The sequence below is a fragment of the Polypterus senegalus genome, chromosome 11 (assembly GCF_016835505.1).
Source record: "Polypterus senegalus isolate Bchr_013 chromosome 11, ASM1683550v1, whole genome shotgun sequence".
Taxonomy (NCBI): Eukaryota; Metazoa; Chordata; class Cladistia; order Polypteriformes; family Polypteridae; genus Polypterus; species Polypterus senegalus.
This window is the reverse complement of record NC_053164.1, coordinates 13358433-13502611: the sequence shown is the minus strand read 5'-3', so window position 1 is coordinate 13502611 and position 144179 is coordinate 13358433. Positions and strand designations below refer to the sequence as shown.

General features: G+C 40.4%; 1 protein-coding gene across 1 annotated transcript; it reads left to right on the top strand.

The window, feature by feature from the left end:
- The first annotated feature begins 32222 nt into the window (after positions 1-32222).
- Positions 32223-135711, top strand: si:ch211-195m9.3. The gene is made up of 14 exons (XM_039768061.1): positions 32223-32302; positions 32630-32674; positions 40562-40664; positions 55083-55267; positions 73781-73912; positions 76346-76489; positions 86349-86383; positions 90279-90403; positions 94991-95106; positions 98308-98393; positions 101041-101264; positions 107024-107343; positions 133565-133621; positions 134119-135711. The coding sequence occupies exons 1-14, from the start codon at positions 32278-32280 to the stop codon at positions 134415-134417; spliced, it is 1896 nt and encodes a 631-aa protein (XP_039623995.1). The 5' UTR covers positions 32223-32277; the 3' UTR covers positions 134418-135711.
- Positions 135712-144179: the final 8468 nt, after the last annotated feature.

The following is a 144179-nucleotide window of genomic DNA, read 5'->3' as shown; positions in this document are numbered from 1 at the left end:
TTTAGATTTGCAGTGTTCATTTCCCTTTTCCCATTTAGTTGTAATGTGTTAGAAAGTAGTGTTTATAAAGTTAAGCATTCAAGATCTGGGAGGATATGTAAGAGGAAGTAAGATTGTTATGGTTTTGATTTGGCCTAACCTGGTGCCAGCAGCTGCACAAAAATAGAAATCTACCTCCATCTAGTTCTTTTTTTTTTCAAAAAGGATTCCATCCATCTTAGAATAGAAACCTTGTTACATTCTTATAACCCCCACAAGCTGAATTGAAATTGAATATCCTTCTATATAAAAGCGGTCGGGATTGTCCTTCCGTCCCGTGAATGGAAAGCGTAGCGGTATTCCGCTTATCACAGACTTATTACTTGCAGCTTGTGGTATGAAGCGACCTGATGTGAGCAGAGTTCTGGTGCTCCCATCGTTCCCTTGCTTTAGTGCGCGATGCGCTGGAAAAATAGACAAAATTATGTCTCTGGAAATAATGTTAATGGAGTACAAATGCCTCACTGTGTAGTAAATATCAGGGGGGATCAAAAGGGGCGACCTCAATATAGAAAAAAAGTTTAAATTTCATCACAAAAATAACAGAAACTACGAGTATTAAAGAAATAGCGCTCAAATGCAATATAAGCAAATTAATGAGTTTGTATAAAATATCAAATTGATCTACATATTGAATTGCCTTAAGAAGTGGTCAACTTAAAAGTCGGTCGCCTTAAAAGGCGGGTCAGCCTAGTTCTAACTATCTGCTGTGGGCTGGCACCCTGCCCGGGGTTTGTTTCCTGCCTTGTGCCCTGTGTTGGCTGGGATTGGCTCCTGCAGACCCCCGTGACCCTGTAGTTAGGATACAGCGGGTTTGATAATGGATGCATGGATATTCTGACTATTTCTTGTCCTTCTGACTACAGATTAGTCTCAGTTAGTGACCTCCCTTGCCATAAGTAAGGCATGGAGGGCACACAGTTTCAAATAGTGCCCAGTTGTATGCGGGAGCGGACTGGGTCTCAAAACTGGCCTGGGCATCCTTCAACGAGAGAGGTGACGACGTCGACCCACTCGGCCCATTATTCATTGTAATTTTCTTAAAATTATACATGGCTCACTACTTGCTATGAGCCTATGATATGAACTCTATCTAAACTGTTGATAAACTTAATCTGTACACTGTTGTTTAGAAACAACTTAAAATTTGACGACATGCTTAGAAAAAAAATGTAATGAAAAATAAAAATTTAGTAACACGTTATTAGAGTACTTATCAAATACAACATCATATCCAAGTCCCAGTACCCTAGTAGGCTAGTAGCTGCTCATTTACAATGGAATAAATTATAACTGAAGTTATAATGAAAAGCTCACATGATTGAAATGTTCCATTAACTCTTTTAGGGCTGATGTTGACTTTTGTCGAAATTCAGGAGTAGAGGACGGTAATTAGCTGTAAACTGCGACAAAACTCAAACTTACGTTTTAGTTCGACTCTCTTTGCTTGAAGGAAAGTTACATGGCTTTGTTGACTTGACCTCGATTCCCCACATGTGAATGAGTAGTGAAAAGTAAACCGCCTCTAAAATGGCATCGACATCTGGAGAGACTAAAGTAAATGTGCAAAGCAAAATACCCCATGGATGCATAAAATCCAAGAAGGAGGTCCCATAAGACAGAAGTAGTCTTCGGAGTGGGAGTATTATTGGCAGCTAGGATGTCCGGCTTTAGCAATTATCTGTTTTCCTGTGGTTTTAGATTGTGGATGGATAAACCATTGAAAGCATTAAACTCTGAGCCAAACTGATAGAGTGATCATCTGTTTGAAAGACTAGAAAAGACAGTCATATAAAAGCATGGCAAAATGATATGATAGCTGTGGCTGAAATGGCAAAACTCAACTGGGACTGATTGACGGATGGAAAATAGTAGAAGAGAATTGATAAGCCACACTTCTACTGAATAAGTCATTGGTTGAAAGTCCTCAGTGTTAATGTGTCAGATGATGTGGAGCATTTTTCATCATGGCACTCAATTTTGTCTTCGTTCTCTCCTTTGCTACGACCTACAGGGCGTCCAGAGTATGTTTTACTACTGAGCCTGCCCTTTTAATTATCTTGTTGCTTCAGTTGTCCTCTCTTGAAGTGATGTTACCATTAAGTAAACTGAAGTAACTACAACCATCAGGAATAGTAGACGGCCAGGATCCTTGCCCCGCTGGGATCCCTCAACAAGGAAAGACAGGTGGAGACAGCGTACACAGGGCATTGCCTCCCCAAGAATGCTAGTTGGCAGCCCCCCCGGGTTGCAGCAATGTCCCAGATCCCTACAGGCCATCATGGGAATTGGAGTTCTTTCAGTCAGAACTGCTAGATTTCGTGGATTCTGCCAAGGGGTGCCGTAGGTACTAGCAAGCCCAACTTCATGCTCTTTAAATTAGCTTGTTGATTCAGTGGTCCTCTCTTGAATTCATGTTACCAGCTCAGCACATCACAGCATAGAAAATTGCACTGGCCATCACAGAGTTGGAGAAGATGTGGAGGATGTCACTTCCCCCATTAAAATAATGCAGTCTCCTAAATTAGAAGAGCCTATTCTGCCCTTTTTGTATAGATACTCTGTGTTCCTAGACCTGTCCAACGTGTCACAAACATCAACCCCCAAGTACTTGTAGAAGTGGAGTAGTTGTATATCCACTCCTTGAATAGTGACCGGACTCTGAGGCTTTTTGTAAGGGAAAGTCGAAAAGCAGTTCCTTGGTTTAACTGACGTTAAGGCACAGACATTGTTTTCTTTACCAAGAAACAAAAATCTTCACCTGACTCCTATACTATGCCTCATCCTCCATGTCAATACACCCTAAAAGTGCACAATCATCTGAGAATTTCTTTAAGTTTTGTTTGTTCTTTCTGTCCACCCTGGCCATCAGACCTTACTTTATTCTTTGTTAATTAGTGCTGCCTAATTTTATTTCTATCATTTTTCTTTCTTCATCATTTGTATGAAAACATGCTATATAAATACATGTTGTTGTTGTTGTTGTTAACAGGGATTGCTGGATGGTATTGAAGGTGTTAGAGAAATCAAACAACATAGTCCTCATAATGCTACCAGCTTTGGCCAGATGAGAATCAGCCTTGTTTAGCAGATAGATAATTGCATCTAACACTCCAATCTTTGTCTGACAGGCAAAATGCACTGGGCCCAGGGGCCTCATGTATAAACGGTGCGTATGCACAGAAATGTTGCGTAAGAACTTTTCCACGTTCAAATCGCGATGTATAAAACCTACACTTGGCGTAAAGCCACGCACTTTTCCACGGTACCTCATGCCTTGTCGTACCAAGTTCTCCGCTCAGTTTTGCAGACTGGCGGCACCCAGCGTCAAAGCAATGGCACTGTTCTTGTGTGATTACTCATTATTTTCATGACGCGGCTTTATAAATACACAGAAACTAACTGCATATTGTTTATTAGTGTAATGCATCTGATTGTAATTAACTCGTAACAATATTATGGTCCAGGGAACAGCCATAGTATTCCAAATACAATAACTGCTTTAGCGTTGTTACTCTCACTTCTATTTCTTCTTCTTCTTTCAGCTCCTCCCGTTAGGAGTTGCCACAGCGGATCATCTTTTTCCATATTTCTCTCACTGCACGACTCGGAGTATTTATATCACTGTATCTGAGTGTGAATCACAGCAGCAGCTGATCGGAAAGAGAATTATTAATATACAGCTCTAAGGACACGCTGTCTCTGCCACGGCAAAATGTTTTAAAGCCTTTCCTGTACGGACCTCGCGGTTCAGAAACAGTTTAATCCCAAGAACTTTAAATGCACTCAATCAATTGCTCCTTGTAGAACGGTTTGTACTTATAAGTACAATCACCCCACTGTAAACTTGCACTACAGTTATAATATCTCATAACCTGGGCCACTTTATAAAGCGCGTATTTACATATAATGACGATATCATTTTTAAGGTGAAATGAAGCAAAATATGTTTGTTAAATTATACACATAAAACTTTAACTTCATTTAAATAATCTTATTCTTCAGTGGGAGTGTCGTGAAGGATAGAATAATTAAACATGTACTACGTAAGATATTTCAATGTTCTTTAAACGTTTTGAAGAATCGGCGCTAAGCTTACAGATGGCTTAACGTCTATTACAGAGCTGATTGTATGGTGTCACGCACGCGCGAGTAGGAGGCCGCGGATTGATTCGACAGCACCTGGGAAACCACTCGCCAGGGAATGGTGGGGTATTAACTTTCTCCCTCTGCTTCCTCATAGAAAAAAGACCGTCCTGCACCATAGGCCTGGATTGACCGCAGTGCGATACTTCCGCCCTTCCTCCGCCATCTTGCCCTGACGTCATCCTTCCCATCCTCCCTTGCGGTCCTTCCCGACATTCCTCCACTTCCGGCTCCTCCCCAATAAAATGGCCGCGCGCCAGGAGTCGGCGCCGCATTATGAACTGTTTGGTTTATAATTTTGACCTGTTTTTTTGTGTGTACAATATACGGGGCCGGAAAAACCCCAACCCTTGCTACTGTCTCTCTCGGTCCTTTACAAGTGGCGTAGTCGGCAGGATACAGAGATCCCGGAATGACGGAGGGACAGGACCTGAACACCGTGCTGCAGGAATGAACGCCAGCTCCAGGCCCTGCAGCAAGCGCAAGCCGCTACCAACCGGGAGCTGGAGGCCACGGGCCAGGTTAGTGGAAGCCCAACGGGCGAGACCAGACCCGCCCAGGCAGCCGCCTCCTATGGTCCGATGGGCCCTTCGAGGACGCCGATGCCTACCTGGGCATGTTTGAGAGGACGGCCACCCGGACGAAAGTGGCAGCGGTCCGTGGGCGCCCATCTTGGCGCCATACCTGAAGGGACCCGCGCTGCGGGCCTATTATGACCTCCCTGAGGAGGAGGCCGCTAATTACGACCTCCTCAAGCCCGAAATATTGGCCCGCTACGGCATTAGCCCGGCCAGCAGGCGGCGAATGGCGGAACTGGGTCTTTGACCCGAAAAGCCGCCGCCCAGGCGCTCGAAGTTCTGGGGCAAGATGGGCCGCTGGCTACGGCCAGAGAGCCCCGACGGGCGGAAAGTGGTCGAGCGGGTGGCCTGTGAAGGCCTGGTCAATGCATGCCCAGTTCCCTCGCCCAGCAGGTCCGGGGGCACGCCTATCAGAACATGTCGGGCCTCCTCGACGTCCTGGAGCGTCAGTTGGCGGTCCTCCGACTTGGGGGTCAGAAAAGCCTGCTCGCTGGAACCGCAGGGACGGGCGGCCACCCCGAGCCCTCGGCGCTGCAGAAGCGCCAGCCAGAGCCAAGAGAGGCCGGGTCCGCCGCCGCTGTTTCAAGTGTGGCGAGACCGCCACCTGCTGCCAAACTGCCCCATCACACGCCCGGAGCCTATGGACTGCAGCTGGACATCACGGAGAGGTATTGTACCCGCCGCATCCCTTGGCGAGTCCAATACGGGAGGGAGTGGTGTTGCTAAATGGGCACGCCGTGGTGGCTTTGTTTGATTCCGCAGCAACATTACCATTGTTGCTCGCCGCTTGTCTTACCGCAACAGTGGTTAAAACAGCATTTGTTGGTTACCTGTGTGCATGGGGGACTAGGTCATATCGTTCCGCCACTGCTATTACCTGGAAGGGGAACCAATCCAAATGACGGTCGCTGTGTTACCTGACCCCCTTCCCAGTGATCTGGGACAAGACTGGTCTAAAAGAATCAGCGGTAAGCCATTCGCGCTCCGGGCCTCGTTGGATCTTGTCATGAGGGGAAAAGGCACCCTCCCGCGCCTCCACGCCGTGCACAAGGGCAGGCCCTATGGGCGCTGGTGTCTCGGGGACCTTTCCGTGGCTACGGACCTTGACCCGAAGATTCCGCCGGAGAAGGGACTAGCCAGGAACTCTCCCCGGCCCAGGCCCCAAGACCCTCGGCGGCCTGGACCATCAATTTCGGTCCACGCCCGCCTCCTTTAAGAGGGAGCAGTGGAATGATGACTCCCGCGCTTTGCCCGAATGCGATTGTTCTGCCTAACAGCTCACAGCGGACGGATCCACACCGCGGAACCCTTCTTTGTCCTTGAGAATGATCTGTTGTACCGAGTGGCTACCCATGAGGGCGAGGTGCGGAAGTTGTTGCTAATTCCGCGTACCTTCCGGCGGGAGATATGCGAGTTGGCACATGCTCACCTCCTAGGCGCCCACCTCGGGGCCGAAAAACACTGGAGAGGATTAAGCTCCGCTTTTACTGGCCTGGGATCAATGAGGAGGTCCGGCGGTTCTGTCAATCCTGTCCGGAGTGCCAGACCCGCCAGATTCCTAGGAGGGACCGTGCTCCTCTAGTCCCTATTCCCCTCGTGGACATCCCTTTGAAAGGATAGGGGTCGATTTGGTGGGACCCTGGAGCCCTCAACCCGTGGCCACAAGTATATCCTAGTCATGGTGGACTATGCCACCCGGTACCCAGAGGCGGGTTCCCCGCGCCCGCTAATACTAAAAGCATCGCACGGAACTGGTTAACTTGTTTTCACGCTGGGCATACCCAAGGAGGTCCTCACGGACCAGGGTACGCCCTTCACTTCGGATACGGTCAAGGAGGTGGCCAAATTACTGCAGATAAAGCACCTGAAAGCGTCAGTCTATCACCCGCAAACTGACGGGTTGGTCGAACGATTTAATCAGACGCTTAAGCAGATGCTCCGCAAGGTAGTCAGCGCGACGGCAGGAACTGGGACCAGCTCCTCCCGCCGTGCTTTTGCCTACCGGGAGGTACCCCAGGCCTCTACGGCTTCTCCCCTTTGAATTACTATACGGGCGACAACCCCGGGGGATCCTCGACATCCTAAAAGAGGGCTGGGAGGCCGAGGCTCTTCCCTCCTCTAATATTTTGAGTACGTGAGCAACTGCGCGACCGACTCACAAAGATCAGGCCCCTCCTAAAAGAGCACGTGACTCGTGCGCAAGCAGCGCAGGCCCGGTGTTACAACCGCAACTCCGTCCTCAGGGAGTTCCGCCGGGGACCGAAGTTATGGTGCTCGCCCCGACCTCCCACTCGAAGCTGCTCGCCACTGGCAAGGGCCTTACGAGGTTAAGGAGAGAAAAGGACTCGTCGACTATTTGGTGAAACAGCCCAATCGTCGACCGAGTGAGAGGATCTATCATGTCAACCTGTTAAAGCCCTGAGAGATAGAGAGGAGCTCCCAGCTCCCGTAGGTCACTCTCCCTTTCGCAAGCACAACTGCCCTTAACCTCGGCGAAGAGCTGACCCCAAGCAGCGGCAGGAGTTAGCCCAAACACTCCGAGCCATCCCGAGGTAGTGAGCGAGTCACCCGGCCGGACCGCTGATTGAGCACGATATAGTCACGGAGCCCGGGTAATCGTCCGGGAGGCCCTACCGACTCCGGAGGCAAAACGCGCAGAGGTCGAACTGGAGGTGAAACGTATGTTGGACATGGACATAATTGAAGAGAGCCATAGTCCCTGGTCCAGCCCTATTGTCCTCGCTCCAAGCCAGACGGCTCCTGGAGGTTCTGTAATGACTTTAGACGCCTGAATCAGATCTCCAAGTTCGATGCCTACCCCATGCCCCGCATTGACGACCTCCTTGAGCGGCTGGGTACGGCTCGATATCTGACTACCCTTGACATGACAAAAGGGTATTGGCAAATTCCTTTAACGGCATCCGCAAAGGAGAAAACGGCCTTTAGCACCCCTAGCGGGCACTGGCAGTACAAGGTCCTCCCATTTGGGCTGCACGGGGCCCGCGACCTTCCAACGCCTGGTAGATAGAGTGCTGAAGCCCACCAGTCCTATAGCGCCGCTTACCTGGATGACGTTGTCATCTATTCCGCACCTGGGAGGAGCATCTACTGCAGGTCGCAGCTGTCCTCCTAACACTGGCTAAAGCCGCCTCCGCATAAACCCCGGAAGTGTTTTTGGATTAAAGGAGGCCAAATATTTAGGCTACCTCGTGGGACAAGGACAGGTGCGCCACAGAGCTCCAAAGTTAAAGACATCTTAGAATGGCCCGTCCGAGTACCAAGAAACAGGTGCAGGCTTTCTTGGGGCTTGCGGTTACTACCGCCGGTTTGTTCCCGCTTCTCCAAAGAGCAGCACCCTTGACTGACCTGACAAAAGGGCGCCCCTATACGTGGTGTGGACCGACAAAGCAGAACACGCGCTCAGTGACCTAAAGAAGGCCCTAACGCCGGCACCTGTGTTACGGACGCCCGATTTTGGGCTCCGCTTATTCTCCAGACCGACGCCGGACACAGGCCTGGGTGCCGTGCTGAGCCAAAGCGCCGATGGTGTCGAGCACCCTGTGATGTACCTTAGCCGGAAACTGATGGACCGGGAGACCCGGTACGCGGCAGTGGAGAGGGAGGCCTTGGCCATTAAGTGGGCAGTGACCCACCTCCGGTACTACCTGCTGGGTCGCGAATTCGCTCTGGTGACTGATCACGCTGCACTTCAGTGGATGTCCCTACACAAAGAGTCGAATCCGCGGGTCACCAGGTGGTTCCTGGACTTACAGCCGTATAAGTTCACTGTCACTTATCGGCGGGCACCCTTCAGGCCAATGCCGATGCCCTCTCTCGTATTCACGACCTCTCGGTTAGGTCCGCCCGACCTGACGGTCCTGGGCTAAGGGGGGGATCGTGTCACGCACGCGCGAGTAGGAGGCCGCGGATTGATTCGACAGCACCTGGGAAACCACTCGCCGCCAGGGAATGGTGGGGTATTAACTTTCTCCCTCTGCTTCCTCATAGAAAAAAAGACCTTCCTGCACCATAGGCCTGGATTGACCGCAGTGCGATACTTCCGCCCTTCCTCCGCCATCTTGCCCTGACGTCATCCTTCCCATCCTCCCTTGCGGTCCTTCCCGACATTCCTCCACTTCCGGCTCCTCCCCAATAAAATGGCCGCGACGCCAGGAGTCGGCGTCGCGCATTATGAACTGTTTGGTTTATAATTTTGACCTGTTTTTTTGTGTGTACAATATACTCGGTCCTTTACAATGGCGATCGGTTACTTGGGGAAAGAAAAACAATGACTCTTGGGGCGGCCACGCCAATATATATTGAATATAAAACAGAAAGAGAAAATAACAACACAGCTAAAAACGCAGCGACAAATTTCGACAAAAGATAAATGCTTGTCATGAGCACGAGGCTCATGAAACACATGTTTAATAATGTGCTTTAGCTCCTATCATCATGAAAATAACATCACGTATACATCTCAGTATTTTAGTTATTCAGAGAGCTGCAATATCACGAATGTAATGGACTCTGTGTCCAGTTGGAGGAAGAGAGCCATTTTAAGAAGCAAGTAGTGATTCACACACATAGAGCACATAGAAGATCAAATACAAAACAAAGCATTTAACGTGCTACTTTAATTACGATGTAATTTTGAGAAACTGGTTAATTAAACAATTTTAAGATGAAGTTTATAATGTTCTACTAAATGACAAAATAAACTACGTGATTAAAGTGGAAAATTCGAGATTAAAGTTGACATTTCGGCTTTTTCCCCACCGTGTGCCTTTTTTCTCTGTACCCTAATAAACTTTCATATGACACTCAGACAGTGGGCTACAACTCTTCTTTTCACAGCAACTTTGATATGTGACTTCTTTTTTATTTCCGGCACTGTGCGATTTTGTGAATGTGAGCTTTCAAGTTTCTCCAACACGCTATGTCACTCGATCAACTTCCTTTTGTTGATTATACCACGGCTTATTTGATCAAATAGTATGTTTTTTCCTTTGCCTCCACTTGGTATTCGCTGAAATTCTTATATTTTCCCCGTGCTTTTCCCATTGTCTTTTCACAGAAGGCTGCGCTTAAGGGCGATTTATATTGATTTGCATATTCAAAGAGGCGTAATTCTGGGAGGATTTGGGCGTTACATAATGCGCGTGCACGAGCGTTAGTTTTCACGCTGATCGGGATTTATGTAACAGAAGGACATGGAAGTTGGAGTATGCACAGATTCCTGCATCTGGATTTTTATGTGCGTAAGCACATTTCGGCTTTTGTGCTTACGCCATGTTATAGTGCGAGTTCTACACACGGCGTTATACATGAGGCCCCAGGTGTCTACCACAAGAGGAATTATAAAGTTCAGGACAAGTCTCTACAAGGTCTTCATGTTGTGAGACAAAAGTGCCACTGGCATGTAGTCAGTAGGTGAAAAGGCACACGCCTTCTTTGGAACAGGAACAATTTAGGATGTTTTCCACAGCAGGAGTACTTCTGGAGCCTTAGGGACAGACTGACCAGGTGGCAAAGGACACCACAAAGTTGGTCAACACAGGCCTAAAGAACTCAAGGACTGACACTATCTGGTCCCATCTGGTTAATTGTCTCCTTACTTGGTTGTCCATTATGGGCAGCCCATACTGATGGTCAGAGGTGGACTTCTCATTGGCTATTCCAGTTAATGTGATTGAAGTTGTTGAAGTAGTACGGATTGTATGGGGAGACTAGTCATTGGAAAAAGGTGGCAACGGGAGGAAAAACCTTTAGTCCAGTAATTATATCCAGTCCATTCCAGACATCCATTCCAGTGAGTGTGTTTTCTATTTTAGCTTTGTAAGCTTCCTTTCCTTCACTCAGCTTTTTCTTTAGCACACGCTGTATGTCCTTCAGAGCATCTTGGACCACAAATTTGAATGTTCTCTTTTTCTCAGTGAGAAGACCTTTTAGCTCCTTAGTAGTCCAGGAATTGCAGTTAGGATAGCAACACACTGTCATTGAGGGTACCACTGTGTCAAACACAAGTTAATATAGTCAGTGATGCAATGACTGAGTGCCACAGTATTGTCTCCATGTAACTCACTCATCATTTCCCACTTTGTCACATGGAAGTAGTTATTCAGAAGTCTTTCAGCTTCCAGGCTCCAGTTCCTTACTATTCTGGTGGTAACCGGTTGCTGTCTAATTAACAGGCTTGTAGCCTGGAGCAAGATGAATCAGGTTGTGGTCAGATTTGCCCAAAGGTGGCAGAAGTTTACATTTCAAGGCATCTTTTAACATTTGAATACAGCAGGTCGGCTTGTTATTTCTTCAAGTGGAACAAGTCACAAACTGGTAGAAATTTGTCATAGTTCCCTCCGAAGTCACTGTATAATATTGTAATAACCCAAGGCATGTTAAAGATGGAGGAATAGAATAAGCCACTGTACATCAGACTGATGGTATGTGGACTGAAAAATAACATTGGCTTCTTCAGCAGCCATTTCCATCACAACGTTCAAGTCTTCTGAAGTGCCACGCATTCCCACCTGCTTCATCCCAGTGTCTGCACCCAGCTACAAATTACTCTGCTCACACGGAGCTAGAGACAACCCATATGCCACACTGTCTCCCAGCTCCTTGAGTTAGCCCAAAGTTCAGGTCCACATCCAACATTCACTGGTGGACATTGAACCAGGCCAATGCGTGTAAGCAGCAGGGACACATGGTCAAAGTACTTTCTAAGTCACACCGATCCTTAGGCTGCTTTTATTGGTGACTTCTCCTGGTATGTTTGCCCTCTTGGGCAGTCCGAGAAGTTTGGAAGGACTCAATCATGAGGACAGAAACTGTGATCTTGTCATTTCAGGAAGAGTATTTGCATAAAGTGGCAAGAAAAAGTATGTGAACCCTTTGGAATGACCAGGTTTTCTATATTAATTGGTCATAAAATTTGATTTGATCTTCGTTGCAGTCATCAGTATAAAAATACACAATATGCTTACACTTTTAATAAAACAAATAATTAGATTATTAAACACATCAATCATTCAGGATATTAAATCCTTGGATTTAATAACCGGTCAAACAATGTTTGGCTGCAATTAACTCTATTAAGTGCTTCTGGTAGCTGTGGATCAGACCTGTATAGTATTCAGGAGATATTTTGGACTAATCTTCAGATCAGGCATTTTCTTAGGATGTCTGGTGTGAATGGTCCTCTTGAGGACCCACAACATCTCTGGGTTAAGATCTGAGCTTCTCCCAAAGGCAGATTCAGCAGTAGATTTGGGGCCTTTGTCCTACTTTGTCACTTAGCTTCTACTGAGCTTCAGCTTGTTATCAGCCACTCTTAAAAGGTATCTTCTTGAATACATTGATACGCTTGGAAATTCTTTTTTATCCTCACTAATGCCAGGTTATCCAGGCCCTAAGTCAGCAAATCAGCCACAAATCATGATGCGCCCTCCACTGTTCTTCATCATTGGATATGATGTTTTTATGTTGATATGAGGGACCCTTTTTATACTATACTAGCTGTGCAAGCTTGTGCTGTAAAAAGACTAGTTTCATAGAAAGTATTGAAATCGTCAGAAAAAAAATTGAAATGCAGAGTCGGTGGTTTCATTTTGCAGACGTGCTCGCCCACCTTGTCTATCAGCGGTTAAGCAAGTTTCTCTCTTGTTTGTCTTTCCATGGCAGTTTCACTTTGGCAACAGTGTTGCTTTCTTTCAGCTTTATGCTCTAGCCTCGTACTTCATTCTTCTTCCAACTTGTTAATTTGGGGCCACCTTGCCAGCTCTTTGAGCTTCATGCTGTAGCCTCGCACCTCGGGGCCGGACAGACAGACACACACACTTCCACACGTAGACATTTATATATAAGATGCACTGCTCGGTCTTCTTCCAGAACAATTCAAACTTGGTTTCATCAGTACGACAAAACATTTTCCCAATAGCATTGAGTAGGGTCAATGTAGTGTATAGCAAAATTCAGGAATACAGTGATGTTTATTCCAGAGAGCAGCAGTTTCCTCCTTGGTGTCTTGCCATGCACTCCATCCCAGGTTCCCACATAGAGGTGTTAAATCTGTTCCAATGATTCCTTCAAGCCTTTAGATGTTACCGTAGGGTTCTTTTCTGCCTCATTGACCATCCTGAATTGTGCCTTTTGTGTTATCTTGACTAGGGACCCACTTCTACGGAGAGTAGCCACAATACTGAATCATATTCATTTGTACACAATTTGTCCATCTGTGGACTGAAGAATACCTGAACTGTCCAAAATTACTTGTAACTCTTTCCAGGTTTATGAAAATCAGTAATTCTTGATTATAGATCTTCTGAGCTCTCTTTTTTGTGTGTAGTTTACATCAGCAGATGATTCTTGCGAAGAGCAAACTCTAAATGTTTGAGTCTCTTTTTATTGGCTGAAGTGTTTCTTAACCACACCTCCAATCTTGTTTTATTGGTTGGAATGAAGTTTTGCCAACTTCTGACTATAGTTTCTGTTGAATTCATCATCATATCGGTTCACAGACTTTCTTCCAATCTACACCTATGAATTTGTGACTGATGTATTTAATATGTACAAGAACAATACGATAATTTGTGTGTTATTAGTTGAAATAGTGTTTGTCCATCATTGTATCTTAAATAAAGGTTAGATTATGTATCAAGACAAATTTATAGGGTTAGGGTTCACATACTATCCTTGCCACTGTATGTCATTCTAAGGTACTTTAGGTACAGTACCATCATTTCTGTATATACAACCATATTGATCACTGGCATGTGAAATAACATCTCCCTTTCCAGACTGCACAGTGAGACACTTGTAGGAATCAATTATGTAACATTTACATTTTTATAAAGCTAATTTTCATAGTTTGGTCCTTCTACATGATGATACAATTTCATATGCTTCCACTCTTTTCCAATGAGAGTATGATCAGTTGAATTGAGAAACGTGAAGCTGCACAGTGGTGACCGAACCCATAAATGACAACTTTACATTGTAACTTCTGAGTTGGTATACCAGCCTTAAAGTACTGACCATTGTGCATTAATATCAATCCTCAATATGGCAACAGCATTCCTATGTTGTTTTAAATGTGCTATATAAATAAATTGACTTTGACATTGACATTTTCAAACATTATGAGTTAAATTAAGCCTCATAATTGTGGTACATTTAATGAACTGGAAAAATAGATAGATAGATAGATAGATAGATAGATAGATAGATAGATAGATAGATAGATAGATAGATAGATAGATAGATAGATAGATAGATAGATAGATAGATAGATAGATAGATAGATAGATAGATAGATAGATAGAGATGATCTGTCCAGCTTCATTCCTACAACAGAGCCAGCCTTCCTCACAAGTTAGTCCAGGTGTGAGGTGTCCTTCTTCTTTATGCTGCATCCCCAGCACACCACAATGTAGAAGAGGGCACTCACCACAACTGTCTAATAGAACATCTGGAGCATCTTATTGCAGAAGTTGAAGGACGCCAGCCTTCTAAGGAAGCCTAGTCGGCTCTGTTCTCTCTTGCACAGATCATCAGTATTGGCAGTCCAGTCCAATTTATCATCCAGCTGCGCTCCCAGGTATTTATAGGTCTGTACCCTCTGCACACGGTCACCTCTGATGATCCGGGGTCCATGAGGGGCCTGGGCCTTCTAAAATCCACCACTAGTTCCTTGGTCTTGCTGGTGTTCAGGTGTAAGTGGTTTGAGTCGCACCATTTAATAAAGTCCTTGATTAGCTTCCTATACTCCTCCTCCTGCCCACCCCTGATGCAGCCCACAATAGCAGTGTCGTCAGCGAACTTTTGCACGTGGCAGGACTCAGAGTCGCATATATTAGTTGTCTAATATATTCAGCAGATCTGGTCTTGCTGAGGAGAATGTTCCACCAATGAAGAAGAAGAGTCAGAAATCAGAGGCCAATTCATTTGTCCTCAAAACCTCTACTTTTGTGGTCAACCAAAAACACTTTATAATCTCTGGCAGTACATAAAGACAGCTCTCCTAGACGTCCAATAAACACTTCTTGGCACAGTCATTAAATTTCACTTAGTTGCCAATATCTACCTTATCAATTAGAAACTATTGACTGCTCCGTGCTGAGTGCACAAGACAACATCATTTGTTTCACTTTCTGTTGCTCCGTTGCTCCATTCGGTCTTGGGTGAAGATCAATAGAATCACAGACAATGCTCAATGACATTGGCATGAATAAAATTCAGTTTACACTTAGTATGCTTGACAGAAGACAGACTCATATATAAACATGGGCAGAGAGGTAGCTCTAAGGCTAAGGATCTGTGCTGGTATCCAGAAGGTTGCTGGTTCGAATCCCCATCACTGCCAAAAAGAGATCCTACTCTGCTGGGTCCTTGAGCAAAAAGCAACACCCTTAACCTGTAATTGCTCCAGGGGTGCTGTACAATGGCTGATCCTGCACTCTGACCCCAAGGGGCATGTGAAAACTAACAAATTCCTAATACAAGAAAATCTTATAAGGCAAAATTAAGAGCAAAAAAAAAATAGTGACAAAATTGAATCTCATGAGGCATTTGCTTAAACAATATCATACACACAAATCTATGTAAATAAAAACAGTTTATATACTCTTCATTTTAAAGCAAACAAACATATATTAAGAAAAATCATAAAGAAGAAAACAAAAACTCTTTCTTAATAGTACAAAACCCATCTGACCATGGTCAAATGGCTGCACACCATCTTCTTGGACATTCTTCAATGAGTTACTGTAAATGGCAGAGAGTACAATTTGATGGAGTCATTCAGTGTCCTGGTGTTACATCTTCCAGTGTTGATGCCATGGTTTGGTAAAGCTCTGATATATTATTATTCCATACGTCAAGAGAAGTACATCGATTGATGTAGTGCTATAACAAAACTTTAAGATTACAAAAAGAAACAGAAAATGTCATTTGAAAAGGCCAGTGGTGATGGATGTGACTGTTTTACTTTAAACAGAAAACTAATAGCCACTTATATCATGAACAGGTACTCCAATAAAGAATGTTCATGTTAAAATAAAGCATCTTCAGTTTACCATATATACTTATAAGTTCTCTCACGGGTTAGTCGGGACTTGCTTTTACAGTATCATTTCTGGAATTTTATAATGTCGGTCGTATTAGAAAACTCACGCTATTCGTACAAGGGATTAAGATATGCTAACGCCCACCAGAGATAGTAACCATGGAGCACTCTGCCTTTTTTTTGCATGTGCTCCTTCCCTCTCTCTCTCTCTCTCTCTCTCTCTCTCTCTATTGTGCCTATGTGACAACACGGTGAAACCTGAACTATTTCGAAGTTTTATGTATCTCACATCCTCATATATCTTTATCGTAAGACCATCACTTATCTATGATGGAGCGTTCGATCAGAAGAAAACATGAAGCTGTTTTTAAATTAATCGTCGTTGAAGTGGCGAAAGAAATTGGAAACTGCGCTGTTGCAACAAAATTCGACGTGTCTGAGAAACTGATGCGAGATTGGAGAAGGCGAGAGGAGGTAAAAATAAATAAATAAATAAATAAACAAGTGTCACATTTTTGAATAGGCGTATAAGTCGGATTCTGATTTTATGTTTGATTTTTCGGGTTTCAAGACCTGACTTATATGTGAGCATATACGGTATATTTAATTCCAATAGACATGACAAATCAATTTCTTTAAAAACTTTATGATACAGATAATACACAAACACTCATGGCTTAATGTGATAGAACAATGATTTTTAAATCATCCTTAAACTTAACGGTAGAAACCTAGTAATTGGAATTGGCATATATTATGTGCATGGGAGGCAGCTGAAGGGCTTAGAGAGGACTGATGATACATCTGCCCGGGGGGGAGCGGGGTACGCTAACGCTCTTTCTGAGTTCTCTACAGGTCTTTCCCGGGAAATCCCACCAGGAGCCGACACCTTGAAGCGGGACACATCACTTCCGGTCCCAGCCCCGAGGACGACCTCACTTCCGGTTCCGGCACCGAGGACGACCTCACTTCTGCCCTCCGTCCTATAAAGCCTCCTGCCTTTGCTCTGGCAGGCAGTTCTGTTTTGGACTCTGTTGAGTAAACTTGACTCTGAATGAATCAATTACGTTTGCAGCCAGGAAACCGGATTAAACGGGTGGCTGCCCCAAACCTTGCCATGCCTCAAGTCTCTTTTTTCTACATATGTATAACCAAAGACATTAATATGGAGATGGCCCACCCTTTGCTCTTATAATAGGACCCACTCTTCATAAGGCTTTCCACCAGAACATTTGCCGGTTCATCCAAAAGAGTATTTGTGAGGACAGGAACTGATGTTGGACAAGAAGACCTGGTTCAAAATTGAAAAATGTGTTCAATAATATTGAGGTTGGGGTTTTTTGCAGGTCACTTAAGTCTCTCCACATCTTTATTGAGCTGGCTTTGTGAACACAGGGTCACAGTCATGCTTGAATCAAGAAAATACCTTCCCTAAACTGTTGCCTGACAATTGTCTCAAATGTGTTTGCTTGCAGTAGCATTACCAGGACCCTTCACTGTAACCAAGATAAAACCCAGAAAAACAACCCCAGACTATTAGCTCTCCACCTCCAAACTTTTCAGTAAGGCACAATGCAGTCCAAAAGGTAGCATTCTCCTGGCATCCATCAAACTTTGATTGGTCCATCAGACTGCAAGATGGTGAAGTATGATTCATCACTACAAAGAACCTGTTTCCACTGCTCCATCGTCCAATGGCAGGGTGCTTTACACCACTCCAGCCAACCTTTTGGCATTGCACATCATGATGTTAAGCTTATGTGCAGTTGCTTGGCCATCAAAACCCATTTCATGAAGCTCCCGACACACAGTTCTTGACTTGATCTTGCTCCAGAGACAGTTTGGAACTCTTCTGTGAGTGAAACCACAGAGGATTGGTGATTATTGTACATGTGATGCACTTCTGCACTCTGCAGCTTTACTCTGCAAGGTCTATCATTTTCTGGATGAGCTGTTGTTACTCCTTGACATTTTCACTCCACAATAATACTGTAGCACTTGTAGCGGGTGCCACATGTGCTATTGTCCCGTTGTCAGTTGGCAGCGCCTTAGGGTACACTTCAAAAAAATATGTTACTGATAATACACCTTGAGGTCACAACACGAACAGGATGATTGGTGCTGAAGACTTTTAACTGGAAAAGAAGGGGAGAGAGAGAGAGAGAGAGAGAGACATTGTGCGGTGGAGCAAGGGGAAGCAACGAGGTAGCGCCAAGAATACACCTGCTGGAAGTTTTTTCTCACTCGGCGATACAAGGGAGACGCGTCTCTGAAGACTAACTTTTTTTGGTTTCGCCAGGGCAATCAACACTTTGGACCAGTAGGACAGAACTTTTTTGCTATCAGCTCGGCGGCCGGCGTATTCCGTGAGGCTTCCACTTTACATTTTGCTCAAAAACTGTAAGGACAGTAAACCAATTTGGGAAACTGGTTTCTCTTAGGCGAGAACATCTCGCACCCTATGAAAGGTTGTTTTGATTCTATGTTAGATTTGTTTTTGTCTATATGTAAATATATGTGTATATATGTTTTCCTTTTCTTCATTGTGGTAATGCTTATTGTCTGATGTTGAACTGGGGCATGTAATGAGGGGTCAAATAAAAGGACGAGCGTTGGTAACGTTACCCCGAAAGATTTTCAATAGCAAACTGCTTTTCCCAGTGATATTCTGATGTGCAATAACCCGGGGTTTAGTTGTTCTCCAAGGGCAGTTGAACAGGGCAGATGAAGCAGAGCAGAAATTTCCCATACTGACTCACGCCAAAGATGACATCCTATGACAGAGTCACCACAGTTAAAGCCACTGAGCTCTTCAGTATGACCCAATGTTTATCAATGGAGATTTTACACACCTGCTAATAATTTGAAGTGGTCCACACTACACAATCATGGTGTATGTGAAGAGAGCATAAAGAGAAGGACAACCACATTGCACTGTAACTCACTGCATCCATAACAACCTGGGGAACAAGCATTAACTCCAACCTACTCTCAAATTTGCGCTTTGTCTGATCCCCAGGACATAAGAACTACACCAGCATGGCAACTTTAAATCACTTACTATTTGGCAGACACCATTATCCAAGGTGGCTTACAACATTTGAGAGGTATAACTGATAAAATTTCTTTTGTTTTTCTAATTGGAGCACAGGCAGGTGAAATGACTAGCTCGTGGTCACACACTGTCAGGATTTGAACCCACAACCTCAGGGTTTGAAGTCCAAATGTTAACCACTATATCACACTGTGTGTTCCTTCTTGAAGGCCTAAGGATTACAACTTGCTGAAGGTGACAGTGCTTTTTGATCCAACACATCTTTTTATTATTTTGTCCCATCTCTTGCCTTGATTGAAATAATTAGCATATTTAGTGCTTAGGACCTATTATTTTTATAGTTTAAACTCTAACTATGCCCCGAAAACACTTTCATTTCATTTCAAACTCAGCTTAATACATTACCCTAAAAAAAGAATGTCAAGCTAAACCCGTATACTATACAGTACTGTACTGCTATGTCTCCCGCAGTGCTAGAATGTAAAATACCAATGTTACCCCTATATGTACTGGAATTCATGCTTTGGTTTGCGCTGTTGTTGTCGTTGGTATATGTAGGGTAAATACGTAATAATTTAATTTAATAAAATTTATGTGGACTCACCAACAATGAATGGTATTAATGATGATGATAATGAATTATCTGTGTAGTATGATGAAGGTATGTAATAAAGATAATGACTGCACAGCAAAGCAGAGTATTTATAGCTCCTTGGGTGGCTACTGTGGCATAATTTTTTAGTTTAGTTTAGTTAGAAACACTCAAGATAAGACACAAGCGGTAAACTGTTATGAATGCTGGGCTGCATCAGCCAGAGATGCGTCACAGAGCAGCAGCCAATCAGTAGCAAGGAGAAATGAATAACACTCTCAGACTGGCTACTTTCACTGTCACAAGCCACCTTTTCCTCTATTGTTGCTTTGCATTCTCTCTACAGTACAATATTGCCACAAATAAAAGCCATAATAAAATTGTGGAGGATATTTGCGATTTCTGCTAACAATTATTAGTTAGGTTCTAAGGAAAAATCTACGAACAAATGAGGCCACGATCTCTGAACAATGACTTTGCGGAGGTCTACTGTAGTATATAACATCAGTTACCCACTGACTTTAAAATAGGTGGTTTAGGATCCTTCCTGTTGAGCAAGATAAGTCCACGTGCCAATAGTGTAGTGAATGCAATCACAGTTTGTTTATCCTTCTCCACTTTAAGCCCATCTAGAAGAACACCAAGCACAGTTGTTAATGGGTTAGGAGGGATTGTGACACCAAGGCTGTCTGAAAGGTAATTAAAAATTTTGGTCCAGAATGATGTTAATTTGGTGCAGGCCTAGAACATGTGACCCAGTGAGGCTGGAGCTCGATTGTAGTGTTTGCAGGTTGGATCATAACCTGGAAACATTTTGGACAGTTTTAAGCGAGACAGATGTGCTTGATATATAATTTTGAGTTGAATAATTGTATGCTTTGCGCATATGGAGCTCGAGTGAATTCTCTGCACTGCTACCTTCCACTCCTTTTGATGTTGAGTGAGAGATCTTTTTCCCATTGTCCTCTTGCACCATAAGTTTAAAATGTACAGAAGAAGAAGTAAAGAATCTTTGAGTATAGAAACAACAAAAATTTGACAAGAAAAGCTAAGTTTAGAGAAGATAATATTTTTACTAATTTTTTTACCTTTAGTTCTCCCTGTGTAGCAACCTTTTTAATCTTTATTCTTGTGTGGATTATTTGTATTGAATTTTCATTAAATAATTTTAGAAAGAACTTTTTGAATGAGAGATTTCTTTCAGCACGTGTTTTACCCATGCTAGAACTTGCCTTACTCTCCAGCGGCTACATATGTTACACTCTGTCATAAGGTCCAGACTAGTAGAGTGCTGCAGTGATGATTGTCCTTCTGGAATTTTCTTCCATCTCCCCATAGGTTCTCTGGAGTTCTTCCAGAATGACCATCGGCTTCTTATTCATCTCTTCTTACTAAGGCTCTTCTCCCATGATTGTTCAGTTTGGCTAGCTCGAGGAAGAATCTTGGTTCTTCCAAAACTTTTCCTTTGAACAATTATGGAGGGCACAGGTGCTCTTGGGAACCTTTGATGCTACAGAATGTTGTGTTGTCTTCCTCAGATATGAGCCTTGACCCAATCCCATCTCTAAGCTCCGCAGACACTTCCTTTGTCTTCAGGCCTTAGTTTTTACTCAACTGTGGGACCTTCTATAGACAGTTGAGTGCCTTTCATATTCAGGTTCACTCGATTGAATTGACCACAGGTGAACTCCAAAGAAGGTGCAGAAACATCTGAACGATGATCACTAGAATGAGATGCATTTGAGCCAAATTGCAAATGTCAGAGGAAAGGGTTTGAATACTTGTGTCAATGTTAGATTTCCATTTTTATTTTTGCAAAATTTGCCAACTACTCCTTAAAGTCCAGGTTTTGCTTTGTCTTCCTGGGGTGTTGGTTGATTATCCATCCATCCATTATTCAACCCTCTATATCCTAACTACAGGGTCACGGGGGTCTGCTGGAGCCAATCCCAGCCAACATAGGGCCCAAGGAAGGAAGCAAACCCCGGGCAGGGTGCCAGCCCCACACACACACACCCACACACCAAGTACACACTAGGGACAATTTAGAATCGCCAATGCACCTAACCTGCATATCTTTGGACTGTGTGAGGAAACCGGAGTACCAGGAGGAAACCCATGCAGACACAGGGAGAACATGCAAAACTCCACGCAGGGAGGACCCGGGAAACAAACCCAGGTCTCCTAACTGCGAGGTGGCAGCGCCACCATGCCAGACCTTGGTTGATTATAGTAAAATTATTTTAAAGGAAGTTACCACAAGTCTGCAACCTAACAAAATGTGAAAAAAGTGAAGAATTTCTGAAGACACTGTATTTCATTAATATTACATTTTAGATATGGCCAGTTGAAGGTGGAAAACATGACTAATTCACAAATAATGGGTGGGACTTCCCCTTGCTCTTATAACATCCTTGGTTCTTCATGGCATGGATTCCACAATATGTTGAAATATTCCTTTGGAATTGTGGTCCATGTTCCACATTAATGCTGCAAATCTCCCTTTCCACCACCAGTGACTAGGAATACCATTGATGGACACTGAACTCATTGTCAGGTTCATGAAACCAGTTTGAGATGACTTTTGCTTTGTGAAATGGTGCATTATCATTCTGGAAGTAGACATTAGAAGATGGGTTAATTATGGCCATGAAGGGATGCACATGGTCAGCAACAATGCTCAGATAGTTTGTGGTATTCAAATCGTGATTGACTGGTATTAACAGGCCCAAAGTGTGCCAAGAAAACATTCCCACACACCATCACCACCAAATTGAACTGTTGACACAAGGCAGATTGAGGATGGTGCATGGATTCATGCTGCTGGGGCCGAATGCTGACCGTACCATTTGTTTACCTCAAGAGAAATCATGAGACCAGATAAGGTGCCTCCAGTCTTCAACTGTATAGTTAGCCTCAGCTTTCTGTTCTTGGGTGACAGAAGTGAAACCTGATGTGGTCTTCTGCTTGTCAAGCCCATCCGTCTCAAGGTTCTATGTGTTGTGTATTCCGAGATGCTTTTCTAAACAATTATACAGAGAGTTTATCTGACTAGCTGTAGCTTTTCTGTCAACTAGAGCCAGTATAACCATTCTCCTCTAACTGCTCACATCAACAAGGTGTTTATATTCGTAGAACCTCCACTCAATGGATGTTTTTTGTTAACCATTATGAGTAAACTCTGGAGACTGTTGTGTGTGAAAATCCAAGGAGATTGTCATTTGTGGAAATACTCAAAACCAGCCTGTCTGGCACCAACAATCATATCACGGTCAAAATCACTGAGTTCACATTCGCTTCGTGGTTCTTTACTGAGTTGTGTTGTTCCTCGTAGAACTATTGCTTGAAAAAGCACCATTTCATTCTAGGAAGGGTTTTCTGCATATGAAGCTGGTTCTTTATGCTTTGAAAATCTTTCTAATTTTCAGGGTTACCATTACCATTATCATTTTGACATTAAAAAGAGGACATCTTATGGAAAGCTTGCTTTTTACAAAATATTGTTACAGACAGGTTGGCTGGTATCCCTGATGTGACCAATAGCTCCTTACTAGGTTGAGATGTCTTTATTATGGAGGGACAATTTGGTTGCTGATGCCTTTCCTGACCAGGAGACCATGTTGGTGGAAGCACTGAGGAGACTGCCTCCCTGGGCCTTGTATTACCCCAGTCCTCTGAGGACAGCAATACCCTGGTGGAGTTTCCATTTGTACACCTAAATTTGTAATTATCACTTGAAAAAGTCATAGTCTTTTCTACATGGAGAATCTCTACGAGTGAAGTATACACAAAAACTGAAAACGTTTGCATGGTTCCATTTGGTTTCCTTTGAATGTCCAAAAGTTTAGTCTGTATTCCACCACTTTCCCTGTCAAAATAGTAAATCCTTAGAAGAAACTTCTTCACTGCAAGATGATTGCGCACATCAGTAGCCAAACCATAAGGTGGAATGCCTGCCATTCTGTTTTTCACAGATTTAACTAAATCACTGACTTCACCAGTTGTGGCCAAAATTATTAGGCCCCCTTAGGAAATAAGGCAACACTCCTGATTCCAATATGAAAATGACCATTAACAACAAATGTTTGTTTTTTAAAGCGTATCTGTGTCCAAAATAAAAAGGTCCACGAATTGTAGTTTGGATATTTTATTGACACACTGAGTGGAAACAAGAAAGGGCAAAAATGAGACATCCAAAATTATTAGCCCCATGCCCATTAATAGTCAATACTGTACCCTTTTTGAGCCACAACTGACAACAATCTATTAGAGTAGGTCTTTACTAGATTAGCACAGGTCTCCTGAGGGATTTTGGTCCATTCCTCCATTGCAAATTGTTCTAGCTTTTCCACCAAATTGCGTGGTTTCCGAGCATGGACATTCACTTTGAGCATTCGCCACAGATTCTTAATGGGATTGAGGTCTGGGCTCTGTGCGGGCCACTCCAAGATCTTGGTTTTGGTATCCTTGAAAAACTGTTGAACTAATTTTGATGTATGCTTTGGGTCATTGTCTTGTTGGAAGACCCAGCGACGACCTAAGCCTAGACTAGGAGCAGATTTCTGCATATTCTCCCCCAGAATGTCAACATAATTTTCTTTTTTCATGATGCCATGCACCCAAACAAGGCTCCCTGTGCCTGAGGCTGCAAAACAGCCCCACAGCATGATGCTCCCACCACCATGTTTAACTGTGGCAACTGTGTTCCTAGGGTTGAAGGCCTGTCCCTTTCTTCGCCAAACATAAGCAACATCCATGTGCCCAAACAGTTCCAGTTTAGTCTCATCAGACCAAAGCACAGACTTCCAAAAATCATCTTTACATTTCAAATGTTCACGGGCAAACCTCAGTCGGGCTGTGATGTGCCACTCTTTGAGTAAAGGGGTTCTTCTGGGATGATGGCGGTGAAGCCCACCACAGTGAAGAGCCCTCACAACTGTGTTCCTTGAAACATCAACCCCAGAAGAGGCCAGGTCAGCAACAATCATCTTGGCAGATGTCTGGGGTTCCTTGCTGACATCTCTGACTATTTTTCTCACCAGAGTTCTTGAAATCTTGCGCTTATGGCCACAGCCAGGTTTGTTTCTAACAGAATTTGTCTCCTTGTACTTGGCAATGATGCAACGTACAGCAGTTCTAGACACTGTGAATCGCTTGGAAATGGCAGTGTAGCCTTGCCCCTTATCATGAGCCTCTACTGTCTTCTTTCTGAGCTCCAGACTGACTTCCTTTGTCTTTGGCATGGTCGGTAACAGTAGTCCCTCTCATGTGTTCAAGAGCCCTGTTCCTTGGGAGTCTTTTTATGCTGATTGAGTGTTGTTAGGAAACCAATTGATTGCACAGGTGTGGTTTCAAAGCTGATTGGTTAATTAGTGTAGGTGTGTTTTGAAAGCAAACATTAACATGGGGCTAATATTTTTGACCACCCCATTTTTTACTATATTTGATCTAAAGCAAGACTAAAAATATATTTTATATTACAAAATGTATCAAAAGCTAGTAAATAGCACTGGTGGATGTTTGATTATATCAAGTTTCATCAATGTTGCAAACTTTGGGAAGAAGTTTAGGAAAATGTTCCATGATTCCAGGGGGGCTAATAATTTTGGCCTCAACTGTCACTACTGCTTCTCATATTCCACATGAGTCCAGAAAAATGTTCTTCATTAGAGCAGTTGTACAGTCTGTTGATTAATATTTGCTGTGACATTTAATATAATTAAATGCTAAAGTGCCTTCAGCAGATGAAATGATCTCCTCACTGGTTCCAGGATGCACAATGAAGTTTGAGGTCTTCAACAAACTATTTGCACTTTGAACGTTCTTTTTAACTTTTTTCCGTTTCCATGTGTGCTTTCAAATCTTGAATATCTTTGTTTGCAACTGAAACAAAACATGCCTGCCCTACAAGCAGTACATTCCATCTTGGATTCTTAGACAAACAGATGTATTTCTTTTTAAGTTTGTTCATAAATTTACATGTATCTTTTGTTTTTACAGAAATACAAACTCACTAGCACTCAAAGAGAAGTTTGCAGTACTAAAAGAATGCTTAGTTCTGTAGATCACGCTTCGCTAGGGCTGGCTGCTGTTTGGTTTGTATCTACTTTGTATGGATGGAACTAAATTCTAGAAGGATTGTGCACCACTGGGAATGCCGGCATGACTGCAGCTGGCATAACTTCAAGAAAACAATAAACTAACTTCAAGCAACCATGTTAACATATCCTCCAGAATTTTTTTTATTGAAAACTTGGACAATTTCATTGTTTATGAGAATCTGCCTGGACTTTTATTTTTATTAGTGAAAAAGAGGTCCTGTCTTGGCAAAAGAGGACATAAGGTAACTCTACAAACATGTGGTAACCAAAAATACAAATAAAATCTTTAATGAATGGTAGGTTACTCAGCAGGATACTAACAGATGAAGAAAGCCAGGACCTAGCCTGAGTATGCAAGAAGAATGAAAATCAGGAAGCTAATAGTGTTTCCTAAATCTATTATCATCCATCCATTATTCAACCCGCTACATTCTAACACAGGGTCATGGGGGTCTTCTGGAGGCAATCCCAGCCAACACAGGGTGCAAGGCAGGAACAAATCCTGGGCAGGGTGCCAGCCCACCGGAGGGCACACACACCAAGTACACACTAGGGACAATTTAGGATCAGTAATGCACCTAACCTGCATGTCTTTGGACTGTGGGAGGAAACCCATGCAGACATGGGGAGGACATGCAAACTCCATGCAGGGTGGACCCGGGAAGTGAACCCAAGTCTCCTTACTGTGAGGCAGCAGTGCTACCACTGTGCAACCATGCCACCCCTTATTTTCATCTGTTCACGGTTATTGTTGGAAACCAATACGGATCTAAATAAACAACGTATTGGTATTTCACAAATCTATTACCATCCTTCTATGGGTATTTAACCTAAATAAATTAAGGTTATTTCTAGAATCTTCACATTGCTGGGTCTTTTCATAACCAAAAATGGTTCTCTTATGGCATTGTCCTGAGGAACTGCACTGGCACCTTGAGTGTTGGGGCAGGGATGTGTGCTGAATATTGGATTTTTGCAAGTGCCTGTGTCCCACCCAAATCACCCTGATAGTAGATCCAGCCATGCTTTCCATACACTTCCCTGAATTTGTATCAAGGGAGCTGAAAATAATGCTTCTTTAATGGCACTTTCTGGTTCTTTACTAGATTATGTTGTTTCTCGTAGAACTATTGCTTCATCAAGCACCATTTCATTCTGGGATGGTCCTTTGCTTATGAAGTTGGTTCTTTGTTCTTTGAAAAAGTTCCTTACATGTAGAAAAAAATGAAATCTCTAATGAATGGCAGGCTACCTAGGAGAATACTAACAGATTAAGAACACCTGAACTTAGCCTTTGTGATTGTATGCTGCAAGACTGCTTTCATGACCCATTGCTGTTTCACAAAATATGTTGCCATCGATTCTCGGGTATTTACTGTATGGAGTCTGTGGATCTGAAAAAATAAAGATCCTTTCTGGAACCTTCATGTGGATGGGTCTTTTGGAAGATGAAATGTGTCCCATATGGCATTGCTCTGAAGAACTAGTCTGGGACCATTATTTTTAAGATTGACGCCTTAAATCTGGTGAGGTGTTCCGGGAACGTCCAACCGGAAGGAGGACCTGGGGAAGACCCAGGACACGCTGGAGGGACTATGTCTCCCAGCTGGCCATGGGAACGCCTTGGGATTCTCCCGGGAGAGCTAGAAGAAGTGGCTGGGGAGATGGAAGTCTGGGCCTCTCTCCTCAAGCTGCTGCCCCTGCAACCCGACCTCAGTTAAGCGGAAGAGGATGGATGGATGGTTGGATTTGCTGTTAACATATCTCTCCATCTAAATTCTTGGCTAATTGCCAATGGATTTTAAAGAGACTGCTATATAAGAATCAATTAATCTATCCTTAAAAAGACACAATAATTGTTATTCATTGTTTATACATTGCAAAAAAAAATAATAATAAATAAAAACAAAATTTAAAAACCCTTTTGTTTACAAAGCTATGTGTGTTTCAGTTCTGTATATGTTAGCCAGTAACTACGTCTGAAGAGATTAATGAAAGGCCGTGTCAGCATGTATATGTACATGGGAAAGAAAGGTTGACATTATTCCCACAAATGAAATAAAATCAAAACCGAAAGTTACACATCCGTTGCAAACATGGGATGAAAGTGCGTGTTAAACTTTCTCTGATTTTATAACATGAGAGTAACGCTTTCTTTGTTTTTGAGTTTATTATTGTTTATAGTCTGAATTCGATTAATATGGGGGCACCAAAATAATCGGGCTCCGTAGTGGGCAATTTAGTCCGGACATCGAGGTAAACTTTACTCTTTCTGAAGAATGCCTTGCGGGGATCTTTAAAGACCACAGAGAGTCGGGACTTCGCGCTTGTACTTCTCATTCAAAGGACGGCGCCAGTTTTGTACTTCACGGCGTCCCCGTCACTGCATTGGGGGGCATTGGGATCCACACACAGATTCCGAGCGTCATCACCTCTGCAACCCTTTTCTTAGATCGACTCTAATATTCGTCCTGGACGGATCGCCAGTCCATCACCCCGTAAATGAAATAAACAGATGACAACATCCATTTTCACACCAGCTTGATCCAATTCAGGATCGCAGGGTTAGAGTTTACCCGCGGTCGCAGGAACGAACCATGGACGGAGAGTCAGCGCGTCACTGAACACGCTGAAGCACATCCGACGCGTGAACACTTTTGTATCTGCGACTGAAGCTAACGAGTATGATTTCAGAGTGGGGCAAGGTCTGGGGCGGCGGGTGGTCACGTCGCCATAAAATAAAATAAATCAACCAATGTGGCACCTGCGCTAGTTGATCGTGTCACCGTGTGGCTTCTTTAAACAGATAAACGAATCCCCTAAAAAATATAACTAAAGACCGTTTTTGCTATGACTTCCTGTAGTCATCTGTTTAGCGTCGCCGACCAAAGCTTCTTTACTTTTACTTACCGCTTTGCACTTGAATGAACGCGCTAAGATCAAAGGAGTGTCAGTAGGCCATTTAGATGAACGAATAGACGGACTTCTCCATGCTGGCTTCACATGCAAACTTCTCTTCAAAATTCGCTCTTTTTACCACGTAAAATATTCAGCATCGTGTGTTACTTGCTTCAGTGGTCGTTTTTACATTTCAATTGTTGTTTTTCGTTTAATTCTGTATACAAAAATATTTTGTAAAGATGAAAAAAGTCCCTGAAATTACAATACATTTCCCATATGTTATACTGTGGTATATAAGCTAATATCTTGACATTGTAGGTCATTAAACTTAACTTTTTCTAAAACACGAATAAGGTATCGGCAACCTAGATCAATTAAATTGCTTCGAATTGAAAGTATATGACACAAATAAACACTTAAATTAGACATCTGCTAAGCCTCTGTTTTATTAGAGCCCTCCTGAAAAATTGTCTGCGGAGCAAGTGCGCTTTCTTCTGGCAAAAATTCTCAGTACGTTTCCTACACCTACGATCTTGTACGTCATTCCAGTTCCAGACTGTGATGACTAATTCCTGCTTTCTAGTCCCCAAATTAATTTTCCTTATATTTACAAATATCTCCCTGTAGCCCCTTTATTTCAGAACCACTTTCAAACGCTGAGTTTCATGATGTGTAAATGTTCAGCTATAGACATTACATTTTGAAAATATCGATAACCCCAAAGAATGGTCATATAGGTGCTTATACGTGAAAATTGTGTATTCACCTGTACTATGACGTGCATGCCTGAACAAAATTACAAATCACGCTCGCTTCGAGGGGGTTATTTAGCCATGCTAACCCCTCACTCCCCCAAAGCTGTCGGAGTTTTGAGAACTTTATCGCAGCAAGCACCCACAACTTCCCTGTAAAGATTATTCCACTATATGAGTACAGTGCATTAGATTTAATGAGTCCCATTTTGTAAGGTTTCACTGTTGTTTCTATAATAATAATAATTATTATTATTATTGATACAGATTCATCGGTTATTATTATTATTATTATTATTATTATTACAAATTCGTGGGAATATTGGTCGGCGGGGAGATTAAGACCTGATAAAATTAAGTAATATGAACTGCGTATTGAGTTTTACACGCATAATTGGATATTGCATTAATAAAAATCACACTACCCACAATATGTTCACGGTCATTTCGGATTCTCAATTATTCTCGATTCTTCAACGTGCTTGGATTAACTGGTCTAAAAGATAAAGTTTAAATCAGCCATTTCTCTGTCATTGCCTGATCCTCCTGCTCTAAAACGATACGAGATAACGTATCAAAACATCAAACGTGGACGCCTGCACTCACCACCTGACCAAAATGCCATGTAAGAAAACCGCAATTTCTATTCTGAAACTGGATCGTGTAGTTCCTCATATACGTCTTTGCTTGACGAAGTACTTCATTCTGGGAAGGTTTTATTTTTGCATAGGAAATGAGTTATTTGCCTTCTAAGGTTCCTAATAACGTGGACGGAGCAGAAATCTTTCAAATGTACTCTACCTGTCAGGGTGTTAATGATCAAGAAACTCAATACTCAGCCTCTGGTATTGTATGCAGCTAGAGAGAGTCCTTTCAAAAATTAAGAACCCAATAGTGTTTTATAATTATTTTATTATCTGTTCGAGGCTATTGGTGGAAATTATTAAAGATCTAAATAAATTAGTTTCATTCGGGAACTTTTGACGGCTCTTTTGAAGAAACAAAAACGTCTCCACCATCGTAGGTCTCGGAGAAGCAACTTTGGTACCGTTACTTTTAAGAGTATGAACACGGTGCCAGGCCATTGTCACAAGAAAATGAATTATCAACAGCCATTTAACCGAACTCTGACGTCAATTGAGGAAAAAAAGGAGCATCGTGAAGAAAGCCCACGCACACAGGGGAATAACGTGCGAATTCCCCATAGACAACGACCGCCCCCGTTGGATGCTGCATGGATTAAGCTGTGAGGCTGTAGCGCAAGCCAAAGCGTTGCTTGTCAGAATATCCCATATTCGCAATAAAGCGGGAGCGGCGTGATATAAACTTTTCTTTGCTGTTCTTTTCTAGTCGGAAATCGGAATGCAAGTTTATAGTAATGTCTGACAATACTTGCAGGTGATGGGTCCGTCTTGAAGTAGATTTCAAGAATTCGGATTAAACAGAAAAATGAATGGACATGTCTGAGCTCAAAAGTGACGCAATACCCCCGAGACGGCCTCTTGGTTGAAAGAGACCCTGTTTATGGCGTCTTTGAAAAAGAGATCTCAAATTCGGGAATAATTAAAGGGTCCATCCTGCGTGGCTTTCCTCAAACTGTCCAAAGACATGCAGGTTAGATGAATTGGCGGTGCGAAAATGGGCTGTTTGTGTTTGCCCTGCGATGGACTGGCGTCCTGACCAGGATGTGTTCCTGCCTTGCACTCTAATGCTATCTGGGATAGGCTCCATCCCTATACTCTCCGACCCTGGTTAGGAAATGGCAAGAGACGATGCATCTGTCTGGAGTTTTTTTTTTGTTTGTTTGTTTGTTTTTTCTGTCCTCCCTGGCCATCGGACCTTGCTCTTATTCTATATCAATAATGTTGACTTATTTTTCTTACTGTCTTTTATTTTTCTATTCTTCATTATGTAAAGCACTTTGAGTTACATTTTTTGTATGAAAATGTGCTATATAAATAAATGTTGTTGTTAATATTGTGATTCAATAAGCCCCATTTATTTTTTTTTTCCAACTGGAGCCCAGGCAGGCCGGCGAAGTGATTTGCTCAGTGTCACATATAGCATCAGTAGAGGGTTTGAGCCCACGACCGCAACGTTTGAATTGCCAAGCCTGCCATATATATATATATATATATATATATATATATATATATATATATATATATATATATATATATATATATATATATATATATATATATGCGCATTCCAATCATAGGAAAGCACTCTTTACGTTTTTAGTGGTTTAGAACTGAGAAAATAGCATCATTCAGTGTTTTTCTTTACGCCATAATTTGTCAGGCATTTCTGGAACTGCGTACTAAGACGTATTTGCCTGCACGTTCAACCGCGATTTTCATTTGTGGTGGTGTTAAACCGAGACAATATAATAATTTCCCTATTTTGTCAACAAAATTAATTCAGTTAATTTCTATACATTTTAAATCTTACGCATTTCTGGATCAGTTGTTAGCACGTACTTGCCCGTATCAATCCACTTAAAAACCTTCATTTTCGAGGTGAGCCTTGCAATGGAAATTATTGAATGCTAAATGTCTAGGAGCTGCACCTCTAAACTTTAGCTGCGCTAAAGTTAATCACAAGGAAGACGTATAAGGCAGGACCGTCTGCTGATGAAGATTTCTCAGTCTGACTGGAGACTGGAGGTGCGCGCAGTGTCCACTATAGGCGACAGGTGAAATTGACAGGATTCAGCCTCTGTTCCATGACACAAAAGAAGAGTTAACTGTCGAACTGATGTTATGACGTACTAATAGTACCACATACGACAACGAGGATTTGGGTCGGCAGCCTTCTGGTAAAAAAAAAAAAAAAACAACTAGGTGGAGCATCTTAACTTTCACTGTAAGCTGAATCAGTGTGTAAGCTTTGGAAGTTTTTTTTTTTTTTTTGGCATTCCTTCTATATAACGACACGGTAGCAATAAATAGCCTCCAAACGATTCAGAGCATGATCTCCCGCCTCTAACTTTTCTATTTAAGAGGCGCTACTTACTTTACTTCTTGCACTTTGATAAGCGCAAAGATGAGTCGCCTACTAACGTGCGTGGGTAAGTCAGGATGTTCTCCAAACAAAGCTGACTTATTTAACTCGGTGAATATATGTTATACTTCTAAACACTCGCACAGTTAAGGAAGTAGCACTCAGTTTGGCTGTGGCATCGACTCCGGACCCACTGGAGCCTGTTTTCAGAGTTGAGAGTTCAGTAATGGGATGGATAGCTTATACAGATGAATGCATTTTTGCCTTTATCCTCACGTTGGACGTAATGGAAGTTAACGGATCAATGCTTCTGATGGTTGCAAGGTTTATCCAAAAATCCAAATATCCATCTTCGAAACATAATTTATATATCTATACTTTTTTTTTTTTTTAGCACTCTTCATTCTGCTGGAGGCATATACTATGGTTACACTGGCAGGTAAGTTTTTGGGTTTTTTTTTACATTTCTGCCACTTTTGCTTCTTTTTCTTATTATTGTCTTCAGGCTGATTCTGACTGAGACTTATACTGTAATGTCGCAGTGCCAAGAACTGTACAGTTTCTTCCTACACGCTCTCAGTATCTTTATATTCCCGAGATCTTCTATTCTATCTTCTTATGTGTTCCAGCATCACGGAGCTTCTTGAAGCAACGTTGTTATTCACTTTGACGAGCTGACAAAAGGCTAATTAGCGTTTTGTTAATTGTTGAATCTCCCCTAAATCGTTTGCATTAGTTACCTTTTGAATTATTGTTCAGTCTTTTCTTAATGTTTCAGCTAATGTGTCTACAATGCTTGCCGTTAATGCACTTTTTACGTCATGATCGTATATGCGCTGACACAGGAGCGCGCATACACACGCTCTCCACTAATCCCTACCTGAAAAGTGTGTGGCTCGAAAGCCTTAATATCTGGAAAGAACACTGCAAAGCCTTTTTTGACTCGATTAAACCTGCCTGGAGAACTTGACAATACAGACAATTCTTAAACTCGCATCATTAAAATTGAGAGTTCAAAGAGCACTATACGTGCAACACAGGTAGCAGCCTTGGCCAGATATGAAGTGCATCACAGTTACGAAAACGATCATCGATTTAATTGGTACCACCTTCGGGGTGGGAGAGTGGGAATCGGAGAGGTGATAACGCCGGAGTAGGCGTGGAGGAAAACTCGTGCACAGTCAAGGATTAACCCACAGACGCTAAACGCCAGGATACAAATTCAGTACACGGGACCCGTTTATCCGTTGGATGCATGTATTTATAAAGCTAAGTTACGGTATTTCTTTTTCGAATTTTATCAACAAATCTTGTAGGATATAGGAGACATAATATTAAACGGGAGGTGATGGTTTAATAAAAACGAAATAACATTTCCATTTCTAAGCGCAGGTGCCACATTTTCGATCTTATTTTTGTAGTTTCGTCTTTCTCTAGTCAAGCAAGTTATACAACCATAATGCAGATACTCAGAAAATAAACGAATTTTTATATTTCGTTTACAGTTTTATTTTAAGGGGGTCGATTGTTTGCGCATTTGTTGTGTGTAAAAGAGAATATTTCTATACTTACTGCGTTCCTATTGCCGTTGCCTTCCAGAAGTAGAGAAAAACAAAGGCGTACACCAACATTTATGACAGCGCCACCTCGTCCTTGAGGCCCCGAAAAGGGACGAAAATTCAGAAGCAAAACTTGTACCGATGACACCATACTCACTAAAATTAATTTAGGGGAAGGAAACGGAGATTTATTTGACAGAATTATTATTATTATTATTATTATTATTATTATTATTATTATTATTATTATTATTATTATTATTATTGCTGTTATTTTTATAGTAAAGATATAGTTCGATACTTTAGAATATTAGTGTTTCGGGAGTCTTGGATTTTTTTTTCTTCTGCCAGATTCTTAATGTCAAGTTAAATGTCTGTATATGTGTTGGGTATGCATCCCGCTACACGGGGGCTCAAACTTGGTCACCTGTCTGTTCAGCCTGCAAGTCTACCAGTTCTCTTCATCACCTGCTTGCTTTTCTCCCCGTTTTCTCTGGTATGTCGTTGGGTGTGGCCCGTGATGCTCTGCTGGCCAGTATTGTCGGAACGGGCGACTTCTACAAAGAAAAAAAAAAAGAAAATTGGTACAATTTTTAAGATTTACTCAGTTTACCTGTATGAGAAATTGCTGTCAAACTGAATAAATAATATATATATATAGAGAATATATATATATATATATTCTCTCCGTGTCTGCTTCGGGTGCTCCAGTTTTCTCCCACAGTCCAAAGGCGGCATGTTAGGTGAATTGGCAACCCTAAATTTTGCTTCAAATATAGGATTGTCACGTACATAACGAAAAATAAATATTCGCATCATGAAGATCACAGAAAGAACCTTTATTTGGTTAAATCCGTTACATAAATCCATAAATTAACTTGACTAGATTAGTTAGGTGAAATCTAAACGGGTTTATGATTTTTTTTAATTTAACATTGTTTTTTCAGTTGAGTGAAAATAAAAATGTGATACGAATTTCTAGGATTAAGTAACATTTTATTTTACTTTTTTAAGTTGAAACAACTAATGTTCAGAATTTAACCCTACACAAATGGTTTATGTACTATCAACAGATTTTATTTTGAATAAACTTAAAAGGTTTATGCAATCGATTGCCATAATTTATTTTAGTAAGCCTAACTTAATTTTCTTAACTGTTCAAACAGAAGTCATAAATGTGGAGAAAACACAAAAAAGCACAAGAGAATTGTTTTTGTATTTTTAATGTATACAACATTATTACAATGTTGTTCTTTATGAATAACAGCAATTACAATGTACATTTTATTTTACCTTTATTTTCTCTTCACAAAATCATACAACCTTTCTATGGGCTCGTTAACACTGAAAATTATTTTGCAATCAGAATTGTTAATGTTATTCTAAATGTCACAGTATGTTACCTTTACAAAATAAGTTTAACTGCGAAGCGGTAACTTTAATAATCTTAACAAATTCTTATGTAAAATAGGGCCTCTATATTGTTAGCTAAAGGTAAAAAAAAAAAAAATCCTGCAATTTTTTTGACTGAAATATGGTCATGTACACATGCATACAAAAGAATATGCTCTTCTAATATTGCAGTAAATAAAGTTAATGCAAAAAATAAAGCATTAACATTAGCACATTAAAGTGTTTTTTAAAGAAAGAACTTTTGAGCTAAGTTTGAGACCATTTAATTCCAAAAACAATTTTTGGAATACTCCTAAAGTATATCTGAGCTCCTTAGGGTAACTTAGCTTCAGTGAATATATGACACCTAGTAACATGGCACATGCTGTTGCAAAGTTACCAAAATTATTTACAGCTTCAGTTCCCTCAACAATCACACCAATATCTGCTGGTTCTGCATCAGGAGCTCCTTCATGCTTTGCCACAAATAGTTTGAGAGCATACTGACTCCAGTCAGACTGAATACTATCAGCTTCAACATCCTAAAGAAAATAAAATAGCATAATTAATATCAATAACAAATACATCTACATTTCGAAGGAATACTCCACCGAAAAATAAACACATTTATTTTTCACATAATAATAATAATAATAATAATAATAATAATACTGTTATTATTATTATTATTATTATTATTATTATTATTGGCTGACGCGTTTATCCAAGGTGACTTACAAAATCTGAGATACAATTGGTTTCATTTCTTTTGCTTTTACAGATGGAGTACAGGCAGGTGAAGTGACTTGCTCTGGTTACAGTGTCACAGTGTCACAGCGTAGCGGAATTTGAACCCTCGCGGTTTGTTGCGTATAAAATTAAGGTAATCTGCTCACCGCACGCCCAAATCTCGACACAGCATCACCGACGGTCTGCAGGAATCCACCGGTGGCGTTGATACGGAGAGATGTCAGTAACTGCACAGGGGGGCTGCAGGCAACATTCCGACGTGCATCTTTCCAATTCGTCCTGCACCAGATCAAGGAGGGTTATTCATTTTCACCTTACTGAGCCACCGTGGATTCCTGAAGATCGTCGGTGATGCGCATTGCAAGGTTATAAAGCAAGGCTGCTGTGTTCCTTTCTGGGCATCTGCAATTTAAACGAGGAATTAAATAACTGCACATATGCTTTGGAGGTTTGCTAATTAATATTAAGTTTTGAACCGTATACGTTACATGTCATAAAAACAGGAACGATAAGTGACAAATTTGAAATGCATAATTACTAATTAAAACACCAGGAAATAACATGCCGCCTGAATAAAAACCATCAGGGACAAAATCACGAAGCGAAACCACTTATTTTTTATCAATGGAAAGACGTTTTTAGACCATGGGAGGATGGAAATAAATGCGTTGGGCATGAATGGGCACGGAATTCGTTTACACTGCTAATGTGACACACCCACATAACGCAGCTTACGACTAAACTCGTCCTTTCTCGCGATCTCCATAAAAAATTGTATTTATCTTATTTGAAGACAGTAACATCACATACAATGTTGATTTTTTTAAAAAGTCATTTTCTTTTTTGTGTATTTTCTTTCCCTCTTTAATGTTTTTTTGTTCGGTGCACGTGTTTATTTGTTATCAGCGCAACGCAAATTTTACTTTGGTGCAGGATGAAAACAAATTATATGTGCGTTTCTTTTTATTCTATCAGCGCATGCTCCCTGTTTGTTATACCTATAATTTAGTCATTTGGGTGCATTTTTAATTTGTGTGTGTGTTTTTTTTTAATATGCTGGATATATTTTAGTTAAATATTTAAAACAAAATTCGAAGTTTTAATTATCCATCCATCCATCCTGTTTCGCTTATCCGAGGTCGGGTCGCGGGGGCAGCAGCTTAAGCAGAGAAGCCCAGACTTCCCTCTCGCCGGCCACTTCTTCCAGCTCTTCCGGGAGAATCCCAAGTCGTTTCTCATAGTCCCTCATAGTCCCTCCAGCGTGTCCTGGGTCTTCCCCGGGGCCTCCTCCCGGTTGGACGTGCCCGGAACACCTCACCAGGGAGGCGTCCAGGAGGCATCCTGATCAGATGCCCGAGCTCCCTCATCTGACTCTTCTCGATTCGGAGGAGCAGCGGCTCTACGCTGAGCCCCTCCTGGATGACTGAGCTTCTCACCCTGTCTTTAAGGGAAAGCCCAGACACCCAGCGGAGGAAACTCATTTCAGCCGCTTGTATTCGCGATCTTGTTCTTTCGGTCACTACCCATAGCTCAGGGGTGAGGGTAGGAACGTAGATCGAGTGGTAAATTGAGAGCTTTGCCTTACGGCTCAGCTCCTTTTTCACCACGACAGACCAATGCAGAGCCCGCATCACTGCGGATGCCGCACCGATCCGCCTGTCGATCTCACGCTCCATTCTTCCCTCACTCGTGAACAAGACCCCGAGATACTTGAACTCCTCCACTTGGGGCAGGATCTCTCCCCCAACCCTGAGAGGGCACTCCACCCTTTTCCGGCTGAGGACCATCCTCTCGGATTTGGAGGTGCTGATTCTCATCCCAGCCGTTTCACACTCAGCTGCGAAGAGAGAGCTGAAAATCACGGCCTGATGAAGCAAACAGGGCAACATCATCTGCAAAAAGCAGTGATCCAATCCTGAGTCCACCAAACCGGACCCCTTCAACACCCTGGCTGCGCCTAGAAATTCTGTCCATAAAAGTTATGAACAGAATCAGTGACAAAAGGCAGTCCTGGCGGAGTCCAACTCTCACTGGATAAGGGCTCGACTTACTGCCGGCAATGCGGACAAAGATCTGACACTGGTTGTATAGGGACCGAACAGCTCTTATCAGGGGTCTGGTACCCCATACTCCCAGGGCACCGCCCACAGGATTCCCCAAGGGACACGGTCGAACACCTTTTCCAAGTCCACGAAACACATGTAGACTGATTGGGCAAACTCCCATGCACCCTCCAGGACTCTGCTAAGGGTGTAGAGCTGGTCCACTGTTCCGCGACCAGGACGAAAACCACACTGTTCCTCCTGAATCAGAGGTTCGACTATCCGACGGACCCTCCTCTCCAGAACCCCCGAATAGACTTTTCCAGGGAGGCTGAGGAGTGTGATCCCTCTATAGTTGGAACACACCCTCCGGTCCCCCTTTTTAAAGAGAGGGACCACCACCCTGCCACTCTGCCAATCCAGAAGCACTGTCCCCAATGTCCATGCGATGTTGCGGAGACGTTTCAACCAAGACAGTCCTACAACATCCAAAGCCTTGAGGAACTCCGGGCGTATCTCATCCACCCCCTGGGCCCAGCCACCAAGGAGTTTTTTGACGACCTCGGTGATCTCAATCCCAGAGATGGGAGAGTCCACCATATACGGTGTTGACACTGCACTGCTTCCCCCTCCTGAGACGCCGGACAGTGGACCAGAATCTCCTCGAAGCCGTCTGAAAGTCATTCTCCATGGCCTCTTCAAACTCCTCCCTTGCCCGAGTTTTTTCCTCAGCAATCACCGAAGCCGCATTCCGCTTGGCCTACCGGTACCTATCAGCTGCCTCCAGAGACCCACAGGACAAAAAGGTCCTATAGGACTCCTTCTTCAGCTTGACAGCATCCCTCACTGCCGGTGTCTACCAACGGGTTCGGGGATTGCCGCCACGACAGGCACCGACCACCTTATGACCACAGCTCCGGTCAGCCGCCTCAACAACAGAGGCACGGAACATGGCCCATTTGGACTCAATGTCCCCCACCTCCCTCGGGACGTGGTCAAAGTTCTGCCGAAGGTGGGAATTGAAGCTACTTCTGACAGGGGACTCTGCCAGTCATTGCCAGTAGACCCTCACAACACATTTGGACCTACCAGGCCTGACCAGTATCTTCCCCCACCATCGAAGCCAACTCATCACCAGGTGGTGATCAGTTGACAGCTCCGCCCCTCTCTTCACCTGAGTGTCCAAGACATATGGCCGCAAGTTCGACAACATGACCACAAAGTCGATCATCGAACTGAGGCCTAGGGTGTCCTGGTGCCAAGTGCACTTATGCTTGAACATGGTGTTCATTATGGACAATCCATGACGAGCACAGAAGTCCAATAACAAAACAACGCTCGGGTTCAGATCGGGGGGGCCATTCCTCCCAATTATGCCCTTCCAAGTCTCACTGTCATTGCCCACATGATAATTGAAGTCTCCCAGCAGAACAAGGGAGTCCCCCAGAAGGTACTCCCTCTAGCACCCCCTCCAGAGACTCCAAAAAGGGAGGATACTCCAAACTGCTGTTCGGCGCATACGCACAAACAAAAGTCAGGACCCTTCCCCCCACCCCAAGGCGGAGGGAGGCAACCCTCTTGTCCACTGGGGTAAACCCCAATGCACAGGCTCCAAGTCGGGGGGCAATAAGTATGCCTACACCTGCTCTGCGCCTCTCATTGGGGGCAACTCCAGAGTGGTAGAGAGTCCAGCCCCTCTCAAGGAGATTGGTTCCAGAGTCCAAGCTGTGCGTCGAGGTGAGTCTGACTATATCTAGCCGGAACCTCTCGACCTCGCGCACTAGCTCAGGCTCCTTCCCCTTCAGAGAGGTGACATTCCACGTCCCAAGAGCCAGTTTCCGTAGCCGAGGATCAGACCTCCAAGGTCCCCGCCTTGGGCCACCACCCAACTCACATTGCACCCAACCTCCTTGGCCCCTCCCATAGGTGGTGAGCTCATGGGAAGAAGTTTTAATTATGTATTTGTTTTAATTATGTATTTGTAAAATTTGGTTAAGGAATTGTAATATATGTATATTTTATAATACCACTTGTCTTGGGCAGCACGGTGGTGTGTCCTCCCCACGTGGAGTTTGCATGTTCTCCCAGTGTCTGCATGGGTTTCCTTGCATAGTCCAAAGACATGCAGGTTAGGTGCATTGGCGATCCTAAATTGTCCTTGAGGTGTGTGTGTGTCCTTCAGTGGGCTGGCGCCTTGCCCGGGATTTCTTCCTGCCTTGTGCACTGTGCTGGCTGGGAATGGCTGCAGCAGACTCCGTGACCCTGTGTTAGGATATAGCGGGTTGGTCAATGACTGACTTACTGGCTTTCATAATTAATTCACTTAAGAATGAAGATGAAGTGTTAAGAGTAGTTTAATTATAACAATAATAGCGATGGATGGAATTTCCAGTAATGTTAGACAGAATGGAATTTACAATAATGTTAGTCAGGAGTGCTTCAAAGAATTTCGGATTTGTTTCCCTCTTAATCTTTATGGGAGAGTATTTTTATTTTCTTCTCTGTGGCCCTAATACTCAGTATACAAACAAGGTGTGTTTTAAGGTCATCCTGAAAAAAACTTAACAAAACCTCTTTTTTTAGGTCACTCGAACTCATGTCAGGAACACTGCAAAGAAACATGCTGGACTAACTCATTCCAGAAGCAAAAAGGATTCGAGTGTTGTGGCGGAAGACCTTACAACAAGTAAGAAAAAAACTGCCGGGTTTGGGGTTTAAGTGGAAACAGAAAACAAAGACTTAAAAAGAAAGCGTCACATTTGCCTATTTGGATTTGTGTTTGTTGTTTTTCATAAGTTGACTTTTGGCAGTGCATATAGATAATAGTGACATAAAAATGGATTGGCTGATTGATGAATTTATATATATAATTCACTAAGCAGCCGACCATGGCACGCAAAACAGAGACTATGGGATACGCACAACAGAGCCATGCCCGTCAACTCACAGAGCCCCGCCCACCAACTCTAAGACCATGGGATACGCATGACAGAGCCCCGCCCACCAAGTCTAGCCCTCCTCCCGCGTCCACCCTCGCTCTCGAAGCATGCACACTGCCTGCTCATGTGCCCGTACGCAACACCTCACCAAAACACGACCTCAGACGCTTTCGTCTCTGCTACAAGCCACATGCACCTCTGAGCCACGTTGACTTTTCATTGTTCTTTTCGGTTCCAGCTGTTTTTCAATATACAAAATCGAACATGACACGCAAGACACGCACGACAGAGCCCCGCCCGCCAACTGTAACCCTCCTCCCGTGTCATGGGATACTCACGACAGAGCCCTGCCTGCCAAGTCTAACCCTCCTCCCGCGTCCACCCTCGCAAACTGTTTTACACTCTGCATACAGTGATTCCCATCCGCGACAAACATGCGTCTTCTTAGATGGTCCTGCAGGAACAGGGAAAACCTTTGTCTACAAAAACCTGATTCATACCATTCTAAGAGTATGGTATGGCAAGTGTTTTTGTTGGCTTGCCCGCCTGCCCGCCCGCCTGACTTTTACCAGCATTTACCACAATGTACTGGAGTGTAAAACTATCACAGCTTCTACCTCACAAACTGTCCTTATTCCCTGGATTTCCCTGACCCCATCAGATTCAAATTTGCCTTTTACTTTTACACGCAGGCAATTTCCTGTTAGTTTAGCCTTTGCAATGACAATTAATAAGGCACAGGGCCAAACTTTCAAAACGATATGCCTGTATCTGCCAAAACCCGTTTTCAGTCACGGACAATTGTATGTTACTCTCTCCAGAGTTCCATCTTTTCATTCACTTACAGTCGTATCCTCAAACCCACCTGTGTCTTTCAGGAAGTGTTCACCCATCAATAAATAATTATGTGGCATATGCTATGCCGCGGGTTGGCTAGTGATTAATATTTGGTTATGTCTGAAATGTGTTGTTTGCTAAATAAAGTGGCCCCTGATGGTACACGATTAATAATGATGATATAAAATATTGACTTGGACGTCTAACACCGCCATCCCAACCACACGGCATTTCAACCCCCTGAAACACCTGGAGTGCCGCCTCTTCCTTTTTCCACTTCAACTACTGAAAAAGTGATCATAATTACATTATAATTATTTTACTTGTTGCTTACTGTAAATGGATAGTTCATGCTGCATATAGTTAACTGTGACGTCTAAAAAGGATTGAATGATTGCTATGTGTCAACATTTCATATTATGACTGATTGGTGAATGATTAATGTGATAAAAAATGTATTTCTTAATTTGATTGCTGGATTGATCTATCAAGTGGATTTTGATAGTGCACAGTTAACAGTGAATACGGGGTGGTCCAGATCTAATTATGCAGATCCAGATCACTAGGATGATTCCAGTTCGGCGTGAAGACGATTCTTCATGTCGTCAGTTCGCACACTTCTTGATGGTCTGGGATTTTTCGGGTGATTTTCTATGTAATAAACTTAATAAGTTATAGCGTCATGAAAATTGCATAATTAGATCTTGACCACCCTATACATAAAAAGATGACTGAATGGACAAGCTCAGAATGTGATTTTTATTTGCTTGTCTGTTTGTTTCCTTATTTAGATAGACTTTTAACTCCTTGTGGCTTTGGCATCATAGCTCCTAAATTGCATAACCACCCACCAACACAACAAACGGCTATTACTTATTTATTGTAATAAAAGAGCAGCAACTAGATGAAAAGTAGTACAACACTTCAAAATTTTAAAAGAAAGTTTGGATATTGATTTATCCCAACCTCTTATGCAGTGGCACACTTTTTGTAACCAAAAACATCCCAAGGCACACCACTGGTCTAATAATCACAGAGATGCGATATCTCGTACACGTGATCAACTGTCTGAAGGGCAGGGCTATCAAAGAAAGCACATCCCAGATCAGCACTCGTACGCTCGGCACTTAGTGAGTACTTTGGTGGCATCTCCCTGCTGCTTCATCACTTCGCTCACCTCTCTCTGCCTCAGTGGCAAATCATATGCCCGCTATCCATCCAATAACGTGGCTACCATACTCTCAGGTGACAAGTCCTAAGTGCTCAAAGTGCCGTGTTTGCAACACAGCAATCACAGAGCTGCTTTAATGCCAGCTTCCCAGGTAAGCTCTGTCCTCCTCAGACAATTCTCGGCCACCTGCGGAGCTTTCCCATCTCAGATTCAGAGCCAGGTGAGCTACATTATTATTTTCAGGGTACACCTGGGTAGCTCTCACAGCGCACCACTGGTTGAAAAACGCTGATTTATATGATTAAAAACCTTTCTTCACACCAATATCAACCAGTGACGTGCAGTGAAAGTCATGGCTGGTGAGGCACTGAGTCCTTCAGAGTCATTTACAAATAAATGAGAACAAAAGAGTAGCTTATTCACTATGCAATTGGCAGCCTGAACATTGACTACTGGTTATGTTTCATATGTCATCTCATTCTTTACACACACACACACAGGTAAGGTTCATATTTGACTAAGAAAGAACATTACGTTTATAGCGGCCAAAGAGAGCGGAGAGAATGCATTTGCTCCTCACCCTCCATGTCTTCTTAATTTGCCATTGCAATATTCCACAATTCATACATTTAACACAAATGAAAGTACTGAGTACTGTAGCAAAACAACGGATTTCAATTTTGACCATAATTGAAATATTTAGTTGTTTTTAAAAGCTTTAAATTCTGACGCTTAATCGATTTTAATACATCCATCCATCCATTTTCTAACCCGCTGAATCCGAACACAGGGTCACGGGGGTCTGCTGGAGCCAATCCCAGCCAACACAGGGCACAAGGCAGGAACCAATCCTGGGCAGGGTGCCAACCCACCGCAGCGATTTTAATACAGACTGTACAAAACAAAAGAATATTTAATTTAAGGTCAAAATGTAGTTTTTAAATATTGGATTGTTTTTTATTAGTCTGATCCCATTTTTCTTTTATAAAATTGAAAACCGTTTATGGACTTAAATGAAGTCCGTGCGCCAATCCTTCTGCACAAAAATCTCCGTCACTTTCTTGTAAAAGACCTCTTTATTTTTATTTTTAAAAATCTTAATCTTCCATTTTGGTAGTCAGTCGGAACAAAAATATAAAAATAAATGGACCACTTAAGTTCATTTGACTTTCTGATCTCGCTAACTTATCAGCGCCTCTGTGCAGAAGAACAGCAGCAAAAAGCACCAGTCAGGCTCACAGGCGCCCCCTTCGGTGCAGCACGGTACTGCCTGCCTCACTCAACTTGTGCCTTTTCGCTGTGGTTTTGTGTCCGATCAGCAAGACTAAATATGTCACACACATTCATTAAAGATATTAGCCAGACTATGGAAAGTCAGGGTGTATGATAAACATGTCTGCAAACATTATATTGGTGACATACAGAGAGACAGCAATAAGCACGCGCCAATTGCAGGCATCAACCCCGGGGAGAGCGCAGTCCGAGGCAAGGTGATGCTCGTTGCTGCCGCACCTCATGTTATCCAACTGTATTTGAACAGGAAATGTGACAATTCAGTGATTTTGACTATAAAAAGTATTAAAATGATTGGAATCATACAGAAAACAAACTTATAGCCCAGACTAGTGGAAACTTTTGTTTTATGTTATTATTAGTTTTTTTTTACTTTTCATGGTGACTCCCCTGGTGGCACGTACTTGGTATCAACTAAATAAAGCACAAACATTTTAGTGCTTTAGGATTTCTCTCTAAAAACAAACAAAAAACTGGACTTTACAGTATATAACCAAGAGATTTTATGATGCACAACCCTGCATCTATGTTTCAGCCTGTCAGCTATCATTGTGTCAAGTTTAGATGGCATATCCCATAGCACTGACAAGTTCAACTGTTTGGCACAAGGTGTCCCCATTTTAAGCAGTTAGCAAGTACAGCAGATTTTTGTACACACATCACTTTATCTCTGAAGCAACAAGTAAACAATTTATAACTACATATGTATAACTACTATACTCCATCCATCCATCCATTATTCAACCCGCCACAGTGCATCCGGAAAGTATTCACAGCGCATCACTTTTTCCACATTTTGTTGTTACAGCCTTATTCCAAAATGGATTAAATTAAATTTTTTCCTCAGAATTCTACACACAACACCCCATAATGACAAAGTGAAAAAAGTTTACTTGAGGTTTTTGCAAATTTAATAAAAATAAAAAAACTGAGAAATCACGTGTACATAAGTATTCACAGCCTTTGCCATGAAGCTCCAAATTGAGCATCAAATCATGGCAGCATTGAGCATCTAATTGTGCATACTGTTTCCCCTGATCATCCTTGAGATGTTTCTGCAGCTTAATTGGAGTCCACCTGTGGTAAATTCAGTTGATTGGACATGATTTGGAAAGGCACACACCTGTCTATAGAAGGTCCCACAGTTGACAGTTCATGTCAGAGCACAAACCAAGCATGAAGTCAAAGGAATTGTCTGTAGACCTCTGAGACAGGATTGTCTCGAGGCACAAATCTGGGCAAGGTTACAGAAAAATTTCTGTTGCTTTGAAGGTCCCAATGAGCACAGTGGCCTCCATCATCCGTAAGTGGAAGAAGTTTGAAACCACCAGGACTCTTCCTAGAGCTGGCCGACCATCTAAACTGAGCGATCGGGGGAGAAGGGCCTTAGTCAGGGAGGTGGCCAAGAACCTGATGATCACTCTGTCAGAGCTCCAGAGGTCCTCTGTGGAGAGAGGAGAACCTACCGGAAGGACAACCAACTCTGCAGAAATCCACCAATCAGGCCTGTATGGTAGAGTGGCCAGACAGAAGCCACTCCTTAGTAAAAGGCACATGGCAGCCCGCCTGGAGTTTGCCAGAAGGCACCTGAAGGACTCTCAGACCATGAGAAACAAAATTCTCTGGTCTGATCAGACAAAGATTGAACTCTTTGGTGTGAATGCCAGGTGTCACGTTTGGAGGAAACCAGACACCACTCATCACCAGACCAATACCATCCCTACAGTGAAGCATGGTGGTGGCAGCATCATGCTGTGGGGATGTTTTTCAGCAGCAGGAACTGGGAGACTAGTCAGGATAAAGGGAAAGATGACAGCAGCAATGTACAGAAACATCCTGGATGAAAACCTGCTCCAGAGCGCTCTTGACCTCAGACTGGGGCGACGGTTCATCTTTCAGCAGGACAACGACCCTAAGCACACAGCCAAGATATCAAAGGAGTGGCTTCAGGACAACTCTGTGAATGTCCTTGAGTGGCCCAGCCAGAGCCCAGACTTGAATTCGATTGAACATCTCTGGAGAGATCTTAAAATGGCTGTGCACCGACGCTTCCCATCAAACCTGATGGAGCTTGAGAGGTGCTGCAAAGAGGAATGGGCGAAACTGGCCAAGGATAGGTGTGCCAAGCTTGTGGCATCATATTCAAAAAGACTTGAGGCTGTAATTGCTGCCAAAGGTGTATCAACAAAGTATTGAGCAAAGGCTGTGAATACTTATGGACATGTGATTTTTCCGTTTTTTTAATTTTTAATAAATCTGCAAAAACCTCAAGTAAACTTTTTTCACATTGTCATTATGGGGTGTTGTGTGCAGAATTCTGAGGATAAAAATGGATTTAATCCATTTTGGAATAAGGCTGTAACATAACAAAATGTGGGAAAAGCGATGCGCTGTGAATACTTTCCGGACGCACTGTATATCCTAACTACAGGGTCACGGGGGTCAGCCAACACGGGGCACAAGGCAGGGTGCCAGCCCACCACAGACTACTGTACTCACCCAAAGCTTTACTTTGAATTATTTTTTCATCCTAGTTCAGTTTCCATTTACCACTCAACACTGAGGAAGCTTACCTTTTGTGCTTCAGTTCACCCGTATTCTCACGCCTTCCGGTGCAGTTGCCCAACACCTTTAGTACGTTATTTAGTTTTCTTTTTGTTGTTGCTTTTTTCTTTACTGAACCATGTTTCTTGAAAAAAAAAAAAACAACCATTTTATTCTGGGAAGTTTTATTTGCAGATGAAGCTGGTTCTTTGTGCTTTATAAGCTATCTAATATTTAGAATAAAAGTGGAGATCTTCAATGTATTGTACAGTGCCACCTAAAGAACAGATTAAGACAGATTAAGACAACCTGGAGCAAGAGTCCTCTAAAAGTCCCGAGCCATTGGTATTTCACACATCTGTTATCATTTAATCATGATATATGAAGCCTTTTAACAGTGTAAAAAATAATGTGTTAAAAGTACTTAAAAAAATAAGGCAACAAATTACAGGCAATATTTTTGAGTAGATTTAATATACTGCACGATTGAGTAAAGTTAATTTATTAATTTACTCAAAATTACCAAAAATAAATGAGTTTGATTAAATATAAGTAGTGGCAAAAATGGTTTTATTTTACTTTGATTTTCATTTGAATTACAGTACTCTAAAAAAATGAGAAATAATGCAACGCTGGACAGTAATGACTATATAACAAATACATGCTAAAAATCCGTATATCTTTATTTATTTGAATAAACACAGATAGTCACAACAATGGAGTTATATTTTCAAAGGAAAATTAAATCAAATGTCTGAGGATAATTTTTACTAAATTACTGACATTCAAATGTCAATGAAAATGTTCTTTTCTTTTTTTAAACCTTCTTCAAAAAGTGTATCTCAATCAATTAATGTCCCAGGAATGAGTGGTGAACGGGAAGGAAACGCAGAGAGTGAAAGAGTGAAATCCTGAGGCAGATGCCGCTCTTCAAACACTTCCTGAATTGACGCCAACATATCCGCTTAAATGAATGGCCGCCTTTTCCACTACTTTTCAGTATGCGATAGTGAAAATCCTGAAATAAAATAGGACGCGAGAAATCAAACATCGCTAAATAAATCACAGTGTTAAAAATAAACCAGAAAATAAATTACCTATACAACAACAACATTTATTTATATAGCACAATAATTCATACAAACAGTAGCTCAAAGTGCTTTACATATTAAAGAATAGAAAAATGAAAGACACAATTATAAGACAAAATAAATCAACATTAATTAACATCGAATAAGAGTAAGGTTCAATGGCCAGGGGGGACAGAAAAAACAAAAAAACTCCAGACGGCTGGAGAAAAAATAAAATCTGTAGGGATTCCAGACCATGAGACCACCTGACCAGTCCCCTCTGGGCATTCTACCTAACATAAATGAAACAGTCCTCTTTGGATTTAGGATTCTCACGGAAGGGCTTGATGATGATGATGGTCACGTAGACTTCTGCCTTTAAATCCGTCCATCATTGTTGGAGCATCATGAAGCTTTGAGTAGGTATGCGATAGCGAAAATCCTGAAATAAAATAGGACGTAGGAAATCAAACATCGCTAAATAGTGTTAAAAATTAACCAGAAAATACATTACCTATACAACAACAACAACATTTATTTCTATAGCACATTTTCATACAAAAAGTAGCTCAAGGTGCTTTACATACTAAAGAAAAGAAAAATAAAAGACAAAATAAGAAATTAAAAAAAGACAACATTAGTTAACATAGAAAAGGAGTAAGGTCCGATGGCCAGGGTGGACAGAAAAAACAGAAAAATCTCCAGACGGGTGGAGAAAAAAAATAAAATCTGCAGGGGTTCCAGGCCACAGGACCACCCAGTCCACTCTGGACATTCTACCTAACATAAATGAAACAGTCCTCTTTGTAGTTAGGGTTCTCACGGCGTCACTTGATGTTGATGGTCATACAGACTTCTGGCTTTTAATCTATCCATCATTGTTGAAACATAACAGTGCTTTAAGTAGATGGTGGTGGTGCAATTTAATTAGTAGAACACTAATTAAATAAGAGGTCAAATAATACCGTGACGGTTAGGCAAATGTCTTTTAATGTTGTTTACAGGTCGTAGTTTAGGACAAACGCCATATCATTCTCAAACTTATCTCAAAGTGTCATTTTCTTTTTCTATGTAAAATAAAAGTTTTAAACTATAAAAAAAATAAAAAATATGAACATACATAAGTATCTGAGAAATGTGCTTGATTTTAAAGCAAACCAACAAGGGAGGCTGTTAGAAAGACGCTACCTTGCTCGCCATGCTTCCCAGATGAAGGGAAAGGTTTTATGAAAACAACAAACACTTATGTCTGTAACTATATGAAGTGAAATACTAGTTATTTATTACGAAATTAATATGCTTCATACTTACACATTCGCAGTAAAATAGCTCTATAAGATATAAGAGTTACAGCTGAATGTGTTGTTGTAAAGACCAAGAATCGATGTGAGAGGAAGTGCCGTGTCTAGAAATTTAACTTAACTTAAATGTGTTCAATTCACAGTATAGTTTTTTTTACTTAGAATACGTTATAAAAAATGTTTACATTTTAAGACAAAATAATAAGTTAACATTATTCTTAATTTTTGATTTAGAATTTAATAAGCAATAAATAGAGTAAAACCCATTTTTATTAATTAAAGTAATAATTATTTTGCGTATAGTTATTGTAGCTATTTTTTATTATTATCTTTCACACATGCAAGATTTATTTTTTACAGTGTACGGATCTAAATAAAATAATTTTTCTGGAACCTTCACGTGGATGGGCCTTTTAGGAACCAACAATGATTCCCCTATGGCATTGCTCTGAAGAACCGCTCTGGCTCCGTTATGTTTAAGAATACACATACTGTACATACATGCGTTATCATGTCAGCTGCTTCCAGTGCTGGGTTACTGGGGTGGACACAATGCCTTTGGTAGTAGAACTGGGCACAGGGTTCATCATACAGAGACAGATACACCTAAGCCAGTGATTGTCAGCCACTTTTGAGTCGCAGGAGGCCGTCGCCGGCTCGTCAACACATGACACCACTTTTTCCACGTGATGCCACCAAAGGGATCAACACATCCTTGCAAACCCAACCTTTTAATCCCATTTCTAATTGAGCCCCCTTCAACCTCCCTGATTCCATAACCACTATTTGATTTTTTTCCCCTTTTGTAATTGCATTTGTTTATTATGTTTGTTGTCTTCACATGTAAGTTTGAGAAGCGTAAAAGTGCAGCATAAAAACAATTAATATGAAACATTGTGTGTACTCTGAAATTGAAACTGAATGAGCCCTGCTCAGAAAACTAACACTGGGAAAATGGGCAGCAGTCAACGTCTGTGTATGGCATTTGAGCCCAAGATACTTAAAACTGTAAAACTGTATGCTGTAAGCAGTACTTACAAATCAAGCGTAGCCTCAAGTCCTTCATCTCTCATGCCGTTCTCAGTAAAGTCAAAACTTTGCTCAGAAGGTGACTCAAGCGTAACGATGTGTAAAGATGTGAGAAGATGAGCGGTAACATAGAGAGTGAGAGAGAGAGAAATAAAGAGAAAGAGAGAGAAAGATTAGGAGCATGCACTGATACCGCACCATATTTATTACCATTTACACATAGCTAGTGCAAATGACTAATGACAGGCAACTAACCAAACATCATTAGAATGCACTGAACCTCAGCTCTCCACTGTATATTCTTACTGTAAAATGAAGATGCCAGAGTGGTTCTTTCGAGCTGTGCCGTAGGGAAACCATTTTTGATGCCCAAAATACCCATCCACATGAAGATTTCAGAAAGAACCTATAATTATTTACATCTCTAATAGGCTCCACACAGTAAATAACCATAAACAGATGTCGACAGATTTGCGAAATACTCACTGTATACAATAACTCAGGTTAAGTCCAGTTGTTCTTGATCTGTTAGTGTCTCATCCTAGGTAAATTTCACCTTTTTTCCCTACACATTATGAAGTTTTCCAAAGTACAAACATTCAACTTCATATGCAAATGACCCATCCCACAATATTAAAAATAATGGTTCTTTACTCGGCCGTGTAGTTCCTCATAGAACTTTTGCTTGACAAATCACCATTTCATTCTGGGAAGGGTTCCATGTATAGAAAGTTGGTATTACTTACTGGTATTTCACAAATCTGTTACCATCTGTTTGTGGTTATTTAGATAGATAGACAGATAGATAGATAGATAGATAGATAGATAGATAGATAGATAGATAGATAGATAGATAGATAGATAGATAGATAGATAGATAGATAGATAGATACTTTATTAATCCCAAGGGGAAATTCACATAATCCAGCAGCAGTATACTGATACAAAGAAACAATATTAAATTAAATAGTAATAAAATGAAAAAATTTAAATAAAATTAATTTTAGCATTTACTCCCCCGGGTGGAATTGAAGAGTCGCATAGTGTGGGGGAGGAACGATCTCCTCAGTCTGTCAGTGGAGCAGGACGGTGACAAAAGTCTGTCACTGAAGCTACTCCTCTACCTGGAGATGACACTGTTCAGTGGATGCAGTGGATTCTTCATGATTGACAGGAGTTTGTTTAGTGCCCGTCGCTCTGCCACAGATGTTAAACTGTCCAACTTTACTCCTACAATAGAACCTGCCTTCTTAGCAAGTTTGTCCAGGCGTGAGGCGTCTTTCATCTTTATGCTGCCACCCCAGCACACCACCGCGTAGAAGAGGGCACTCGCCACAACCGTCTGGTAGAACATCTGCAGCATCTTACTGCAGATGTTGAAGGATGCCAACCTTTTCAGAAAGTATAGTCTGCTCTGACCTTTCTTACATAGAGCATCAGTATTGGCAGTCCAGTCCAATTTGTCATCCAGCTGCACTCCCAGATATTTATAGGTCTGCACCCTCTGCACACAGTCACCTCTGATGATCACAGGGTCCATGAGGGGCCTGGGCCTCCTAAAATCCACCACCAGCTCCTTGGTCTTGCTGGTGTTAAGATGTAAGTGGTTTGAGTCGCACCGTTTAACAAAGTCTTTAATTAACTTTCTGTACTCCTCCCCCTGCCCACACCTGATGCAGCCCACAATAGCAGTGTCATCAGCGAACTTTTGCACGTGGCAGGACTCCGAGTCATATTGGAAGTCTGATGTATATAGATTGAACAGGACCGGAGAAAGTACAGTCCCCTGCGGTGCCCCTGTATTGCGGCACACAATGTCAGACCTGCAGTTCCCAAGACGCACATATTGAGGTCTGTCTGTAAGATAGTCCACGATCCATGCCACCAGGTGTGAGTCTACTCCCATCTCAGTCAGCTTGTCTCTAAGGAGCAGAGGTTGGATGGTGTTGAAGGCGCTAGAGAAGTCCAAAAACATAATTCTTACAGCACCACTGCCTCTGTCCAGGTGGGAGAGGGATCGGTGTAGCATATAGATGATGGCATCCTCCGCTCCCACCTTCTCCTGGTATGCGGACTGCAGAGGGTCGGTGGCGTGACGGACCTGTGGCCTCAGGTGATGAAGCAGCAGCTTCTTTTACTGTATGGAGCTACAGATCTAAATACACACAAGTTCTTTCTGGAACCTTCAAGTGGATGGGATGTTTGGGAACCAAAACTGGATACCATATGGCACCTAAAGAACCACTCTGGTGCCTTTAGTTTAAACAGTGGAGAACGAAATGGTGCCTTGTCAAGCAATATTTTGACGAGGAACTACACAGTCCAGCAAAGAACAATAAAGGGCCATTAAAGAACCACTGTTTTTAAGAGTGTGTGTGGCTTGACTTAGGTGGGAAATCTGATCAAAGCAGACTAACTCAGCTGTGACGCTGTCCTTGTCTTGGGGTATATGTGTGCAAATTGCATAATTTTTTAACAATTAAAGAGAGCAGACAACATGGAAATTTATGATTTATTTGAAAGAAGACACCTTTGGGTACGTAAAAATAACATCCTTGCTTTGATTGACTTGTGGGCTTGCTACAATGTACAGAAAAAGATTTGAAATATGGCGACAGGTGGGACACCTCGTGCATAAGTGGTTAATGTTGCATATAGTTAATAGAGACTGTGACAGATATGGGGTGCTGTTGTCCCCTTGAACCCTCAGACCAGACACCAGATAAAAGTTCAATTATAATTTATTTTATAATAATAATGTGCAGCAAGCACCCTCCACTCCACAATATTCATAAATATACACAATAATCAATAATCCATAAACAATCCTCCACTCCCAGACACGTTGCCACCCTTCCTCCCGACTCAGCTCACTCGTCTGGGATTTCCCAGAGTCCTTTATAGTTCATGACCTGGAAGTGCTTCTGACGTGATTATGCAGCACTTCCGGGTTGGGTGAAAACTCTTCTTCTTCATCCTTGAAGTATGTAATTTCCTCTGTCGCTGTGCCTGTTGATGTACTTCTGGGTTATAGAGAAAATAGCAGTCCCTGCTCCTCCCTGCAGCATCCCCTGGAGGTCCCCATGGTATTCAGCAGGGCTGTGATGATAAACTCCACTGTCCATGATGCCCTGCTGGAACTCGGGGCACCTCTATGTTGCAAGAAGGGCTCCACATGGCGGCCTGGGGGTGTTGGCCGGGATGAAGGGCCAGCCATATCCCACAAGACATAAAAAAAGGACTGAATGAGAGGTGTGTGTCAAAATGTAATATTACGACTGATTGATGAATGCTTGATGTGATAAGACAAATATTTATTTATTTATTTATTTGCTTGTTTGATGTTAGAGGTTTTGAAATACCGGGGGCGTACAGAAACCCAGACACAAACAGGCACAGAATCACAAGTCCAAAGTCAGACATTCATGGGGCAGCGCTTTTCCCTCACTCCCCACCTTAATACAGACAAGCACACGATGCTCAGTCTCTTCAATTCTTCTTCGTCGTTGTCTTCTTCTTCTTCCTCTCCTCTCCTCTCCTCCAAGACTGGAGTGAGGTGGTTCTTTTTATTCAGTGTCTGGAAGTTCTCCACATGGTTCATCAGAATTACCTGGAACCACTCCCAGGTGTGGTGGAAATCCATCATATGATTCTACAGCTCCCCCTGGTGGCTCCTATGGAACCCAACAGAGCTGTACCAAACTCCAAGTCCCCGAATGCCCTGTGGGAATCCGTGGTGCCACAGCTGCCCAGGAGGGCTGCCCTCTAGCATCCCAGGGGAGGTAGTGCCTGCCTGATGCTCTCTCCCCTGGTCCTTCCATCCAGGTAATGACCATGGCCACCCATCACAAGACTTTTAATGGCGCACATGTAATAGTAATATGCAGAATAAGATGAATGATTGATATAATTAAAATATATAATAATTTGTTTCTTCCTTTCTTTAAATTGACTTTTATTATTGCATGAAGTGACATATAAAAATGATAGACTGTTTGACGAAAGAATATGTGCCAAAATTTGATATTTATTTGTTTAGTTTGTTGTTTGCGCCATAAAGTAAGTAGTAATTCTGCAGATAGTTAATAGTGAAATTTTAAAAGTACCAATTGATTTATGTGTCAAAATCGATATTTCTTCGTTTGTTACTTGTTGGAGTTATAATTTGGCTGTTTATGGTGAACAGTTAATAGTAATATGCAAAATAAGTATGAATGATTGGTGTCATTAAAATGTGACATTTATTTGTTTATTTAGAAAAGGAGTGCATATATAACAATCCAAAAACTAAGAAAACATGAAGAATGTCTAAATTGTCCCTATAACAAAAAATAAACATATACAGTAGTATCAAAGAGGTGGCACGGTGGCACAGTGGGTACGCTGCTGCCTAGTATGCATGGAGTTTGCATGTTCTCCCCGTGTCTGTGTGGGTTTCCTCCGGGTACTCCGGTTTCCTCCCACAGTCCAAAGACATGCAGGTTAGGTGCATTGGTGATTCTAAATTGTCTCTAGTGTGTGCTTGGTGTGTGGTTGAGTGTGCCCTGCGGTGGGCTGGCGCCCTGTCCGGGGTTTGTTTCCTGCCTTGCACCCTGTGCTGACTGGGATTGGCTCCAGTAGACCCCCATGACCCTGTAGTTAGGATATAGCGGGTTGGATAATAAATGGATGGATGGATGGATAGTATCAAATAATAAAACACATGAATATTACATGAAAAGAGGAAACACCAACAATTAACAAAATGAATCATAAATTAGACATTAATACAAAAAATATCCTGGTCAATAAAAACAGGCATAGAAATTCTGTTGTTGAAAAGGAAAAGTCAGAATTGACAACATTTTTGAGCTTATCAACTCATATTGTTAAGACGTCTAATTTCATTTCCTTTCATTTCAATGTTTTCTTCTCTTTCAGGGCAAGCCATGTGTGTTGTGAGGATGGGCGCATCATCAGAGGGAAGCCCGGCATGTCTTGCTGCGGGAATCATTTGTTTCACCCTGACCTTGAAAGCTGCTGTGAGGGTACAGTCATCAAGGGCGTTGAATTGAAGTGCTGCCGGGGTTCACCTTATAATAAGCTTAGCGCCATCTGTTGTGAAGGTAACATATGAACAGTGCTTAATATTTGTATTGTTGTTAAAGATTCCCACTAAATGACATGTAACTCTGTGCTTTATGGGTGTGAACCACCAGGGGGCGTACAGCTCCCCAAACCCCAGCATAGACACGATGAGACACACAAGTCTTTCCCAATAACACAATTTTATTTAATTGGGGGAGCATTTTTCTTTTGCTCCCCACTACACAGCACAGTACAAAGCACCAAAGATATAATACGCAGTCCTTTCTTCTTTGTCTCTCTTTTGCTTTCTCTTTTGCCTCCACTCCTCCTCACAAGCTTTGTCCTCCACCTCCCAACTCTGGCTCCCTGACTGGTGGTGAGGTGGCTCATATTATAGTGCACTTGGAAGTGCACCAGGTGTTTCTCGGTCTTCTTCTGATTGCACTTTCAGGTGTGATGGAAGTGGTTCCTCCAAGGATTCAGCTGCACCTGCAGCACCCCCTGGCGGCGCCCAACAGGGCTGCTCCAAACTACAATTCCCAACATGCCCTGCGGGGATCCATGGTGCTGTAGCAACCGGCTTTGAATGGGCTACCCTCCAGTGTCTTGGGGAAGATAATGACTTTAATATGGTCTCTATGGCCATCTGTCACAAGGGCCATTACCTAGTTACCCTAAACTGGATTGAGCAAGTTTGAAAATGTTGTTTTTACTTCATATAACATTTTACAGGTAAGGATGGATCCCAAATCCATGGGCCCCAGGGCCTGACAAGACATTGGGAACCCCCCCCTCCAAACTTGTTCACCAGCCAGAACCAACCTAAAGATATTAAAAGTACATTAATGAATCACATGCCCATAGTCATTTACACTGTTTGCATAGGACTTCTGATGTAAACTAATAACTTCATTATACTAGCTGTTATGTTTCAGCCAAGGATATTCCAACCCCCACCACTAGATGAGGTTCAAATTCCAGTTTGATTACATTTTTTATGCTTTTGCTTATATTAATGTTATCACTTTTATTGATTATTTGCATTATTGTTTGTTTTTGTTAGTCTTTATAATTTTATTTCTAAGTACCCATACCTGTATTACCTTGCTCCTTGTGTTTTATGGATGATTTACCCAGGAAGTGGGGCCACCTGTCCATCACAGTGAAGGGAACGACCTCTGTTGAATTTTTGTACAGTTACATTAATATAAAAATGAAAATATAGACATAGGTAGCACACAGATGAAATGACTCTATTCTACTGCATTACATTTTATAAGTACAGTCTAAAAGAATTATCAGCGCGCGCATACTTAGTACACAGCATATTTGAACGATCATCTGGGTATCATCTGTGTTTACATTTTCATTTATTACATTTATGTAATTGTACAAAATCACAACAGCCTCAACCCTCTAAAGGCTGAGGGAACATATAGTCCATTGGGGTTCATTGAATGTACATTGAATGTGGCTTTGGTGAGTTTTCTTGTGAGTACTACCTGTGTTTATTGTTGATTCTCCAGATTTTTTCTTGTTTGACCTCTTGGTCTGCTTCTTGACTTCTTTCTAGATTTGTGTTCATTGGGACATGTTTGCTAGTGGTTTGCCTGTTGTGTTAAGGCAACTCCTTTACTGAGCCTTTTGTGTTCTTTGGAGTGTATTTGATCTACAAATCTTTTTTGTGAACGTAAACCTTCATAAAGTTTCTTTTTCTGCCCTTATTGTTTCTACAAACCAAAGTTCGATTGACCCTCCCTCTTGTTGGTCTTTTTGTGACTGTTTTTGTGACTTATGCTAAACTACTCCCAATTTATTGATACTAGCCGAGTAGATACGCAGCAATAATTTACATTCAGATTAGTGTTGTTTGAACGAAGAGTTGGCAATTTTGGAAAGACAGAGTATCCGACAAATGCTTTGCATTCAATCATGAAACACAAATACAAATTACCCACAATAACAAAAAATTGGGTGGCCTTCCTTAGCCACATGCAATCACAAAAATCCTAGCCATGGGTTCATTTGAACTGAGACTATCCTCGTGACACTAGTCTGGATTTTGCTGATGTGAAAAGAACAGATGACATTGTTCACAAGATGTGCGCTCAACCTCCTGTGCAGTACCAGCAGTGAGGTGGACCTCAATGATTTTATAGAGCAACAAACAATAACATACTGTATCGACCATCAGCATTATCTCTGACAAATAACAATCAACCAATACAGACCAAGGAGCTACCACAAGGTTTAAATACAGTAGAAAACACAACTAGAGAAAGGGGCCCACAGTTTTTATCACTGAACCTGGTGTTAGCCTGGACTATGTACAAGTATTTAAAGTTTTCTGCCTTCTCCTTCCTCAAATTTTGAGATTTCATTCTTTATTTTGGTGTATTTTATAGTTGCCGTTTATGAACCTTTTATGATTTTTTTTATTAGAAACTATATTTGGTTTTATTATTTCAATTTTACAATTATTGCTGCTATTTTGTTTGGTGGCAATTGGCACTGTCTTGTTCATTGGTTGTTAGGGAAGCTCCACTGTATCTAAGGGCATACGTTCAGAGGCTGTGTCCTCTCACTAATGGTTCAACTGTGTTAAAAGTTACTCAAAAAGTCATATCTTTATCCGAGGCTGTGGATCAGGTGAGGTCAGGTCAGGTTGGGGAGTATGCACTGGTATACCACGTTGCCGCACACACCACATGACGAAGCAGCTTGGGATCCTGGTTGGCAACTCCCCAGGCAGACACATTGTCCAGTCCCACCCTCTGGAAATGGCCATCAATCTACCACAGCCAGGTGTTATGTGGGCGTCCCATTGGTCTGGTCCAGCCACTTTGGTCCTCAACAATGAGGATCCTACAAGATGGATCAACTTCAGGGAATCACGCCACATGGCCGTAACTGATGCTCCCTCACAATGCAGGTAACGTGCCTCATTCGGGACTACATGAGCAACTTCTCATTCAACACAAAGTCAAACCAGTGGTACCCAAGGATTCTCCAAAGAGACACAGTACCGAAGGAGTCCAGTCTTCATCTAAATCACTGGATAGCATCCATGTTTCACAACCATATAACAAGACAGGAAGCACCAGGACTCTAAAGACTTAGACCTTAGTCCTTTTGCATAGATATCAGGAGCATCATACACCCCTTTCCAACAACCTCATGACTCCTCGTGCTCTCCCAATCCATCTACTGACTTCACAGGAAGTCACCAGAGACATGAATGTCACTCCCGAGGTAAGTAAATCTCTCGACAAGGTCAACACTCGCTCCGCAGACAGACACACTGTTGATGGCTGTGCCCAAGAGGTCATTAAAGGCCTGGATCTTGTTTTTTATCCAGGACACTTGCAAGCCCATACACTCAGACTCCTCGCTAAGTCTCTCGAGTGGCCTGATCAGAGCCTCCATTGACTCCGCGAAGATCACAGCATCGTCAGCAAAGTCAAGATCAGTGAATCATTCTTTGCCAACAGATGCCCCGCAGCTGCTGGACCCCACGACCCTACCCAACACCCAGTCCATGCATGCACTGAACAGAGTAGGAGCAAGAACACACCGCTGATGAACCCCAGAATCAACTGGGAAAAATATCCTTCACTACTTAGAATCTCTGGTTTCAACTTGTACAATTCTTTTTGACTTTGGTTATGGAGCAGCTTCTACGCAGTTTTTGACCCTTTTTAGCCTTTTTGTCAGCATCTTTTTTCCAGTCTACTAAATAAATTGTCTTGCTAATATTTCTAGCCAAACATCTGTATTCACCTCCGGACACTTGGTTCGTTCAATTTTCATTTTGTTGTGATAGGGAAATTTGAACAAGGTGAAAAGGAGTTGAGGTCTCCAAAAAAAAAAGTTTACATTAGAACATTCTAGATGAGAACAGGCCATTCAGCCCAACAAAGCTCGCCAGTCCTATCCACTTGTTTCCTCCAAGAAAACATCAAGTAGAGTTTTGAAAGTCCCTAACGTCTTACTGTCTACCACACTACTTGGTAGCTTATTCCAAGTGTCTATCGTTCTTTGTGTAAAGAAAAACTTCCTAATGTTTGTGTGAAATTTACTCTTAACAAGTTTCCAACTGTGTCCCCGTGTTCTTGATGAACTCATTTTAAAATACAAGTCTCGATCCACTGTACTAATTCCCTTCATCATTTTAAACACTTCAATCATGTCTCCTCTTAATCTTCTTTTGCTTAAAGAAAGGCCAGAAATCTCCGTGGTCAACCCAGAAGAGACTCATCCGAGACCAGCTTACCCAAGATAATAAACATGAGAGGTTCAGTCTTACTAGGCCCAAAGTTGGAAACCCTTGACTTAATAGTTCAAAATATAAAGAAATGTCCCAATATATATTAAAAAATGCCCTACAAGTTGGATGATTATCGTAAATACCTGGCTTGTGTATAAAACAGAAGCTCTATTAGACACAAAAGTAACTGAAACATACAATGAAATTCTCAAAGGGGCAAAAGTAAATGAAAAAGAAGCTACCTTAAAACCAATCCAAAGCAAACAAGTCCAGAATCATCATCTGAAGGCAAAATCTAAAACAAGGCAAGAAAGTTTCAGAAATAAATCCTTAATATGTTCAAAAAACTCCGACACAAACTCAGTGCTCTGCTGCTGTTCTGGCTGAATATAAATCCAGAATGAGGAACCAGCACCAGTGTGGAGCTCCACCTACATTGTTCATAAATTAAAGTTACAGGACATGATTAGTAAATCATAGCCAATGTAAAAAAATATAGAAAAACATTACAAATAATAATTCAAAAAATTACAATAAATCAACAAAGTGTGTATATTATGAAGCCAGGAAAAACAGTCCTGGCTGTAACATAACATATGAGCCCCAAACCTGCATGAGCTTGGGGCCTCAGGCCTGGAACTGACAGGTATTTTTAGGAATTCATATATGAATTTACAGTTCATTAATGTTTTTAAGGAAAACGAACAGACAGAAACAAATAAAATGGAACACAGTACAATCATTTTTTTGCTGTTACTTGACCCCTTTAAGAAAGTCTCAGTCTTCAACAATAAGAATGTTTCCTCTGACCAAGCCTTTAGTCTTTGTTAGCATATACTGTTTCACTCCTCTAATTATACCCTCTTACTTTGTGTTAGTTAGCCTAAATTCTCCAGATGCACCTCTTCGTAAATTCTTTTCTGCTATGAGAAAACCACTAAAGCTTATTCCTGGCTTGCCATGCCTTCTCTTCTCACCGCTTTGTGACATTACTCTCTGATATATGGACACCCATTCATATATCCACCCTTTTAATGAACTCACACCAATTGCTGGGTCATGCCGAAGTGGAGACTATTCCAAAAGCGTTGGGAGCAGCTGGGTGTTGGTAAGGGCAGAAGTCTGTGTAATCAATCATAAAAGTTAAGACAAGCTAATGATTTTCCTTATTGTACCTCACAATTATGGGATTTCAAGCAAATATGTCAAAGTAATTAGGAGTTTGTGTTAATATTCAGTATTGGCTGATGCCAGAAATCTTACTCTGGTACTATGGAATTTGTAAAAAAAAATGGCTATGGAGAATACAATTAAGTAGGATATCTTAAGTAGTTGCTTCACATCAACTATTCACACTGCAAACAAAAGCACTTTTCATGACAAATGCACACACTGATATGTTGTGTTTGACAGACCGTTGTAGCTTTGCTATATTCCATTCCTTCTGATGAACGCTGATTCCCTTTAAACTACACTTTCTTCCCATTGACTCCTGTACACTCTTGCTGAATCCTGGGAATTGAAGTCCTTTCGGTAGCTCTACAATAGGTTCATCACAATAATGGGCACGTCCTCATATACATACCGTAGATCCAGAGGCAGACTTAAGATAGTGGATGGTCGCTGGGCTGGAAATATTGTTCGGACCCCACCTAGGTGTTCCGAGGGAAAAAGTAGTATGTTTTGTCAAAGCTTAGGTGTCACATAAACAAGAATAGGCACTACACAAGAAAGGCAAGTAGTGCAAAAGTATGAAATGAGGCCAGAACTGGTCATCCACATGAAGCCAATCATGTTTGGTGACAGCCAGCACTTGGATGAGAGACCATCTCATTTGAACTAACATGAAAGTTGAATATGGGCTGTCTGAATGGAATGTGTGTGAAGAAAAAAACAATTTGACGTGTTAGTGACAATTCTTTGGCAATGCCCAGTGACAGCATTCAAGTTGTAATGATATAGGAGCCTAAGAAGGTTATGATTTTGCATTCTTGGTAAACCCTGAAGCCACCTCTGAAAGTGGTCTTAAGTAACTTTCAACACTTCAGTTTACTGATATCCAGGGCGTAAGGCAGAAATATCGTGTGTAGATGATCGACTGCTAAAATTCAGTGTGGTAATAAGCTGATAATAAGATATATTCTCCGTAATTAAGACTCAGCTCATATAGTCTGATGTCAGTAATAACAAGCTGATGGATTTCTTTGCACTTTTTGCAAAGTTTGAAATAATTAAAATTTTAATCTGACCAACAAAGCCTTTATTCAAAACACCTTAAGGACCATCATGGAGATAGATCTTAAGTGAAAAGCATTTTAGCTTTCTTGTGGGGTGTTTGCATGTTGTTGACAACAACTTGCTCATTACTTCACACATTAGCGAAAAATCCTTTCTATAAATAAAATTGTCCCATGAAGCATTTTTAAAGAGTAAACTCGCTGAAATGGAAACTTCAGGCTTATCTGAGTCAAATTCCATCTCATCCAGGGGAAAGTAATACTTGGTAAAAAAAATGCAACTAGGTGTCATGTCTGAACCAAAGATGAAGCTTAGCAGAGTGTTGTAGATTGAGAGTTCATGAAATTCCTGGTTAATATGTAACAAAACCTCAGGAAAAGATTGTGGTTTTTTTTTAGCACACCTTCTACTACTCTGTGATGGCCAGTGCAATTTTCTACGCTGTGGTATAACAGAAAGAATATTAAGAGGAGACATAATTGAAAAGTTTAAAATTATGAAGGGAATTAGTCCAGTGGATCGAGACAGTGACTTTAAAACGAGTTCATCAAGAACACAGGGACACAGTTGAAAACATGTTAAGGGTAAATTTTGCACAAACATTAGGAAAGTTTTATTCACACAGAGAACTATAGACACATGGACAAATGACCAAATAATATGGTAGATAGTAGGACTTGAGGGACTTTCAGAACACTACCTGATGTTAATTTAGAAGAATTAAGTGGATAGGACTGGGCAAACTCTGTTGAGCTGAAAGGCCTGTTGTCATCTAAATTGTCTGATGTTCTTGACAAATGGTGCAATATCACACCACACACACTACAGGGCCTGCATGATGGCACTCCATGAAGGACCAATGTTTGTCCTGGAGGCTAACAGTAGCCCAAGTCTTTATGAGGTTCTGAAAATTAATATTAATTATTAGGGTTTTTTTGTCAACCCTCTGTATGTCTTCCCTTTAAGTATTTAGATCTAGTAACTAAAAGCACTTCACTGTTGATCTGAAAGTCCCTAGTTTCTAATTTTAGGCTCTGGGAAAGAGACAGAAGTGTAGTTCTACAGTTGTGGCCATGAACAAGCAGTACTAGACACAAAATACCATCTGCTTACCCTTTTCATGAGACAGAAACTGTAACAATACCCAAAGGGTAGTCAGACTCATCACTTTTCTGTCATCAAATGTACTGAAACAAACAAATGAAGTTCGCAGCTTAGAATATCGATAGATAGATAGATAGATAGATAGATAGATAGATAGATAGATAGATAGATAGATAGATAGATAGATAGATACTTTATTAATCCCAAGGGGAAATTCACATACTCCATCAGCAGCATACTGATAAAAAATCAATATTAATTAATGAGCAGTAAAAGCACAGTGCAAGTTAAATAATGCAAGGTGGAGAGTGTGAGGCAGGTATAACAGTTCATAATCTTGTGTGGTGTTAACGTTTACCCCACCTGGGTGGAACTGAAGATTCGCATAGTGTGGGGTCTCCTCAGTCTGTCAGTGGAGCAGGACGGTGACAGCAGTCTGTCGCTGAAGCTGCTCCTCTGTCTGGAGATGATCCTGTTCAGTGGATTCTCCATGACTGACAGGAGCCGTTGCTCTGCCACGGATGTCAAACTGTCCAGCTCCATGCCTGCAATAGAACCTGCCTTCCTCACCAATTTGTCCAGTGTGAGGTGTCCCTCTTCTTTATGCTGCCTCACCAGCACACCACCATGTAGAAGAGACGCCACAACTGTCTGATAGAATATCTGCTGGATCTTATTGTAGATGCTGAAGGACGCCAGCCTTCTAAGGAAGTATAGCTGGCATTGTCCTCTCTTGCACAGAGCATCAGTACTGGCAGTCCAGTCCAATTTATCATCCGCTGCACACCCAGGTATTTATAGGTCTGCACCCTCCACACACAGTCACCTCTGATGATCACAGGGTCCATGAGGGGCTTGGGCCTCCTAAAATCCACCACCAGCTCCTTGGTTTTGTTGGTGTTCAGTTGTTGGTGGTTTGAGTCACACCATTTAACAAAGTTCTTGATTAGGTTCCTATACTCCTCTTCCTGCCCACTCCTAATGCAGCCCATAATAGCAGTGTCGTCAGCGAACTTTTGCATGTGGTAGGCCTCCGAGTTGTATTGGAAGTCTGATGTATATAGGCTGAACAGAACCAGAGAAAGCACAATCCCCTGTGGCGCTTCTGTGCTGCTGAACACAAAGTCAGACCTGCAGTTCCCGAGACACACATATATACATTATGTCCAGCTTATGCTAGGGTACCATTAACAAGAAACCATCAATGCCATTACCTTTATGAGCAAACATAAAGAACACAACCTCATGATCACCACCACCCTGTTCTCCCAGAAGAACAAATACAAGACAACATGGACAACTCTCATACCCAATGCAAACCCTGGGACTGACTGGACTATGTAATCGGTGTCCATCACCTGTAGGATGCCAACATTAAACAGGCTATGCGCAGAATTACCTTTTTACTTGACAGGTGGCTGCTTACTTTCTGCAGGCAAATGGAGCCATTTCAAACTATACAAATCATTCTGAACTTTAGGAACATTTCTCTGTTTAGCATGAAGGTGTCACCTCCACTGTTACTAATGTGGTAGAAAGTTAAGGAACTGCAACATTTTGATTAAAATCATGACATGAACATGTAGAGTTGGTTCACAGTGACGAAGACACAATATGGATCAAACCAAAATGGCCCCACTTCTCCCTGGCCCTAAGGTGGAGACCTCTTGAATGTTTTCATCTGGTAACACTGAAATCGGTTCATAAAACAAGTGCGGAAATGTGAATCACTCTTAAGAGGTGACACCCTTAACACATTAACTGCTGGATGTCATATACAGTACCTATCATATATCTTTGATACCTTTTATATATTTCTCTCTATATAAAATCCAACGCCTGTATGTCTGTCTGTCTCTATGTCTATAAGCTTTTCACAAGAGAACAACTTAACAGATTTAGATCGGGCTTTTTTCTAGAATTTGCTTGAACTTTCCGGTTGATTTTGGGACTTCTCTGATCATGTTAAGTATCAAAGTTTGCTTGTGGTGCCGATTTATTTGCGCGAATCCAAGAGAGAGGGAGTGGGGCCCTAATCACTCACATGCCAGCCTCGTGGCGAATCTTACATCCGCTTAGCTTGCGAATGAGAAAACTGCTTAAGGCAGTGCTTCCCAACCTCGGTCCTGGGGGACCCCCTGTGGCTGCAGGTTTTTGTTCCAACCAGATTCCTAATGAGTGACAACACCTGATAACACCGAGCTCATTTAATTAGCTGGGATTATTTTTCTTTTATTCTACATTCAGAAAAGCACAGCAGCATGATATTTACATTTATAAGACATTTAGAAATATGTCTGCTTTTGCTAGAGATTTAAATGCTTAACTCTCTTTTGCTGATTTCATTATAGTTTGCTCTTTCTCTGTGCAGTTTTTCCCCTTAGTTGTATCTTATTAATGACAATTAAAAATGAGCAAAACAAATAACACGGAATAATCAAAGGCTGCAACTACTTTAGCGTCAGACCCTCTAATTAGTAAATAATGGATTAATTAAGCAATTAGAACACCTAGAAAAGTAGAATGAAAATCAAGATGAAAATATTGTTACAAAGAAAAAAATACATTATTCCCATAAAACTGCTTGGTACATTTATATATATATATATAAGAGAGAGAGAGAGAGAGTGTATATATATATATATATATATATATATATATATATATATATATATATATATATATATATATATATATATATATATATATATATATATATATATATATATATATATATATTGTCACAAGAACGAGACATGGACAGATAAAGAGTTGGGGCAGCCACCCGTATATAGTGATATCCTGGCTGCAAAAGGTCATTTTAACAAACAATCAGCACTGAAGTGCATTCAACTGAGTCCAGCACAAGACCGAGGAAACAAAGGAAAAGGGGCAGGTTTTAAAGGGGGAGACAGGAAGTAAGGTCATATGGATCTGGCGCGTGGTCTTCCACCATTGGTTCATAGCCGGATGTGACATCAGGGGTCTGGAGCTGGTGTGGCCGACTTCCATTGGCTCAGTCCCGGAAGTGATGTCAGGAGAGCCAGGTGAAATCCCCCGGGGATGGTCTACAGGCAAGGGAGAAAAGAGTCAGTGCACTCTGCCACACCCCAGCATGCCTCCGAACTGCCTTCACTCAAGCCCTTTAGCTGCCTCCCATGCGCACGTGTGTGACAATATATATATGTATACCAAACTTAGTTTTCTAATTTCTATATGGTTCCCAAAACACACAACTTGGGAAATTACACATCATTTAATTATCCCAGGAGTCCAATTAAAAACAGAAGCTGGTTGGAACATAAACCTGCAGCCACAGGGGGTCCCCAGGACTGAGGTTGGGAAACACTGTTGCTTTTGATGAAAGCTCCCTCCAAGGCATTTTGCTGAGGAGTAATTAAAAGATACCATGAACAGCTTTTCTCCTGCCTGATTATTGAATTGTCCTGTTAGAGCACTGCTTCCCAAACTCGGTCCTGGGGACCCCCTGTGGCTGCAGGTTTTTGTTCCACCCAGATTCACAATTGGTGATAATAATCGATAACAACGGATCTCATTTAGTTGGCTGGTCTTTTTCACTCTTCTCTTATTCTGCATTCAGAAAAACAAAACAGTATGGATTTTACATTCATAAGACATTTAGAAATACAGTATTTCTGTTTTTTTCTAAAGCTATAAATGCTTAAGTCTCTTTTGTTGTTTTCCTGTTATTTTCCCCTTCATTTAACCTCCTAATAGTGACAATTAACAACCAGTATAGCAGACACCCAGGATGATGAAAGCAGTAATGACTTCAGTGTTATACCTGGTAATTAGTAAATAATTAATTAAATAACCGGAACACTTTGAAAAGCAGAATGAAAGTCAGGTTGAAAATACTATTTATGACTTAAAAAAACTATATATTCCCCATATAACTGCTTATTACATTTTAATAAAAAATCTGCTTAACTTAGTTTTGTAATTTCTACATTGACTCCAAAACACAGAAACTGGGAAATAATGACTCACTTAATTAGGCTAAGAATCCAATGAAAAATAGAAGTTGGTTGGAACAAAAACCTGCAGCCACAGGGGGTCCCCTGGACCAAGTTTGGAAACCACTGACTTAACGGATTTAAATCGGGTTTTTTTCTATAATTTGCTTGATCATTCCGGTTGATTTTGCGACTTTTCTCATTGTGCTAAGAATCATAGTTTGCGTGCTGAGGCTGCGGGCCGAGGAGAGGGGAAGTGTGATGTCAGGAATGGGGAGCAAGGCAGGGCCCTTCTCACAGTCCTGTTTCACTACAACGTGGGCAGAGCTGTGGGGGACGGCTAGTGATAAATAAAAAACTCATAAAATATATAAATAAATATATATATATATATATATATATATATATATATATATATATATAAAGAAACTGTTAATTACTTTAGTTTCACCAGCAACATAACTAAAAATCGGCATTTGAATGAGAGTCCTTGAAGGATGGCACCACCCAGGGTGCACATGTACAGTACCACAAATATAACACATTTCTTTGTGCTGTCCACAACACATCTTTTACAGTAGTTGGTGACTGTCTGAGCTCAGTAGGTGGCAGAATGTCAATGTTATGAGGTCTAGGCAGATGTGACAAAGTCAGACACCTTTTTATGAAGAAATGCCTTTGAGGCAGCTGCCTGCATCAGTGCCTACAGGTTCTACATTATCCAATTGATTGTCGCTATCTTACTTACTGTCATTATCCTCAAAATATTAATCTTGCAACAAATCTAGTTGTTTCAAGACATCGGCCGTTTTATACCTATTTTACGACGACAAAACTATGACTGTCTATTTACAGCACTATTTTCCTGCAATATTTTGCCACCAAAAAAAAAAAACAACCACTAGATGGCAGAACTGTGTTGTGATCTGATAATCTGGTCTCTGGTTGTCTGCCAAATTATGGTATATCTTCATGTGAGGTTTAAAAATGTTTCCAGAAAGAAAACGATAATAGTTCAGCCATAGTAACTTTTGTGGTTTATTTTTACAGCAAAAATAAATAAATAAATAAGGCAAATAAATAACAGTATCCAAACAAAAATAATTGAATAACAGTGCAACTAACAAAAAAAGTAAAGCACATATATAACTAGCAACTTGGACCCACTTCTCTTAGTTCCTCTATCTGCTAGTGTCTCAAAGTACACATAAAAACATTTATCCTGAAGGTTTGTACTCCTCCCATCGTTTGGAAATACATAATAATAATAATCATTATTATAATCCCTTTCCTATATCATTAGCTCTATTTCACATTAGAATTCATGCCTTTTACAGAGACATCCAATTCCAATAATATATTCAATACTGAACCTCTCTTAACATGATCTCAGAAGTAAATATTTGAAATGGGTCCAGCGGCAGACCTCCACAGCCCCTCAATTCCGTAGCCTCGCTGGACAGCCAATTAGATTACAGGTTTTTGTCACTTGGTTTACTTGATTTAAGTCAAATAACCCCCAAACCTAATCTTATCCATAGTGGAACTAGGTGTTATCCCTAATGTATAATATTAAAGAGACAACCTCCTCAATGGAGTGGAGCTCCGGGGGTCCGCAGCTAGAGTCTCTTGAAACATTTTACACTTAAATTCCTCTAAGTAAACATAGACAACGTGTTGCTAGTTTCTGTCTGTCATTAGCTATGCTATTCATATTACCCAATCTCAGCTGTAAATGCCAGTTGAAATGATCCTTTGATTCCAGTCTACACATTAGATAAGCCTCTGCATTGCGGCTCATTTTTTGGACCCCTACATGATGCATACGGGAGTCCCTAATCACCTACTCAAACACATCACCAACATCTACCCAATAATGTTACACTATTGCCACATATATGGCTTAGGACAGATGGAAGTGTATGAACAGGCAAACTGATAAACTTAATCTGAATGTGCACCTTCAATAGCTGTCTTATGGTTGTTATGATGAATTTAAACAGGGTTTATGGAATGTTTTGCACATGTATATGCTATGTTATAAACATGTATCTAGAATAGTATTTATCCTATTGTTAGCATTTTCCAGTTTTCTTTTTCACACACTTTTAGTAGGTAGCTGGATACCATGGCCGGCCTGTACATTAGAGGTAGAACCTCTGTATTTTTCTCAGTATGGGGTTTGTCAGGGGTGTGTTCTTACTTCTACTCTGTTCAATGCTTGCATGGACTAGGTGTTGGGCAAGGTCGTGGGGTCCAGCGGCTGAGGGGCATCTGTTGATGAAGAAATGTTTGAACTGATCTTGACTTTGCCAACGATGCTGTGGTCTTTGTGGAATCAATGGAGGCTCTGATTGGGACTCTTGAGAGACTGAGTGAGGAGTCTGAGTGTCTGGGTTTGCGAGTGTCCTGGATAAAGTCTAGATCCAGGCCTTTAATGAACTTTGGGCACAGCTACCAGTAGAGTGCCTGTTTGCAGAGAGAATGTTGACATTGTCGAGAGGCTTACTTACTTTGGCAGGACATTCTTCATTCCTATGAAGTCAGTGGACAGATTGTGAGAGCTTGGTGAGTCACAAGGTTGCTGGAAAGGGGTGTATGCTGCTCTATACAAAACGACAAAGTTCCAAGTCTATGAAGTTTTCTATTCCTGTGAAGAATTCTCTTCTTATGAAGGATTAGAAGAGCATGGAGTGTCATGAGGTCACTGGAAAGGTCTGTGTGGTGCTCCCGATATCTTTGCGAAAGTACAAAGTTCCAAGTCTTTCGAGTTCTGGTGCTCCCTGTTTTAGTTGCAAGACATGGATGCTATCCAGTGACAAGAGACAAAAACTGGACTCCTTTGTTACTGTGTCTCTTTGGAGAATCTTTGGGTACTGTTGGTTTGACTTTATGCCCAAAGAGCGGTTGCTGTTCCCTAATGAGGCAATTACCTGCATTATGAGGGAGTGTCAGCTATGGCACTATGGCCATGTGGCACAATTCCCTGAGAGTGGTTTGGCTTACTGGATTGTTGAGGACGTGAGTGGGTAGACAAAGCAAAGGGGATACCCACATAACACCTGGCTGAGGTAGATAGACAATCATTTCCAGAGGGTGGAACTGGACTGTGTGTTTGCCTTGGGGTGGCCAACCAGGATCCTGAGATGTTTCTTCATGTGGTGGGTACAGCAATGTGCTGTACCAGTGCATGCTCCCTGACCTAACCTGACCTGACCTGTAGTAGGTAACTAAGATGGCTGTATACTGAGATACAAAATTTCTCATACCTCACATTGAAGTGTTAATGCAGTTCTTCTACAGGCAAAACTTTAACTATATAAAACTAATGAAGAAGAACACGGCCCTTGGTCTGGGTGTTATCTCTGCCGAGACACCTAAAGCTGGTTGTGATGGACCAGCAGTTAAGGTGTCAAGAGATAGCTAGCAAGATGTGGATCAATGAAGAAAATCGGTACAGTGATTTCAATCTGATATTTTAAAGACTTCAGTAAGAAGACATGGATACGAATGGAAACTTGATGAGGAAAAATTTCACAAGAATGTTTTTTTTCACTATGGAAATGTGAAATAAGTTGTCGAGCAGCATGATAGAGAGTGCTACTTTATGGACCATCAAAACTCATCTGGATGTCATTTTGAAGAAATACAGTAATGTGAAAAAGTATGGGAACCCATTTTAATCTTTTGGATTTTTGTTTCTCATTGGCTGAGCTTTCAAAGTAGCAACTTCCTTTTAATATCTGACATGCTTTATGGAAACAGTAGGATTTCAGCAGTGACACTAAGTTTATTGGATTAGCAGATAATATGAAATATGCATCATAACAAAATTAGACAGGTGCATAAATGTGGGCACCCCAACAGAGATGTGACATCAATACTTAGTTGAGCCTCCTTTTGCTCCTTTGAGCCTCTAGACGCTGTCCTCCTATAGCCTTTGAGGAGTGTCTGGATTCTGGATGGAGGTATTTTTGACCATTTTTCCATACAAAATCTCTCCAGTTCAGTTCAATTTGATTGCTGCTGATCATGGACAGCCTGCTTCAAATCGTCCCATAGATTTTCAATGATATTCAAGTCAGCGGACTGTGACGGCCATTCCAGAACATTCTACTTCTTCCTCTGCATGAATGCCTTTGTAGATTTCCAACTGTGTTTTGGGTCATTGTCTTGTTGGAATATCCAACCCCTGTGTAACTCGATGCTTGAACATTATCCTGAAGAATTTGTTGATATTGGATTGAATTCATCTGACCTTCGACTTTAACAAGGGCCCCAGTCCCTGAACTGGCCACACAGCCCCACAGCATGATGGAACCTCCACCAAATTTGACAGGAGAATAGCAGGTGTTTTTCTTGGAATGCAGTGTTCTTCTTCCTCCATGCAAAGCGCTTTTTGTTCTGACCAAATAACACCATTTTTGTCTCATCAGTCCAAAGCACTTTGTTCCAAAATCAATCTGGCTAGTCTAAATGAGCATTAGCATACAACAAGCGACTCTGTTTGTGGTGTGAGTCTCATCACCTTGCCATACAGATGTTCTTTGTGCAAATTGCGCTGAATTGTAGAACGATGTACAGATACACCATCTGCAGCGAGATGTTCTTGCAGGTCTTTGGAGGTGATCTGTGGTTGTCTGTCACCATTCTCACAATCCTGCTCATATGCCACTCCTGTATTTTTCTTGGCCTGTCAGACCTGCTGGGTTGGTTTAACAGCAACTGTGCCTGTGGACTTCCATTTCCTGATTCCATTCCTTACACTTGAAACTGACAGTTTAAACCTCTGAGATGGCTTTTTGTAGCCTTCCCCTAAACCAGGAGACTCAACAATGTTTGTTTTCAGATCTTTAGAGAGTTGCTTACCAGACCCTTCCTGCTTCTTCACAAAGTTATCATCGACCCCAATGGGCAACGGGTTTCCCCTGCATTGGCTCAGTGACTATGTAACAGAAGGGGGAAAGGGGGGAAAATGTTATGTCCAGAATTGAACCCCGTGTTTCTTTAAGAGTTTGTACATAGCTGATTTCATAAAAGACAAGGGGCAGGATGGGAATAAAGAGGGTGTGGTGAACTGGTGGTTTGTGGGAAGAAGGAGGTTGAAATAAAAGAAAGAAAACGTTTGAGCAAAACCTGTGTGTGATGAATTTTTGTGTCTGGATACAACTGTATCTAATGAAATAAAAAAATCAAAAATAAATACATAAAAACACCAGACATTTACTGTACATGTTTTCCACTATGTTAACAGTGGAGTGAGGCAGGGTTTGCAAGCGGCCTCTTACCATGTAGTGAGATTTTAATGTGAAGAAAACACAGTAATGTGCACAATGGTGTGTTTTGTTCTGGAAAAAATGCAGCATATATTTTTAAAGAAGTACTGTACTCTATCAGGGTGATGTAAACTAGAGGAATAAATAGAATTGATTTTAAAAATATGGTATGTATTACATGTGTTACACAGCTGCAGAAAAGAACACTGTTAAAGAGTGTGACAAAGTTTTAAGAAATAGTATTCTTGTTTTTGAACCCATCCATCCATCCATCCATTATCCAACCCACTATATCCTAACTACAGGGTCACAGGGGTCTGCAGGAGCAAACCAAACCCAACCAACATAGGGTGCAAGGCAGGAAACAAACCCCGGACAGCGTGCCAGCCCACCGCAGGGCGCGCACACACAAACAAACACACACACACCAAGCACATACTAGGGACAATTTAGAATCGCCAATGCACCTAACCTGCATGTCTTTGGACTGTGGGAGAAAACCGGAGTACCCGGAGTAAACCCACACATACAGGGGGAGAACATGCAAACTCCATGCAGGGAGGACTCGGTCTCCTAACTGCAAGGCAGCAGTGCTACCCACTGCGCCACGGTGCCGCCCGCTTTTGAGCCCCCCTCCCCCCCCCACCAATAAAAAAATACTTTAAAAACACCCAAGAACTCTATTGTTATGCCTTGGAATGTATGGAATGGGCACTGCAAAGTATAGGAATCAACAAGATTATTTAACACTTTACATACTATTAATAGTATTTTAAAGTCTATTCTAAAAGACACAGGTAACCAATATAACAATGCTAAGATTGGTGTGATGTACTTAGATTTTCTTTTTCTGGCTAAGATTCCTGCTGCTGCATTACGAATTAAATGTAACACATTAAAGGTTTTCTTTTAGAAATATAGTAGGCTACTGCCTTTGAAAATTATTTTTCTTGACTTTGAAATTTTCATAGTATTTTATTTTACTTTGTGTTTGTCCTTTTTATTGTGGTGAAGTATGACTCTACTTTCAACCTTGACAACTGATTTTCTTTGCCCCAAAAGGAAGAAACAGAAATCTCCATCACTCCTTACTACATTTGATCATTAGGATATTTCAGTCTTCTTACTGAAGTCATTCAAAATAATTAACTTCACATGAGTGGTGATGCTATCTAAAAATGAGTTCACAGGCATTAATTCCAAGCTTGGGTTTGAAGGTTTAAAACAATCTGAATGTATAAAGTCCTTTGAGTTTAGAGTTAGGAGTAAAGGTGGGATAAGGACTTGGTGGGGGAAAGAAGAAAGACCAGAATTATAAGAAAAAAAAAAGAGAAAGAAAGTAAGACATGAGATTTAAGAGGAAAGCAATAGTAGTTTGAGGTGGATAAGTGGGAGAGTTATCCCACCATGTACACAGGTGGTCAGGTCTTGTACAGTCGAGCCTAAAGTTGCTGCAACATTGTGTCTCTTTGTTTACTTTTCATCTTTCTCCTCTTCACACCAATTTTATTTGCTATGGCCTCCTAGGCATAATATTAAATATTTAAAAAGTATATTTGTTACACTGTTAAAGCTTATTAACTGTGAGCAGATTGATGTGAACTTTTTTGTATACAATAGTGCATGGGTTTGCATACCTCTGCTTCTTGCAGCTTCCTTGATTCAACTTTATTATTATTTTAATTTCAGGTAAAATACATGAAAATTATAATGAAATGGATTCTCAGTGTTGTGGCTCAAAGCCATATTACCCAAGAATCCAGAAATGCTGCAATCATGAAATCCTTCCTCGAACCCCAGGCATTCTGTGCTGTGGAAAAAGTAAGTGCCTTGCATCTATCTATCTATCTATCTATCTATCTATCTATCTATCTATCTATCTATCTATCTATCTATCTATCTATCTATCTATCTATCTATCTATCTATCTATCATATAGTGCCTTTCATATCTATCTATCTATCTATCTATCTATCTATCTATCTATCTATCTATTATATAGTGCCCTTCTTTCTATCTATCTATTGTGGAAAAGGCGCTATATAGGCACCTGGCCCGACACAGAAAGACACGGAGGCACGTATAAAAAAGTACAATTACTTTTATTTTTCTCTTCAGCTGTGTGACACATGCCACACAGCCCAAACACAGTCCCAAAGCACAAAACTCACAGCAACATGGGCTCTCATAACACCTGAGCAGTGCCACAGACTGATCGACTCCATGCCACGCTGCATTGCTGCAGTAATCCAGGCCAAAGGAGCCCCATCTAAATATTGAGTGCTGTACACGCTCATACTTTTCATGTTCATACCTTTCAGTTGGCCAACATTTCTAAAAATCCTTTTTCTGCATTGGTCTTAATTGATATTCTAATTTTCCGAGATACTGAATTTGGGACTTTCATTAGTTGTCAGTTATAATCATCAGAATTAAAAGAAATAAACATTTGAAATACATCAGTCTGTGTGTAATGAATGAATCTAATGTACAAGTTTCACTTTTTGAATGGAATCACTGAAATAAATTAACTTTGCCATGCAATAAAGTTGAATCTAATCTAATCTAATCTAACCTAATAAATTCCCATCAGATAGACAGTACACCTGGGTGAAAAGATGGGGTGGATATATTTCTACGATGTGACTACATTGTTTTTATTGTCCAAGTCACAATCTAAACACTGTCACATTAGATTATAGCTCTCCTGTTGGTTTTTCTGACCACTTTTTGGTGGGGTTAAAAGTTGTCATCTACAAACAAACTTTCTTTCAAGTCTTTCTGGCACTTCAATCTTTCACTGCTAGAAGATGCTCATTGTGTTAAATGTTTTGGAATTCCTTGAAAGCAGTGGACTGCTAACAAATCTAAATATGATTCACTTTAAGTAGTGATGGGACATTTATGAAGTTCAGATAAAGGTTTTTTCCCAAAAATATATGCAGGAAGTCACTAGAAAATGCTTACTAAACATGAAAGCCTTGAAGGAGGACATCTTAAAACTTGCTCTGCAAAATGGATTTGACAAAGAGATTTTTTTTTCTGTTTTAACATCCAAAAAGTGTTCCCTTGCTAATGTTTTTGGACGGATGTGCTCAAGTCTGTCCTAGTGAGGTCACATTTTCAGAATATAAAAGACTTGGATGCACCTACAAACTTTTTTTTTTAATTTTGGAAAAGAAAGAAGGCCAAAGAAAATTGATCCACATATTACATAAAGCTGATGGTAGAGAATTGTGCATTACTGAAGATACCAGAAGACTTTGGTGTTTCTTTTTATACAAATCTATTTAAGGATGATTCTATCGATAATTTGGCAATGGTTGATTTTTTTGATGGACATCCTAGGATTCCAAAAGATTTTAAGCTACGATTATTCTCCTAACCTTTCAGGAAATGTCAGATTCATTTTCTGCTTTAAACATGGGAATGGCTCCCGGACTTGATGGTCTTCCTATTGAATTCTACAGACCGTTCTGGCCAATAGTTGGGGCTGATTAGCATGCAGTGTTTTCAGAAAGCTTGAAAGATGGTGAGTTACCTTTCACCTGCAGAAAAGCAGTGATCACTCTGCTTGCAAAAAAAAGGGAAATCGATGCCAAATAAAGAACTGGCATCTCGTGAGTCTTCTCTGTATGGATTATAATATTTTCTCCAGGGCTTTGGAAAACCAGCTGTAATGGATTTGGTGGTAAATTCCTGCCAAGCTTACTGCATGCCTAACCGAATGTCAATTTATGACAAGAAGTTTCATACCAAAAAACTTTTGAAAGAATTTCTTCAGCTAAAATTAACTGGTCTAAAAGCAATGCTTTTCTAATTGGCTCTTGGGGTGACTGTCCGCCATCAGAGCTTCCTGCTAGTCAGAGTAGGAACAGGATTTTTTTTTTTTTTTCCATAGCATGATATTGGGAGGTGAAGGTGTAGATGAAAGTAATTGGGATGGCATTTTGTATAAAGTAACTGCTCGGTTGAACAAATGGTAATGGCTAGTGATCAAACTTCAGTTTTGGATATTAAGTCAGTGAGGATTATTGAGTGCTTTCTATCTTCTGTGGCCAAAGGGCATCACAGCCTCAAAGAGTAAATCAGCACTCCTAACACAGATCTAGAGGTCTGTCCTGCTGTAGATCTCAGCTCAGTCCCCAAAAGTTCAATTATAAATTGGAATTACATAAAACTAGTGCACAAGCCAATGAACAAAGTGAAAATGTTGAATGCTGATGGAAGATCTTTTGTGTTTTTACTTTTCAGATCTCTATAACCGAAGTTTACAAATCTGTGCACCAAACAAAACCATCATACATATGCATTCACCATCAAGTCGTCTTTGTGGAGAACATCTTTATGACAGCAACAAATTTGACTGTGTCAATCTAGAAATTGTTAACAAGACAGGTAAGGAAGCAACAGCTGCTCTCTGGCTTGATATAGCTTTGTTATTTTTTTTCCTTTGTTAAACAGCTGTGTGGGTTAGTGCTATTAATGTATTCTCTTAAATCTTAATTTGGCTTCAGGAAATCAGATAATGTCATAGTAAATATTAATGACTACTAGTAATTTAACTGAAATTTGAAAAAGAGGATGAATGGAAAACTTCTTTATCAACTACAGCGATTTGCAAAAGTATTCAATCCCCATCAAAGTCATCCTATATTTTCTGCATTATAAAAGATTTGCATGCATGTTTATCCGTTTATTTTTTTATCATTATTTTATTGAATGTATTAAACTGCGGTGGGCTGGCGCCCTGCCCGGGGTTTGTTTCCTGCCTTGCGCCCTGTGTTGGCTGGGATTGGCTCCAGCAGACCCCCATGACCCTGTAGTTAGGATATAACGGGTTGGATAATGGATGGATGGATGAATTTATTAAAATCAAATAAAATTCCATATACATAAGCCAAGTTTTACAAAAAGAAAAAAAGTTTTGAAACAAATCACCCCCCACCTCTGAGAAAGAGAGCTAGGCCAGCAGTGTAAAACATTATGCTAGTAAAGACAAATAAATAGATAAAACAATAAATGAATAAAAATAAAGAGTAAAAGAGGGGAGAGAACCTGCTTCCTCAATTTAATTTGCTGATTCTAAAATGTTATTGATTAGATCCTGCCAGGTTTTGAAAAAGTTCTGTACAGATCCTCTAAGTATGAATTTGATTTTTTCCAGTTTCAAATAATAGAAAACATCAGTTACCCACTGACTTAGAGAGTTAGGAATCTTCCAATTGAGCAAGATAAGTCTATGTGCTAGTAGTGTAGTAAAGGCAATTACAGTTTGTTTGTCCTTCTCCACTTTAAGTCCATCTGGGAGACCACCAAACACAGATGAAGGTGGGTTGGGAGGGATTGTGACGCCCAGGCTGTCTGAAAGGCATTTAAAGATTTTGGTCCAAACTGATGTGAATTTGGTGCAGGCCCAAAACATGTGACCCAGTGAGGCTGGAACTCGATTTCAAGAGTCCAACTCGCAGGTTATATCTTCCTCTGGAAACATTTTGGAGAATTTTAAATGAGACAGATGTGCTCGATATATCATTTTAAGTTGAATAATTCTATGTTTTGCGCATATGGAGCGCAAGTGAATTCTGTGCATTGCTACTTTACACTCCTTTTCTGAAATGTTAAGTAAGTGATCCTTTTCCCATGGTACTCTGGAATAATTAAAAGGAAGTGACTTTAAAATGGTTTATATATTATTCTGTCTTCAAGACTGATCAATATCTCTTCTGGACAAGAAATAGGTGGGAGGTGAAGAAAATTTGTTTAGCAAAGTTTCTAATTTGGAGATAGTGGAAAAAGTGTTTTGATGGGAAGCTAAATTTGGAGTGTAATTGTTCATAGGATGCAAAGACATTATTTATCTACAAATCTCTAAATGATTTAGTCCCATACGTTTTCCAATCATTAAAAACTGTGTAAGTTTGAGAGGGTGGAAAAGGGTGGTTATCATGTAGAGGTGCCACAGATAAAATATTCTCTAACTTGAAGTGCTTCCTACATTGGATCCATATTGTGAGTGAATGAAGGACAATTGGGTTGTTAGTGTATTGACAATACCTCGTATTTACTGCAGTGGCGTAGTGGGGTTCCGGGCGGCACATTTTTGGGGGCGGCATTATTGGCCACAAGGCTTAGTACAATTTGTGTGTAAGCAGCAAGGTTCGGAAAAATATCACTCATGTATGAAAAAAGTCAAATTCTCTGATTTTTTAACCACAAATGCTTGAAAAATAATGTTCAGACTGTCCTTCTGCATCAGACACAGCAGTTGAAATGTATGAGGCAATGACAATAATAAACATAAACATTACACCGATAATAATTTCTAATTTACAATTTATAATTTTGTTATTAATCTGAATGCGTTCTTTCTCTGCACAGAAAACTTCCCCACCTATCACTTGTACCCTACTTTGGTTGTGGTTTTCGTAGCATAATTATATTAAACTAATAATTAGAACACGGCTTATCAGTGCGTCTATACTATATTCTTGTCTAATTGATGCTTATACAGTGGGATGCAAAAGTTTGGGCAACCTTGTTAATAGTCATTATTTTCCTGTATAAATCGTTGGTTGTTATTGGAACTCCAATTGGCTTGGTAAGCTCAGTGACCCCTGACCTACATACACAGGTGAATCCGAGTATTTAAGGGGGTCCATTGTAAGTTTCCCTGCTCCTTTAATTTTCACTGAAGAGTAGCAACATGGGGGTCACAAAACAACTCTCAAATGACCTGAAGACAAAGATTGTTCACCATCATGGTTTTGGGGAAGGATACAGAAAGCTGTCCCAGAGATTGAAGCTGTCTGTTTCCACAGTTAGGAACATATTGAGGAAATGGAAGACCACAGGCTCAGTTCAAGTTAAGGCTCGAAGTGGCAGACCAAGAAAGATTTCAGATAGACAGAAGCGACGAATGGTGAGAACAGTCAGAGTCAACCCACAGACCAGCACCAAAGACCTACATCATCATCTTGCAGCAGATGGAGTCACTGTGCATCGTTCAACCATTCGGCGCATTTACACAAGGAGATGCTGTATGCGAGAGTGATGCAGAGGAAGCACAAACAGAGCCGCTTGAGATCTGCTCAAGCACATTTGGACAAGCCAGCTTCATTTTGGAATAAGGGGCTGTGGACTGATGAAACTAAAGTGGAGTTATTTGGGCATAACAAGGGACGTTATGCATGGAGGAAAAAGAACACAGCATTCCAAGAAAAACACCTGCTACCTACAGTAAAATATGGTGGTGGTTCCATCATGCTGTGGGGCTGTGTGGCCAGTGCAGGGACTGGGAATCTTGTCACAGTTGAGGGACGCATGGATTCCACTCAGTATCAGCAGATTCTGGAGACCAATGTCCAGGAATCAGTGACAAAGCTGAAGCTGCGCCGGGCTGGATCTTTCAACAAGACAACGACCCGAAACACTGCTCAAAATCCACTAAGGCATTCATGCAGAGGAACAAGTACAACGTTCTGGAATGGCCATCTCAGTCCCCAGACCTGAATAGAATTGAAAATCTGTGGTGTGAGTTAAAGAGAGCTGTCCATGCTCGGAAGCCATCAAACCTGAATGAACTAGAGATGTTTTGTAAAGAGGAATGGTCCAAAATACCTTCAACCACAATCCAGACTCTCATTGGAACCTACAGGAAGCGTTTAGAGGCTGGAATTTCTGCAAAAGGCGGATCTACTAAATATTGATTTCATTTCTTTTTTGTGGTGCCCAAATTTATGCACCTGCCTGATTTTGTTTGAACAATTATTGCACATTTTCTGTAAATTCAATAAACTTCATTTCACTTCTCAAATATCACTGTGTGTGTCTCCTATATGATATATTTAACTGACATTTGTTATCGTAACAACCAACGATTTATACAGGAAAATAATGACTATTAACAAGGCTGCCCAAACTTTTGCATCCCACTGTAAATGTATATAAAAACATATTGCTGTTTCTTTATATATGAATAAATCTATGCAAAATGTATCTTAATTTTTCTCTATACGTCATTTTAATTTTCTATTTAAATAGTTTAACATATTCAGATATGTTGGAGGGCGGCAAATTGAAGCACTGCCCCGCCCCGAGTGGCACGAACTCGAGCTATGCCACTGATTTACTGGGACACAAAGCAAGAAATATAAAGAAGTACTGCAGAATTTCATTTCTATCCCGGACCAAGCCTGTGTGTGTTCATCTTTTTCTGTTAATGTATAGGTTTTTATAGCTTGTATATATGCCATCCAGTAACAAAAATGAAAATTAGGTAGAGCTATGCCACCATCTGATTTAGGTCATTGTAATGTTGTCCTTTGAATTCATGAATATTTTGAATTCTAAATAAATGAAGTTATGATTGAAACTAATTTCTTAAAAATGATTTGTTAATCCCTGTGTGGAGTTTTTATGTTCTCCCCATGACTGTGTGGGTTTCCTCTGGGTGCTCCGGTTTCCTCCCACAGTCCAAAGACATGCAGGTTAGGTTCATTGGTGATTCTAAATTGTCCCTATTGTGTGCTTAGTGTGTGTGTGCCCTGCGGTGGGCTGGTGCCCTGCGGTGGGCTGGTGCCCCGCCAGCCTTACACCCTGTGTTGGCTGGGTGTGGCTCCAGCAGACCCCCGTGTTCCTGTAGTTAGGATATAGCGGGTTGGATAATGGATGGATGGATGATTTGTTAATGTATATGGGGATGTTTTGAAATAGAAACATAAGCTTACGAAGGATATTCATCTTGATAGGTGTTAATTCTCCTAGCTAAAGTAAGATAGAGGATAAAGATGAGTACGTGGGGCATAGTGATTTGAGCTCTGTGATCAGAGGGGCATGGTCGGAGATAACAATAGCATCGTACTTGCAAAATTTAATTATGAGCAAGAAATTGTTTGGTCAAAGAGAGATAGCTTCTGAACTTGTGTTGTCATTTTATAGTCTTAATTTAAGGTAGTACATTATTGTTGCTGCTTTTCCCAAAATTACCAAAGTTCTGCAGCTTCTGCATGCTTCATGGGATTCTGTCAAAAGCTTTAACGCGGTGAAATGATTCCAAAGACAAAATATTTTTGTTTTAAAAACTTTCGTCAAATTTCAAAGTAAAACAGTTCACACAAAAATGGAGACAAAAATTGATATAGCAAAGAAAGGAAAAGTTCTTGTTTAATAAAAGTTTAAAGCTTATAAATCTTGTGGTATAGAGTACTACTGGTTACTATAGATATTGAACACCTAAATTTAGTGAGGATTTTTAGTTGAATTTTCTACTTTATTGACTTCGTTGTGGGCACTTTCTTCTAATGTAATTGTATTGGGTGATTTTAACATTCATGTGCATAATTTTAACTGCCCTTCTACAAAGAATTTTATGTCTTGCCTTCATAGTTTTGGTATACAACAATTTGTTCATTTCCCAACTCACTCGACAGGCCACACTCTTGACCTTGTATGCTGCTCTGGCATTGCCCCAAGTAATTATAATGCATCAGATTTCTTTATATTTGACCATAAATTAGTTTCATGTAGTGTTAATCTGACATTATTCAAACTTAAAGAACAATGTTACATGTGTTATCATAACATAAAAAATATAAATATCTCTGCCTTGACTACAGCAATTGATAACCTTACCCAAATGATGATTTTCTTACTCCTGATAAATTGGTTTCTTACTACAATGACAGACTCCATAGCCTTTTGGACACATTTGCACCTTTAAAAACCCGGACTGTCTTCTTTACACACTCTACTCCTTGGTTCACACCTAAGCTTCGGCAGCTTAAAGAAAATGGCCGTTCACCTAGAAATGTACCGTGAGCACATTTGTCTGTACAAAGATGCATTATTTGTGGCTAAAACTGCTTATTACTCTAAACAAATCATGTCTGATAGTAACAAAAGAGCTTTCTTTCCACCATTAACAGAATTCTGGCACCTGATATACAGTAATTCCATCTCATACAGTATGTGTTGCACTGCTACATGTGATGCATTCTTGATCCCATGCCCACTCGACTATTAAAAGCCTACTTGCCTTTACTGTCTTCACTTATAACCAATATCAGTCAGTCCTTAGATCTGGGTTTGTTACTTTATCCCTCAAATCATCTGTAATAACTCCCGTTTTAAAGAAACCTGGTGCTGACCTGAAGAACTTCAATAATTATCATCCTATATCAAATCTACCATTCATTTCTAAAATTCTTGAAAAAGTAGTGTCAGCACAGTTTAATGCTCATCCCACAGATAACAACCTGTTTGAGATGTTTCAGTCTGGCTTTCCTCCAAAACATAGTACTGGAATAGCCTTGGTAAAGGTCACGAATGACCTGTTGATGGGTGCTGATGCTGGGCTTTTAACAATCCTTGTGCTACTCGATCTGATTGCTGCCTTTGATACTGTCTCACATATTATTTTGTTGAATCGGTTATCCACCATTTCCATTACCAATACTCCTTTTATATGGTTTACTTCATACCTGTCTAATCGTACACAGTTTCTTCATCTAAAAAACTCTCAATCACAACCCTTCCCAGTTACTAGTAGTGTTCCCTAGAGACTGCTTAGTCCTTTACTGTTTTCAATATATCTATCCCCTTTAGTTGGCATTTTTAAGAAATTTGTAGTTGATTTCCATTGTTATGCAGACGATACTCAGCTCTATATATCTACAAAGCCCAATTCTGTCCTTACTCTGTCCTGCTTCAATGAATGTCTATTTGAGGTAAAATCTTGCTTTTCTTCTAATGTCCTACAGCTCAATAGCCATAAGACATAGGCTCTGTTCATTGGCTTCAATTATGCCTTATCAAAATCGAATCATTTTTCGCTTAATATTGATGGTATATTAGTCTGTCTCTCCCCTCAGGTTAAGAGATTGGGGATTATCTTTGATAGTACTCTGTCTTTTGAATCCCATACGAGTAATGTTACATGGTCATCTTTTTTTCATCTCTGTAGCATTGCACGCCTGCGACCCTCCCTCACATTAAATAGCACCACCATCCTTACTCATGCATTGGTCACTTCCCGTATTGATTATTGTAATTCTGTTCTCTTTTGTCTCCCACATAAGCTTCTCCATAAACAATTTCAGAATTCAGCTGCCTGTATTATAACTCAGACCTCTTCCATGCATCACATTACCCGATCTCTTAAACAGCTGCATTGGCTTCCTGTAAAATTTCACATTGATTTTAACACTGGAATCCTTAAAGCCTACAAAAAAAAGTTGTAATTCCAGGCCACTTTAAATTCCTTCAAACCTCTCCATCAGCGTCTTTCACTTTGCAAATGTGTCAATCAACACAAGCAGCAAGCAGCCTGCCTTCCAGTCCTCGCCACCGACGGAGCTGGTCAGTGACAACATTCTCAGAACTCAGGTGTGTTTATCTGGGAGTGAGGTGCCTGGAGTTGTATAGGGTAAATAATATATCGCTATGTTTAACGATAACGTTAAGTGTTTCGATGACTTTGTTTCTCACATCAGCAGGTGCTCCTTTGTCTTCATTTTTGCAGTGATTATCCAATAAAGACTATGGTCCTCACAAAGGGGGCTTTTTATATCCAGAGAGATAGAAAGGACTCACAAGTAGCACCTCATTATGTTTAATTATGACTGTCACCTTTGTGTCATTTGTGATTCATTTTGTGTTTGTATAAAATGTAATCTTCCAAAGCACAAAGGTTTAAATATTTATGAAAACACTAACTTTGGAATTGTTTTTCTTCACTTAAATATCTACAAAAAAGGTTTTATTTGGACTTTGCAAATGTATTGTTACAGCATAAGATTTCACATTAAAATACTGAATGGATAAATATGTTTACAAATCATTTGTCATTCAGAACATTATGATGACTTCAAGAGGATTGAACACTTTTACATGTCACTGTATATAAACCTCAGTGTTGGTGTGTGTGTGTGTGTGTGTGTTTGATCTTCATGCAAGTCCACACTTTTGGTCCAATCTCATCAAAATTTTGCACATATTCCATTTTGTCAAGAAGAGATCCTAGGCTCCTCACATTTTGACCAGATGGGTACCGTTTGGCTGGAGTGGGTTTTGGGGGTGTTTGTGTGAGGGTGTACCTTTTTACTAAAAGACGGCCTTTTCCCTGATTTTGAGCCCTGAATTAACTTCTCCACAGAGAATGAAGACCCTGGCTAGGAGGGGTGCTGTATGACTTTACCATTTTTAAAGCACAGTAATTAGTGCTGCTGGATCACAGCTTTAGGAGTAGGATGACTGAATAAAGCTATACGTTGTTATACAAAATTATCTTCTCACACCATCCTCACTACGTCAATAAATCCTACCACATGAACTAGAATGGTCAGTGACGAGTCCACCTTTGACCATCAGTAATGCGCTGTCTATAACTAAAGATCTAGCAATGAGACAACTGAGGAAGCTACACACAGGAAAAGCTGACCGAGTCATAGAATATATGGCAAATATATACTGTAGCAAAATGAAATTAGCAAAGCCCTTTTGTATAGAGAAAAATTACACAACTTGGGCCACACGATACTTGACATGAAAAAATACAATTCCCAAAAGACAAAATGTGAACAATATCTTAGGGGATTCTAAAATAATTTGAATAAACTGTAATTCAAAATTGCTCATATCAGTAGTCCAAAAACTTAGAAATGTACATGGGCAAAAATGACTTTCTGATCTAATTTTTCATTGAATGATATCACTATTAATAATAATAATAATAGTAATAATAATAATAATTTGTTACATTTATATAGTGCTTTTCTCAGCACTGAAAGTGCAACACACAGTGAGTGAGGAGCCACTTTAACCACCACTATTTTGTAGCATCCACCTGGATGATGCAATGGCAGCCATTTTTGCACCAGTACGAGAGAGAGACAGCCAATTAGAGACAGGGTATGATTAGGGGTCCAGCATGAGTAGGCCATGGAGTGCAATTTAGCCAGGACATTTCTTGACCCACTTCTGCTGAATAATTTGTTGCCTGAAAGTCTTCAGTGTTAGTGTGTCAGGGAAGAGGGTGTGCAGGATTGTTTATGATGGCACTCAGTTTTGTCTTCATCCTCTCCTTCGGTACAATCTCCAGGGGGTCCAGAGTGCATCCCATAACTGAGCTTTTATTTAGCTTGTTGATTCAGTGGGCCTCTCTTAAAGTGATGTTAGCCCAGCACACCAGTGTTGAAAATCACACTGGCCATCACAGAGTTGTAGAAGATGTGAAGGATGTCACTTCCCACATTAAAGAAATGCAGTCGCCTAAGGAAAATAATCCTGCTCTTCCCTTTCTTCTATAGTTCCTCTGTGTTCCAACCTGCCATTAATGTGGACCCCCAAGTACTTTTAGGAGTGCACCACCTCAACATCCACTCCTTGAATAGTGATTGGACATCGAGGTTTGATTTTGCTGATTTTAAGTTTCACACAATTCTCTTTGCAGCAAGACACGAAGTTCTCACTCTGATTCCTCTCCTCTGTTTCATCCCCCTTATCAATGCACCCAATAAGTGCAGAATCATCTGAGAATTTCTGCAAGTGACCTGACCTGCTGCTATATTTAGACTCGGAGGTGTACAGAGCAAGTAGAAAAGGAGACAGAACTGTTCCTTGCCGTGGTCCTGTGTTGTTCACGCAGTCCTTGTGTCTCACAAACTGTGGTCTGCCTGACAGACAGTCCATTATCCAGGACACCATAGTCTCATCCACCTCCTTAACAGGGATGGCTGAATGGTATTGAAGGCAATGGAGAAATCAAAAAACGTAATCCTCACATTGCTGGCGGCATTATCCAGTCTTGTGAACCAGAGAGATAATTGCATCCTCCACTCCAGCCTTTGTCTGATAGGCAAACTGCGGTGGTCCAGTTGGTCTTCTACAAAAAAAACTAATATAATACAGGACCAGGCTCTCAAAGGTCGACATGATGTGAGCCGTAAGTGCCACTGGTCTGAAGTCATTAGGTGAAGAGGATGTGTTGTCATTTCTGATAATCTAACATAATCAGCAACCATGGACAGATATTTGTGCTATTTCGAGACTAGCAGAATGTCCCAGAAGTTACATCCAAACGTGTGAAGCTTAAAACACAATAATAAAAGTGGGCATCAATTTGTTTCCAAGATTAAAAGATAACAAATGGCATCCCATATAGGGTCCTTTTCCCTTTTTGAGACACTGCACACCCACAGGTCTGTGTACATCACTGCAGCCAAATGTTCACATTAATGACAGTATTTTTTTTTTCCAGATAATCCCACAAGCAATTCAAACAGTTTGAAAGAGGTATGTTTGATTTATATTGCCATTGTTCCCTTAATGCTTTAATTTAAATATAGTAGCAATATGTCTCTTCGGTGGAATTTCAATCTATCAATCAACTGAGCAAATGTCCTTCCTTAAACTGCAACAATGGTGAGGTTATTGAAGTTTAGCTGCTGCATTCATAGCCGCTGCTAATGGAGAGGATTGGTATACAACATTCAAACAAACTCAGCCCTGTAGCACTTCCATATGGGTGATGATACCATTTGTCTCTAATTAGGAATGTGTTCTGGGAAATCTCCTGCCACTCATAACAACAAGTCCCCTTTGAGATGGAGGCAGTGGAAACTGAACAAGGGTCACACAAGCTATAGCTGTGTATTCTACTGCTGGGCTGAAGGAGAGCTACTTCAGCGAAAGGCCAACTGAGCTGCAAGCTGTGAAGTCAAAGTGCTACATGTGGGCAAAAGGAAAATCAATTCAAAATATGAGATGGAAGACAGTGTCCTAGAAGAAGTAACCTCTGATGAGGATTTAGGGGATTATGTTCATATATTTTCATCATCTAAGCCAGGGATGACCAACTCTGGTGGGCCGCAGTGGTTGCAGGTTTTCATTCTAACCATCTTCTTAATTAGTGAGCCGTTTTTACCGCTGATTAACATGTTTTGCCTTAGTTTCAATTAACATGACTCAGACCCCTTAGTTGTTTCTTTTTCCTTAATGAGCAGCCAAACAATAATTAGACACAAAACAAGCCACATGACCAGCTAACATGAAAATAAAGAAGGGTGAAGGTCTCAGTCATGTTGGTCTGCTTAGGTCACAAAAACATTTTGATGATGGTCTTAGAAAAAAATGAAAATCAACACTCTGCTGTGGCAGAATGAGAGCAGCAACAAGTCATGATATTCAATAACGGCTTTAATTAACAGTGAAAATGGCTGGAGTTTGATGTTCCAATTTAGCTGGTCATCTGTTGGCTCGTTTCACGTCTCATTTCTGTTTGGCTGCTATTTAATGAAGAAACAAATCAATTGAGAGGACTGAATCCTTAAATACAGGGCTATTAAAATGAAGGGAAAGGGAGTTAATTAGCAGTGAAAACTGGGCACTGATTAGGAAAAGGGGTAGAATGAAAACATGCGGCCCATCAGGACCAGAGTTGGACACCCTTGATCTAAGCAATATGCAGAAGTGTTTAAGAAAGACAAATATTAGGTTATAATGTAAAAAACATTCAATATAAATCAAAGGACATTATGGTCAGACTATATAATGCACACCTGTAGAGTTGTGTGCAGTTCAAGTCACCATGCCATGAGAAAGACATAGCAGCACTTAAAGTGGCACAGAGGATAGCAGCTAGGAGACATCCCAGAAAATTAAGGACAACACCTACAGAGAATTAAACCTGTTTAAGCAGAGGAGACAATCCAAGTTTACAAAATTCTCAAAGTCACTCCTAAAGTAAATCCAGCGGAATTCTTTCAAATTTACAGTGAATCACATAATTGAGAACAAAAAGTTGTGGGAATCTGAAACAAACTACAGAGAGTCAAATTAGAAACTTTGACAACCTTTAAGAAGTACCTGGATGAGATACTGGGACAATTTAACCATTAGCTAAACTAGTGTGTCATAGTACAGGTCAATTATGTTTTTTCTATTCCAATTATGTTATTTATTTATGCAATGTGGAAGACTGGTAATGTGACTTGGACCATTGCATTCATTATATCACCTGGAAGTGACATTATAAATATGACAATGTTCCCAATCTGTTATCCCTCATTTGGATAAACAGCAAATATGATCTTTTAGTGACAGTTATCTGTATTACAATTAGGCCTAGCACTTTTTCTTTTTCAGTTCTGGATAGTTTTTAGCTTTATGTGACTTTATTTTTATTTTTTATTTTCATATTGGGATTTTTTTGCTTGGTTTATTTTGTGACCTACTGGTTTGGATGTTTTTGATCTCCCAGTCTTTTAGTCTTCTCCCGTTTGTGAATTTTTATATTTTCTTATGAATGGGCTTCAGCTTCAGGGAGATAATACTTAATTTGACCCAAGGGGAAAGTTTGTTTAATTATATATATATATATATATATATATATATATACAGTATATAATGCCCTCCATAGTGTTTGGGACAAAGATACATTTCTCCTTGATTTACCCCTCTGTTCGACAGTTCAAAATTACAAATCAAACAATTCATACATGTAATTAAAGTGAATATTGCAGAGTTTCATTTAAGTGGATTTTCAGTCATTTTGGTCACACAGCACGCTTTCTACACAATCTCTCCCCCAACCATGTAAGTACCATAATGTTTTGAAACAGCAATGGCAAAGCCTTCATATTTAGTCCTTTGTTGCATATCCCTCACATGCAATGACTGCTTGAAGACTGCGATTCATAGACATCAGCAGGTGTTGAGGGTCTTCTCTGGTGATACTTGGCCAAGCCTCTAGTGCTGCCATCTTCAGCTCCAACTTGTCTCAGGGGGTTTATCCCCTTAAGTTTTCTCTTCGGTATATGGAAGGCCTGCTCAACTGGATTTAAATTGGATGTCTGGATTGGTCATTCAGGAGTTTTCCATTTTTTAGCTTTGATAAACTCCTGTATTGCTTTAGCAATATGTTTAGATCATTATCTTGTCCAATGGGTTTGGAGTAATTTACTGAAACTTGAGCAAATCGGATGTTTCTACACACCTCAGAATTCATTGTGTGTCTGCCGTCAGCAGTTCCACCATCAAAGAAGAGAAGTGTGCCAGGACCTGTGGCATCTATTCATGTCCAAACCATAACACCCCGTGCGCAATGTTTAACAGATGAGGTGGTCTGCTTCGCATCTCGGTCAGTTCATTTTTGTCTCATCTGTCCACAAGACCTTTTTCCCAGAATTCTGCAGGCTCTTTGATGTCCTTTTTCACAAACTGTAATCTGACCATCCCGTTTCTGTGGTGTTCATCTTGCAGTGTGGCCTCTGTGTTTCTGTTCATGAAGTCTTCTTCTGATAGTCGTCTCTGACATCTACCTCCTGAAGACTGTTTCTGATCTGTCGCACAAGTGTTTGGGGTTTTTTCTTTACCACAGCGAGAATTCTTCCTGTCATCAACAGCAGAGGCCTTCCTTAGCCTACCAGTCTCTTTGTGATTATTGAGCTCACCAGTGCATTCTTCCTTCTTAATGATATTCCATATTGATTTTGGTCATCCTAAAGATTTACTGATGTTTCCAATGGTTTTATTCTTGTTTTTGAGCTAGATAACGGCTTCTTTAACTTTCATTGGCACAGTTCTTGTCCTCATGTTGAACAATGGCAACTACAGACTTCAAAAGAAGAAGTTGAGGTGTCTTATGAAGCTATGAAACAAACCTAAGTGATCACAAATACCTGTGATGCCAATTGTCCCAAACATCATAGGTGCTCCAAAATGGGGACCATGAAGAAAAAGTGTCATTTTTACATGGTCTGCAATGTACGCTTTAATTACATCTGATTTTATTTTGTAAACTTTTATTGAATTTATTTAAAGCATGTAACATTTCATACAGTCAAGTCAAACTTAACAAAACCAAATTGAATTCAACCCACACCCATGAGAAAGAGAGAAAGGCCAACAGCCAGAGTAAAACTTTTGAGAGAAGTATAGAGGGAATATAAGTGCTTATTCTAAAATATTATTGATTAGATCCTGCCAGGTTATAAAAAAGTTTTGAACAGATTCTCTGAATTTTTTGATTTGTAATTTTAAACTGTGGAGCAGAAGGAGAAATTAAGGATAAATCTATCTATCTATTATATAATGCCTTTCATTTCTATCTATTATATAGTGCCTTTCAATCTATTTATCTATCTATCTATCTATTTAATTTATAAATGGTTGTTTTTCATTTTTTAAGGAAAGCCAGCTAAACTGCAGTGGCCAGTTATATAAAGCAAATGGCGCATTTAATTGCTGCGGAGAGATGATATATGAGGCAGCGAAGCACCTCTGTGTGAATAACACAATATATTTAAGGGAGAGGTAAGGCTTGTGTCTATTTTGGGGTGCTTTATTTTTCTACTGGGAATAAAATTAATCTTAAATATTTGTATGTGCCACTATCAACATGTTAGCATTTTGAGGAATTTCCATCCATCCATCCATTAGCCAACTACAGGGTCATGGGGGTCAGCTGGAGTCAATCCCAGCCAACACAGGGCACAAGACAGGAAACAAACCCCGGGCAGGGTGCCAGCCCACCGCAGTTGTGGAATTTTAATATGGATAATATATCTTTTGGAATTCAAGCCAATGCTGTAACATTTGGAGTGTCTATTTTACGTCTTTTGTCATCAAACCTGAGCTTTACACTCACATATGTTCACCACTTATCCTTCTAATAGCTTTTTTTGAGTGTACCCATTCTTTAAATGTGTCAGGTATTTTCCTGTCTTCTTCTGATGTTGTCTGTTTTGTGTTGTTTTTTTTTTCAATTTTATTTGATTCTTATTGCTTTTTTCCCCAAATTTCAAAGATAAGAGTCCTAGTCTGATCAAACTTTCTAAATTGATTAAATGAGTGGCGAGTTTGCTCTGTGATAGACTGCATTGATTGCATCCAATGCTGCTTAAAAGACATTATTCCCAGTTATCTGTTTCATTAAATGGAAGAATATGTTTGTTGGTGCACTGCTCAGTTTGTATATCTGATACTGTATTGTAATTCTGTTTGCCTTGAAAACACACCATTCTGTTGTGCCATCTGAAACAAAGAATGTATACTTGGCAGTAAGGTTAATTCAAAGGGAAACTCACATTTATGTTATATTAGAGATGTTTGCAGGATTTGTTTTTTTACAATTAGAACTCCATTCTGTAGAGTAAAACTAAGTAGATTTGTACCAGGTGATGAATCAGAAGTTTAAAGTCAGAAAAGAATTCTTAACCAAGAAATGACAATAACTGTCACCAAAGCCTAAACGCTAAACAAAAATCAAAGTCAAAAGAGATTGCTATAGACCAGAACACTCTTTAGATTATCCACAATCTGGTGGCAATTTATAAATTATTCTGTTGGTGACATCACATAGTGCGACTTCCAGAAATGTGGCCCTTAGTTATAGGGAGTCAAGCCCTGACAAAAAAGGACGGCACCCAGAAAAACATCAGAAATTCTCCATGATAAATGAAAAAACAGAAATTATGAACTATAATTAATTGCAGCTATTGGATATGAATTAAATAACAATTCCACACTATTCCTTGTGTTATAATTAGATTAGATCAAATTAGATAAACTTTACTAAACCCAAGGGGAAATTCAGATTATGTATGTTGGTCACTTTTTGCTCATTTGTTAAGCCGTTATTCTCACATTTTCTGACATCTTGGATATTAATATTGGATTTTGTTCTCAAACAGTTATTAAAAATGATTTTGTTTTTCTCAGGGAGCCGCCATTTGTTGTCACCATTGTCACGGATTAACATTCATGCTGCAAAACAACAAAAGACCAACATTTATCTTGAGAATGTCATTTTCTTTTGTCACTGTTGGAGTCAAGAATTGATCTTTAGGAATTGCAGTCCTTTTAAACCCAAGTGAAAAGAGTGACAGGTTTCAGTGGTGTTAATGCAATCACAAATGTTTCTTAAATAACCAATCACCATTTAAACATGAATAATTAAAGATGAACTAAGGGAGTTGGCCATTAGGATACTGAAGGAATAGCTGTTGAAAATGGGGCTTTGCAGCCATATGTGAATTACAAATTAAAAATCAGTGTTTTCAAGCACTGATAAACACTAGTAATACTTGTAAAATCAATTAAATGGTGTCTTGATAAAAAAGGTATACATTTTTTTATCAAAAACATGAAATAAATACATAGAGAGAGAGACAGTAATCAACAGGGGGTGCCACAGAGCCCCAAACCCCACACATGAATGCACCAACAGTCACAGGTTCAAAACACAAATGTATTTTCAACAGAATACCTTTAACAGACTTCTTCAGCACAGCAATAACACTTTCCTTTCTTCTTTCTCTTCCGGTCTACTCTACGCTACTCTAATCCTCCCAGACAAGTGTTGCATGTCTCATCTCCCAGTTCCTATTCACCTGGATGTGGCATTGCAGTTCCTTTTATAGGAGACCGGGGAGTACTTGAGGTGCAAGCTCATTACCCACTGGAAACACTTTCGGGTCAGCTGGACATCCCATAAAGTAGGGAGTGCAACTCCCTGCTGCACCCCCTGACAGCACCCACAAAACCAACAAGGCTGCCCCACTGGACTACAGTTCGCAGCATACCCTACGGGTCTCTGAATAGGCAATGAAGCCCAGTGATGCCACTATCTAGCAGGGTGGGAGAGAATACAGCCATGATTTAAAGCCTTCCCCAATCTGTCCATTATATTGACATCCTGCTTGGGTAAATAAAGTGAGACCAATGCAGTCTCTATTATATATCTCTCTATTATAATAAAAAAAAATCTTAGGAAGGAGACGAGACATGATTTTCTCAGAGAGACACTTTCAAGTTCCATAAGACGAGACTTTGTGCCAAGGGATTTAACCAGGCCCAGGGCCGGAAATAAAAAACAAAGAGTAGATGGCAAAGTGGAACGTCATAAAGAATTTAAAAACGTTGGTGCTCTACACATGCAGAGCAGGTTAGAGATAATGGAAGTACGAAAATTCTAAAGTCTCAAAAAAATAATAGTAAAGATTGCATTAGTGCAAACAAATGGAAATTATTACTTGGTGAAATAATGGAACAGTGAAAAGAGATCGAATATATTGTTCAGATTTAAACTTTAAGTCAGAGACTTGTAGATTGTCTAATTCATGTTGCCATCAGGGTAAAGTAGTGTTTCTTCCCAATGAAGAGGCGTATCTGCAAGAATTTAAAGATTTGTTGTTTGGTGAAACTGCTGGCATGTAGTGCAGGCATGGGGGTTGGTGTGTTTTATATATATATATATATATTGTCACGCTTGGGTCACAGATTTGCACAGAGACACAGAAGGCCGTAGAAAAAAAAGAAGGATTTTTATTCAGACACCGCAAACACATGAGCTTAAACGTGCTCCATGACAAGTCAGATATAACAGTTCCGCTAGGAGCAGAGAGAGATAAAAGCAAACAATCAATTCCCAAACTGACAGGCGCTGCAAGGCTTATAAGTCGGCGGAGTACCGCGCGAGGCTTGTATTACGCGTTATAGTGCAAGGATAAGGAGCAATGTGTAGTCAGTGTTTCAGGGTTTGTGGTTTTCCCAGGGGCGTCTGTCTCTATTTGGGGTGCGATCAGCCCTCCAGCTCACAATATATATATATTTAGAAACTGAACAAAAGTATTAGACCCCCAAGATTTTTATGTTGTCTTTTAGATATATATTTTTTGTTTTAGTGTATCAGTAGAAAAGAGAAAAGTTCAGAATTCCATTAATATCCATAAAAATTAAATCTTATAGAGAGATGTTTGTACTTTATGTAAGAAAACAGTACCCTTGATGCCCTTGTAAGTATTTGTATATACACCGTATATATACAGTTACAGTATGTATATATATATATATATATATATATATATATATATATATATATATGTGTGTGTGTGTGTGTGTGTGTGTGTGAGATGCAGTACCTGCCAAATAATACAAACAGTACATGACATGTGTTTCATCAGGTGTACACACGTTTTCTTCCTGTTATTAAATCAAACCTCGGACATCATAGGTCTGAATAGCAATCTGATTATGTGGATGGTTACCTACCATGTAATGCTTGTGGTTGGTCAGCAAGTTGGCAAACATCCACCATGTCCTCTCAGTTGTGAGAAGAAGATCATAGATATGTTATACAGTACCTGCCAAATAATACAAATAATAAACATTTGTTGCGTACAAAGATCGTGAACAAAGATTGTCAAAAATTGCTTGTTCTTGCCATAATTTGTTATTATCTTCTAATCTCCTAAGCAATTTAATGGTTTGCTCTTCTTTATATTACATACATCAGACTAACTATGAGAAAGGTGGTTTAGAGTGGGGGATGTTTTATCCAAGGCTTTACTGGTAGTGTAGAAGAGGAGAGTTAAGAAAGAGATGTGAACTGAATCTATCTATCTAATTATATAGTGCCTTTCACTCTCTATCTATCTATCTATCTATCAGTGGTTCTCAATCTGTGGGGTGGGCTCCCCAAGGGGGAAACGAAGATGTGAAAAAAACAAAACAAGAATCAAAAATATGAAAAATACATCTATTGAAACCAAAACAAATTAACTTAAACTACATTCTGATACTAGAAAAATAAATATAGAGTTAGTTATTAAAGTTAAAGTTAAGTAGGTATAATAAAATATGCATCTATATCAATTAAAAAAGAACAAATTGGTATTAGTGAGCTACTTTCAAAAAAACATTAGGGGGGTGCGATTAAAACTGTTATGAAAACTTGGGTCGCAAATACTTAAAGGTTGAGAAACACTGTATTATATAGTGCCTTTCTTATTTATTTATCCATTATATAGTGTCTTGTTGTATATTGCATTTAAAATCTGCATGTGTTATATGGTGATGTTTATCCACAGATAATCATGTAGCCTTTCTGTTTCTCTGCAGCTATGACAAACTAGGGCCACATATCGTCATGTGTGGAAGTAATACATATTTCCAACCAAGTCACCAAACTTGCTGCATAAATTCCTCACATTTTGGTCATGTTCAAAATGTAACAGGTAAGCCTTCTACATTTTTTAGCATAAATAAAAAAGGCTAATAAATGACTCAATGCAGAATAAATGATTTAAAGTAAACATGTACTTAAACTCTGAGTAGTATTAGAGCATAATAAGGAAACAGAAAAAAAAAAAAAACTTTCTATGCATTTAGTTGTGCACATCTACACATCAATTCTCTCTCTGTGCACTAAAAATGTATATAAAATGTTAATACCTGTGCTGTTTGGTGTGATAGGCTCCTGACAAAAGTCTCTTTACTATACAGCAGGCACATAATAGCGAGTTCCTGTCCCTTTGCACTGTGTGGCAATTTCCGGTGCTGACTGGAGTAACCATAATGTGACCTGCTAGCAACATTAAATCCTCATTCAGCTCTGAGGAGGCTGCCCATATTTTTTGCATAGTGTTTTTTCTAAGACTCTTCACCCTCCACTGATAAGAGAATCATACACAACATTACCTGAAAGTATTCAAACACATTGAATTCATACCAAGTCCAGTTCTAGTATGTGGGTGTGTGAACTATCAATATTCAAGCCTCTAAAGCAGGGCTAGGCAACATCAGTTCCAACCCAGATTCTTAATAAGAAGTCAGTTATTGATGATGAATTACTTATTGCTCAAGTGACATTTTTGTGCTTCATTTTATTGATCTCGCTTGTTAAGGTTCCCCATCCTTAATTGCTTATTCAGTTCTTAAACAGCTGCATTCAGTATTTTTAATGGTTTCTTATTAGCAATAAGAGGCAAATGGCAAAGCAGCCAACAGTTCTCTGTCAAGCTTGTTACCATTTACACTTTTGTAGATTCAACATGCACTATTTGATTTAACACTAGAATTCCTGAAGCTTATGAAACAACTTGCAATCCTGGCCCACCTTAAACCCCTTCGCACCTCTTCATCAGCGTCTTTTGTTTTGTAAATGCGTTGATAGGCACAAGCAGCCTATGCATGTTTTTATTATATTGTAGAAATAATAATAATAATAATAGCAGCTCACTACTCAAAACGCGGAGCGCCGTTCTTAAACCCGGGGCCTTCGGGATATAAGGCAGCAGTTCTTACCTTTTAAGAATACGTGTAAACTCCCTGTCAAATGATATTTGAGCTGGAGTTTTTAACTCATTGACAAGCCACATGTAAATTGAATACTTTTTTCTTTGGTTATATTCTTGAATAAAAACGCACGTTTATTTGATATTTGGACTAAAGTCTTCACACATTATACATTTCTCTTCATTATTAGTATAACATGGAAAAAGTTTCTGCTTTAGGCATGTGCTCAGCATTTCTCACATTTCTTTTCATTTTACACTTACCCAGATCTTTGTAGACACGGAACACACATGAAATACATGAGTTCTAAATAACAATATACTGTATTATTTACCCCGTACAACTTCAGACACCTCACACCCAGATAAGGAGCCTTGGCTTGAGCGGGGAGAGTTGAGCTCCATCAAGTGGGGAGGATTGGATAGCAGGCTGCTTGTGCTGATCAAAGCAAAAGACGTTGATGGAGAGGTGCGAAGGGATTTAAGGTGGGCTGGGATTACGAGTTGTTTCGTAGGCTTCAGAAATTCTAGTGTTAATAAAACACTTAAGGGAAAAATGTGACAGACTGAAAATTATTAATTTTAGGCTTCAAATCATTTGGACGATTACCTTGGAAAGGAACAAAATCTACAGTATAAGAACATTACATTGCATTCTAACTTACCATTAAATTAAATAAAATCCGAGATTGGCAAGGATTGGTTTCTAATTAAGCAATTGGGTTGGAATGAAAACAGACATTACCTACAAACAATAATTTAGATCATTTAATACAACTTGGAACTTGTAGGGTTTTGGAGTTTAAATAATCTATTTGGAATAATTCAATTTATTGTTATGAAAAGACTACTTAAAACATTTTAATACATTTGTCTTGCCATCTTCTGTTATGTGTTTGGATAAATAGAGAGTCTAATTTGTTGTTTTTGAGTCAAGGAATTTATTGTTCACGCTTATGCATTGCTACAACGTTTTAGTTTTGTAAATTTAATTCAGGTCATTTCAATCACTATTTTGTTTATGTTTACACTTTACTAAGATACTAAGTTACCAGAGCAAAATCACAGAAGTTATGACTCTCATGCTAATTGTACGACAAGTTAAAAGTCACTCTTTGATGCACTTGCTTATCCAAGTTTGTGGATATACTTTAATCTTTATGTTCTTTTTTTGTTCAAATCTATTTTCAATTCGGATATTTTTTTGTCATGAACTAGGGGGTTCTTTATCACCAAGTCCCAAAAAACCCCAGAAGAGAAAGGATCAGTTATCCTTCCACTTGTAAAATGTGAAAGACAGAAGAAAAATTCCAAGGGTGCTGTACAATGTCTGACCCTGTGCTCTGACCCCCAAAGGATTTTGTGAAAAAATAATTTCCTCTTGGGGATTAATAAAATATATCAAATAAAAAAAATCTAAAGAAAAGAAAAATCTTTATAAAATAAAAGTTGTATTTTCAGAAATGCTCTGCAGCACAAAATGCTCCAAGGTGCACAAAAGCCCAGAAGGAGTTGCTTTAAATAACAATCCAAGACAAATAAGTCCCACAAGCACAATTACACAAACTGAGCATTAAGGTTAAAAAACATCCACACAAAGCTCAGTAATAATCACAAAAGAAACTCACCAAAACAATTAAGTGTGTTTAATGAACCACAAGGGACTTCCTGTTTGCTCAACTTTTATTGGGTTGAGGGTAGTCTTTTTTTAAAGACAGACAGATGGTCCTGACTCTTGTGAATCCACAACACACATCGAACATAATAGAACAAGCATAAATACATCGAAATTATATAATGCACAAAACTAAAAAAAAACTCAGAATAATGCAAATAATTAACATAAAAAACAAATTGAACCTGAGCAAAAAGACATTAAAAAGGAATCCGAACACCGAAATATAACACATTGTTGACTCTGAACACTGGCTTGTTTTTACCGACTGAGAGTTTTTGCTTTGTGGTTTGCCTTTGTCGCCAGGTTCATTGGATCACTTCCTGTAGACTTTCATTTTATTTTAACCACAACTCTTCTCCTGATCCTGCTGTTTTCATCAGCATAATGATTACAGACTCAAGGTTTTTTTTAATTTCAAAATAATTTCCTACTGAATTTTCCCATTTATTCCTTTGCTTACTTAGGTGGACGCTGCTGTGCTGGTAAAGCATATGATCCTGATGATACATTTTGTTGTTCTGGAAGAATGTATACAAAAGAGAATTGGCAGGTAAGCAGCTGTTTAGTCAAATTGTCCAAAATTTTAAAATGTATTTTCTCAAACCATGAAAAAAAGGCAGAATAGTCGATCACATTCTTGTCCTGGGTATGACATTAATTTGTATTCTGCCCTCAAGCGGTCCTCCAGCTTGAAGGGAGAAAAAGAGGTTTGGTGGCAGAACTGGCACTCCAGCCACTGTTAAAACTTCATGCAGCTTTGCTGCAACTGCCCATAGGAAGGCTACTCACACTATGAAAGAGATGGGGAAAAGTGCTGAGGTGTCACAATTGAGGCAGCCCATCCAGGTAGGCATGTGGAACATGGAACGTAATCACAAAGCATAATCACAAACAGAACTTTGCATGATACCTTGGTTAGCTCGGCATGCCATGCTGTTTCGTTGAAGGACATGCGTGTGTCAGATTTACTGGCAGGATGATGGCCAACCTTTTGCTGCATCAAAACAGTGCCATCTTTCACCTTTACACTTGGTGCAGCTGCGTTGTTCTTATATTTGATCGGACATTTCTTGCAGGGAGGGCTTCTGTTCTCTTTCTCCGATGTAGAACCCTCAATCTCATCTGAGTTCTCTTCTATTATAGCATGTCTTTATTTGAAAACAGCAGTGTCAGATCGGGGGGAGCGTGAACGTTGTGACAGTGCAGGTCCCTTCCAGACTCCCTCTTCACATATGCGTGTCTCTAGAACCCAATGCCATCGATAGTTATGACATGAGATGAGCTGACAAATGGGGACAAATCTCAGATGAAGCATGGAGATGGTGGAAAAAGTGCCAAGGTGCTTTTATTAAAATGTCAAAAACAAATATAAAAAGTGTCCAAAAAAAATGTACATGAATAAATCCATAAAACCAGGTGAAACGTGAGGTGAAAAAAGCCATAGTAAATCCATTAAAATGAGAGTTTAAAATGCAGTCTAACTCCTCATGATCTCAGCACACCTCCTTCTCTTTCTCCCTGGCTCACCCATTATTCACATTGCCGCTGGAGACTCAGCAGCCACAAACTACTTTCTGCCAACCGCCGTCTTGGCTGCCTCCACACTGCACAGCCAGACCGTCCGAGGCCGGCTCTCCTCCTGTCTTCCTTCACGCTCACTCAGTTGCAACTTGGATCCATAGGGAAGTCTTCTGTCCTGCTCACCTCACTCTACTCAATTATTCAGTGGGGTGAACCAGCCCCAGATTGCCATTATCTACGGTTCATCGCGGGGCCCCAGCTCTAGCAACTGAAAAAAAGAAAAAAAAAAAAAAGATCACCCTGTTATGGAATATTGAGGATTGGGAGCTCTCTGTAAGTTCTGAAAAGGAAATGCGGGAGGTCTGCTCTTGACAGGCTCATGCGGTAGAATGATACCTTCTGCTGTGCTGCTAACTCCTTTGGCTGGGGTTTTGTTCAATTTGGAGTTGCTGACGTATGATAATGTTCTGTTTTGTTTGTTATGCCTGTGCTGTGTTCCATGTGTTTTGGGGATTAACCATGCAAGAGAAGGGGCCACCTGCCAATCACCCGCCCAATTCCACAGTTCTCTGACAGTTCATTGTGAATGTGGTCTGGAGTTGGTGAGCGCTTGTGTTTTGCTGAGCTTGTGTGCTTTGCTGGATTTTTGGCTTCATGCTTCATGTTTTTCCAGCTCGTAAGATCCTCATTGTTGGGGACCCGAGTGGCTGGACCAGGCCAAGGGGTCACCCACGTAACACTTGGCTTTGGAAGATAGAGGGTCATTTCCGGAGGGCGGGACTGGACCGTGTGTCTGCCTGGGGGGGTTGCAAACCAGAATCCCGAGTTGTTTTGCCGTGTAGTGGTGCTCCCCAAGTTCACTTGACTTGACTTTGCTTCATGTTTTTGAATTTGTATCTGGATTCTGTATTAGGATTGCGTTTGCTTATTGTTTTAGGCAACTCCTTTTGTCTCTTGTGCTCCACAGAGCATTTTTTCTGCAACAGACCATTCTGAGGAAGTACATCTTTTTATTTTATAAGGATTCTGTGTCTGCCCTTATTCAAAACAGGGTATTGGCAGTACACCCCCCTCTAGTGGGCATTTTGGGATGTCTTGTTCTGTTTGCTGTTTGTTCACTGTAAAGAGGGAAATGGATATTCAGTAAATCAACACTCCACCCTGAGACTACACCCATACTTTCCATTAGTAAAATTCCGGATCAGTGGCTCACAAAATCTCCAGGTGGTCTTTCACAAGAGGACTCACATAGTCCATGACCAGCCACTCAAAGGTCTTCATGATTTGAGATGTAAGTGCTTAGGTGTAGACGTACCTGCCTTGTTTGGAACAGGAACGATGCAAGACGTTCTCCATATTGCTGGCACTTTTTGCAGCCTTAGTGATGGACTGAACAGGCGACAGAGAACACCACAAAGTAGGTCAGCACGGGTTTTAAGAACTTGAGGACTGACTCCATCTGGTCCTGCGGCTTTTCCTGTGTGTAGTCTCTTCACTTAAGACATCAATCAGTGGGAATTGTGTATGTTGTGTGCTGGGTGGTGTTCCTTGAGGAGGGCCCACTAATGAACTTGCCCCCAACAATTGAACAATGTATAAAAACGCATAAAAATCACTTCTGAGAGTTTGACTTAAATTAAACCACTTGTGAATTGTGTTCTCTTTTCTATTCGCAGTACATCGGTGAGGACAGCTTTCTTGATGACGCGGGGAACTTTATCTGCTGCAATCAAATAGAATATAAAATCACAGCTGGTGAGAAAGCTTGCCATGGCAGTATCCCGTATAATCCAGATAATGAGATAGTTTGTGAAGACATCGTTCATCAGCAAAAAGATGGCATTTGTTGTGGAAAGGTCCTTTATAATCCCTTAAACGAAATCTGCTGTAATGGACGAAGGTGAGTTAATTCTGAAACATTGCAATAATGCTGAGTAACATCCATCTGGAGGACTGTTATTTTTTTAATCAAGTGTTAAAGGTAAAAGGTACAAAGATGATCCCCACAAGTGGAGATCTCAGAACTAAAATACAGTCTTATTAACATCAGTTAGACAGAAATTCACTGAACACGAGAGTCTTGCATACGCTTCTTAAAAACATTGAGGGAATCAGAATTCCGAATGGAGCCAGGAGCTACACATGAAGAGTCTGGATGGAGATTTGATACCACACAGTAGTGTGGTCACCAGACGCTTTTTATCAGCAGACCTGAGTAGTCAAGAAGGAGCAGAGTACCTCACGAATTTCTCCATACATACTGGTGCATAACCATTGACTACTTAGTAGGCAAGCATCAAAGATCTGAACTTAATATGTGTCTCTACAAGGAGCCAATATAGTGATCTGAAGAGAGGAATGATCTATGCTTATTGAACACTGCTGCATTTGGAATCATCTGCAGTGGTTTGGTGACACAGGCCAGTACCCCCAAGTGGAAGACAGTTGCAGTAGTCCAGACGTGACAAGACCAAATCCTGGACCAGGAGGTTTGCTGCATACTCTGTTAGATATGGTCTTATTTTGCAGATATTGTATAGAGCGAATCAGCAAGACCGTGAGCTTTGATATCAAGAAGGTGTTTACCAAGTTGAGCTGGAGATGGTGTTCCATCATCCCGGTGGCAATTTCAGTCATGCAAAGATTTTAGGTGATACTGTGTGACCCTCTAGATAGATAGATAGATAGATAGATAGATAGATAGATAGATAGATAGATAGAGCTGCATATTGTCATCATAACACCAATAAGAGAAACCATGGGTCTTGATGACGGGGCTTAGTGAGCAAGTGTATAGTGAGAAGAGGACAGGCCCCAGCACCATGACCGTTATACAAGCTTGTAGATGGTAGTGATCCATGTTAGTTCTATAAACCCGATTTAAACAGCTAAACAACACCTGATAAGCATGTCTCTGATCCACAAACATTAATAATTTCCTCATAAGTCCTTGTGGTTGGAAAGACTCATCTTTTTTAAACAAATGAAACCCCTCATTTTAAATATTTAGTGAAGTTGATAAGTGTGCTTAAATCTACTCCCTCTAAATATAAAATCCTAAGCCTAAAAGTGCAACGATTTTATGTAACATTTTTATGTCATGTTTTTTGTCACGGTTTAAATCGGGCTTATTGTAAAACCTACATATATATGTTTGGTAGCATTCTTTTCAGAATTTGACGAACTTTAATGTGATGTCATTAGATTTTCAGATACTTATTCCATTTTTAAATTATAAACTAAAATATCAAGAAAGTTGTGGTTTTTAATATCAAGAATGTTGTGGTTTTTATTTTTGATCGCGTAAACTTTCTTTCACAGCAACAAACTATTAAAAAAAAAAACACAATCTATTCATAATACCAATGTTTGTATTTAAGTGATTTAGTTAGCTGACGGTTGACTTACGATGACCCATTGCTGCAACTGGGGAATGGGTGCTGAAGGTGCCGGGGGGCTTGCCCACCTTGTAATACACAAAACATAATTAATGGCTCACCCTCCCCTAAGGGTTTCCAATGCCCTTTTTACTGTCTGAAATCTTTTTTTTAAACCTCAGTTGAAATTATTTTCTTTTCCTTTGTCTGCCTTTTTTTCCTGTGGCTATCTATTGTTCTTTGACTGCCAAATCAAAAGCTATTAACCTTTCATAGGGTGAACATTTATGTTCTTCCAGAAGCTTTCCTCAGACTGCAGCACATCACTGCAGCACATGGGCATGACCCACTGTAACTCATTTGTAGTCCATTTTCTAGAACAACTACTGGGCCACCTTGTACTTCCAATTTTCTGTTTATAGGTCCATCTTTAGTGACCTACATGTTACATTTCCTTAGTTGTTTCTTTCAAGCACTTTATGATGATGTGCGTTGTGAAAGGCACTTCATTAAATAAATATTCAGTATTTGTTGTTTCCAGTCTTGTACGGGTATCACTTGAAGCCGTTTAACTAGAGACATACAGTATGGCTATAAAACACAGATGAACAGAGATCTGCACCCATTTAAAATGGAAAGGGTCATATAGCAGGATGCAAATAATTCACAATATAATTATAGATTGCCCCTTACCAAATCCTGTTAGGGTTTGTTCTGCCGCCAGGCTGCCTCCATCAGACTGTCATTCAGCTTTAGCTAATCAGCTTTCACATTACATTAAGGAGGTACGCAATGCTTGACAACAGAAACCCAACAATATTAAATTGGCTAAACAATCCTAGACACTGCAATAAGGGGCCATATCTAATATACAGTGCCTTCCACAATGTTTGGGACAAAGGCGCATTTCTCCTTGATTGCCCCCTCTGCTCCTCAGTTTAAAATTACAGATCAAACATTTCAGACATGATTAAACTGTACATTGCTGACTTTTATTTAAGGGGATTATCATACACCTTTTTATACAAGGTACCCCCATTTCAGGGCAGCATAATGTTTGTGTCACAGGTGTTTGTGATTCCTGAGTTGGGTTTCATGGCGTCTTAAGATAACTCAGCTTGCCTTTAGCTTTTGCAGTCTGTAGTTGCCATTGTTTCACATGATGACAAGCGCTGTGCCAATGAAAGTCAAAGAAGCCATTCTGAGGCTGAAAAACAAGAATCAAACCATTAGAGACATCAGTAGAACCTTAGGATGATCTAAATCAACTGTCTGGAATATCATTAAGAAGAAAGAACACACTGACGAGCTCAGTAATCTCAAAGGGACTGGTAGGCCAAGGAAGACCTCCACTGCTGCTGACAGAAAAATCTGCAGAAAAAGGCTCCAACGCCTGTCCAACGGATCAGAAACAGGAGGCAGATGTGGACGTGTCAGAGACGACTATCCACAGAAAACTCCATGAACAGAAATATAAAGGTCACACTACAAGATGCAAACCACTAGTTAGCCACAAAAAAAGATGGGCAGATTACAGTTTGTGAAAAAGGACTTCAAAGAGCCTTCAGAATTATGGACTGACAAGACAAAGATGAACCTCATTAGAGTGATGGCAAGAATAAAGTGTGGAGACGAACAGGAACTGCCCAAGATCCAAAGCAGACCACCTCATCTGTTAAACATGGTGCTGGGGAGGCTATGGCTTGTGCATGTATGGCTGCCATAGGTCCTGGCACACTTGTGTTCATTGATGATGGAACTGCTGACAGTAGTTTCACAATGAATTCAGAGGTGTGTAGAAACATCTGATCTACTTAAGTTCCAGCAAATGCCTTCAAACTAAGTGGATGGTGTTTTTCCTACATTCTGCTGGCTGGTGAGACCAGCAGGGGGAACTTACCCTGTGGTCTGAACGTGGATCCCAATACTCCACTGCAGTAACAGGAACACATTGCTGTAAAAATGTTACCGTCCTTCGGGTGAGACGTAAAACCAAGGTCCTCACTCTCTATGGACATAAACGATTCCTGGGCATCCTTTGTAAACAGTAGGGTTTATCCCGATGTCCAAGCTAAACCGCCCTCCATGGCCTAGTCATTCTAGCCCGCTAATCATCCCCTGTCTCTAATTGGCTATCACACTCATCGCTTTAACACCTAATAGCTAATGTGTGGTGAGCGTACTGGCTCAAAAATGCTACCATTGCATCATTCAGGTAGACGCTACACTCTAGTAGTGGTTAATCTGGCTGCTCACCCACTGTGTAAAGTGTTTCCAGTAGTGAGAAAGCACTATATAAATCTGAAAAATTATTATTGTCATAATAAGGCAACACAAAAGTTTTTACAAAACTAAAAAATGGAAAATTCTTGCATGGTTTAAATCCAACTAAGCAGGCCTTCCATATGCTGAGGAGAACAACAACAACATTTATTTCTATAGCACATTTTCATACAGATAATGTAGCTCAAAGTGCTTTACATAATGAAGAAAAGAGAAATAAAAGACAAAGTAAGAATTAAAATAAGACAACACTAATTAACATAGAATAAGAGTAAGTTCCGATGGCCAGGGAGGACAGAAAAAACAAACAAAAAAAAAAACCTCCAGACGGCTGGAGAGAAAAAAAATAAAATCTGCAGGTGAACACGAGACCACCCAGCCCCCTCTGGGCATTCTACCTAACATAAATGAAACAGTCCTCTTTGTATTTAGAGTTCTCATGGAAGGACTTGATGATGATGGTCATGTAGACTTCTAGCTTTTAATTCATCAATGTAGGAACATCACGGTGCTTTGATTAGGTGGTGGTGGTGCAGGTCGCCACCACAGAAAACCCGCCCAGCCCCCTCTAGGCAATCTACCTCACATAAATGATCTCAATCAGTCCACATGGTTTTCAGGCTTCACATGGAAGAACTTGATGATGGTGGTCATGTGGACCTCTGGCCTTCAATCCATCAATGTAGGGACTGCATGGTGCCCTGATCAGGTGGTGGTGGTGCAGATCACCACCACAGAAAGCCAGAAAAAGAACAGAAGAGAGAGTAGGGGTTAGTACAGATTTTAGAGCCACCATGAACAGTTATTATAATGAATTGGATATACAGAGTATCAGGGTTAAATGAAGGTGAAGTTATCAGAAAGCCATGCTAAAGTAATGTGTTTTCAGCAGTTTTTTAAAGAGCTCCACTGTATTAGCCTGGCGAATTCCTACTGGCAGGCTATTCCAGATTTTAGGTGCATAACAGCAGAACGTCGCCTCACCACTTCTTTTAAGTTTAAGATGGGGACAAGCCCCCGAAACAAGCAGGAGCTTGAAGATGGCTGCATCAGCAGCTTGGCAAAACTTCACCAGGGAAGATCCTCAGCACTTGGTGATGTGTATGAATCACAGACTGCAAGCAGTCATTGTATACACAGGATATGTGACAAAGTGGCCACGTCCAATGTCCAGCCATGTCTCGGCGGTTTGCTCTCTTGAGTGAATGCCAACTCCTTCTGGGCAGCAGGACTTCTTTATAGCGAGGGCCGGCACTAAGTGCCTAAGTTGGGTGTCTTCTCTGAGCTGTGGGGAGAGAAGGAGAAGAGAATGTTAGCAGCAGCGCCCCCTCTTGTCCTAGCAGATTATTACATTCATCAATCAAGCCCACGAGGAGGTCCTCCGACACACATGCGTGACAATAAGCATGTTTTTACACCTTAAATGATTATTACAATTTATTCTCTGCTTTCAGAATCACATTCTACTGTATCTTTAAATCTCAACTAAACATAACTAGTGTGACAGCTGATAATTTGTTATTTTCTGTAGGACAGATCAGAATATGTAAACACATGAGGGGAAGATGTATTTATTTTATTCTGATAATAAAATTGCATTTAAATTAGCTAAGTTGTTAGTATAAAATAAAACTGATAACCAGGCCAATTTTGTGCTTGAGTTGCATTTGAAGTGATGTCATATGTACTTAAAGCATATTTTGTCTTTTTTTATATCCATGAAAAAAATAAAATAGAACTAATCTTGACGTCCTAAAGCACAGACTGGAAAATAACTCTAAGAAAAACCCCATGGCACGTGAGCAGAGCATAGCATAGTTATGTTCTGTATTGTTACGTGAGCTAATCTGCCAGATTCCAAGATTCGTTCTCCCATTTTGTTTTTGCTCTTTTCCATGAAAACATATCAAGCATCTCTTCAAAAGTGTTTCACATCTTATTTGATCTAACTTCTAACACTTAAATTGAGATAAACAAACTGAGTGAGTCTGTATTTTAGGTACCCAAAATCTGATGGAGGATTGAAGCCAGTGTGCTGCGGAACAAAATTATACGATTCATCTGATAACACCCTACGATGTTGTGGGATCCAGCTACATAAAGTGAAGAATGGAATGAACGCACATTGCTGTGGCAACCTCCTAATTAACAACAGTCAGAAATGCTGCACCTCTGAGAGCCAACAACGCCCTTTGACGGAGACGAATAACTTAACATGCTGCGGACATCTCATCTATAACACCACTGAGGAAAAATGCCATGCTGGCCAGCTGTCTCATCACAGAAGGCAAAACAACCACTCTACATTTAACACAAAAGGTTGGCATTTACCCAGGAATCAATTTGTTTGTAAAGTGCATCATGTTTTGTTAATATTGATTATTCAATATCTTGCTTTATAAGAAACAATATATTGGTTTGCAAGTAGTTAAGCTGAACCCTTTTTTGTTCATTTTAGGTTTGTACTATTCAGTCTGTTGTTACTACCAATATACACTCACCAATCACTTTATTAGGTACACCTTGCTAGTACCCGGTTGAACCCCCTTTTGCCTTCAGAACTGCCAGAATTCTTCATGGTGTAGATTCAACAAGGTGCTGGAAACATTCCTCAGGGATTGTGGTCCATATTGACATAATAGCATCACACAGTTCCTGCGGATTTGTCAACTGCACATACACAATGCAAATCTCCCACTGCATCACATCCCAAATGTTCTACCTGTTTGAGATCTGGTGGTTGTGGAAGTCATCTGAGTACAGTGAACTCATCGTCATGTTCAAAAACCAGCTTGAGATGATTTGGGTTTTGTGACAAGGTGTGTTATCCTGCTGGAAGGAGCCATCAGAAGATGGGTACACTGTGGTCTTAAATTGATGAACATGGTCAGCAAGAATACTCAGGTAGTCTGTGCCATTTCAACGATGCTCAATTGGTACTAAATGACCTAAGGTGTGCCAAAACATATCCCCCATACCACTACACCACCACCACCAGCCTGAACCATTGATACAAGGCAGGATGGATCCATACTTTCATGTTGTTGATGCCAATTTCTGACCCTACCATCTGAATGAGCAATCGAGTCTTATCAGACCAAGCAACATTTTTCCAATCTTCTGTTTTCTAATTTTGGCTAGCCCGTGCGAATTGTAGCCTCAGTTCCCTGTTCTTAGCTGACAGGAGTGGCACCCGCCATGGTCTCCTGCTGCTGTAGCCCATCTATTTCGAGCATTGATGTGTTGTGTACTCAGAGATGCTCTTCTGCATATGTTGGTTGTAATGACTGCTTATTTGAGTTACTGTTGCCTTTCTATCAGCTGCAACCAGTCTGTCCTCTGGCATCAACAAGGCAATTTTGCCTAGAGAACTGCCACTAACTGGATTTCTTTTTTTTTTTTTTGGACCATTCTCTGTAAACTCTAGAGATGGTTGTGCATGAAAATTACAGTAGATCAGCAGTTTCTGAAACCCTCAGACCAGCCCATCTGGCACCAACAACAATTCCACGTTCAAAGTCACAAAATCACCCTTCCTCCCCATTCTGATGCTTGGTTTGAACTTCAGCAGGTCGTCTTGACAATGTCTACAGGCCGAAATGCACTGAGTTGCTGTCATGTGATTGATTGATCGATGAGATATTTGCATTAACAAGCAATTGAACAGGTGTACCTAATAAAGTGGCTGGTGAGTGTACATGGCGTATATATATTTTGATATTTTGGACATGAATGGTCTGCGTGACACAAGATCCAAAGCCAGACAAAGAGCAGTTTGTGTTACATAATGAGTCATTTATGAATTTTTGTATGTTTTTGGACTGTGGGAGTAAACCCACGCAGACAAGGGGGAGAACGTGCTGTGAAATGATTCAGACAACACAGCAAATAGGGTTGGGGGCAGCCACCCATATACTTGAAAATCGTCTGTCAAAAAAGCAAAGATTGGGTTGAATGGTCTTAACATTCAAGGGGAAATTATGTCATCTGGGTAGGAACCGGAAGTGATGTATTTGGGGCTGGAACCAGAAGTGTTATCGGATCTGGAAAATGGAAGTGATATTATTGGGCCTGGAACGGGAAGTGTCATCATCGAGCCCAGGAGTAATTTCCCATGTTTTGTCTACAGAGGAAAAAGAGAAAGGATCAGTGTACTTTGCCACCCTCCGTTCCTGCATGGAATTATCCTTTTTTGAACCCCTTAGCTGCGCATATAGGGCAGAGTGGTGGCTCTGAGGCTAGGGATCTGCACTGGCAATCGGAAGGTTGCCGGTTTGAATCCCGTAAAACGCCAAAAGTGACTCTACTGTGTTGGGCCCTTGAGCAAGGCCCTTAACCTGAAGTTTCTCCATCCTGGCTATGACGTTAATCTGCATCCAGCCCTTCAAGTAGGCCCTCCAACCTGCAAGGAAAAACTTGGGGGTTGGTGGCAGATTCAGCACTAGAGCCACCATAGAAAAACCTCACACTCTTCCACTCCATCTGGACTGGTGTGGTGCTGAGGTGTCACCCGTTGCATGGCTGCACTCGGGTACTAATCTGCGATCCTGAGTTGGTTTGTCATCGGTGGGATGTGCTGTATCAGTGCGTGCTACTAACCTCCTCCTCCTCTAGCTGCGCATGTGCGTAACTATGCAAACTCCACACAGGGAGGACATGGAATACAACCCATATCACAACTGTGCCACCACGCCACTCATTACCAATTTAGTAACTTTGTGTCTATATAGCTATTGTAACAGCATGTGATCAGTTACTAAAGTAAACTTGCATCCCTAAAGGTAAACCTGGAATGTTTCCACCACCCATTTTATCACCTGACATTCCTTTTCAATAATATAATAATAGTGTAATGATTAAGATCTCAATGCAACAATTTATGGCTTAAATATAAAATGGAGTGTTCCTAATCAGGAACTATCAGAGCTAATACAGCACCCAAACCCGATGTGCTTAGTGGGTTCTATTACTGGAACAAGTATGATCTGGGTTACACAAGTTCAATGAAGATTTCTGGCGCCACACTGTGTGATGTGTTTTTCCCCTGTGTAGTTTAAAAGCATCCTGCTTACTGGAAGAGACAGTGACTTCCTGTAAAACTGAATTTTCTTTACCAGCATTTTACCATTCATTTCAAAGGAACAAATGCTTGGCTGAAACCACTACAAAGCTGCTGTTGACAGGAGTTTTCTAACCTTCTAAAACACTTAGATGTGACTAGAGTCTTCGAAAATAATGGCAAATCATTTTTAAGCAGTTTGGGAGAGTTCTAGTCTGGGGTTAAAAATGCCAGACCAACCCACAGGTGTGAATCGGTCCTAAATTAAGTAACAGCAATAAATAATAATATGATTCAAACTTCTTTTTAAAATGAAAAAGTAGCACACATATTTTTTTAATACATTTACAATAAAAGCATGCTCACAATATATATATATATATATATATATATATATATATATATATATATATATATATATATATATATATATATATATATATATTGAGTCCAGACATCATAAAAATATCCCTGGCTGCAAAAGGCTATTTAGTAACAGAGATGTTCACCAGACTGAGTCCACAATAGAACTGATTACATGTGACAAAGATGGTGGCTTTAAAGGCCCGTATAGGAAGTAATTTCATCAAAGGGTCCGGAAACAGAATCGAAGTGATGTCTTATCTATATATGTGTATATATATATATATATATATAGTATACTACCCTGTTCCCTGGTTCAGTGAGCTGACCCAATGCCAGGGTCCATATCTGAGCACACAGGGCAATAGTCCTCAGCAGCAGAAAGACATGGATTAAAGTGCTTTCTCATAAGGCAACTTCTTCACTCACTCTGTTAATGAAGCCACTTATATAGCCACCTTCTCCAGGTAGCCTCTCCCCTATTATAGTGCGCAGCTTCGCTAAGAGTGGGTCCCTCTCAGGTCCGGGCCCAGGGTCACCATAATATTTCTTCAACTTTGGAAAAAATATACATACTTGGAAAAAAATGATGAAGTTCTGTACTTAATAATAGCACATTAGATTTTTTCAGATTTTTATTTGATACATTTTTTGGGAAAAAAAGTAGGTGAATAGAAAATATGAACTTAGTTGCTCTGAATGTGTTCTGTGAAGTCTTTTGTATTTCTTGTGGTGCTGGTATCAGGTAGAGTGGAAATAGTATACATCAATATTTGCAGATGGGTGCAGGAAACATATTTTTTAATGACAGAAACATTTTAAGAATAAGTATTAAACATACTAAATTAATGTAATTTTTTTGCGATTTATACCTGCACTGAGTTTGCACCCCAATGAAAAATTAATTCTGGGGCTAACAAAATGAAATATGAATAGGGCTAAAGAAAGAGCAATTGCCATGCTTGGTGCTTGAGCACTCTCTGTGTGGACTTTCATGTTGCCCCGTATCTTTGTGAGTTTTTTCTGAGTACCGTATATACTCGCAGATTAAGTGTTGAGTCGGGAGTTGATTTTAACATATAATTTCTGGTATTTTATAATGTTGGTCATATAGGTTGAATGTGGAAAACTCATGCTATTGGTCCAAAAGTTTATGATAAGCTAACACCCACCTGAAAGAGTAACCACGGAGCACACGGCCTTTTACTTCTGTGTGGGTGCGGCAATGCGGTGTATCAACGTGTGCTCATAACCTCACTCTCTCTCTCTTGTGCCTACGTGACCACACGGTAATACCCAAACTAGTCCGAAGTGATGTTTGCACTGTTTTGTGTTTTTTTGTATCTCACACCCTCATGCACCTTTATTGTAAGAGCATCCCCTATCTACGATGGAGCGTTCGGTCAGAAGAAAATATAAAAGGGGTTTTAATTAAACATCATTGAAGTAGCAAAAGAAATTGGTAACTGTGCAATACGCCTGAGAAACTGATGCAAGATTGGAGGAGGCAAGAAGATATAAAAAAAAAAATGTAAACGTTGCATTTCTGAACGGGTGCATAAGTTGGGGTGTGATTTTATGATTGATTTTCGGGTTTCAAGACCCAACTTATACGTGAGTATATATGGTAGTCTCACTATACTTTCACAATCTAAAAATATGTGTAATATGTTAACTGTCGACTCTAAAATGGTCCTGTCTGAGTGTGCTTGTGTTGTATGCCCTGAAAGCAACTGGCATCCAGACCACATTGGGCACAGCCTTGCACCCATTGAAGCCAATATAGGCTCCTGCCACTGTGATCCTAAATTAAATAAAATAGGCTTGATAACGGATGGAAAGATGGATATGTGAATGCACAATAGAAAAAGACAAACATAAAAGATGTCGACTGATGCTTTTAAACGAAACCTAACAACGTATCTTTTTAGAAAGGCATTTTGTTAAATTATTTCTATAGATTATCTTGTTTGTTAATTTATTCTTATTTTGTAGCACTTTGAGATTCTTAAATATAAAGTGCAATATAAATGTAATTTATTATTATTATTAGGTAATAGTTAGGTTCAAAGAGGTTTTTTAATGATATTTAAATGACAATGTAGAACGCCGGAAAATCCACAAAATCACCTGATTTATGAGAGTCCCAATACGTTGAGAGTAAACATATTCCTTAATCCGTATTCGCAGGTCACCTTTTGTATTCTAAATAACGTTATCATACGATTACAATCAATACAATTTATGTAAAGGATTAACAATTTTGGTTGCAGAAGATAATGTAAGATAGAGTTTGTTCCATGTGCATAAAGTTCGTTCATCAATTATATAAATTTATTTTTAACATTTTAAATCACGTTGTCATTTAAATATAATTAATAAATCTCTTTGAACCTATTACCAAACTGGTAAAGGATGTCGCCGAGTTGTATTTCGTCAGGTTGTTTCTTCGCCGAATTGTCATTTGCTGAGTTGTCTTTTTGCCGAGTTGACTGTCACCCAGTTGCCACCAAACTGTAATATTCAGTATACAATACTCTTTGAGCAGTGGTTTCCAAATCCAGCTCTGGGGAACCCCATATGGCTTCAGGTTTTTATTCCAACCAGTTTCATAATCAGTGAGTCATTTTTACATCTATCTGATCTCATATTCTTAACAGCTGGAATTTTTTTTCTTCCCTTATTTTGTATTTAGTAAAGAGAATTAGTGTGAGATTTATATTCATAAGAAAGTTTGAAATCAACTATGCTGCACTGAATAATAAATTGTTTTTAAAAATAGTATTGAATATATAAGTATATTTCTTGCTTTTCTTTATTATAGATCATATTAATAATTCAGTGCCCTCCATAATGTTTGGGACACAGACAAATTTTTCCTTGAATTTTTCAGACAGGATTAAAGTGTAAATTGCAAACTTTCATTTCAGGGGATTTGCATACATGTCGGTCTCACCATGTAGAAATGACAACACTTTTTGTACATGCCACCCCTCCCATTTTGGGACACTATAATGTTTCAATTATACAACCTGGGTGGGTTCTTGTATTCTTCATGCAGACTTCATTCCGTCCAAGATGACAGTTCTCAAAGAGCAGGAGCGAATGACCTCTTCGGGAGGGCTATGTTGAAGGTCAAGGGATAGCAGGTGGGATGAAGCTACAGGGGGTTCCTTACTAAAGGCTATGGGATGGTGGTGGGAACATAAGCCAGATTTTGAAGAATGACTGAACTTGACAGTGGAAGATCTTACAGGGTGAGCAGAGGAGACATCAGATTGTAGGGAAGTTCAAATTGGTTTTAATAAATAGATCCTGATAGTGATTTTAACCTTGTTTTACTTTTAGATTATTTATTAATTATTTATGTGTTTTTAGCTTCCACTGAACACTGTTTTATGGATTTAATTATTTATTTGACACTTGCAGATAAGCTCTGTCTCAACTACCCCACCAACCTCTCGCAGCCGCGGAGTATGCACACCCACAAAGATGGAGCAGGCTATTCAATTGTTTATTTATTTAAAAATAGACGATGTTGAGGCACAGTGGCGCAGTGGTAGTGAGATCATTAGCAGTTAGGAGACCTGGGTTCGCTTCCCGTGTCCTCCCTGTGTGGGTTTCCTCCCACAGTCCAAAAACATGCAGGTTAGGTGCATTGGTGATCCTAAATTGTCCCTAGTGTGTGTGTGCTATGGTGGGCTGGCACCCTGCCCGGGGTTTGTTTCCTGCTTTGTGCCCTGTGTTGGCTGGGATTGGTTCCAGCAGACCCCTGTGACTCTGTAGTTAGGATGTAGTGGGTTGGATACTGGATGGATGGACACTGTGCTGCTTAGCCACATACCTACTGTTCCAAAGGAATGAGCCATTGTAATGAGTCAGGACCCAATCAGGGAATGGCCACAAAATAAGCACAAACCAATCAGAGCATGATTTGAGTAATTATTATCAGAAACTGTGTTTATGCTCATCTACACCAAAATGCTGATGCTAAGTTTTCAGAAGTATATGGCTCTGGAGAAAGTTTTTAAAAGCTTTGTTTACAGTGATCGGAAATGGCAGGTAGTGTGGACGAAAGATGAAAACGAAGACAATTGTAGATGTTTATAAATGAAAATGCATTCATGTGGATGGGGTCTTCTTACTCACTGCATGTAACTGTGAAAGATTATTGTGAAATAGTACTCTTTTCTGTCTGCCTATTTTGTAGCCCAAGTAACCCACAAAAATCACCTTATTGTGCGGGTATGATGTATTTAAATCTACTGATTTTTGTTTTTATTCAAAATTATTTATGTAATAATAATTATTAATAATAATAATTATGTAATAAAAATCCGTGCAGTAAGGAGATCTGGGTTCACTTCCCAGGTCCTCCCTGCATGGAGTTTGCTTGATCTCCCCGTGTCTGCGTGGGTTTCCTCCCACAATCCAAAGAGATGCAGGTAAGGTGCATTGGCAATTCTAAATTGTCCATAGTGGGTGTGTGCGTGTGCCCTGTGGTAGGCTGGCACCCTGCCCAGGATTTGTTCCTGCCTTGCACCCTGTGTTGGCTGGGATTGGCTCCAGCAGACCCCCTTTACCCTTTGTCGGGATATAGCGGGTTAGACAATGACATGACTATTTATGTATATTCTACAGTAAGTCCTCTCAATCTGCCGATTTACTTATCCATTATTATAAAAGCATAACCCATTTTGCAACACCCTTGACTCACTCACACTTATTCGTGGCCATGTACAGCAGAAAATAATTCCTAGAGGCCTATCACCCAATAGCACTACATGAAATTGAAAAATAACAATACAATACAATACAGTTTATTTTTGTATAGCCCAAAATCACACAGGAAGTGCCTCAATGGGCTTTAACAGGCCCTGCCTTTTGACAGCCCCCTAGCCTTGACTCTCTTAGAAGACAAGGAAAAACTCCCAATAAAAACCATGTAGGGAAAAATGGAAGAAACCTCGGGAAAGGCAGTTCAAAGAGAAACCCCTTTCCAGGTAGGTTGGGCGTGCAGTGGGTGTCAAAAGTAGGGGTCAATACAATACAATACAATACACAGAACAGAACAATTCCTTAAGACAGCATAATAATAAAAATTTTAGAAGTACGGTTTAACAGTAGATGATATGACATAATTAGGTTTGGATATTTTTAGAGTCCTGGAGACCTCATCCATCTAGCTGCCTCCCCATTTGGCCATGACACAGCTGAAACGTTGCTCCGATGAAAGGACCCCTCTTTCCCATGATTCCTGTGATCCTCCATCAGGGATGACTTTACCATAGGCAGGCAAACAACTTGGCAGGTGGGCCGTGGCACCAATGGCCACATTTGGGTACCGAGAAAAGAAACAGAATAGGTGAGGGTTAGTATTCAAATATAATTATCATGTTACTTATGTTATAGTGCTAATGACTAACAACAGAGATGCAGTATGTACAGTTAATCAGCAGCTCTAGTCAGGATATGCTAAACTGAAGTAGTGAGTCTTCAGCCGGGATTTAAAGGCTGAGAACGAGGGGGCATCTCTTATAGAAGCAGGAAGACCAGTCCACAGTTTAGGGGCCCTGTAACTAAAAGCTCAACCTCCCACTGTTATTTTACTAATCCCTGGAATCCTAAGCAGACCGGCATCTTGAGATCTTAATGTGCGCTCAGGTTTGTAAGTCATGATAAGTTCAGACAAGTAAGCCGGACCTTGGCCATTTAATGCTTTATATGTTAAAATGGGGATTTTGAAATCTGCCCTAAACTTAACTGGGAGCCAGTGTAAAGATTTAAGAACTGGGGTTATGTGTTCATATTTTCTTGTTCTTGTAATAATTCTTGCAGCGGCATTTTGGATTAACTGGAGGCTGTATAGAGAACAGTTTGAACAGCCAGTGAACACCGCATTGCAGTAGTCAATCCTACTAGAGATAAATGCATGAATTAATTTCTCACAATCCTGTTTATTTAGAAAGCGCCTTAATTTCCTAACATTTTTAAGATGGAAAAAACATGTTTTGGACGACTTTGTAATATGCGCTTTAAATGACATGCTGGAGTCAAAGATAACACCTAGATTGCGGGCTGATTCAGTAAAATTAATTAGGATTCCAACTGAGTTAAATGACGACAAAATATTGCTGTGATCAGCGTCATTCCCTCCAACAATTAACAGCTCTATTTTATCTGTATTTAAAGACAAGTAGTTCTCATTCATCCATTCCTTTAATTCACTAACACAACTAGATCTGAGATGCTTTAAATGTCCAGAGCTGCACTGACTGATCCCCAACATGTGTCTACCCAGCACTGAGAGAGGTGTGGGTAAGTTATTAAACCACATTCATGATGGGGATCAGGACTTGCAATAGTTCCCCACAATTGCATCATAAGCTTTCACTGAGTAAGTCCGTGCCCTTTTGTACACACTGCCCATCTCTACAACTATTTGGATGGCATAGTGAAGTCCTTGAATCATCACTGCCACAGTTGCTCACAGCCTCTGGTGGAGCACCTAGAAGATGAACAAACTGAACTATTGAGAAAGTAAAAATTAAACGACCCACGACCCAACCTCCTCACTCCAGTCCTCTCCCCGAGCCAGCATTCTGTCAGAATCTAATGCCATTTACCCGATACTGTATGGTCAATGTTTCAGTATCTGCTGTTCCGATAAGTGTCAGAGTTGCTCTAAATATACACAAGCTTACGTGTCAAATTTTCTTTCAAAAATCCTCAAGTTTGCGTGGGAAGTCGCATACGCACATTTCAAGCCTCTATTTGTGTGTATACGTAAGCTTTATAAATGAGGCCCCTGGAGAGCGTTTTCAAAAGTCTCCTGTTTTGGGGGTTATAAATGTCACTCTACTTTGAATGAAAGATGAAAACAGACGGTAATGTCTGTGTTTTGCAATGAAAATACAGTAGTGTGGATCAACCCTTAGTGTGGAATGAGATACTTTCCTTTCAGAGCAATTCTGTCTCAGTGATAAGGCAAGGGAAAGAAAGAGTGTGAGAAATAAGGCAGGTGGAGAAGAGCTATGAGTAGGGACCAGCATGGTGTAGGGGTGGACCCTCAAACTTACAATGAAAACTATTCATGATTGGGTAGAAAAGGGTCAATCAGAGAAGAGGGCACTGCATTTGTAATCATAGTTGAACAAAAGAACGATATTCAAGCTTTTTGTTGTATTTGCGTTTGACGTCCTCAGCCTTGTTGGTGTTTTGTTTTTTTGTATATGGCCGTATCGTCTCATTTGTGAGCATTCTCTTCATTAGTGTACAATATTTAAATTTCTGTGGAAAAACCTGTGCTATTGCCTATAATAATTACTGACAGAAACTGATGGATGATATAACTGTATTGGTATGCCTATTTTGAGAAGAGAGTAGAACAAACATGGACCGCGGAAAGCATTCTGATTTGAGGGGCCGCAGCGTTGGGAAGTTGAAGGCTCTGTATTATTAATAAGCAGCAATATAAAATAATATTAAGTAGATGCTTCAAAACCACTACAAATCACAAAGTTGCTGTTTATCAAAGTACAAGTGATTCTTGAAAAAATGTCTATAGCAAATTTAAGTAATACCATCCTCTGTCCTTTTCTTTCTATTGTATTCTGAACAACAAGACCATGCACTAAACGTTGTGCATTATTCTGTTGGGTTTTACTTTGATAAAAATACATAATGTCATCAGTTCATTTAATATTTACAAGGGGGGAACTCAAATACTCTCAAAATCTATCAATACTACATGCTTAGTGTGTAGTTATTGACTATGCTGCTAGATATCACATACCTAAAGTTGTTGTTCAAAAAAGTGTGCTGCAGTGTTACATCTAAATCCTTCCCCCCTTCTGTTTCCCTCAAATGGCTGCCCACAAGGTTCATACCATACAGACACATTAAACACTGTTAAAACAACAACAACAATATTTATTTATACAGCACATTTTCATACAAGTGATATAGCTCAAAGTGCCTTATGAGAAAGAGAAAAAAGACAAAATCTAAAAATAAAATTAGGCAATACTAATTAAAATAGAATAAATGTAAGGTCTGATGGCCAGGGTGGACAGAAAAAAACAAAAACAAAAAACCTCCAGACGGCTGCAGGGGTTCTGAGGCCACAAGACCACCCAGCTTCTACCTAACATAAATGACCTCAGTCAGTCCTGTTGGTTTTCAGGCTTCACATGGAAGAACTTTATAGATAGATAGATAGATAGATAGATAGATAGATAGATAGATAGATAGATAGATAGATAGATAGATAGATAGATAGATAGATAGATAGATAGATAGATAGATACTTTATTAATCCCAAGGGGAAATTCACAAATGATGATTTGGGATGATTTATGATGATGGTCATGTGGACCTCTAGCCTTCAATTCATCAATGTAAGGACAGCACGGGTTCGCCACCCTAAAAAACAGAAAAAGTAGGGGTTAGTACAAATTTCGTAGCCACCATGAATGATAATGATAATAAAATGCATATACAGAATATCCAGATTAAAGTAAAATGAAGTTATGAGAAAGTCATGTTAAAAAAATGAGTTTTTAGTAGTTTTTTTTAAAGTGCTCCACTGTATCAGCCTGGTGAATTTCTATCGGTCAGCTATTCCACATTTTAGGTGCATAGCAACAGAAGGCCGCCTCACCACTTCTTTTAAGTTTAGCTCTTGAAACTGTAAGAAGACACTCACTTGAATATCTAACGTTACATTTTGGAGTGTAAGGTGAAAGACTTTGTGAAATATAAGATGGAGCAGATTATTGAAGGTTTTGTAAATTATAAGCGGTATTTTAAAGTCAATTCTAAATGACACAGGTAACCAGTGTAGTGACATCAGAACTGGGGTGATGTGCTCGGATTTTCTTTTCCTAGGTCAGATTCTGGCAGCTGCATTCTGCACAAGTTGCAGTCAATTGATGTCTTTTTTTGGGTGGTCCTGAGAGGAGTGCATTACAGTAAAATTTCCCCTTGGGATTAATAAAGTATCTATCTATCTATCTATCTATCTATCTATCTATCTATCTATCTATCTATCTATCTATCTATCTATCTATCTATCTATCTATCTATCTAATCACACTGAAAACAAAAGTGTGAACTAATTTCTCAGCATCTTGCAAAGTTATAAAAGGCCTAAGTTTTGCTATATTTCTTAAGTGAAAAAATGCTCTCCTAGTAATCTGATTAATGTGCGATTTAAAATTTAGGTCAGAGTCAATAATTACCCCTAAATTCTTTACCTCTGTTTTGACTTTTAATCCTAATGTATCCAGTTTATTTCTAATACCCTCATTATATCCATTTTTGCCAATCACTAAAATTTCTGTTTTCTCCTTATTTAGTTTAAGAAAATGACTACTCATCCGTTCAGAAACACAAGTAAGACATTGTGTCTGTGATTCAAGAGAGTCGGGGTCATCAGGCGCTATTGATAAATACGTGTCATCTGCATAGCTGTGGTAGCTCACGTTATGCCCCGAGATAATCTACGGAAGTATGGAGATTGAAAAGAGCAGCGGACCCAGAATAGAACCGTGTGGAACACCATATAAAATATTTTGTATTTTTGAAGTATAATTACCACAACTAACAAAGAATTCTCTACCTGCCGGGTAGGACTCAAATCAATTTAAGACACTGCCAGAAAGGTCCGCCCATTGACTAAGGCAATTTCTAAGGATTTTTAAGAAAACAATCACAGGCTTTGTTGAACACACCTCTGTGCTCAGCCCAGGCCATCCACAGCTTCACTAGTCCACTTTCTGGTTGTGCTGATTTTAACTTCTGTTCATTAAAATGGAAACAGAAATATGATGTGGTCAAAAGGCTTTGTGAATATGTGGAATAGTATGGAAAACATCTTGGATAGCATTGTGACAGTCATCCTGAGTTTTGTTAGACCTTCTCACCAACTGCTTGTAATTGAAGCCTATTCAGAATCATTCAAGATAAAACCTATGGAGCCCTAGGATTTGTTCTCAGAAGCAGTTATTTGAAGGGGAAGAATAAATTCCAATCAGAATAACAGATGTAAACTAAAACAGTTTGCAGTTTATCATAAGCAGTTCCATATTACTTTGCTTATAGCACTTCAACGTCAGTGTAGCATGAGTTGTTAATATAAAATCACACTCAAACATAATTTTATTCACTGCAACTTGGATAGACCACATCTGGGAAGAATGACAGACTGAAAGTGCAACAGGTCATTCAGCCAAGTCTCAGTAAACCAGAACATTCAAGTCGGTGATTAATCAGTCCCAGAACCCCAGGCGTTATGAGTAATTCAGTTGTGTATTCCACAATTATTGAAACTATGAAAGAAGCATGCGAAGTAAGAGGAAATAGACAAAAGCCAAGCCTCCTGAAATGAACAAGAATCCCAGCATGGCATCAGTGGGCCAGGACAGTGGTATCTTGTCCAAGACGGCCGTGTAGTCGAGTGCAGCTGTGACCCAAATTGAGCAGGACCGGCTGGAACCTGTCTCGGGCAAGTGTAAGGTGGCTTGTTGTGTGAACGTACAATGTGCATACCACAAAGCTGAGTTTGTCTGCTTGGGTGGAATGAGAAGTGAGGAGCATGCAAGAGCCGGAAACATTTAAAGCGCTTGTATGCACCATCTCACCAAGTGCAAGTCACACTTTTATAAGCTCCTACATCTTCCATAACATTCACACCAACTCCTGTGGCTATGGTTGAGCATCAGCAGAGTGGACTGCTTCACACACACACAAATCTTTCATAATGAGAAGTGAGGTCCGTGCAAGCACCAAAAAAATGTAAAAGTACATGCATGTGCCATCTAGTGGCTGTGGTTGAGCGTGAGCAGAGCAGATTGCTCAACACACATACAAGTGTTTTGTTTATGCTGTATATATCTAATAGATAACATAATAAAAGTAATAAACAAAGTACAAGTGTGAGTGTTGGAAAGATAATGCAACCTGCTAGAAGGCTGCCAATCTATTCGCCATCTTATTGCCCACCCTGGCCCTTGATCCAGTATGGCCGGTCTGAATATGGCTGCCTGAGAGAGGTGGTCTTCTACCCCATGGATGGACAATGACAGAGAGAATGAGCTCCTTTGTCACCTCTGTTTTTATCTTACTTCACCTTCCTTGATGTGCCTCCCAGGCCAATGGCATAAGAAGCCAGTTCCCTACTTTATACCAATCCTATTTAGCTACAACTGAGTCTTCCAATCAGATCCCCAATTTCAGCCCAGGCTGACCTCCTAGATGGGGAAGAGGCCATCATACATTTTTGGTATCCCTTGCTAAACCAAGCCTGTTCATGACCTTTCATCTCAGCCCACCTGTATTCCCACTGGCTAGATGACTTGTCAGTTTCTGAGATTTTATTGTTTTCTCCCAACTGCATATTTTATAAAATATTATTTTGTTATTTATGGGCACTGCCATTTTGTGTCTCCAGTCATTTCAACAGCAACATGTATTCAGAGATCTAATAAGGTCATCTTTCAGAACTTTCCTCATCTGAATGTGCTGAAAACAAAACGTTTTCTGAAACGATCTTTTCACCAGTTCAAAACTGTCTTCCATTAGTGTTTTCTGGCATAGGTTTGTGCTTAGGCTCTTGTTTGGGTTTAGTTTGAGTGTTGATTGACCTCCCAGTTTTGACTTCTGTTTTGGCACTTGACTACAGCTTTTTATCCTTGGTTACCATCTTTAAGTATTTCTTGCTAGTGCAACAGTGATCTGAATTACTTGACATATTCCTGCATTGCTGTCATTATTCACGGAAAGAAAAGGAAGTCGATAAATCTAATAAATGGTATGAAATGCAAATTCACACAGTGGATTATAGATACATCAACCACGGCATCAAACAGGTAGTTGATAGGTGCACCTTGGAGATCTCAAATCAATCTTTGATTTTTTGGAGGCATAAGGTCAAAATGAAATAATAAGCCGACATGTTAGTGCAATGATTAGCATTGCGGCCTACAAAATTGTGTGATCTAATGGTGGTTCGTCACTGTCTGTGAGGAGTTTGTACATTCTTTTGAATCTATGATGGTTTTACACCATATACTCATGTTTTCATTTCACACCCCAGCGACATTCATTTTGGATGAATTGATGGCTGTAAATTAACCTTGAATGAATTCTGATTTGGATCCCACTTTGTGCCAGAATAGGCTCAGGCTCCTCTTTTAAGTGGGTTTGACAATGGAGGAATGGATGATAGAGGTGAACTTTAGAAGACTGAATGGCTTGATCTAGTTAAATCTCTTCTTCCCTAGCATTTGGAATATTTAAATTGGACAAACCCATGACAGAGAAAGTGACAACAAGGATGGGGAGAAGCAAATGACCCACAAGAGATAGGGGAGAATCGAGGCCTAGAAAGTACAGCAATATTAGGCAATGAAGCTGATACAATTTCACATTTAGAAATTTCAGTAAATCACAATCATATGGCAAGCATTCAAAGTGATAAAAAAACGCCTCTTTCATTATAATTGCCATTTACTGGAAGATCATTGTCTATAGGAATTTCACAGAATTCATTATGAATAAAGTTCTATTGGTTAAATGCAATGTGTCATCAGTAGATTATAATTGTTTGAGAATTTTTAATGATCTCCTCCTGGGGAATAAAGTGTTACCTGCACTTCATGTTATATTCTTCATAAAACATTGATTCAGACTATTTGGTTCCACTCTATGAAAGTCTGTTATTCAAAAAATTGAGGGGAAAATGCCATAAAAATAAAAGAATAGCAACAGCTGTCCTTTTTGGAGTGTGTTTCCAGTTGGTGTATTTTTTTGCTGTTTGCTTCCAAGTCCACAAATAGCAGCAGCCCATCTGAAGGCTAATCCCAACCGTTAATATTTTTGGAACTCTGACAGTTATATATATATATATATATATATATATATATATGTACTGAGTATACTTTATACAAAAAATATATGTTGTCGTACCTTGTATAACTGAATAACCTTTATGGCACAATAACAATTCAATACATTTATGGACATTACTGTATTTGGATTTAATAATCTTCATGTGGGAAAAGGCTGACTCACATAAATAAGTAGAGCCGAATAATGCAGTCAAGGAGCTTTTGAATTCAGCCGAGTGAAAAATGACGGCTGTCCAATTAACTGTGATTTTAGTTCCCTCTCTTTTCTCTTTCTCAGATCGCTTTTCGGAAGGAAGTTAGTTTCATCATTTTTATGAACAGTTTGAAAGTGCCTTTCCATGTTTTCCTTTTTTGGAATAGCAATGATAGATTGACAGATCAGACAAACACACTTCCACTGTGACATTGTGAGAGAAAAAAATCCTCTTCTAATTCCACATAAAGCCCATACCCTCCCCAAACTATTTTTTTTTAAAATCCCTTCATTACTCGATATAAATTGGAAGGCTAACTAGATCACAGCCAGAGTTTTGCAGTAGCTCACGCGTTTGATTGTGCATGCGGGATGATCAGCTTGTTAGAAGAAAGGCAATCTCAGACTGGTTGCCCTGTATGTCAATCAAGTGGCAAATGCCATAGGGAGGATATATGATAGACTAACGTTTAAAAAAAATTTTTTTGAATGCAACGCGATCTACCTGCACTACCTTTGCAATTTACCGGTCGATTGCGATCGACGCATTGGGCACACCTGCTATAGAATATGATATAGCCTTTACCCCCTGTTAATATAAAATAGAACTTTCTTAGCTATATTTGTAATACAATGTTAATGTAAATGTTGTAAATATTAATTAAGCAGGGACTGGAAGACCCATTTACAAACTGTAAATGGGATAGGCATACAGTTTTCTGACCATTTAGAAATAGTTTAACTGTATGAGCAAACATAAATTATGAAACAAGATATGTAAGCTTTAAACACAACTTAAATCAGCATATATATATATATATATATATATATATATATATATATATATATATATATATATATATATATATATATATATATATAACATGTTCATAATAAGTAAAACTTTACAACCAATACCCCCCCTCCTAATCACACTGACTTAGGCCCCCCACCACCTCCCCACCCTCCACGTAATTTTTGCTATATATCGCCTTTGATTTTTGTAAGTCTAAACTTTATCCTCTGATGAAGGCCCCTAGCAGGGGCTGAAATGTCGGGAATAAAAACTACTTTATGGTACATGACTCATTTTCTCCCTTTGTGGTTCTCCAGCTGCATATATATATATATATATATATATATATATATATATATATATATATATATATATATACAGGCCAAAAGTTTGCACACACCTCCTCATTCAATGTGTTTTCTTTATTTTCATGACCATTTACATTGGTAGATTCTCACTGAAGGCATCAAAACTATGAATGAACACATATGGAGTTATGTACTTAACAAAAAAAGGTGAAATAACTGAAAACATGTTTTATATTCTAGTTTCTTCAAAATAGCAGAGTGAAGGCAAAGGGGCCAACAAGTGCTAAACACCTCTGGGAACTCCTTCAAGACTGTTGGAAAACCATTTCAGGTGACTACCTGTTGAAGCTCATCAAGAGAATGCCAAGAGTGTGCAAAGCAGTAATCAGAACAAAGGGTGGCTATTTTGAAGAAACTAGAATATAAAACATGTTTTCAGTTATTTCACCTTTTTTTGTTAAGTACATAACTCCACATGTGTTCATTCATAGTTTTGATGCCTTCAGTGAGAATCTACCAATGTAAATGGTCAAGAAAATAAAGAAAATACGTTGAATGAGGCGGTGTGTCCAAACTTTTGGCCTGTACTGTATATATATATATATATATATATATATATATATATATTTCTATTATAATAGAGATGTGATCTTCTCAGAAGACACTTTGACATCCCGCAAGACAAAGCAGTGAGACAAAAGGACAGCTGCTGTACAGGTTTTCAAATGATTGACGCGCAGCGCAACAAGCAGAACACGTAGCAAGCTGCAAAGGCACGAAGTGCACTCTGGAGTTGAGCAAAGCGAGCAGGGGGCTTAGACCCCTAGTGTGTATATATATATATATATATATATATATATATATATATATATATATTATATATATATATATATATATATAATCTTCATTTGGATCTTGATCTTTGTTCGCGAATGAATTAGAAGAAGAAGCACTAGATGGCAGTAGAGAGACAGCTAAAACATAGGCATTGCATTAAGAATCTCCTCCAGGCTTATACTACTGAAGACTGTAGTACGCCAGTCACACCTCAAAACACAGAAATTCAAACTAAACAAATTGTTATCCTTTAAATTAACTAAAGAGATCTTCATTTAGATCTTGATCTTTATTTGTCCACGAATTCCATGCATGCGTAGACCACCTACCAGTTTAGTACGTTGTTGTTACTCACGGATGTCAACAATGTGCCAGAATAACATGGTTAGCTCCTGAGGCCTGGTTAGAGAATGAGATTGCCGAAGATAAAAGGTACGTGCCTACGTAACATATGAATGAAAGAAAGACAGTGGAGAAAATGAATGACAACGTAACAGCACATTCCGGAAATTATTATTGTTATGATGTAGCTGGTGAGTGCTGCGCGTCTCACAGTTGTACCGTGGCTTGCTCATATGTCATTGAAGCAATCCCTATTTATGCTTTAAAGAGCCTGAATACGCATGTGTCCCCCTTTTATAACCATTACTCCGTGTATATTGCCTTACTCTTTGGATTGCCACAAAGCAGAAAGTTTGAGAAGGCATCATGAGAGGAAACAATAGCTTCGTGAAAACGAGACGGACTGTGAATGGACAGAAGCAGAAATGCTCCACCACCATATACGAGCGTAATTACTATTCGGACAGTGATTCCGAGTAGGCCGTTCTTATCGAATCAATGTCCAAGGGTTTTCTTTTGTAATTTTGTTTCCCTTATAAAAAATCATAATGATGTGTGACGAAGGGACAAGTTCATGACTGACTGCAGCGTTTGAACAGGTAGCCCTTCACAGAGAACTTTAACACGCGTTGGGCGCACATGGCTAGCATATATATATATATATATATATATATATATATATACACAGTAGACCCCCGTGAAGTCGTGGTTCAGAGTTTGCGGATTTTTCCTTAGAACCTAACAAATAATTGTTAGCGGTAACCATAAATATCCTCCACAATTTTTTATGGCTTTTTTCATGGCAATACTGTACTGTAGAAAGAACACAAGCAACTGTAGAGGAAAGGATGGCTTGTGATGGTGAAAGTAGCCAATCTGAGACCATTATTCATTTCTCCTTGCTGCTGATTGGCTGCTGCTCTGTGATGCATCTCTGGCAGATGCAGCCCAGCATTTCCACATCATAACAGTTTAGTGCATGTAGCTCTTTTGAGTGTTTCGCTGAGCGTTCTTATGTTTTTCGTTTTTGTTCTTCTTAAAGCCCCAAGATGCTGCCCAAACACCCTGCACCTTCTAAGGCTTCTGGCAATGAACCTAAGCACCAGAAAAAATTTGAGACAGTCCAGGAGAAGGTTGAACTACTGGAATTGTTCCTGGAACTAAAAAGTTATGCTGCGGTAGCCACCCAAGAAGCTGTAAATCCTCGGCTTTGCTGTGCAGTCATTATCTTCATTATATACCTTCATCGTACTGCGCAGCTAATTCATTATCATCATCTTCAATCAATATCATTCATTATTAGTTAGTACCCGTACATTTTACTGTATTTTTATTAAATTATTATTTACCCTACTTATACCAAAGAAAATGCGCCTGCATGAATTACAGTACGTATAGGGGTAAAATCAGTATTTTACATTCTAGCACTGCGGGTGACATAGCAGTACAGTACTGGACAGTATACGGATTTACCTTTCCATTCTTTTTTTAGGTTAATGTAATAAGCTGAATTTGAAATGAAATTAAAAAAACTCACGTTTTTTCACAATTCGTGGGTGCTGTGCTTTAGGAACGTAACCCCCGTGAATTTCAGGGTTTGTGTGTGTATATATATATATATATATATATATAAATGACCATAAAGCCTTGAGAAGGTTTGGGGCAGCCACCTGTATAATTGTTCCCAGCTGCAAAATTGATTAATAAACAAAGACATGAGTCCAAAACAGAACTGATTCTCTGGAGACAAGATGGTGGCTTTAAAGGCCAGTAAAGGAAGTCATGTCATCAATACCAGAACCAGAAGTGACGTCATTGGCTACCCCAGAGCCAGGCGGGATTTCCCTAGAATGGTCTGCAAAAGATTGAGAGGGGAAATTAGTGCACTTCGCCACCCCCTGGTCTGGCATTGAATCACATGTATTCAAGTTCTTTAGTTGTCTCCTAAACACACATGTGTGACAATACGTATATAGCTTATATATATATTACTATACTGATTTAATAAAAAAATAAATGATCCAAAAACAAAAGAAGTATGTTCACACACACAACTAAATCTGTAAAGGTCAACATGGACTTAAGTCCTTAAGATCCCTTATACCAATCTGTCTATGTGTGCAACTTGTTAACTTCATTGACTCAATGTGTTTAGTTTCAAATTAACATGGAAGTCCATCCATCCATCCATTCATCCTCTTCCGCTTATCCGAGGTCGGGTCGAGGGGGGCAGCAGCTTAAGCAGAGAGGCCCAGACTTCCCTCTCCCGGCCACTTCTTCCAGCTCTTCCAGGAGAATCCCAAAGGCTTCCCAGGCCAGCCGGGAGACATAGTCCCTCCAGCGTGTCCTGGGTCTTCCCGGGCCTCCTCCCGGTTGGGCGTGCCCGAACACCTCACCAGGGAGGCGTCCAGGAGGCATCCTGATCAGATGCCCGAGCCACCTCATCTGACTCCTCTCGATGCGGAGGAGCAGCGGCTCTACTCTGAGCCCCTCCCGGATGACTGAGCTTCTCACCCTATCTTTAAGGGAAAGCCCAGACACCCTGCGGAGGAAACTCATTTCAGCCGCTTGTATTCGCGATCTCGTTCTTTCGGTCACTACCCATAGCTCATGACCATAGGTGAGGGTAGGAGCGTAGATCGACTGGTAAATTGAGAGCTTTGCCTTACGGCTCAGCTCCTTTTTCACCACGACAGACCGATGCAGAGCCCGCATCACTGCGGATGCCGCACCGATCCGCCTGTCGATCTCACGCTCCATTCTTCCCTCACTCGTGAACAAGACCCCGAGATACTTGAACTCCTCCACTTGGGGCAGGATCTCTCCCCCAACCCTGAGAGGGCACTCCACCCTTTTCCGGCTGAGGACCATGCTCTCGGATTTGGAGGTGCTGATTCTCATCCCAGCCGCTTCACACTCAGCTGCGAACCGATCCAGAGAGAGCTGAAGATCACGGCCTGATGAAGCAAACAGGACAACATCATCTGCAAAAAGCAGTGACCCAATCCTGAGTCCACCAAACCGGACCCCTTCAACACCCTGGCTGCGCCTAGAAATTCTGTCCATAAAAGTTATGAACAGAATCGGTGACAAAGGGCAGCCCTGGCGGAGTCCAACTCTCACTGGAAGCGGGCTCGACTTACTGCGGCAATGCGGACCAAGCTCTGACACGGTTGTACAGAGACCGAACAGCTCTTATCAGGGGTCCGGTACCCCATACTCCCGAGCACCCCCACAGGATTCCCGAGGGACACGGTCGAATGCCTTTTCCAAGTCCACAAAACACATGTAGACCGGTCGGGCAAACTCCCATGCACCCTCAGGACTCTGCTAAGGGTGAAGAGCTGGTCCACTGTTCCGACCAGGACGAAAACCACACTGTTCCTCCTGAATCCGAGGTTCACTATCCACGGACCCTCCTCTCCAGAACCCCGAATAGACTTTTCCAGGGAGGCTGAGGAGTGTGATCCCTCTATAGTTGGAACACACCCTCCGGTCCCCTTTTAAAGAGGGGACCACCACCCGGTCTGCCAATCCAGAGGCACTGTCCCGATGTCCATGCGATGTTGCAGAGACGTGTCAACCAAGACAGTCCTACAACATCCAGAGCCTTAAGGAACTCGGCGATCTCATCCACCCGGGGCCCTGCCACCAAGGAGTTTTTTGACCACCTCGGTGACTTCAGTCCCAGAGATGGGAGAGCCCACCTCAGAGTCCCCAGGCTCTGCTTCCTCATGGAAGGCATGTTAGTGGGATTGAGGAGGTCTTGAAGTACTCCTCCCACCGACCCTAGCGTCAGTCGAGGTCAGCAGCGCACCATCCCCACCATATACGGTGTTGACACTGCACTGCTTCCCCTCCTGAGGCGGACGGTGGACCAGAATCTCCTCGAAGCCGTCCAAAGTCGTTCTCCATGGCCTCTCAAACTCCTCCCATGCCCGAGTTTTGCCTCAGCAACAACGAAGCCGCGTTCGCTTGGCCTGCGGTACCTATCAGCTGCCTCCAGAGACCCACAGGACAAAAAGTCCTATAGGACTCCTTCTTCAGCTTGACGGCATCCCTCACGCCGGTGTCCACCAACGGGTTGGGGATTGCCGCCACGACAGGCACCGACCACCTTGCGGCCACAGCTCCGGTCAGCCTCAACAATAGAGGCACGGAACATGGCCCATTCGGACTCAATGTCCCCACCTCCCTCGGGGCGTGGTTGAAGTTCTGCGGAGGTGGGAGTTGAAGCTACTTCTGACGGGGGCCTCTGCCAGCCGTTCCCAGCAGACCCTCACAACACGTTTGGGCCTACCAGGTCTGACCGGCATCTTCCCCCACCATCGAAGCCAACTCACCACCAGGTGGTGATCAGTTGACAGCTCGGCCCCTCTCTTCACCCGAGTGTCCAAGACATATGGCGCAAGTCCGGCGACACGACCACAAAGTCGATCATCGACCTGAGGCCTAGGGTGTCCTGGTGCCAAGTGCACATATGAACACCCTTATGCTTGAACATGGTGTTCGTTATGGACAATCCATGCCGAGCACAGAAGTCCAATAACAAAACACCGCCGGGTTCAGATCGGGGCCATTCCTCCCAATCACGCCCTTCCAGGTCTCACTGTCATTGCCCATGTGAGCATTGAAGTCTCCCAGCAAAACGAGGGCATCCCAGAAGGTATGCCCTCTAGCAACCCCTCAGAGACTCCAAAAGGGTGGATACTCCAAACTGCTGTTCGGCGCATACGCACAAACAACAGTCAGGACCCTTCCCCCCACCCGAAGGCGGAGGGAGGCCACCCTCTCGTCCACGGGGTAAACCCCAATGCACAGGCTCCGAGTCGGGGGCAATAAGTATGCCCACACCTGCTCGGCGCCTCTCACGGGGGCAACTCCAGAGTGGTAGAGAGTCCAGCCCCTCTCAAGGAGATTGGTTCCAGAGTCCAAGCTGTGCGTCGAGGTGAGTCCGACTATATCTAGCCGGAACCTCTCGACCTCGCGCACTAGCTCAGGCTCCTTCCCCTTCAGAGAGGTGACATTCCACGTCCCAAGAGCCAGTTTCTGTAGCCGAGGATCAGACCTTCGGCCACCACCCAACTCACACTGCACCCAACCTCCTTGGCCCCTCCCATAGGTGGTGAGCCCATGGGGAGGAGAACCCACGTTACGTCTTCGGGCTGTGCCCGGCAGAGCCCCATGGGTGCAGGCCCGGTCACCAGGCACTCGTCATCGAGCCCCACCTCCAGGCCTGGCTCCAGAGGGGGCCCGGTGACCAGCGTCGGGCAAGGGAAAACGTCTCCAAGTTTTATTCTTCATCAGAGGTTTATTGAACCGCTCTTTGTCTCATCCCTCACCTAGGACCAGTTTGCCTTGGGTGGCCCTACCAGGGGCATAAAGCCCCGGACAACATAGCTCCTAGGATCATTGGGACACGCAAACCCCTCCACCACGATAAGGTGACGGTTCAAGGAGGAGAACATGGAAGTCCTGTGTGGATAATTTTATACTGTTTTTTTGTATTTATCAAATACTAGCTGTCCCCCATGGGGAAAGCTAGAACAGGACAAACTTTAAGAATCAATAAAAAAATTTAATTATTTGTATTGAGAAAACTGTATATTGATAGCTTTCATATCTGAGGACCTCTTGATATACAATATTTTTGGTTTTGCAGTCAGGGGCAAGGACATTTAGGTTTCTTAGGGAACTAACCCGGGAGAAAGCAATGTAAAGCTGACCATGCGAGAAGCCTGGTGAGCTAAGATCAATCCCTGCCAACTTGAGTGTCTGTCCCTGGGCCTTGTTAATTGACATTGCAAAGCAAACCTTCATCGAGAACTGTAAACTCTTGAATTGAAAGGGCATGTCTGTCGCGATTAGAGGAATGCAAGGGATTAAAACCCTCTCACTAATGCAGCATCAGACCGACTCGAATGGAGACTGGTGCGTGAGTGAAGGGGGCCCCGCCTGCTTCCCCCTCCCCTCGGCCTGCAGTCTCTCTCTTGGAATTGTGCAAAAAAATCGATGCTGCAAACGAACTATAATACTTAGCGCGATGATAGAAGTCACAAAATCAACTGAAATGTTCAAGCAAATTATAGAAAAAAACCCGATCTAAATCCATTAAGTAGTTCTCTTGTGAAAAGCGGACATACATACAGACAGACAGACAGATGTAAGATTTTAATTATAATACACTGCTATAAAGTAATTTATTGTTTTTCCATTTTGAACCATCCTATTAAATCTTTTCCTATATTTTTGTAGAATACATCTGCCATCCTTTTAATTGTATCGATTCATTTTGTGATTTTTTTAGACTTTAGCAGGTAACTTTTGTTTGGGATGTAAGTGTAACCTTGGCTACTGCACATCATGCGGTTTATTTAACACTTAGAATAAGTTTGTTAAGGCTCCATCCATTTTCCAACCCGCTGAGTCTGAACACAGGGCCACGGGGGTCTGCTGGAGCCAATCCCAGCCAACACAGGGCACAAGGCAGGAACCAATCCCGGGCTAGGTGCCAACCTACCGCAGGACACACACAAACACACCCACTAGGGCCAATTTAGAATCGCCAATCCACCTAACCTGCATGTCTTTGGACTGTGGGAGGAAACCGGAGTGCCTGGAGGAAACCCACGCAGACATGGGGAGAACATGCAAACTCCACGCAGGGAGGACCCGGGGAGCAAATCAGGGTCTCCTAACTGCGAGGCAGCAGTGCTACCACTGTGCCACCGTGCCGCTTGCTAAGGCTTGATGTATGATATTAGAACAATCTCGACTAGAACAGGCCATTCATCCCAGCAAAGCTTGCCAGTCCTATCCACTTAATTCTTCTGAACAAACATTCTAGTTTTATAAGATATAACGTCAGCATACACTCACTGTACTGTAAACGCAGCGAGATGAGCGTTGCGTCTCATTTATCTACTATACTGCTGCCATCTAGTGGCTATACATTGAATTTTTTTTTTTTTTTAAGACGCAACAGCTTTGTGGAGAATAGTGCTATAAATAGACAGTTCATAGTTATGTTGCCCCCAAAAAAGATATAAAGCTGCTGATATTTTGAAACAACTACATTTATTGCAAGATAAATGTCTTGATGATAATGACAGAGATCAAGATAGTGACAATCAGTTGAATGATGTGGAACCCGTAGGCTCTGGCACAGATGCAGAGAAGGCGTTTCTTGATTACAAGGCGTCCGACTTGTCATGACTGCCAGGACAGCATGACATGAACATTCTGCCATAACAGTCACCAACTGCCTAACATGTTGTGTGCAACCATCCATCCATTATCCAACCCGCTATATCCTAACTACAGGGTCACGGGGGTCTGCTGGAGCCAATCCCAGCCAACACAGGGCTCAAGGCAGGAAACAAACCCTGGGCACCAAGAAATGCATTGTTTTTACAGCACATGTGCTTCTAAGCCTGCACTTTGCATAGTGCCATGCTTCAAGGACTCACAGTCAAATGGAGACTTTTAGTCGTGCTGCTGGCCAAAAAAAAGAAATTAAAAGTTTCTATACATTTTGACAGTTACTGTTGATAGTAAAGCTGTTAAAAAAAATCTCTTTACTTTTTAATGAATTTTGATAGAGTTCATTATTTATCATATATGCATAGACCTCAACCGCTGCGTCCTGGTAATAAATGGTCCAGCAGTTAATGTGTTATTATTCATTTTTTAACATGAGTTTTAGCTTACTGTTTTTTGTTTTATTTTTAGAAAGATGCAGACTGGTCACACTAGACAACATATATCTGTCAGAAGAACATAAGCAAGGTAAATCTGAAATTCACTTTTTTTTTTTGTAATGCTTCTTCATTATTTATCTATCATATGTAGTGTGGAAGTACTGATGTAGTGATTGCCCTACTGCCTCACAGCTACCGTCAAACAGTGGCCTGTAAATCCAAGCCTTATACTGTATAATATCATTAATAGGTAGAGTACCTATGTCATCAGATAGGTATCTATACAATTGACAGAAATGAAAGGCACTATAAGATAGATAGATAGATAGATAGATAGATAGATAGATAGATAGATAGATAGATAGATAGATAGATAGATAGATAGATAGATAGATAGATAGATAGATAGATATGAAAGGTATTTGAAAGATAGATAAAGAAAGGTGTTAGATAGATAGATAGATAGATAGATAGATAGATAGATAGATAGATAGATAGATAACCATGTAATAGAATATCTTAAATTATAAATAAATAATTTTATCTAATTTTAAATTTGATGACTGTTTTGCTTTTGGTCCACAGGTGTTTTTGGAAAAGTTATTTCTATAGAAGCAAAAAATGGAGAACGTCGGCTCATCTTAGGTGACTATGCCAAGTTAAATGTGAGCAAATGTCCTCATCAGGTTTCCCTCACGTTCTTCCCTCAGACGACAGAAAATGTCACAATACGTGACAAAGAATGCCCATCTCTGACTGTGGGGAACACCTATGTTTTCTGGTGTCCTGATCCTGGGCGTATTTGTGAAGAGATTTCCCCGGTGAACTTCAATGGAAACATCTACATCAGCAACTTTCTAAGAATTGGCTCAGGGCAATGTTAGAATTAATATTGCTGTTTTTGTGGTTAACGACAGAGTTTTGCATAAGGTATTATTCAAAATGAAACTGTAATGTAAGAGATACAGCATATAAGCACTCTTCATAGAATATTGCATAAAGAAGCTTTCCTTTGAAAAACATCAATCACTCAGACATATTCTTCCTGTTCCTAAACAAGCAGCTAAAGCACATATTTACTGGCAGATTAAAACTCTGAAGGAAGTATAAAGGATATCCAATTAAAAGTATACACTATAACTGGCCTAAGGTTTCAGTGTAAAGATCAAATAATCAGAATAATTTAATAGTTATTGTCTTCATATTGGGAATGAACATTGCAATATTAGAAGTAGACTGTACTAAAGTTACATTTTTAATCTCAGAGCTTGAACGGTTTACAGAACAGTAAAGGTTGGATCCATTTACATTCCATTTCTTGCCTCTGGACTTTACAGGGGCTCTTTAGTTTTCTGAACTTGCACATTTCATGATGACATTGCTGGAAGATGACATCCTCCAGAATTAATCTTGCAAGACATGACAGCTCACTTGTGGTTAAAACCACACGAGGCCAATTTAAAAATCACCAGCTAACTTAAACTGTATGTTGAGTGGTGTTGTTTGAACCGTATATGGCTTGGGGATAAACAATCCATTTCAGAATTGTGCAGCTGTTGTTCAGTAGTTTTAAACGACTGTGACTTTAGACATGTCAAATAACATGTATACGTTAAAGCTGAGAGAGGAAGCCCCAGACAGAGAAAGAAAAAGAGTACAAACTCTCCATGGACACAGATTTGAATCCCGGTATCTGGAGCTATGAAGTAACAGTGCCAACAGTGTACCAAAAAAGTAAAATAATAAATATATATACATTTGAATTGATTTAACAAAATCCTCTACACAAAAATGCATAAAAAAATGATATTTTTCTTATGTTACTTAGTCCATGCAGGAGAGAGAAAGAAGTTTATGATAATAGACTTTAATAGCGACAAATGTGGCACAACAGCAAACGATGTGAAAAATGTCAATGGGGAAAAAGAAACAAAAATCTCACGTTACTTGAGTTGCATAACCCACATGTCATGTATCCAGTTGTATGCACTAAACATTTAACCAATGAATTGCTGGGAAGAGGTGGGGGGGTCTTCAGTTCAAAAAGTCATTAGAAAATCATTAGAACAAATATAATGGGAACAGTTAATTCAGCCCAACGAAACTCACCAATTACAATACAATACAATACCATTTATTTTTTGTTTAGCCCAAAATCACACAATATCGCCCTGCCTCTTGACAGCTCCCCAGTCTTGACTCTCTTAGAAGAGAAGGAACAACTCCCAAAAAAAAAACAATTGTAGGGAAAAAAAATGGAAGAAACCTTAGGAAAGGCAGTTCAAAGAGAGACCCCTTTCCAGGTAGGTTGCGCGTGCAGTTGGTGTCAAAAAGTAGGGGGTCAATACAATACAATACACAGAACAGAACACAAGTAAACCTCAATAAAAAGATTACAAGTATGGAGCAGAATTTAATAGTAGATGATATCACATAATAGGATTTGGAGTTATTCAGAGTCCTGGGGACCTCGGCCATTAAGCTGCCTCCGCCAATTGGCCATTCCACAGCTGAGACATTGCTTGGCCAGCCAATCCGATGAAAGGACTCCTCTACCCCACAATTCCTGCGATCCTCCATCAGGGATGACTTTACTTTAGGCAGGCAAAACAACTTGGCAGGATGGCCGTGGCACCAAGAGCCACATTTGAGTACCAAGACAAGAAACAGAATAGGTGAGGGTTAGTAACAAATTATAACGATCATGTTACTTATGTTTTAGTGCTAATGACTAACAACAGAGATGCAATTTTATCCACTTAATCCAAAGTAACATTAAATTGAGTTTTGAAGGCCTCTAAAGTCCTGCTGACTACCTTGCTACTTGGTGACTGTAACTGAATGTCCCATAATAATATTCTGGAAGTAACCATTTAACATTGTTGTAGCTAAAAAATTGTGTGTTTTGCTTGTTTAGAGCATACAACTGGACAAGTGAGGTGTGGATTATATGACACAAACAACATCCTTTATTTTTTATTTTTTTTTTTTGTTTTTGTTCCCATGGATATTTCTTTATATCGTTTAACATTGTAGAGCATTGGGCAGCTTTGGCTTCTTTAATGTTATAAACATTTTTCTCTCCGTTCTGCGTGAAAATATGAGATTGAAAGATTTTTTCCTGGCCACCACTACAAAGTACAAGGGGTAAGTAACATACAAAAAAATATCAGTTTTAAGTGGGGGATTCCTATGAATATAAGAGTAAAATAAGCAGTGAAAGAAATTTGCACTTGAATACATTCCAGAGAGTGTGCAGCTTTGCTCCTGTCAAATAAAGACGAAATGAATTATTGAACATAGAAACTTGAATGAAAATATTTAAGCAATATGAATGCAAAATGGTGTTAGCCAAAGTTTGATTGTATCTGAAGTGAAAAGTAAAGCTGCTTCCCCAAATGTGAAAATGCATCTCTCTGCAACCTGACTTTTACATTCAATTTTTAAACTTTTGACAAATTTTTACTTTTTTATTCACATTGCACCAGACCTATCCATACTGAAAGAAATGGATTGGACAGAGCTAGAATAATTTTTTTTTTAATGTAATCTAATTTTTATAAAGTAGTGTGTTATTTTTCCAGATTGCTCATTTTCTAAGAGGATGCGTCTCACATTAGTCAATTGACAGTGGAGCAGCTTTAACCAATGTAAATATATAATGATGTTAATAAAACTCAAAATGTTTTCATGCTATGAATGCACACTTTTTCCAGATTCTCAGGTAAATGTTAATTAAATGAAACTAGGAATTAAAATAAAATGTAATTGATTTTTATTTTTATATTTTGCACATTTGTAACAAGATATGTGTATTGGGGAAAATAGATCGCTTTTAATTGATCTTACTATTTGAAATCTAGCTAACTTTGTATTAAACTACGATTTTAAAAATGATTCATTTTGTTTTTAAGATTTCAGTAACTATTGAACTACTGGCTGAGTATGACCTGGCAGTGTCATGTGACCACATTTGGATGGTTATCCATAGAAGCGATGGCAGTCATGTGACCTGTGTGAGACATCGTTTTAGTGTAATGTGGTCTGGTATCGGACTATTTAGAGTAAAGACGTCGATTCAAATCCTCAGCCACTTACTCCCTGCCTGAGATTTTTTTTTTTTTTAAATCTGGATATTTTAAGCTTCTTGATGCATTTTACGAAATACAGCAATGTGAGGAGAGTTCAAAGTTTGAAATTGTTTCTCCATATTTAAGCTTATAATCCACAAACCTGAATCCATAATTGGACTATTAGCACAATATTCACTTGATGTTTTTTTACAGTTATTAAATGCTTTTTCAAATAAAATAACCAAGATAAGCTCATATTCAGAACAGTTTGCATGCACAAAACTTACAGTATATGCTATTTTTTTTTCATGTACTATATTATATACAATGTAAATATCTACTCTATATATATATATATATATATATATATATATATATATATATACACAGTAATCCCTCGGTATATCGCGTTTCGACTTTCGCGGCTTCACTCTATCGCGGATTTTAAATGTAAGCACATCTAAATATATATAACAGATTTTTCGCTGGTTCGCCGCTTTCTGCGGACAATAGAACTTTTAATTTAGGTTACATGCTTCTTCAGTTTGATTGCCCAGTTGATTTCATACAAGGGATGCTATTGGCGGAAGGCTTAGAAGCTACCCAATCAGAGCATGTATTACGTATTAACTAAAACTCCTCAATGCTATAAGATATGCTTCCCGCGTGGTGCTTGATTGTTTGCTTCTCTCTATCTTTCTCACTCTCTCTGCCTGACGGAGGGTGTGAGCAGAGGGGCTGTTTGCACAGAGGACACGGACGCTCCTCTACAAAATGCCACTTTATCCCGGTGCTTCTGTATACTTAAAAGCACGTATTGATTTTTTGATTGTTTGCTTTTCTTAGCGAGCGCTCTCTCTGACATTCTCTACTCCTGACGGTGCTCCTTTATGACGCCGCTCCTTTGAAGATGATATGCTTGCTTTCTTTTAATTGTTAGAAAGAACTGCCATCTCTGTCTTGTAATGGAGCACAGTTTAAATGTTTGACTAAAGGGTGTTATTTCATGTCTAGAGGGCTCTAATAATGTTAACAGGGTGGGAGAGTTTATAAGGGCTTAAAATATATAAAAATAACCATACAAACATATGGTTTCTACTTCGTGGATTTTCACCTATTGCGGGGTTCTGGAACGCAACCCCGCGATCGATGAGGATTACTGTGTATATATATATATATATATATATATATATATATATATATAATCCTAAGCCTAAAAGTTCAACGATTTTATGTGGCGTTTTTATGTCACGCTTTAAACCGGGCTTATTTTAAATCCTACATATATATGTTTGGTATCATTCTTTTCAGAGTTTTTCGAACTTTAATGGGATGTCTTTAGATTTTCAGATTCCATTCTTATTCCGTTTTTAAATTATAAACTAAAAAATATCAAGAACCCACGTCCCGCGAGACGAGACTCTGTGCCAAGAGATTTAACCACTCCCGAGACCGGAAATAAAAGACAAAGAGTAGATGACAAAGACAGCTGCTGTACAGGCTTTTAAATGTACGAAGCGCCGTACGAGATGCAGATCACGTGGCACGGCAGCAGCAGTTGATCAAGCAAAGAGGAGGTAAAAAAAAAAACTATTTATTTCCCTTTTTATCACCGATTAAGAGGGGGTTTTGGAGGAGTGACCGCATTTCCTGGGGTGCGTTCAGCCCCCCTCTTCACAACACGAGTGGCAGAGATGCAAAGTGGCTGATGCAAGGGTGTCGGTGAGCGAAGTGAGCACAGGTTAAGCCCCCTAATATTATATACAATGTAGTACTTTTTCATATTAACAACATTACTATTTAACCTAATTATTCTGTAAAAGTGAAATTCAGAGTCGCTTATTCTTCATGCTTTCGGTATAACAGTTACACCCATAACTATTAAAAACTCACATTGCCTCAGGAGTGCATTTTTATATATTTTTCTTTATTTGTCCAAACCCCGTTTAACCCCAGATTCCCGATTAAATCATTCTTTATTTCATTCATTAGTACTGTAGGTAAAAATTGATTCACTAAACCTTGAATAATAACCACAAAATGGGATCAGCGGGCTATTCTTTTAGAAATCAGCCTGCTAGTCTCTTCCATCATTTTTCTGCTCCGACTTTACTGCCGTGAGGATCGTAGGGAAGCAAAGTCTGCCCCAGGTGGCATATGGTACCACTGCAAGGTTAATCAGTCAGTCATTGTCTAAACCGCTTAGTCCTAAACAGGGTCATTAGGTGCTGGAGCCAATCCCTGCCAGCATAAGGTGCAAGGCAGGAACAAACCCTGGACAGGGCACCAGTCCATCACATCCTTTACAGGCCAACAGTCCCAATACTAAGAAAGAAAATTGTTATTCAAATCTTCTAGGAACCTATAAAAACCTATAGAAACTCAGCTGGCTAGGTAGCCTGTAGAATGAATTGGAACATAAGAAGATAAGAAATTTGACAAATGAGAGGACACCAGTCAGTCTATTAAACTTGTTTGTATAGCTAATAGCTAAGCTGTCCAAATTTCTCATCTAGTTCCTCCTTAAAGGTTGTTGATGTTTCTGATTCAACTCCATGACTTGGTACAGGTCAAATTCCATTATAACGAACTCCCTAAAAAATATTATGTTATAACGAAAATTTTGTTGTAATGAGATTCTGTATTTGTTACTATAGTGCTTTCTTTAACTTGCACCCAGGCGTTTGCAATCATTTCAATAGCTTTTTTTGTGTTCATTTTAATCTCCTCCTGCCTACAAGTTATGTTGAGGAGAATTTTTCACAGCAGTTCCTTGCGATAATACACTTTCCTGAAACGCGATTGCAGAGTTTGTGGAAGATTGTTTGTTCGTTGCCGGGGCAGGGCAAAAAAGGCTCATAGCGCTGCAGTGAAGTGACACAGAAGCAAATCATAAAAGATCGGGGTTCCGCTATAAGTCCCTGTCTTGCACCCCAAAACATGAAGCTGAGTCTCAGTAATTTAGGAAAACCAACTTTATTCAGCTTGAAACAGGAACGGCACACTTATTTATTGTAGCGTGATCTGCCACTCTACTATACACAGACACAGCAGTCAGTCTGCATCACCCACCGATATCTTTTCTGTTTGCTTTGGCGGAGAGATGCAGAATATCTTTGAGCCAGCTGTTGCTCCATAGACACGGAGATCGGACTTTGCGACACTCTTCTGCCTGTCGTCCAGTTAGGGGAGGTCCCAAGAGAGTTTACAAACCTCACATTTACCTTGAATGAGTGCCGCATTAATAGGATTGTTTCTTGAACGAGCATCTCTGAGCCACATAAAAACTGCTTTTTCGACGTCTTCAAATGCAGCAGTTCACATACGTATGCAACCCAAGATTTTTTTTATTTTCTTTCTCGGCCTTTCAAGAAAGTTGACAGTGTCGATGACAAAATTCCGAATTCACTGGCAACGTCTTTTATTTTTGCCGCAATCGAGCACTGCAAAAATGTCAAGTTTTTTTTCTAATATGAACTGTTTTCGTTTTTTAGTGTCTGCCGTTTCTATAAGAGGGTCACAATGAGTTAAATTGCAATGGATGTTTTTTATATGTTGCCGAGCAATAAGCAAAAGGTATCACTGAAAACCGCAGGAAACAAAAAGGGCAAAAAAAAAAAAAAAAACCAGTACGAGAAAAGTTTGAAGAAAAAAAAAATTACAATATTTCTGTTTGGGGATCGTTGTGCACAACTGAGCTGCGGCCACAGAACTAGCTGCTCTACAGATGATTCATTCAGGCATTTCAAGGTCTTTTGGGCACTTCGTTATAATGAAAGTATCTGTTGAATGTACTTTGTAATAACGAGATTTCTATATACTCATTTCATATGGGGCAACAGTCAAGACCGTAAAAATACTTTGTTGTAATAAAAATTTCATTATAAAGATATTCGTTATAACGGAATTTGACCTGTAGTTTGTTCCAAATTCCCACAACTTTTTGCTTAAAGCAGCGATTCCTGGCTTCCATCCTTAATGCCCCCCCTTTAGTATGTGATTTGCCATTCAAGTTGAATGAATTTGTATGGCTTTACAGTCATGGATGACTTTGAGAATTGTGTAGACTAGGATTAGGCTCCCCCTTCTTGAGACTAAATGGGTTTAATTTTTTGAGGCTGTCTGAGTAGGTCCTGGGAAGCATCCATAAAAAACTTTTTTTAGAGACATTGAAAGTTAAAATTCTGCAGTGGGCTGGCACCCTGCCTCAGGGTTTGGTCCTGCCTTGCGCCCTGTGCTGGCTGGGATTGGTTCTAGCAGACCCCTGTGACCCTGTGTTAGGATATAACGGGTTGGATGATCACTGACTGACTGAAAGTTAAAACTATAAATTAAGATGTGATGTCTTCATCCTGGGTTTATAAACATGATTGTCTATTTTTCACATGCAGTAGCACTTCCTACCCTTGGTTGGGTTTCTTCTCTTCCCAGCTGGAATGCTTTCACCTTGGCTCAATCATTTACTCCATCTGACCAGTTGATTGTAAAATATGTAAGTGAGCACTGGGATGGTCTTTCACCCAGGGTTGGCTCCTACCCTGTACCCCTAAACAGTAATGCAATCCCGCAGCGGGGCATCCATGGCTTCAACTAGCATAACGGCAGAGTGCTGTGCTGTGTATGTTCACACTACCCATAAGCCATTGCGAACGCTTTCTATTGCGCCACCTTCTATTCATTGCAGTTACTGCATAATTTTTAAATTAGCTTTACTTACTGATTTGAATGCAACATATTAAAATTGGTAAGGCAATATAGCATAGAGGCCTGTCGCAAAACTTTTAACCATACCTCTGATTTACTGAGTCATCCTGAGCAAATGGCTTTACATACTGGAGCTTAAATTGAAAAGATGTAAAGAAAATTCAAGGGTAATCTAATCCTGTTTGTCACATTAGTGAAAAACGTTTTTCGTTAATAATAATAGCAGTCATTGATATCAACATAACTCATGAGAGCTTTATTATTTATAAGACTGCATTTATCCAAGGTGGCTTACAGCATCTGAGATACAATTAAATACATTTCTTTTGTTTCTCCAATTGGCAAACAAACAGGCGAAGTGACTTGCTCAGGGTCACACAGTGTTAATAATAGGATTTAATCCCACAACCTCAGGGCTTGACGTCCAAAGCTTTAACCACAAAGGCATCCTACAAAAAACTTGCAAGTCTACATCCAATGGAGTGTGAACGGCCTGTTTGATTTCTGTTCCTCAGGTTGGTTACTGCAACATCTGTCTACAAATATTTAAAATATTTAAAAGGAATTTGTCAGAGTGTTGTGTCTAGGCAGCTGCTTTGCCTTCTTGGAGAAGACCCCTGTGTACGCATTATCTGTTCTCAGGTGACAAAAACCTACTAGTGCTTCCTTAAACAGGGGAACAGGGCTCAAGATTGTTACAGCAAGATTATAGATACCAGGCCTAATTGGGGCTAGATTTAACTGTCTTTGAATTTTACTTTTTATTTTTTTTAATATTTGCTTTGAATATTACACATTATACACAACTAATTTTGAATTTGATTGATGGAAATTTTCTGAAGTGGTGCTTACTCAGATAGGTGCTGTATAACTCATCGATAGGTCAACTTTACTATCTGGTGCTAGAATACTGTGATATAAGTGTAAATTCTGATTTCTATGTTATCTAAATTATTGTTATTATTATTATTATCATTATTATTATTCTGAGTGTGGAATATTTCCTGGATATCTAAAAGGAAAATAAAATTCTACTGCTGTGTCAGTCTTTGAGCTTTGTTAATTTAAAAATTAAAAATAAATTATGTATAATAATATATTGATCATGTTATATTTTTATGATAGACTTTTTTGAATTTGCTTAACTAACAAACTGAAAAATGATCTAAAATAAAAAAAAAAATATATATTACAATTTCCGTTTGATGGAGTGTGCTTTTGTTAATTGCTCGGCTATTTGCCTTTTTTATTTTTTTATTTGCTGGGCTGTTTGCATCTTTGCTTTTTGGGCACTTTATTAGATTAGATTAGATAAACTTAGATAAAATAAACCCAAGGGGAAATTCAAAACCATATAGCAGCAGAAATATAAAAAAACAAGAATACAGCCTCACAGGACAGATAATGCAGCCAATCAATCAATCAATAAACTCGTACATGGGGTGGAAATATTTAATTGCCTGATAGCAGAGGGCACAAAAGACCCCAAGAGGTGCTTCTTACCAGACTATATTGGAATGAACCTGTGGCTACAAGTGCTCCAATACAGCGCCACCTGGAGGTGATGGAGGACATTTTTCATAATCACATCCAATTATGCCACCTTCTTCTTTTCTGCAACAGCTTCCAGCGTGTCCAGGATTTGCCCTGTGATGTAGCAGACTTTCTTGATAAATTTCTTCAGACATTGTACTTCTTTTGAGCTTAGGTCGCTTCCCCGGGAGACTGCAGTGTAGAACACCACACTGGCTACTATGGACTGGTAGAACATTTCCAGATAGCTTACTGCACATATCAGAAAACCGGAGTCTCCTTAGCATGTCCAGTCTGCTCTGGCCCTTCTTGTGTTGTCAGACCAGTCCAGTTTGT

What these genes read in the sequence shown, in the direction of transcription:
- si:ch211-195m9.3 (XM_039768061.1), top strand. Translation starts at nt 32,278, where the DNA reads ATGAGTCGCCTACTAACGTGCGTGG. An exon ending in TAGCGCCATCTGTTGTGAAG is followed by an intron (nt 55,268 to 73,780) that starts GTAACATATGAA and finishes TTTTAATTTCAG; the next exon opens with GTAAAATACATGAAAATTAT. An exon ending in CTCTACATTTAACACAAAAG is followed by an intron (nt 107,344 to 133,564) that starts GTTGGCATTTAC and finishes TTTTATTTTTAG; the next exon opens with AAAGATGCAGACTGGTCACA.